The sequence below is a fragment of the Pelodiscus sinensis genome, chromosome 6 (assembly GCF_049634645.1).
Source record: "Pelodiscus sinensis isolate JC-2024 chromosome 6, ASM4963464v1, whole genome shotgun sequence".
In the NCBI taxonomy this organism is placed as follows: Eukaryota; Metazoa; Chordata; order Testudines; family Trionychidae; genus Pelodiscus; species Pelodiscus sinensis.
The window spans coordinates 48,273,755-48,392,828 of NC_134716.1; the positions used below are offsets into that span (position 1 = coordinate 48,273,755).

The following is a 119,074-nucleotide window of genomic DNA, read 5'->3' on the forward strand; positions in this document are numbered from 1 at the left end:
TAGCTTAATGGAGGGAGGGGCTCTGTTGCTGCGGGCTGCAGCTCTTCCTAGCCCAGCTGTGATTTGGCTCTCCCTGGTGCAGGACAGCTAGCATAGGCAGGGGGACACTGTGCCTCCCCAAACAGCCTGGTGTGGCCCCACTCACACACTGTCCCCCACAGGCCACTTCTTGCCTGCTTCCAGTTCTCAAACCCTTCCCACTCATCAGTGGTTCAGAGGGTGGGGCACAAGGGCCAGGGCTAGGAGTGCTAGGTTTGTGTTGCCCGTTCAATGTTTTGGTGATGGTGGGGAAGCATGCTGGGGGGCACCCCTGTCACACCCTCTTCCCATGGCTGCGAGCACATAGGAAGCTGATGACCAGGGAGCCATGTGGGGGATAGGAGGCAGATGGGAAAGGACTGGAGGAGTTAGCTGCCTCCAACACCCTGCCCTTCCTTCTTGTTCCAGGGCAGCGCTTCTCCAGCTGTGGGCTAGGACCCGAAAGTGGGTCACAACCATCTCTGATTTTAGACTTCCTGCATCCTGGGTCAAAGCCTGACCCCTACAGCTAGGCCAAAGATCAATTCCAAGGTCTTCAGCCTTGAGTGGTAAGGGTCAAGGTGTAGCCCCCACCCCCCTGCTGCCAGGAGAGTGGGGCTTCACCCCACCCTCCCGGCAGTGGGCTTCAGGAGGGCTCAGGCTCCAGTCCTTCTCCCTACCCCCAAGTCCCAAGGTCATGTCGAAATGTTTGTCATCAGAAGAGGGTTGTGGTAAAATGAGGCTTAAGAACCCCAAGTCTATACTGTGCATAGCTGGTGCACATTCATAATCTAAATACACACACATGACTAAGGGCCAGATATTCAGCTCAATTACTGCGGTACTTCAGTGGAGTCACTGCACATTTACATTGGCATAACTGAGCTTGGACTTGGGCTATTGGGTGGGAGACAAGAATGATTATCCCCATTTTACAGATGGTGAAACTGAAGCACAAAGCTGACATGATGTGCTTGCACTCACACTGGAAGTGAGGAGCAAAGCAGTTACTGGTGCCGTGACTTACTGCTCCAACCCTCTTTATTACATCACAACCTGCACCTCACAAACAGCTGAGAAGAGGACCTAGGAATCCTGAGTCCCTGCTTCCCTCCTGCTCTAACTACTGACTCACCAAAGAGTGAAATCAGGGATCCTTATCCATGTTTCATAAGCCCCATACTGCTACTGGTCTGAAAAAGTAAGCCTGCATAACCCCCCTCTCTTTCCTGACAGCAATTTCAGGCTGCTGGACAGAAGAGCCAAGCGTCACACACACATAAGCAGTGTCTGTGCCAACAAAGTCCACCAGACATTTGAGTGGTGCTACGCCTGCATAGGCTGGTGCCCTGTGAGCTGTCAGTTGCACTGCTGGGCATGTTCTTCCAACCTGGCCAGGGCTCCCAGATGCCTGTCTAGTAAAGTTACCAACTGCCTAATCATGCAAATCCAAAGACCCTTGCCCCAACTCCTTCCCTGAAGCCATGCCCATGTTCCGTCCCTTCTTCAAGGCCCACCCTTGTATGCCCTCCAGCCCTCCTCCTTCCATTGCTCAATATCCCTCCCTCACTCACTTTCACCAGGCTGGGGCAGAGGGTTGGGGGTATAGGAGGGATTGCGGGGTCAGGGATTGATTTTACGTGTGGGGTGCAGGCTCTAGGACGGTGTAGGGGCTGGGGTGCAGGACAGAATGAAGGGTGTGAGCTCGAGGAAGGAGTTTAGGTACAGAGGAAAGGCTCCGGGCTGGGGCAGCGTAGCAGGTTGAGGTGCAGACATGGGAGGGGCCAGTCTCTGGGAGGAAGCTTGGGTGCAGGAGAAGGTGAAGGGTGCTGACTCTGGAAGGGAGTTTAGGCTGGGCAGGGGATTGAGGTGCAGGAGGGAGTTTGGCTATGGGCTATAGGCTGGGCAGGAGATTGGGGTGCAGGAGGGACTGTGGATGAGGAGTGCAGGGGGTTGGAGTGTAGGAGGGATTGAGGGGTCAAGCACTGGGAGGGAGTTTGGGTGCAGGAAGAGGTGAGGGCTGCAGGCACTGGGAGTGATTTGGGGTGTGGGGTGCAGGCGCTAGGCTGGTGTAGGGGCTGGGGTGCAGGGCAAGATGAAGGGTATGAACTGGAGGAAGGAGTTTAGGTACAGAGTAAAGGCTCTGGGCTGAGGCAGCGTAGCGGACTGAGATGCAGGAGGGGGTGCAGGTGTGGGAGGGGTCAGTCTCTGGGAGGGAGCTCGGGTGCAGGAGAAGGTGAGGGGTACTGGCTCTGGAAGGGAGTTTGGCTGTAGGGTGCAAGCTTTAGGCTGGGCAGGGGATTGGGGTGCAGGAGGGAGTTTGGCTGTGGGCTTTAGGCTGGGCAGGGGATTGGGGTGCAGGAGGGAGTTTGGCTGTGGGCTTTAGGCTGGGCAGGGGATTGGGGTGCAGGAGGGAGTTTGGCTGTGGGCTTTAGGCTGGGCAGGGGATTGGGGTGCAGGAGGGAGTTTGGCTGTGGGCTTTAGGCTGGGCAGGGGATTGGGGTGCAGGAGGGAGTTTGGCTGTGGGCTTTAGGCTGGGCAGGGGATTGGGGTGCAGGAGGGAGCTGTACTGACCTTGGCCAGTTCCTAAAGTGACCAACACACACCTCTCACAGAGGCTTCCAGTCAGGACTGCCAGGGCCCTCCGTGTACCATTGCCTCCACCCCCTCACTTCCATTGGCCACAGTTCCAGTGGGAGCTGCGGAGCCAGTGCTTGGGGCAAGGGCAGTGCACGAGACATACCCTGCTCCAGGACATGCCAGATGTTCTGGGAGAGGCTCAGATTGAGGGCAGGCAGGAAGACTGTCTTAGTCTTTCTGTGTTGCTGGCAGCAGCTGAGGCCTCCTTGGCCCTTTTAAAACACCCTGGTCCCAGTCATTGCCCCCGTTGCTCCTCTGCCCGCTCCCCCCCCCCCATTGGTGAACCGGTTTCTCCTGGAACTGAACCCATCTATATTGGCAACCCAGCTCCTCACACTGGCTTTCTGTCATGTTGCAGCACTCTAATCTGGGACAGCTGCCTGCCCTCTGCCTCTTCTTCATACCTGGAAGCAGCTTTGATATACATGATCCTGAACAGGATTCCACTGGACAGGAGACAAAATACCCCAGGATCAGGATCCTGCATTGAGCTGGGCTGGGCCTCTTCACATTTAGATAGGAATCCTCCAGTCCCATCAATGTTCTGACCGGCTGGTCTGGCCCCTGCACACCCCACTCCTGAGGGAAGTCTGTGCCAAACATATTTTGCACATAATATTTTAAAAATACCGCACATTTTATTTGTCCATAAATAAATGTGGAGGCTCCAGCATGGCATTGGTGTGCACACAGGCTACTGGCTGGAGCTGGATCACCCTGCAGCCTTCCCCACTCCCGACACTGAGTCAGCAGAGAGATTGACCCAATATTGAGACAGTGCAAGAGCCAGGTCAGTCCCCATAACACCCCTGGGCCCTGTCCCTCCATTCCAGACGTACTGTGTGCATGGAGTGGTGCACAAATCCGCCAGGAGTAACACACACATAAACAAGAAGCCAAACTGCAATGATGATGCGATGTTTAATGGCCTCTCTCCTAGGTGACAGAGGACAACAGAGTGTAGGGCTCCCAAAGGTGCAGTGCCATCTCTAGTGTTTCTTGTCATAGGTGCCAGATCCCTTGTAGGCCCCAACATAGCCACTGTTATCGGTCATGTCTTCACGACCAGCTATTCCTTTCCCCTTGCCGCTCTCATCAAACCGTTCCTTGTGGGAGCCTGTGTATTTGCTGGTGTCTGTCAGTCTGTCAACCCCTCCAGCTGTAGTGGCTTTCTGTAAGAGAGGGAGTCCCAGCAAAAGTCAGCAGAACTGAGAGTGGAGTTCACAGTAGTTTCATGCCTATCCCAAATGGTGAGGCCTGTGTAGGGTGGGGGATTGGACTGGGCTCATTCCTGTTGCCAGGGGGATGCAGTATCTCCAGGAAGCTCATGCTGTGTTGGGGTATGGAGTGAGCCAAATGCATAGAGGTTAGGTGGATGGAGGAGCAGTTCCCTGTACAGTGACTGAGAAGTGATGGGGGGGGGGGGGGAGGTGGGTATATGTGTGTGAAGAGCTTCCTACAGCCAGGGGAGGTTTCTGGGGACTGGTTTAACCCAGCGCTGGCCCAGCTGCCCTGAATGAGGTGTGATCTCTCTATGGTGGGAAGCCTCTATTATGCTCATTTTCTTTCCCTTAATGAAGTGGGATCTCAGGCAGGTGGCTGAGAAAAAAGACTCCCATAGCAGGGGGCATTCCTGCCTCACATGCATCTGTCCAGAGGGCAGGGAAATCTGGTGCTCTGGTGAGGAATTGAGGAGTACAGGGCTTGAGTCCTTTAAGGAGAACGAATACTCACCGTGACACCCACGTTGGCTGGCTCCTTGCCCTCCATCAGTGCATACACAGCCTGCAGTGCCTCCTCAGGAGACTTGCCCTTGAAGCGCTTGCCACACAGTTCCTTCATGGCCTGCTGGAACTCAGCAAAGTTGATGGTGCGAGCGCCTTTGGTCCTGCAGTGAGAGGGGAACAGACAAGGGAAGTTACCGCTAGGTTGTGGGGCTAGTGGCACCAAAAAGTCCAGACCATCCCCACCGTAGTCATCACTCTGGGGAACCAGCTCTTCTCTCCTCTTTGTTTTCCCCTCCCCTCTCTTGACTGTTGCTCCCCTTTCTTCCCCACTCACTTGACTTTGTTGAACACAATATCGACATCGGTGCTGGTCACAGCCTTCCCATCCATCACGCCACAATCCTTCAGCATCTTGGAGAAATTCTTGCCTGTCATGTCATTGCCAGTGGCAGCCGTGTCACCATACACAGCAAATTTACGGAATGCTTTCTCCAACTCCGACATCCTCCGGCTGGAGAAAGAGGAAGGAGATGGGTAGAGTGAGCCTCCCAACAACACATCACCAGTACAACCCCTGCACCCTGAAACTATGTTGGTAAAATCAGAATGATATTTACACAAAGATGACCGGAATTTAGGAGTGAGGGGTCTGGGATTTTGAGACAGGGAATGTGTCAGTACAGGTTGGACATCACTGCTCCAGCACCCTGAGGACCTGAGTGGTCCTGGATGAGGGAATTTGCTGGACTAGGGAAGGTCCCCTGTCACCAGCCCCACCCCCCAACCTGCCACCCCTCCCTGCCGCTGCCTCCTTCAGCCATGCTGCAAGATGGGCAACACAGCTACCCCGGCCCCACTGCTGGGGTACCAGCCCTGCTGCTAGCTGGCACACGGCCCTGATCAGCCTGCTGACCTGCTGCAGCCTTAACTGGGTTGCTGAAGCCCCAGCTCCACTGCCATGGCTCCATTCCTGCAGTCCCAGATGGGCTTCTGCTGCTGGGCTTCCCCTTGCTGCCATTTAGGCTGCCGCGGCTCCGTCCCCACTGCCAGGCTGGCATGCAGCCCCTCTCAGGTTACTGCAGCACAACCCTGCTGCTAGATCAGCATGCACAGGCTGCCCCAGCCACAGCTGGGTTGCCAGACTGCCTCGGCCCCACTGCCAGGCTGCTGAGGCTCTGGCCCCACTCCCACCAGCCTCGCTGTACACGGGGCTCTCACGAGCTTGCCCTCCTGCCCAGGGCTCTCTCATTCAGCAACATCTGTGGTCCTGCTGGACGAGAGAGTCCTGATTTAGAGAGGTGAAACCTGTAGTATTCTATTAACATGTATAGAAATTGGGCACCTGAATCCTCTGGACTGCTTTGAAAAACACAACCATAACACTGGTCTACAATTTTTTAGAAGTTGTCTGCTTCAGAGATAAAATGTGCTATTTATTATGTATTTTGATGTGCTGAATTCAAATATGACAATTAAAACAACTGATTGGCTACTGTTTCCAAAATATTTAAGTTTTTACATTTTACGTCTATGTATATTGTGTAGATAGTAGAGTTTTAATCATAAATTGTAAACCTAGGTCTTTTCATGTGTTTATGGTTGCTTTACATGATAATATTTCACCTGTCCTGTTTATGTCACACTTTAAAAATCAGCAAAAGGGTTATATAAATAAAATTTATTATGAAACAAAAGGCAAAAAACTATTATGTACAGAGTTTAGTCCTATTCAGTGTCTATTCGGCGCTTCTTGGCTTGTCTCTTGTGTCCATTAAATGGAGCATCTCTTGTCACTGTCCAGCAATAGTCTGCAAGCATTGATGGGCTCCATTTGCCCTCATAGCGTTTCTCCATTGTTGCAATGTCCTGGTGAAATCGCTCACCGTCCTCGTCGCTCACTGCTCCGCAGTTCGGTGGAAAAAAATCTAGATGAGAGTGCAAAAAATGTATCTTTAGTGACATATTGCAACCAAGGCTTTTGTATGCCTTAAGGAGTTTTTCCACCAACAACCTGTAGTTGTCTGCCTTGTTGTTTCCAAGAAAATTTATTGCCACTAATTGGAAAGCTTTCCATGCCGTCTTTTCCTTACCACGCAGTGCATGGTCAAATGCATCAGTTCGAAGAAGTTCACAAATCTGAGGACCAACAAAGACACCTTCCTTTATCTGAGCTTCACTTAACCTTGGAAATTTTCCACTGAGGTACTTGAAAGCTGCTTGTGTTTTGTCCATGGCCTTGACAAAGTTCTTTCAGACCCAGCTTGATGTGTAAGGGTGGTAACAAAATCTTCCTTGATTCAACAAGGGGTGGATGCTGAACACTTTTCCTCCCAGGCTCCAATGACTGTCGGAGTGGCCAATCTATCTTGATGTAGTGGGAATCTCTTGCACGACTATCCCATTAGCAGAGAAAACAGCAGTACTTTGTGTATCCAGTCTGCAGACCAAGCAAGAGAGCAACAACCTTCAAATCGCCACAAAGCTGCCACTGATGTTGGTCATAGTTTATGCACCTCAAAAGTAGTTTCATGTTGTCATAGGTTTCCTTCATATGGACTGTATGACCAACTGGAATTGATGGCAAAATATTGCCATTATGCAGCAAAACAGCTTTAAGACTCGTCTTCGATGAATCAATGAATAGTCTCCACTCATCTGGATCGTGAACGAAGTTGAGGGCTGCCATCACCCCATCAATGTTGTTGCAGGCTACAAGATCAGCTTCCATGAAGAAGAATGGGACAATATCCTTTTGACAGTCACGGAACACGGAAACCCTAACATCACCTGCCAGGAGATTCCACTGCTGTAGTCTGGAGCCCAACAGCTCTGCCTTACTCTTGGGTAGTTCCAAATCCCTGACAAGGTCATTCAGTTCACCTTGTGTTATGAGGTGTGGTTCAGAGGAGGAGGATGGGAGAAAATGTGGGTCCTGTGACATTGATGGTTCAGGACCAGAAGTTTCATCCTCTTCCTCTTCCTCGTCTGACTCAAGTGAGAATGATTCTGGTGCATCAGGAACCGGCAGTCCTCCTCAGTGGGGTACTGGGCGTATAGTTGATGGAATGTTTGGATAATGCACAGTCCATTTTTTCTTCTTTGACACACCTTTCCCAACTGGAGGCACCGTGCAGAAGTAACAATTGCTGGTATGATCTGTTGGCTCTCTCCAAATCATTGGCACAGCAAAAGGCATAGATTTCCTTTTCCTGTTCAGCCACTGGCGAAGATTTGTTGCACAAGTGTTGCAGCATATGTGTGGGGCCCACCTCTTGTCCTGATCTCCAATTTTGCAGCCAAAATAAAGGTGATAGGCTTTCTTAACCATAGTGGTTATAGTGTGCTTTTGTGATGCAAAAGTCACTTCACCACAAACATAGCAAAAGTTATCTGCACTGTTCACACAAGTTCGAGGCATCTCTGCTCACTTTGGCTAAACAGAAATGTGTCCCTTTGCAAAATCAAACACTGACAAATAAGAGAGCATGACACTGTATGATTTCTAGAGCTGATATAGGGCAATTTGTTCAGCAGAGTGATGTAAGCTTCGTTATGATTGCATCATCCATGACTTCTAGGAATAATATGATGCAATTCATATCATGTATGACGCAATACCAGCTTCAGATTGCATCATTCATTGTTTTGCCTGAAAAGCAAGTACTGTCCAAACCCAGTCATAGATTTATTCATAGATCCAGTCAAAGATGTATTTTAGTCATTTCTGGTTTAAATTGAGATCCCTTCCCTTTATAACTCACTTATCCTCCACCATTGGCAAGTCAAGGGTCGTATATACTCACCCAATAGCATATCTTGAAAACTAGAGCCAATCAACAATTTTAAGCATCATTTTCATTCTCAGTGACCCAGAATTAGTAAAGTTTGACTACATTTATTTCAGAAGCATTTTGGCTGTAGAGCAGTGATCAGAGCTCCAGCATCACACAAACCTTGGGATACCACCTAAAGATGCAATCTGCACAGTCTGCTCCCGCTCCCTCCTCGCCCTCCCCCCACACACACAGAGTGAATGAAGTTGGGAGATCAGATCATAGTATCTGAGTCTCATCATATCCCTGAATTTAGAATTGGAGGGAGGGAATTATTCACATTTTGCAGATGGGGAAGCGTGAGCTTCTGAAAACAGCCTAAGTGATGTGGACATCCAATTTCCATCAAAATTAAATGGAAACTGGTTGTCCAAATCCCGGAGGCAGATTTGATAGTCTTTGACTATTTCTACACTAGCAGGTTATTGCGCAAGAATGGCCATTCTTCCGCAGAGCGTCCACACTGCCCACACGCTCTTGAGCAAGAGGGCGGTGTGGACGCACAGCAGGGGTTTCTTTTACAAGAAAGCCCTATGGCTAAAATGGCCATCAGAGCTTTCTTGCACTAGAGAGCATCCAGACTACCGTGGATGCTCTTGTGCATAAGCACACCTTGCACATGGCAGTGTGGATGTGTTCCTGCGCAAGAGTTCTTGCACAAGAACCCTTGCATAAGATGTTCTTGCGCAAGAAGCCGCCAGCGTAGACATAGCCTTTAAGTCTTTGGCTGGGCTTAGAATCGAACCCAGATTCATCAAACCTTCTCGCTGACTAATTCCCCAGATATAGCTCTTTAACCTTTTCTGAGCCTTTGTCAATATTCCATAAATTGTCAAACTCAGATCAATTGTATCTAGGCTTGAGAAAGAAAATATAAGAACCATATCAGGATTCTCAAAGAAGTAAAAGGGAGTTGGGCACACAAACTCATGCTGATTTTTAAAAGGGATTTGAGTATCTAACCCCCTTAGGCTTCTTGGACATTTTTATCCTCTTCTATCTACACCCATATCCATTTACCCTCTGGCTTTGTCCTTCAAGTTTCTTCTAGACTGATAGGGCTCCCAATGCTGCTTGAACTCTAAAGGAAGAACCAGATAGTTCATCTCTGGGTAAATCCTGAGGCATTCAACTGAAAGCCCAAAAGAATTGACTGAATCTAGTGGAGTGTGTCTGGATTTATTCCAAGGGATTGCTAAAATCCAAATCAATTTCTTCCCTTCTAATACCGATTCCTTATTCAAAAGCTGGGCTAACCTGAGTGTGTAGATATTCCTGTGTCCGCTTGTTGCCTGTTTCTCCTGAGAGGAGGTTAAATACTTTGAGCCAGCAGCACCACAGCCTGGGGATTCAGACTGAGCCTCATATTGTAACCTCATCAGTTGCTTGTGATGTCATTATTTGCCCCACCCACCTGAGCTCTGACATCAGTGTCACCAGAAGGCTAAAAACAGTAGTAGTATTTGGGCAACTGGGCTGAATGGTGAGAAATTTTTATACCCAACTAAACATTTCCCTAAATGCTTGCTGCCTAAATATCCCACCAAAACTCATCTAATCTTAATTTAATCCACACAGAATCCGTGACATTAGTTTAAATGTAATCTAATCTAGATTTAATCCAAACTAAAATCACCTTAATCTATTCTAAACATTAACAAAATTAATCTTAATATAATGCAAATGTAATCCAAATTTGTCTCAATCTCATTTCAATTTAATTTATTCTAAATCTAATTTGAATGCAATCAAACCTAAATTTACAATCTAATTTTATCTTTCTTCAAATTTAATCTAATTTGAACATAATCCAATATCAGTTTAAACTAATTTAAATGAAATCTCAATTAACATAATTGTAATCCAATTTAGTTTAATCACAATTAAATGTAATTTTAATCATCAGAAAAATAAATTAGTAAAGTGGAACTAAGATTGAGAATACATATTGTCATTTAGGATAAAATATTTTACAGGAATGTTGCAATTATCCCCAGACCAAGTATTATAACTCCAAAATATTGAGGGTTAAGGTTTAATTAAAAAGAAAGCCAAACATGTTAAAGGAGAGCAATGCACTGTTTGGGATACCCAAACAACCTTAATTCTGCCCTGTAGCAGTACCGGGCAAAAACCCTGCATTTTAAAGGATGAGGTCTCAGATAGGATTCAACTGATTTTTTAAAGATACATTTGTTTTCTTTTCTTTCACCCCTTTCTGCCCCACATGGAGTTCCTCCACCTGTGACACTACATATCATCCCTTATTTTTATATATATTATGTTTTGTTTCATAACAGGCATGTATTTACATTTTGCAGTGCAATACAAACTGCTAAGGAACAGAGGATCTTCAAAAGTCTGTATTCCACCAACACAGCATTTGGGACCCCTTTCATTGAGTGCAGTGAGGATTTTTCTTAGGGGGTTTAGAAAGGTGTTTGGGTTAAATTACATTCCATTATCTTGGAATTACATTCCATTATCTTACAGCATTTTGTGGGGAAAAATAAGCAAATGTTTTCCCTGCCCAGAAGCATCCCCTACTGCGCCAGTGGGGAAAAGCGCAGCACTTCCAGCCCCAGCCCGTACCCTTCCACAGAACTGCCACTCCTGTGCACATGGGTGGGGAGTGGGGCCTAGCAGGTTTGGTCTTTTCCCATTGGGAGACCTGAGCCTTCAGCTGAGAGACCTCAGTCCTGTCCACTAGCGACAGCCAGTGGAGGGGCTGAGGGTAGCAGTCAGAGTCCTTCCAGTGTGCTACACCAACTAAAAATGACTTGCTGATATGGTGTTCCAGGCCATGCTTGCCTATTCACATCACTGGGGCAAGCTCTTTACATAGTCCCATGAAAGCAACTTTCTTCATCTAAAAGTGCTGCAGTTACTGCTTGTCATCCCAGATTTGCATGATGATGTGATCCCACCACTCGATGCCTGCAGGCCCCAAAACAGCATTCCACTCTAATCATCACCTCCACGAATGCCACAAGATATCGCGTGTCATAGCTTCTTTGCTCGCAAGATCAGTGTTGGATTCCTCCTCATCACTTTACAGTTAAGGAGTCAGGAGTAACAACTACCATTCATGACATGTTAGTGAGACCGAGCAGCATTTTCTTCAACAGTTTGGGATCCATTCCCACAGATCAGGAGGCAGAGTCCTTGGCACAAAAGCGATTGAAAAATGATGCCAAATGCAGATGGAAGCACAGAGGAGGCTGGGAAGTGAAAGGATGAACCATGGGGCATTGGGACAGGACCCAGGATACCCCACAACCCCCCCCCCCATTTTCTCAAAAGCCTCAGCGGAAGCAGAAGAGGTGCTCTGTGGGACAGCTGACCAGAGTGCACTGTTCCGAATGCTGCTGCAAGTGCCACAAGTACGGTCATGCTACTGTGCTGTCAGCTTACAGCGTGGACACACAACAATGGTTTCCCTACTGCACTTCTGTAGCTACCAGCACTTTATACATACCAGTGTAGACTATACCCTTCAAAGGAAAGCCTGACTCCACTGAAGTAAACAGAAGCTCTCATTGTCCTGAGTGGAGCCAGGATGTCCCCGCCCCCCCCTCACAATGTGTCTTCTAACTTCAATTCCTCAACACAGGGGCTACGTCTAGACTGCTTTCTTCTGCTGAAGAAAGATATGCAAATTCAGAGCTAATGTGCATATCTTCTTCCAATCACGTTATCGGAAGAGGTTTTGTCAAAAAAGAAAGCAGTTTTAGATGCAGTTCTTTTGGGAAAAAAAAAAACCTTTTTTAAAAGAATCCTTCTTCCTAAAAAAGTGAGGTGTGCCGGGTTCTTTGTTGGTTTTTTTTCCGAAATAACATAGTCTAAACTGCTTTCTTTTTCAACAAAACCTCTTCCAATAATGCAATTGGAAGAAGATATGCAAATTAGCTCCACATTTGCATATCTTCTTTCAGCAGAAGAAAGTCATCTAGACGTAGCTAGAGAGAAACTCAGCATTGCTTTTCACAGCACTAACAGTTGGTAGGAATCAATCAAAAGGAGACTTTCCTTGTGTTTCCTTACTGTCCTAAAAAACAATTTGATAAATTTGCAGAACTGCAGCTTTGTTAGAATAAAGCAGTTCTCTGATTTGAAAGACTAAAAAAACAAGACACAGATTTTTGCCCTTCTGAAGTCAGATAGATATATGACTCATTTTGCCCATCTATGCATGTGTATTATTCCTATTAATGTTAATGGAAATCATATGTTTGTGATAAGAGGAGACTCAATCCATTACAGTTTATTCTATTCTGAAAAATGAATTTCTACTAAAGCTGTGAACAAACAATTATCTTAGTTCGTTGGCAATTTTGAAAAGTGAATGAAAATTTTCAAGTTGGATCAAAAATAAAAATTATCCACAACTCAAAAAGGAAATCAATCATTTCAGGTTGAATAAAATGTTTTGATTTGACAAAGTTGAAACCTACTTCTTTTATATTACCCAATTTCAGATGCATTTGATTTTTATGAATGACACAATTACAGGGAATTTTGAAATGAAAAGACATTATGAACTATAAAACAAAATGTTTACAAAATGTCAAAATAAAAAGTTTAAATTGTTTTCAGAATTTTTTCCCTCACAAAATGAAATATTTGGCAAAACTGACACAATTCTGAGAAAAAAAATTGCGTCATAAAATCTGCATTTTTCTTTCCAAAAAGTTTCTACCAAAAATATTCACCAGGATGTAATCAATATAATAAAGTCTTGGGATTCCATGTTTATTATCTCTCAATTATTCTAAATCAAATGTATTCACTTTGCAAGTCAAAAGAGGTTGGACGTGTCTCTCTGTCATCACAGCAAATTCACTCTACAATGTGAAAGTCAAGCAGATTCTTTCCTTCTGATGCCTGAGCTACAATAATGGAAATTTTGCAGTCCAGACTCCTCCCTCCATAGCATGCAACCCCATTGTCTCTAAAATATTGAAGTTATTCCTGAAGATATACTTGAACCTTTGCCTAATGAGGTGCCAAAAAGAAACCAACTGACATTTGAAGGTGAGCTTTTGACTGATAAATTGGACACATTTGCTTTTGAGACACAATATGGAATCCCCACAATGCTATTGCTATTCACTTTTCAGAGCAGTTACTGCACTTGAGCATGTACATGGGAAGGACTGTTGCATGCTACAAGGAGAATATAAATTACATTTTAATGCACTGTAGACACAAAGGCTGTGTCTACACTGGCGGCATCTTGCCCAAGGATTCTTGTGCAAGAAGTCTTGCGCAAGAAAACATCCACACTGCCATGTGCATGCTGTGCTTTTACACAAGAGCTCCCATGGCAATGTGGATGCTCTCTTGCGCAAGAAAGCTCTGATGGCCATTTTAGCCATAGGGCTTTCCTGCACAAGAAATCCCTGCCGAGTGTCCACACTGCCCTCTTGCGCAAGAGCTCCTGCGCAAGATGGCTTATACCTGATAAAAAAAGAGCGTAACTCTTGTGCAAGGAGCCCTCTCTTACCACGCCGTACTGTACATTTTCTTGCGGAAGTGCGGGCGGGCAGTGTGGACGCTATGCAGATTCTTGCGCAAGAACAGCCGTACTTGCGCAAGAAGGCGCGAGTGTAGACATAGCAAAAGTGTGGTGGCCTTTTTTATTTGAATTTCTCTGGCTTTAACTTCCAGCCATTGCTTTTTTATTTGTTTTGTTTTCTTTGTTAGGACTTTCTCTGCCCTAAGATTACCAAGCCCTTTAATTCCTTGTACAGGCAGTCCCCGGGTTACATGGATCCGACTTACATAGGATCCCTACTTACAAACGGGTGAGGCAACCCCGCACTAGCTGCTTCCCCCCAGCAGACCAGGGAGACGTGAAGCTAGCGCCCCTCCCCCAGCAGACCAGGGAGACGCGGAGCGGCTTTTCTCAGCAGACACCTCAGCTTGAGAATAAAGGACTGAGGGAAGTGAGGTTTGGGAGAATAAAACTGCGCTCTGGAGAAATGTTTGGCTAGAGTTTTCCCTACAATATGTACCAGTTCCGACTTACATACAAATTCAACTTAAGAACAAACCTACAATCCCTATCTTGTACATAACCCGGGGACTGCCTGTACTTTCTCTCTACTAAATGACTCACACAGTAATTAACCTAGCGCTCAATCTTCTTTTCTTAATAAACTAAGCAGATTGAGCTCCTTAAGTTTCTCAATGTAAGGCTTTCTTTTTTCTACCCCAAACCATTTTTGTGCCTCTTTTCTGTGTCTTCTCCAATTTTTCAGTATCATTGAAAAAAATGTGGACTGGGCACAGTATTCCGGTACTGGTCTCACAGATTCTCTCTCATTGAAATAATTACCTTTCAGCTCCTATTCACTCTCTCCCTGAATATACTTCAAAGGGTCAGATTAGCTCTTTTTGTCACAGCATCCTGCTGGGAGCTCATATTCTGTTATTTGTCCACTATGACTCTTAAATCCTTCTGGAAGACACTGCTTTCCAAGATACAGTTGTTCATTCTGTAGGTATGGCCTGCAATCTTTGTTCCTTAATATACAACCTTGCATTTGGCTGTATTCAAACTCATTTTGTTTGACTAGACCCACCTTACCAAGCAATCTAAATTGCTCTATATTAACTATCCTCCCCCTCCTCATTATTTACTACTCTCCCAGTCTTTTATCCCTGTAACTGTTTATCAATATTTATTTTATATGTATTTCAACATCATTGGTCAAAATGTTGACTAGTACTTGGTTGAGTACCAATCCCTACAGAAGCCTACTAGCTAACTGGATGATGATTCCTCACTGACAACTATTTTTGACAGCCCGTCAGCAGGTTCTTAATGCATTTCACATAGAGACTTGTAGCTTACATCCAGACTTAGCTGTAATGAGCATCTTTTTTGGGAAGATGGCATAAAGTTGACAGATTACATAGTAGAATTGTTTTCAAAATGTTGTAAGCACATTGTTTCAATAAAGTTACATCAGAGTACCCATTCTGCCCAGTGGTACGCTTCTACTCTTATATGAGTGGGTGGCTAATCTTTTTTGCCTTCAATTGTGCATCTAGCGCTTTCAAAAAAAGTCTGTACAAGAAAGCACAGAATGTGATGCCATGTAACTCGTTAAGTATTGGGCTGCTGCCAGCCTGTTACAAGATCATTTTAGTGAGGCTTGAGATAAGAATCTGATGTGGACAGACTGAAGACATCAGAGTGAGGACAAATAAATGCTCTATTTACGCCACTGAGATGTGTCACAAAAAGGCCTGGTTTGTATAAACAGTCCCATGGGGTCCACTCCTCCCCTCTGCAAAGCAGAAAAAATTATCAGCTTTTTCAAAACTTCATACATTAAGAAGGATGCTTTAGATTGCCCAAATCTTCACAGCCCTAGGTAGAGAGATGAATCTGCACTAGCAAAACACTTAGCTATTAAAATAAACTATATAATTCAGGATTCTGTCCAAACACTTACATAGTTATTCAGGAAAGTTGGAAGACGTCTTTGATATCATCTTAAAGACTCTGCATAAGCTATTTAAAGGCAACCCAAAAATTGTGTAGAGCCTGTAAAAAAAAAACGTTAGGACACTCACAATGCTTAAATAATGCAGCAGGTTATACAGAATACTAGAAAACTGTGAAAAGAAAAATATTAAAGTTTGAAAATCTTAGTGGGCAAGAAGAATGTTTTTCTGTTGTTCAGTATAAATTGATTCCAAATTACTCTGTAGCTCATAAATTGTATGAATTAGTACCATAATCACATTAACTTCTCTCCTCACATACAGCTGTTCATAGCATAAATTCTTTTTAGTGTCATGATCAGAGAAATTGTTTGAATGACGGCATCAACATATTGACAATTCCAAGAGCTGTATTAAACATTTGAAATCAATCAAAAGGAGCTGTTCAGATTTCAGATGGACACAAATCAAAACTGCAGATCCAAACACCCTGGAAATATGAGAGGTTTGAAATCAAGACTCGGATGTGGATATAAGTTTTGTGCCTTGAGCCCTTCCTTCGTTGAGATGCACATACTATATTTTCAAGTTGAACTTTGACTTTTTTGAACTCTAAGCAGAAACTCCATTTATGTAGTGCTTTTCTTTAATGAAAGCACAGTATGATGGAGTAGTATGCAATACTAATTTGAAAGTCAATGGCCATATTTGCCTAGATAAACAAATGTATGGATTTTGGAAAAGGGGATCCTTATTCTAGAAAAATGACAAACTGCTTGTCAGACACTTAGATAAGGAAATATAGACTAAGTCAGTTGATCCTAATATTTTAATTTAAGATTTTACAATTTTTTCTCGATTATTTTTTGTTTATGTTACAGAAGATGAATCCTTTCCTAGGCTCACAGGTTAGCTTTTAATTCAGAGGGGAAATTTCTCATCAGTGGGTTTGTAGTCCCTAAACATAAAGGATTATAATTGGCAGCATTATAGTGGAAATTTAAAATGTGGGTATAGCTATACTTCATGGGCCAACTGGCTGGCAAAACTCTTAAAGACTGTCATTTTTGGTGCTCTTTCTGAGTAGGAAAACACTCCACTCACCTCTGATGTAATCATAGAGGGTAAATGCCACAAGCTAGCACCATGGGGGAAAAAAACCCATCCCACCATTGTTTGAAAACCGGTGTCATGCTGTCTTTGAGTCCCTGAGGTAGCCCCTCCAATCAACTTTCAGAAATAAATCAAGAATTGTCCATTCTAGCTTGTGTATTGACTGACATTTTGTGTGTTCCCCTCCATAAAAAAATAAAAGTATTTCTTTCAGTGACCAGTTTCCTGAGACTAGCTGCCCTGCAAGTCTATTAAAATCATTGCTCTACACTATCAGACACTAAGACTATTGAGAAGTGGCTGATTTTTACTTTGAGGTTTGGTCAAATGGAATCTGCAAAAGGCTCTGTAGTTCATTTCAGATAGAATGTGCTTTAACTGGCCACAGTTAGGCTGAACATTCATTCTGGGCATTGTGTTTCATTTAAAGTGAGGCTCTGCTTCCCTTTGACAAGGGGAAAGATTTTTTTTTTATTAAAAAGGATATTTCATCCTTTATAAACTGTAAAAAGTATGTGAGGACCACAGTACAAAGAGGTACCAAGCTGAGGTAGTCCTCTCTCCCTGAGACAGCCTGCATACTGAACCCCACATCCTCAGCCTCAGTCCAAAGCAATAATTTCAATGAAGCATGTACATTTTCATTTTATTTTGCAAAAAAAAAAAAAAAATTAATTAATTAAGTTAAGGACCTGAGCAACGCTGAGTAAATCTTCAAGTAGTAAATATTCTGAAGCTGGATGATAAATCCTTATGACATAGGATGGTAGGTGGGACAATACTTTCACCATACATCCCTATTATTTCGAATAGGATAGCATAATTCAGTGTTGATCATGGCTTGTGGTGTCCAATCAATATGTTAGCATGGCTATTAACTACCCAAGTGCTAAGCAGACATACCTTTTGTTGAAAATCTACTGTGATACAGAGAAATTGTTAAATATTTTGAGACTGGCCTTCTAAGACTGTAGCTAAACTCTTAAGAAAAGACAGCATACAATAATGTATCTCAGTAATAAAAAGTGCTATGATGTTAGTAATATTCACACCTAATAACTCCAGGGAAATGGCATTATATGCCAGGAATGAATTTAGCTCCTGAAATATATTGTTTTGTTTTGATCTAGTGAGCTTATATTAGCCCCTGCCATAATCAAAACTGCACTTGCCTATGAATTGAATTCATCTAGTAATGAGTGATTTGGTTTGGGCTTGTTTCAACACGTCCAGCCATTTGCACATTGTTCCAACAGCATTTTTCTGTATGCACACACCCCTTGGCAGTTTTTCAATACTAATCTAAAAGAAGCCTATCTTAAACTCTTCATGCCTTATGTACTGTACTTACTGTACCAGTACAGACACTGATGTTTTATCAGCAATCTTTGAAGCTTGATTTTCGGGAACCACAAAGATTATGTTTACAAAAAAAGCACTCTAACAAAAATGATACAAAGTAAAGTTACAGAAGTGTCTAGGCATCCAGGTCTTATTGACTTTCAATGGTATTTTGAAATGTACTCACAGTCAAGCAATTTAGCCCCAACATTTAGATGCTTTTAAGTTTCTGGAGACCTATCTGCAGTGTGAACAGATTTCTACCCAATGCTCTTACATGCACATCTCTTACAGAGATGCACCCACATGACATAAAGCTGTTCCTTAATGTCCCTTCTATTGCTAATGTTTTTGTTTCTTTTCCGAATGACTGGACAGGCATGTTTGAACCCTGGAAAATGTTACTTCAAGTATCTTAAGATTCGTTTCAAATAATGGGAGGAAAGAAAACATGACAAACTATAAAATAGTGAATGGATTGCATTCTGTTAACATTTCCTCTCTGTTCTATGGAACAACAGCAACATTCTCTAATGCATAAAGATCAAGGCTCAATTAATATCTGAAAACAGCACTTTGACCTTGCTTGCAGAGCTATTAAGCTATGTTACCATTAAAGTTTATAATGTTCAGTCTATTACATTATTTGTACTGTATCATCTCACCTCGCACTCCATGAAAAGTAAAGAAATTACTTACAACATCCCAATTAGCTAGCCTTGAGCATAGCATGGCTTAGACTATACAAGATGATTTAGCTTGCATTTTAGAACTCCCCGTCTGCAGTGTGTAGACATCTTGCACTGTGTGTAGGAAACAATATCACTACGTTAACTATCTATGGTGAGTTCCAAAAGCACAAGACGTGCTCATTTAGCCAGTAGGGGAATTTTAAAACACAAATGTGTTTTCATCCAGAAATATCAATGGAAAAATAAAGCAGAAATTTCTTTATGCTTCTATTAATGGTAGGAATATTCACAACCCCTCTGAAAATAAATTGTGTTTGCAAATGAAAAGGTTGCGGCTGCCATCAAACAGAGCCTGAGACAGTACACTTTTCAGAAAGAGAGAGTGTGAAATTCTCCCACCTGTAGGGGGACCCATTGATGAAGCAAAGTCGTGGGCAAACGGAGGGAATTGTTACTATCATTCGGCACCAGGGCTTGCATTAGCAGAGAATTTCATGGCTGTCAATCCACAGAAACTTCTATAAATATCACATGCACTGAACATTCTATTTTAAAAACCACTAAAATGGAGAAAGGGCAAGACAAGAAGGAAATCACTGCTGCCTTTGGTCCTCTGTCTTTTTTTGTTTAATCTACTTGTCATCTCTCAATGTATACTTAAACTGTAAGATCCTTCGGACAGAGACCATCTTTTCATTATGTGTGTACAGCATCTAGACACATGTTGGCCATGGCTTCAGAGCAATAATATTAATAACTACTATTGCTACAAATTTCCAAAAACTTGATTACTAGTATAAATACAGCTAGATTATGCAACTAGTTCTCCCCTATCCACCATTGTGCATGGAGCCGAGCCAAGTACAACTCAGGCAAAATGGAGATACCCTCTGGTTTGAGAGGTCCTGAGAAAAAAGAATTTGAGCTCTGTGTAGTACTCTCTGTTTAAGGTTGGCTGGAGGAAGGCAGTTTAAAAAGCTATGCTCTTCTGCCAACAGGGAGCTAAAACAGCTCCAACTGGAATTTGGCTCAGGGAGAAAGATGAGCTTAACTAAATGGATAAAGATCACAAGAGTTTTGGAAACATGAGAGAAAGATGGGAGGCAAGAGGTCTGAATCTCTACTCTCTTATATCTGGTGAAGTAATTTATACTTTGCAGTGTCTAATTTCATAGATTTCGTACTTCCTTTTGCACCTATGCAACAGACATCATATGTGCAGGCACATATGTCCCTCCCAGAGAGGGAGCTGGGATCTGAAAGTCAGATAAAGTGAGATGATATACAGTAAGTAGAATGGAAATCCTTGTCCACATAAAGAGTGGAATATTTTTTTAAAAGCCAGAGTCTAGTGTATATTTTCACTGACCAATGTGAAAAAGGATTTTTTCTGTGCATTTGGGGACAAAGCCCTGGCTGGGTTGATTTAATTGGGATTGGTCCTGCCTTGGGCAGGGGGCTGGACTTGATGGCCTTCTAAGGTCTCTTCCAGCTCTATGGTTCTATGATTATTGGTAACATGATTTGGACATACAAGAGTTCGAAGTTCTTAAGAAATCCATGTTAAACTAACACAGTTCTGCTCCCAGCAAAGACAAGGCAAACAGGCAGAAGATTAGAAACAGGGCAGTAAAGAGAAAAAAAGAGACTCCACAGTGTTCTAACTCAGAGAAATCTCTCCAGCTCAGGGGGCTGAATCTTTGCAGTTACTTTTTCTCCCGTTGTTATTTCATGACATACAATCCAAATTACTTTGCTTAATTTAAAAAAATTCTTCCTTGGCCTGATCCTCAGAGGGTGAAAGTCAGCACAGCTGCACAGAAGTCATTGGTGCTATGCAAGTGTACCACAGCTGAGAAGCTGGTGCTATGTTCTAATTTTCCTGGAGACATTGCAACAGTCCCAGAAAGTATCAGAAACCCAAATTCCCTCTGCCTCTTTCCTCCATTCCTTCTGAAAAGCTACATAAAAAGCGTCCATTAGGAACACAGACCCGATTTTTAAAAAAATTTAACATTAAAAAGGGCCAACCACACCACTCCTCCCTTTAGCATTCTTACAGACAGGCATTTTGCTGCACCATGAAGAGAGGTTTACTGGACACAAGCCACAGCTTATTCTGGATATTTCCACAAGCCCAGCAAAGCGGAAGAGTCCCATCACTGTCAGGTCAGAGAGAACACACAATATTTTATGCAACTATTTTTGTGGTGGAATTGAATGGCCTGGTATCTGGGACATCTGCCGGAAGCAAGACACCCTTTGTGGGAGTCTACACAATTCAGCTGGCCTCACTCTGCCAGTTGCTGAAGCCACAGCCTGGGACTGCTTTACAGGTCTGGTTAAGGGGGGAGGGAAAAAAACAAAACCCAGCTTGTTTAAAACTGATATCAATCAAGCCCTGTGTTTCCATCTTAGGTGAATTGTGTGCAAAAAACAGAGAACCTGAGGTAAAATATATATAGACACATACACATATTCCTATTTTTGTGAAAGGAACAGGTGTGAACCCGGGCTTGTGGTACACAACGCTCAGGACCTCACCACCTGCTACTCCTAATTATAGGATAATTTTGGTTTTATTAGCAGAAAGACACAATGCACACACACACTCCCATTCCCTATGTGAGCACAACGGTTCAACTGTCAATTTCAGCCGCTGGTTCATTCATGGAAACATAATATAAATATAAACTTCTGTGCTTCAAAAGTAGTTTGTACTTGTTTCAACACTTAGATTTTTAGCATTAATTTCAAGACCAATAATTCAGTATTTAGAGCCACTTATTACATTTGATCCATTCCTTCAGTCCTCTTTCTCTTCAATGGGAGCATGCGGTATGGCTGGAGGTAGGGATGCTCACGAGGTGATGCTTACTGATTAACTGGCGGCCCATCGGGACTGGAGCAGCCCCCCCACCCAATACTGCGGGTAGCTCCATCCAGGCAGGGCCCAACGTGGATGGGGAATTTTTTCAGCCTGGCCAGGCCCACCATGCCATGGGTTGGGGGTGCTCCAGTCCAGCGAGTCTGGTGACGCTCCCTGCCTGTCCACACCACAACGTGGTGGACCCAGCCCAAACAGCCCTGCACCTGCAGTGGGCCGGCTGCGCTGGAGTGGCCCCCCAGCCTGCACCATGGGCCCGCTTCACCGCACCATGGGTGGGAGGTGCCCAAGCCTGGCCAGTGCAGTTCTCTATCTGCAGTGGGCCTGGCCTGGCTGGAGCAACTCATGGCATGGTGGGCCAGGCCAGCAGCGTTACCAGGTCCACTGTGCGGCAGGCAGGGGCAAGCGGCACTCCAGCCTAGCCAGCCCCCCCCCCCCCCCCCCCCCCCCGGGAATCCTGTTTAAGTGGTCAACTGGTTAAACATAACATTTAACCGGTTAACTGATTAAATGGGAGTTTACATCTCTAGCTGGAGGGCAGTAGATTTTAGGGGTAGAGGTTATGTCAACTCCTCCATCCTGAATTAAATAAAAAAATCTCACTGTGGTGCTAACATCATCTCCAGCTGGTAGGAGAAAACATCTGGCATTTGGGGAAAGTGGGCCCTCTTTTCCCCACACAGCCATTTTATACTCATAACTGCACACTGCTTGAGATTATCAAAATACATATTAGCTGGGGTCAAGATTTATAAGTGATCATTCATGGTCCACATTCAGACTTTATGTCAGTGGGGCTATGTGTATGAATAGAAGGCAGCAGAGGATAGCCTTAAACTATATGGCTACTTATGAATGCATAAATACCACAGACATGAATGGGTGATATGTACACAACGGAGAAAGAATAGATTTTAAAAACTTTAATGACTTCGAACAGGGGTCTTAAACTCCCAGCCTGCGGAGCCATCCCTTTCCATTACCAGCCCCAAAGCCCCATCCCTGTCCCACCCTCTCCTCCCAGTTCACCAGGAGTCCCAGGCTGGACTGCACAATCACTCAGGTGGGAGATGGCCCCCAGGCAGGGAGCGCAAGACCCTCTGCTCCAGAATAAATTTTCCCTGAAGAATTTCAGAAATCTCAATACACAAGAATTGCACCTGATGAATACCTCTGGCATGTGTAATACATGGTAGAGTAGATGACCATAATGGTCCCTTCCAGCCTTAAAAAATCTATGCAAGAGCCTCTTTAAATGCATTAATGAAGGGAAAGCTCTTTGCAGATGACCAAATGTTGTGGTTTACTGACTGTACAAAAAACAAGCACCAATCAATCCCTCCTTCTTCTCACTCAGCTGCCCTGTGAGGATTTGCACGGTCTGCAGATTAGTGAGCACTGGAACTGAGGAGGAGTTTCTGTACTTCCGGTTTGTCATTAATGCCCTGGTCATGTTCCTGAGACATTCCTGAGTGTCTGAGTGGTGGCTTGAGGCTCTCCGATTGGATCCTCCATCCTCACCGCTGGCACAGCAGGGTCAGGGAAGAGTGCTTAGATGGCACAAGAAGAAAGGCTCTTCAAGTACCTCTCAACTCTGCCAGGAGGCTAGCAAGGGCAAACAGAGGCAGCCCGGGAATGATCGGTGCCTGGCTCATGGGCATTCAGGGTGGGATTCTCAAATGTACTCAGTGTACATGCTCCCCTTGAAATCAATGGAGTTTTGCCATTGAATTCATTGACAGCAGAGTTAGGCCAACACTGAGCACTTCCTAATATCCCATCCTTTAGTGATAACATGATTAACGTACTAGAATAAAGTACTGTCCATCTAGCTACTTGGAAAACATTTTGACATGTTTAATCCCTCAGTGCAGGACAAAATACAATTCCTGCGAAGTGCATCTTTCTCACAAGTAGCTTTTTTGGGAGTTGTAAGTATGGTATTTTCATGGAGTCCACATGGTCCGCCTAATGACAAGGCAGGCAATAGGGGAAACAAAAACAATCACTCTTGCCATCAGGCTTTTGAACAGATCTGTAGTGCCTTTTCCAAAGTACTCTGTTTGTCTCACATTCCACTTAAGTAAATGAATAAAGGCCACGGAACAGATTCTTAGCTGGTATAGACTGTTCAAAGTTCCACGTTTTCAGCTGAAACAATTTTGGCCCCAAGTATCTCAATGCCTATGTTTCAACAACAGTCAGATTGAATCTTTGGGAAAAAAACAAAACAAAACCCGCAACAACCACACTGGTCTCCTCTAGAGAGAGATTTCAGTAGATGATTTCACAAAGATATTATAGCTATATGAACAGACCATAGTAATTCCCTATAATGTGTCTTCAGCTAAGCATATCAGTCAGTACTGTACTTACTATAAGGGTACAGAATAATTACATATTCAGATACTATGGATGAAAAACACTGCTCCAAAATTAGGTCAGTCCAGGTTTGCAGATAAAAAAAAATTGTGATTTGATACAATTGGAACAAAAATATTGTGATGCAGATAGATTTTGGCCAAAGGAATGGGAATTAGCGACAAAATCCCCGCAACTCACACAGATACTGCTGAACTCTTGCCTACAAAACAATGGAAGAGTAATATAATGTATCTATACAGCACATGTATTGCCAGTGTTCTAATCATCGTACTTAAAACGCAGCCTTAAGAGACTTCAGAGAATTACTGTTATGGAAAATTATATCTAAATATAAACCTAAATCACAATAGCTGCAAACTGAATCCCTTATTATTTTTTTAAAAATAACCTGCGGAGTGATTGTGAGACTCTCTTTGAAAAGCTAAAAGGGAAGGTCCACACGTATGTGCGCCGATATGATGATGCACAAAAATGTGCCTATAGGCAGGGGCAGGTGTTATTTCTGCATCTGTGGAGTTGAGGTGGCAGGGCAGCAAAGAGAAATAAAGATACTACATGGACCTATTGATCTAAACTGAGACTTTTGAAGCTGTTAGGTGTGAATCAGACTGCCATGAGCATTCATGCTATTGCTTGAGGGCAGGGGCATTCTGCCAACCCATGCTGGTTCCATCACCTACCTCCCACCAAGGCCCACTGAAAGAATTCTTCCCATGGCTTCTATTTCCATTGCCAGAGTGAGAAGGGGAGGTAGAAGAGAAAAATGGCCTGGTGCTCTACTATACTTGCGCATCTGCTCTGTTATTTTGAGCAGGCTCATTGAAGTTACCAGGTCTGCTCACATGAGCAAGCTTCTGCCTGCACCTAAGTGTTTGCAAGATCAGTTATATATTTCTTGTTCATGAACGGTGTTAAGTCAATTACCTGCAGTGCACAATATTTCTCATGGACTGCAGGTAGAAGTGCAAAACTTTAGAGATGCTGCCACCCCAGCAAGCACTGAAGCCACGTATACACAGACAGATTTCCCAGTACTTCCTCCAAACTCTTTCCTCCTGTGAACTGTACTCCTTCCTCCAAATTCCATGCAAGCTGCTACCGTCTGGAAATACAAATACTTCAACCAAAGGAACAAGGCTGCGCTATAGGGAATAAACCCTTCACCACCATGACATGCTTCTCCCAAATCCCAACTAATGGTCTAAGATGTCAGCATAATGCACTGCTGTCATGTTACTTTGTGAATTTCAGTGACCTCGTGTTAAATTACCTATAATTTGCTATTGGGATTATCAGACATTTTCCAGATGCAATCAGTGCTCTCTTTGAAAGAGTGAAATTAATTAGCCTCACCATTTATGTAAGAAGTTTTCTAATTAATTTACTGTGTTGCATGATAAAACACCTCTCATATTCAGTTCCTGCCATACTTGCCTAATAGGACATGGGCAGCATTTGAAACTGTTACACTAGAGTAAAGACAATAAATGACTTATTATAATGATGACAGTTGAATTGGAGATCTCTGCCTAATAGCATTAGCAACACCACTCAGAACACAAACGTCATGAAGGAAGAGCATAAAGTCTGGCCCAGGAAAAGATTTCTTTTCAAACCATGCTGCCTAATTACTGAGCAGAGGCAGAATGAGAGGACCTTGAAGCCTATTTCCTGTTTAGAAGAGAAATCAGTCTCCTCTTTCTTATTCAGTCCCCTGATTTTTACACAAGGGAAGCCCTTAGGACTGGGCTTCAAGTTACATCAGCATAGTTATCTCTCTGAGGAATATGAAAAAACCCACACCCCTGCGGGGCGGGGGGGTGTAATTGACCTGACCTAATACCCCGTGTAGACAGACAGCATTAGGCCAATGGAAGAATTCCTCTGTTGACCTAGACTACTGCTTGTTGGCATAAGAAACCTTCCGATTGGTGTAGGTAGTTTCTATATCAGGGTTTCCCAAACTATGGGTTGGGACCCAAATATGGGTCACCAAGTGTCTCCCCAGGTGGCTCTTGAGGAGCCAGTCACACATTTTTTGAATTGCCCTGGGTCACCAAGTCTTCCTGAATTGTCAGAATGGGTGCCCATCTGGAAAAGATTGGGGACAGCTGGTCTACATTGAAATGCTACCACAGTGCAGTAGCATCACTGTTGTTTTAAAAGTAGAAATGCCCATAGTCTTACCCCCAGCAACTCATGGACATTGGTGGTGGGTGGAATCTAGGACTGGAGAAAGTAAGTCCCCAGCCTCGTCCCTGCCACCCAAGGCCCCGCACCTACCATGAGGTCCCCTAGGGGAGTGAAGTTCCCCCCTTAGGGGCAAGCCCCCAACCTCACCCCCCAGCAGACAGCTGGCCCTAGCTTCCCCAGCCCTGGAGCTCAGGGAGGGCAGGTAACTCCAGCCTCCCTCGCCCTGGAGCAGGAGGTAGGGTGAGCAGCCCCAACCTTGGTGCAGCTGAAGCTCAGACAGGCCTAGGAGACTGGAGGGAGCGGCGCTGAAGTTGGGGGCTAGGGGCTGAGCGTGGCCAGGGCCATGCCTGGCAGTTTGGGAAGGCATTCCCTTCCCCCACCTCTGAAAGCCGCCCTTCATACTCATGTACATAATGTAGTCTAGACAAGAAAAATCAGCCTGGATATGTATCCTCCCTTAATGAAGCTGCTCTACAATGCAAAGTAATTTCAGAGCTACGGCTGCCATACAAAGGAGAGTGATTTAACCCTCATAATATCCCTTACAACTTTGGATGTGGCTACTGCATAGGGTCTTTAACTATTTCTGTGGTGAGTTCTTACACTTATACATCAGTGATCCCAATGACTAAAACCATTAAGTAATTTTGCCATAATAATAATTCTGAAGTCACTTGTTTTCAAAAGTAAGTTTCTTCCTTATGAGCGAGAAAAGAATGAGAATGAGCGAGAAAAGGCTAATTTGACTGTGTTTTTAAAAATCTTTTTTGATACTCTATCACAGATATTTGTAACATTTAAAAAAAAGTACAGAATTTTGCTCTCAGTTATAGCACTACAAATCCAAAGCAATTTAGCTGAAGTCAGTGGAATTACTTTGGATTTATACCAATGTACACAAGAGGAGAAATTTCCCTTTTCCTTCTGATTTTTGTAAATTTTTGTTTTGCACAAATCTATGGCTGGAAATGATACCCAAAATTACCTGCCTATTAAGTAATCTTATAAAAATCAGTAACCTATGTGGTTGAAGTTGAATGGTATTATGCACTGAAGCAGCTGTTACATCAAACCACCGGAAATTTATTGGAAGTCTTTGTCCCCTTCCATGGGTCCTATGTGGTTTGTCTGCGGTCAGCCTTAGTAACTTAGACTTGAATAGTTGCACAGGAGCTTCAGGGCTGTTTGTATGAGGTTAGCCCTTGTGATAGGAGGATTCCAGCTATATGCTGCAGTGTAGTCTTTGAGATCTGTCAAGAAAGGCATTACTGGTGCACTTTCCATGTTAAGTAGGTTTTTGGATCAGCAAATCCTTTTAAAAAAATTTACCTGGAAGGAAGGGGTGTGTGTGGAGGAATAATGCTATAGGACTGACAATTTTTACAGCGCCTTGCTAAAATCCTCTATGCACACACATGCCACTTATTTGCAGCAGTAGACAAAACAAGCTCACCTCACGTGAACCATCCCATATCACCTCAACAATGCCTTTCAGGCTCATAGTGGTCAGCATGTGGTTATTTCAATGTGGAATTCCTCCTCTCTATTATTTACAAATTCTTTTTCTCATTAAAATCTTCCGTTTGTGGCTCTGCCTTGCCTTCATTATAAACAAAAGAAACAGCTAGTTCTCTTTCCTGCTGTGGTATTTGTAACTGACAACAATTAACGCCTGTTTGGAACTCACTTTGTTTCTAATCCAAAACTGTAAATACCATGCGGAATGAAGAAGAAACAGGTTTTCATGCTTTAGGGCCTATGCGAGTTCACATTTTGTGGTCAGCAAAGAATCAGAAGGTGGGAAGATTAAGCAGCTAGCATTGATACAGACAGTTTTAGCCTTCCCAGCAACCAAATCAAGCAATTCTTTCTTAAATGGGAGGATTCAACGGAAACATTTGAAATAGAAATTAGTATTTTCATCTCCTTTCCAAAGCAATGTTGTTTTGAAGTAAGATAAACCAGTAAATACGTAATGTACTACAACTTCTTACCAACCTAGGGAAGCAATGTTGTATAACATATAGGACACCTCACAAGGAGTTAGAAGACCTGTCTGATATACCTGGCTTAGTGTGTAATCTTGGGTATACCACCACACCATTGTGCCTCAGTTACGCCATTATAAAATAGGGACTATAATGGTTATCCATTGTTGCCAAATACCCGGAGACTTCTGGATGAAACATTTTGTATGAGGGATAAGCATTATTTTAGATATACACATTAGTGTTCGAGTTTTAGGTGAACAGTCCAATCCTACACATAGCTTTGCCAATGTAGTTCCGCCTTGACCTCAGGTTCTTTCCTGAGTAGACTTTTGGTCCTAAACCTTGTCTCTGTGCATTAATGTCAGAATTCAGTTCATATGCAGGCTTAATATTTCTCTGAAAGCCAAACATGGGCACAACTGGGACCTCTAGCCCAATTGTAGGTGAAATGGTTTTCAGTGGACTGCATTTGTCACTATTTATAAAACTAAAATGTTGAAAGGAACAGTAAAGGTAGAGTTTTCACAAGTCTACATGTTACTGCATGAACTCTATCTTTATGTTCTGTACCTGTATTACCTATATAATTAAAGTATTGTGAGTCTATGTATTATCCTATATGGTATGGCTAAAACCTTTGGTGTATCCTCTGGAAATTTAAATATTCTGTGTATTGACTCCGCTGAATAATTGTTTCCATTACTTAGGATTCAGATAGGTAGTGCCTCAATTACACATTCCTGATTTCTGAGCTATGAGTTGGATGAGAATTGTACTTAATCCTGGACAGAGATAAAAATTTCACCACTTTAATTGATATTCCAGGAGGTAACTTATTCTAAAACGTAAATATATAATGTATGGCCCTGATTTTTCTGACAGAGAATGGTATAATAAGCACATGACTTTGCAATTTCTATCAGACACTGAGTTCTGTGCTTGTTCGGGTATTTTATCATGGTCACTCAGCTTCTTTTGAGGACCACTGAAATGAAGCATGCACTCATTCCTGGCTAACACTCCCATAAAGGTTACACACATAAATGTGAATCACTTGAAGAGCTAGGATAAAATGCAAGTGGGATGGAGCAGGAAAATGAAGAATTAGAGTTAGATTAATTCTAATCGTTCCCAAACTGTTTTCTAAGGCAACCCACCCCGCAGTGTGTCATTCCTCCAGCCCAAAAGCACAATCCTAACCCCAGCCCAGTGCAGAGGAGAGATTTGGGGGTGGGGGATCTTTGAAGAGAAAGTCATCCTGCAACAACATCTCCTGTCCTGGCAGATGGGGACTTCTCCCCATTGCAGGCACTGCAATCTGATGCAAGTATCAATCAGGTTAGGCCCAGCCACTCCTCTGTCACAATGGAGGAGGACCAGGCTGAATTTGACTGAGCTGCATGGTGACCTGGCATATGGGGTTGCATTGCCACTTACTCAGATTTTGTGGAAAGGCAGCCATGCCACACCTGACTGACACTGTGATCCTGTACACATAGTCACAACACTCAGAGCAAGGAGCTAGGCCCAGCCCTGTGGAACACTGCAAGGTGATTGCATGGTGGACTTACTCTCTACCGCCACCCTACCTCGCTGGGGCATCCTCACTGTACCAGGCCAGAAGAACTGCACATATGGTAGGACAGGGCCCAGATTCATCAAGGCCTGCATGTGGCAGCCCATGTAGAACCTTCCTATGACACATTCATGGGTTGAGACCCACCATTTTGGAATCAACTGTTCTTGATTCTTCAAATCAAAAACAGCATTTGAAGACAAAAGAGAAAGTCCTTAATATACCACCTGAGAGGACTAAGTTAGTCTGTCTGCACAATGAAGTCACAGGGTGGTGGAACAAGCAAGCCTGAAAAGATGGTTCAGAATAGTCTGGCCTTACTTTTGTCTAGGTCCATGCTTCTCATAAGAATCCACAGTGCAAGTTTGAGAGCAAACAAGAGATTAATACAGGAAACTTTTTCCTTTATTATCATACTCACATGCAAAAAGAGAAAATAATTAGTCCTGATCCGTCTTGGACTAGACTGCATTTGATTTCTTAAAAATCACAATAAGGCCCTAGAATGTTAATGGTCTTTGTGGAAAAAAATCTGGAGAAGGAACAAATAGAGCTAACCTTCAACATCCCACAGAACAAGACTGTCAGGAGTCACTGTATGCACACAGCAGGAAGCAACATGGAAAATCCCCTGAAGAGCTACAATATTTGTAGAGAGGTACCACTCAAATACCTGGTGTAAACTAAGGGAGCAATTGCAACATATAAAAATAAATTCGCATACAGTTTAGCACTATACAACTAAATTTTTGTCATTAGAGACAATGATTCATGATGCTTTTAATTACTAAATATTTAGTGCTAGATTCTGCCACCTTGACACACATTGAGTATCTCTGCATGAATAGAGGCATTAGCAATGAACTAGAGAATTAGGTCACTAGTTCAAATGTGATCCAGAATGCTAGGGAGTCATGATGAAAATGATCAGAGGCCAAATTGAACTAGTGACCTATGATGGCCTCTTAGACATTCCTAATATGCCTTCCACATTAGTAACTAGGCATCAAAATCAGAAACCGAAGGGGGAAATCCTGACTAAACAACATTCCCATTGATTACAGTGGGGCCTGGATTTCACCTCAGGGATAGTAGGAGGGAAGAGAAGGATCCACACTTTAAACCTGTGTAGTCTATTACTCCTCCCTCAATACAATTGTAAGTTGCTCTTCACAGCAGCCATCACTTTGGCCTTGCTGTGTAACGGATAATGTGGCTCCAAAATTCCTAATCACAAGAACACATGAGGGAAGAGAGATGGGGATGGGGTTTTAAATAGGCATCTGAAGAAACACAGAAGTATTCCTCAGCATGAAAGCAAGGTGCTGCATGTCCCCTTTAGTCTTTGTCCTGCTATGAGTCAGAAATAATTTAGCAGTTACACAGTAGTACTATTATTAATTCAGGGTGGGATTCCCTGATCTCTCTGTCTTGCTCATCATATTTCCTTACGTGTATAGGTGTCACACTAGTGCTATGCAGGAACATGCCCACAGTGTATGTGGATACACTTACTACTTTGATTATCTATATTGTTCAAAAATCCCTCTGTTTTCCCAAGTAATATACATAAATTAAATATTCAGATCCTTTAAAAAGCAATTAAATTTTACTGTCAAGTAATTTGCAAATCCAAACAGCAAATGTACAAAAATAATTAGCATAATAAGAAATCAGTTATTTCTAAACTCATAAGCCCTTTTAATTAAAATCACAATATTTTAATTGCCAAAGGGGATACTGTGTTTATAATACAGAATATTTCTAAGTTTTAATTTAAGTTTCAGTCTAATATTGTGATAATTGAGAATTACCCTCCAGGGGGCAACAGTATCCATGAAACATAATAATGGACTCCCCATCTCCACCAAAGGATTATCATGCATGAAGACACACCTTCCTGCAATACAGGCGAGGAAAGAACCTACATCAGCTCTGACAAGTCTCCTGAGAACACACGCTCAGAGAAACATTGCCATTCATCTTGAAAGGAGAATTATTTACATAATCTTTTGTAAATAACTGTACTCATACAAACAACGCATCATTTCTATTCTAATCTAGTATATACAATTGCTGCACATTGTAAACCTTTAGACATATCAGGGTGGTTTTTTAAATGAATAAATATCTTAAAATTATACCTTTTTCATACCTCATTTACTACAAACTTTTCCAGCAATATCTAAATGATTTAAGAATATTACATAATTGTGAGAATGGATTACTCAACATTATGGCAATGAGGACAGAGCCTTTCATGACTAGCCTCCCAGTATGAATTTGTCCAGAAGTAAAAAATATTGAATGTGAATACATGATGTGGGTATATTTGAAAATAGGACTTAAAGAGTGACTTGGAGAAATGAGTTTTGATCTTGATCCGGTTTTGAATGGAAAAGTGTCCTCCCTTTTGCCAGAGTGGAAAATCCTATGAGAGAAGCTCTTATTACTAATGATTATTAGAAAATATTTATCTTACAAGTACATCCTGGGCCTTAGGCATGTTCAGGGTTCCATTACCCTGAACATTCAGTGCAGTTGCCATATCACAAAGCATCTACAATCTAAAAAGATAAAAAAGTGACTCAAGAAAATATACTGTCAAATATATACAATTGCATGTAGGCATACACCTGGAATTTTTAGAAAACATTTTATTATGGTTATGATAAAGTGACAACTAGCCTTCATTAGCCCTACAGTGTATCCACCATTAATTAGCTATTGTGGGTTTTTTTAAATAGGCAGTATGGCATGTATGGATTTGGAGGAGAGATTTGAAATTACAGATGACAGTTGAAGCCATATGTATGGATGTGATCAACAGGGTACAAAGAAAGTAGAAGGAGCAAGGACGGCACCCTGTGGAATTGCACAGGAGAAAGGAAGAGAGGAGATGAAACAGTGTGAGAGGTGGAAGATGATCTCCGGGAGAATAATGTCAGAGAAGTTACCAATTAAATCTTCTCAGAAACTTAACCATGCTCAGGCTCTCCTCTCGCTAAACATAGTCCATGCAGAATCAGACTGAGGCACATTTGAATCAAAACCATATTGGCTACTTATTCTGAAAAACAATGTACTCTGCTAAATCATGTCCAATTATCTTTATCCCGTTTCATTTAATTGTTGTTAGGTTAAGTTTCCTGAATCCAGAGATGGCAAACATACGGGCCAAGTTTTTATAAAAATAAGCATTTGTGATTCAAATATTAAAGAACTATCTTGTAGCATTTATGAACTTCTATACCCAAGGGCTACGTCTAGACTGGCATGATTTTCTGCAAATGCTTTTAACGGAAAAGTTTTCCGTTAAAAGCATTTGCGGAAAAGCGCATCTAGATTGGCACGGACGCTTTTCCGCAAAATCACTTTTTGCTGAAAAGCGTCCGTGGCCAATCTAGATGCACTTTTACGCAAAAAAGTCCCGATCGCCATTTTTGCGATTGGGGCTTTTTTGCGGAAAACAAATCTCAGCTGTCTACACTGGCCCTTTTGCGCAAAAGTTTTGTGCAAAAGGGTCTTCTGCCCGAACGGGAGCAGCATAGTATTTCTGCAAAAAGCACTGATTTCTTACAGTAGGAAGTCAGTGCTTTTGCTGAAATTCAAGCAGCCAGTGTAGACAGCTGGCAAGTTTTTCCGGAAAAGCGGCTGATTTTCCGGAAAAAACTGGCCAGTCTAGACACAGCCTAAGATTAAAAGAGTGTTGACAAATTATGTGAAATCAGACAATCCTACTTAATTAGATTGTTGAGAAATAAGATAAAGTCACAGTTAGCAACTGATTGCCATAATTAGGGATACAGCTCAGTAGAAATTTAGAAAGGATATAATGGAAACAAACTGAAAATTTTGGGACCTGCGATTAGCTAAAATCTTCGAAGTAGCTTTTTAGCACTAAATGAATTGGAAGCTAGGAACATCATTTGTGATAACCAGGGAATGATTTAGCTTTATCCTGTCCTGCAGTTCATGTCTGCATATATCACAAATCAGTCATGTCTGCATATATCACACAATGTTGTCATAACTGGGTGAATTCTTCTTGCCTCAAAGTGGACTGTTAATATGGATTTTCCATCTGATGTTCATCAATAAAACATATCCAATCACCTGTGTAGCTTGGTTAGGTGATTCTCTGCCTAATCTATTAAAGTAGATGTGTTGAAAGTTTAGAGCCCTGTCTCATCCAGACGTTTGCAGTTATAGCATTGCTTATTGATTCTTATTTATCATTAACCACATTTAATCCTGATTATTTATTCCTCCTTATTCAATAATACTACTAATGGTTTCATCTGGTAATAGAAAATTTCTTACCAGATCCTTTCTGGGTGTGTCTCCATAGAATCAGAAAGCATCAGAAATCTGTTTCTAGCAACCTTCAGCAGGCCATGCCTCTTTCTTTCAGCTCCCTGATGAGTGCTTCCAAAACTGTACTCATGAGCTCTTCAGACACAGCTGTTCATTATCTTCCATCTTTTGGATAGAAACAACGGGAATATGTGAGGTTTTCACAGCCTTAGCTAGACATTCTTAAATATATCAAAATTACAATACTGTTAAAAGGATACATTATTTGTTGAAGACGACAACATTTGTAGAGGAATTTATGGATTGTGTCTGCAAGACAAAAGCATCATAAGTACAGAATACTGAACAACACTATAGTTTATCCTTAAGACTTATTGTTAACTATGTCCCTCTCACATGGATATTGACAGCTACCTATTGGCTGCAGTTTTGCTACAGATCAATGATGGTGATGGGCAAACCGCAGAAGGTTTACTTTGGCAAAATGATGTTAATGTTTAGTTGCTTCTCTGGACCCCCCCTGACCTGGCATACACAAAGTTAACATGCTGCCACATCAAATCACTTCTGCATTTTGATGCATTTGTTTTCAGGTACCTACTGATCAGCTCCACACATCAATTAAAATGTGCTGCATATTTGCAAATAATGTATGGGATTTATATGTTGTGTGAGTTATTTTAAGAAACTGGCCCATTTCAAATGCTACAGTTCACACACAAAGGCTGTGTCTAGACTGGCATGATTTTGCGCAAATACTTTTAACGCAAAAGTTTTTCCGTTAAAAGTATTTGTGCAAAAGAGCATCTATACTGGCATGTGCCTTTGTGCAAAAGATTTGCTTTTGCACAAAAGCATCAGTGCCAGTGTAGATGCTCTCTTGCGCAAGAAAGCTCAGATGGCCATTTTAGCCATCGGGCTTTCTTGTGCAACAAATTAACGTTGCTGTCTACACCGGCCCTCTTACACAAGTATTCTTGCGCAAGAGGGCTTATCCCTGAGCAGGAGTGTCAGAGTATTTGCACAAGAACCACTGATTTTGTACATTACAAAGTCAGTGGTCTTGCGCAAATATTCGTGGCCAGTGTAGACAGGTGCCAAGATTTTGCGCAAAAGCGGCCGTTTTTGCACAAAATCATGCTAGTCTAGACACAGCCAAAGAAAATATATAACAGCGTCTCACAAATATGAAACACACATTTCCTTTCCTCAAAGTTCTGGCATACTACAATAATTCATGCCTCCCACCATGAACATGTCCCTGGTCCCCAGCTCTCACCTACATTTAAAGATGAGTTGCACAGTGTTTTAAAAGTAAGCATTTTACAAAATGCTAAATACTAATAAAGCTGACTCATTTAGTGAATTTATAGCAGAGCAGGAAACCAATCTGAATTGAACAAAGGACTCCTCACAGGAAATTTATGCTAGTAAAAGTCTATTCACCCATTATTCTGCACAGATAGACAATAGGCTGTTCATTAAACAGATCAAGTGTGCATTTCATTGCTCATGTAGTCATTGAAATGCACTGCACTCACTCTGTTCCCTGGCACTTCTCCCCATTAAGCAGTTGTGCCACTTACCAGCCTGATGATTATTTCATCTAGATATAACTATAGTCCACTAGAAATGTCAAAATTCTGCATGCATTGTGCAACACATTTTGTAAACTAACATGTTTACCACCCCACTGAGTAGTTACACCACCTAGGATTCTCAAAGTAGTTTCTTAGGCCCGCATTCCAGTCTACCTCCAAGTTTTCATAGATCCTAAGGCCAGAAGGGACTAGGGATATTAAATTTAGATTAATTAATTAATCAAATAGTTGGTGGGCTCTCCTCCGCCTTTGAACTGTAGCAAGAGCCCTTCCAACAGGGCTCTTGTTACAGTTCAAAAGTGGAAGCCCCGCAGGGAACATGGGACCAGCAGGGACTACCCCACTGGCCCTGCACTCCCTGCAGTGCCTGAGCCTTTGAAATGCACAAGAGCACCAGCAGGACTCTTGTACATTTCAAAAGGAAGCCTGGCATAGAGTGCAGTGCAGGGCCCCCACTAACCCCACGCTCCCTGCAGAGGCTTCTGATTTTGAAATGTACAAGAGCCCAGCTGGGGCTCTTGCACATTTCAAAAGCAGAATGGAAGCAGAAGAGGCGTGAGCGGAAACTGCTTCAGTCCCCGCTCATGCCATTTCCCACTGTGCCTCTACCTCCCCTGACCCCCGCAGAGACAGTGTTGGGGGAGTCGGCTTTTAAGTCTGCTCCCCACAGTACCAGCTCCTGCTTCCGCCCCACTTGCTGCCTCTCTCACATAGAGGCAGCAATACAGGGAAAGCAACTAGTCGCATAACTAGTCAATTATCCAATAAAAGATTAGTCTCTTACATCCCTAGAAGGGACCATTGGGACCATCTATTCTGACTTCCTAAGTAACACAGGACATTGGACTGGCCACATAAAACTTCTCAAGCATGCCTTTTGGTTTTGCTGTTCCACTAGCACAAGGAGAACTTAAAGGGACACTTGGGATTCCCATGCCATTGGACAGTTCCACCAAGTAACGCTTGCTCTGTGCCCCCACATCCCAATCACCTCTGTGTAGTGCGGGTGTTGGAAGATACATATGTTTGTGCAAGTCTAATGCACTCCACTTTGGTAATCTTGATGTGCTGAAACAGCTCCTAAGGGGCTTTTACCAATCAGAGTAACTTAGAGCAGGCCTGTGGGTGCTGGAGGCTTCCCCGCAACATTGGGGACAGAAAAGTCCCTGTGGAGTTTTAGAGCAGCCGAGGATTCAGTTCTTAACTATCATCTGATTTTCTGGTCAAGATGAGAGATACACTAATGTAAAATCTTAATACTTATAAATAGCACGTCTGTACTTTGCCTTAATAGAAAACACACATCTGTGGGAACCATTTAACCTGCAGGTGGCTTGGGGAGAAGCAAACATGAAAAACCTGTCCTTTCTAATTAGGTTGCAAAGCTGAAAACACTCATTATACTGTGCCTGCTTCTGTACACTAAACATCCAGTCCTACTGCCGCCAAAGTCCCTGATGAAACGCTCACTGAGCTGAATAGAGGGAGAAGCAAGTCCCCCAAGATGAATAGCAAAGTGCATCCAAAAAATGCCATTCACTTGACCTGGTAGGATGCCTCGTGATACACATCTACTGTGCTCAAGACTGTGGTCCAGTAAAAGATACTTCTTCACCCACACTGTGCTGGGATATCTGGTTACATCATGTCATGTGATGGGATAATGTAACACAGTAATACATGGCACAGCATACACAGATGCTGTGCCAATCAGTCAAAGGAAACACCATCTTGTTTGAAAAACAGATGGCTAGCCTTAGTTACTTTGTCCCTACAGACAGGACAGCAGCTATTTCTCAACTGGAAGATCTCCGGAGATAGCTATTGCACTTGTAGTGGAACATTAATTGCTACACTGCCATTCTCACAGCATTTTCTTTCTTTGCAGTGTGCCTTTCAAAATTACAGATTTTTGTGATCAAGAACTTATTTCCTCCACTTACAGTGTTTCTGACCTCAAGCCATGACAGCAGATTTTTTGAGGAGCTATTTGGCTCTCAAATACAGCAAAAGAACACTTGGTGGCACTCATTCAACATCATTTTTTGCCTCCCCTAACCCCCAGCCACTGCAGCTTCTGTGGAATCTGTGAACTAGTTTTTATTTGATGCTTCTAGATAGTTGAGGTATGTAAATCATTCTCCTTAAATTACATTAGCTCCAACGTGAACCAAAGTCTCTGCTCAACTTTCAATCAACCCTTATTCGATTCAGAAGGAATTTGGCCCTGTATTGCTTGAGTAGAAGCTGAGTAAGGATTTCAAAATTTGACTATATAATAATACAGTAAAGTAATAAATACTTGACAAGTGCTTGCAAACTGTTAAACATTTCAATTCCTAAAATAACTTTGAATCATCTTTTAATATTGTACCTGGTATTTTAAATTACATTCTGTGGGAAGCCACCACCCACATCTTTGCACCATTCAATTGTTTTGTTGTTCTCCCTCAGTTCCACCCTCCATATTGCTCTTTGTCTTGAGCACAGTTGCAACATGAACCCTGATGCTGAAAGAGCAATTAAGATTGATACCCAAAGTTTCACACCGCCATATTTCTTAAATAATTGTCGTATTCCCACCAACATCATGCCTCTTAGACTGCTTCTCCCTTCCCAGGAACATCAGTCTGGCCTTGGCTGAGTTGCAACTAGCAGTCTTTCATCAAATAAAAATGTAGGCTATCAAGTAATTGCCAAGGACTGACTATTCATAATGGGATAGCTGAAAAGGAGGTAGAGAGCTGTCCACCATCAATTTACTGGAGATATTCCAGCCTATGCCTGGGGGGTGACTTTCCTCTCTGGATTTGTTCATATTTTGAACTGTAAGGAAACAAATGGGATCCAGCATCCTATAGGAATTAGATGAGCATTTGTCCATGAATGCTCCAAAAAGCTCCTATTCCAGGAATGAGAACAGCAAATTATGAACTAAGACCACCCCCCACGCCCACCAAGGGCCACAGCTTCATCATGTCAGAGACTGTTGCAAGATCTGACAATCAGCAAGGAAGGTCTTTACTGACCCTTGCCATTAGGATACCATAATATCAGCCAGGCGTGACAAGATGCCATTAGATAATCTAAAATCTGACTGAAGAGTGGGGAGGGCCTTGAAACTCAAGTCCAGCTGTCCCTGGAACTCTTTATATATTATATTCACACTAAATCTTGTCCAAAACATGGAAGTTTGAAATAGATCAATAGTTACTAGTAGGTGTTCACACTAAGAAAGGGTTTTAAGCAACTGAGCACAGCTAAGCACAGAAAGCAGCCTGCCTTCAGAAAACTGATCCATATGTGAACTGAGATCACATCACTTTGTGCAATTTTGTCACTGTGTGGATAGCCACTGGTTCTGCATTTATAAAGCATTTATTTCTCTCTCATTCATTCTTCCCTTTGCTTATATTAAAAATCTTCACCATCTGCATCACTGGAGCTTGTAAGTTCTTTGAACCAAGAACACATTTACCTAGCTATGTATTTGACTAGCTATGCCTGCATGCACCCTGTATCTATGTTTAGATGTAAAGTTTCCCATAGACTTAAGGAAATGTTCTATGGCAGATGTTCAATATGTCGCTTTCAAATAGCCAATTACTTTTTTGATGGCAGTGGTTCTCCAAGAGACAGTGACCTATGCCCAAACCACGTTTCAAATTTCAAAGGGTTGTTTTTTTGTTTTTGTTGTTTGTTTGTTTGTTTTGCAGTCTAAAAAAGCGAGATCTATATACTTTTTAAATGGAGAATATTGGGGGTTGATTGTTTTTGTTTTGTTTTGTTTCTTTCTTGTCAAACAGTAAAAGGTTTCTCTAACCTACTTTAAAAAGTAAAAACAACAAGCATTAGGCAGAGCATCACAAAGAAAACTAGTTAACACTGTTAATGTCTTGGAAAGTTAAAAGTGTATGAGAACAAAGATGTATAGTAGAAGTTGTTTTGTGACCTTAAATACAGAGTGTGCTATAAAACACCTACTACATAGCAATAGAAAGAAAAGAGACAAATGTAAATGTATTGAAAGGCACAATGTATATTTTACTACAACTATGGTGGCAACTATTATGAAAATTTGCTTTTCATATGAACAGAATACTCACTATACACCAGCATTGTACACAGTTCACTTGCAATGATCAAATAACCTTTCACAAACAAAAAACTAGACCATGATTCATAAAGGGCAGTGCCTCAATGAACAGCTTTGATGAGCTCTTCCCTCACAGAAAGGTGGGGCTGCTTTGTACATGAGCTCCCACTGTCATCAGGTCTGTTTATACAAAGAATTTAAATTACATCATACTGGATTATGCCTATTATTAATTTTTCTAAAGATTAATGACTGAAGGATGATGGCCTCAGGCAAACAAATACCATAGTAGCTTACAATGGGGGAGGAAAAAAAGGGTTTTCTTCATATTAAGTAAGCAGGTGATTGCAATGAGCTCCCCAATAGGTGGCACTGCTGGGATAAGGTATTTTGTGACCTAGTGTGCAAATCAGGTCCAAGAACAGATTGTTAGGACATACCGTGTGTATAGTTATAGGCTTCGGCATCAGAATGCTGGCATTTTCCAGACTCTCAGCCAAACAAATGCCTAGTGAGATATACAAAGCTTATGTCTCCACAATTTCCAAAGGGTTAAAAAGGGATTAATCACTTGGAGCGTGGGAGGCATGTGCGCTATATTTGGGGAAAGTGCTGAAAAGTAGGTCAGGTGCCACAACTGTAGCCAGACAAGCTACTGGAAGGGAGGAAATCAGCTGTTCTAAGCATTGTAAGTTTAGGCCAGTTGCTATGCAATTAGGAGCCCTAAGCCTTCAAACAGAGTAAACTCTCTTAACTGTAACTTAATGAATCTTCCTGACAAATTTGCTCTTTGTCACTAGAAGACATTGATATAGCAGTTGCAGTTGGAAACATCTACCTCTCCAGCCACATCTGGATTTTTATACTGACAAGCTGAGAGAACTGGAAAAAAAGGCATTTAAAATCATAAGTGAAGCACAGCTTAGGGCCCTGCATGCACTACAATTTTTGGCTGGTTTTATAACCAGCTTGTGACGTGGTTGGCTCTACACACTGTTTATGTCAACAAACAACACAGTTAATACCAGGTTAGTAACTGTAACCGCCAGCCACGTGCATAGGCTGGCACATGGCTATCTATCTTTCACCAGTCAAGCACAAGGCAAGGCCAGCTCAAGTATATTTGGCACCAGTTTAATTGGGGCCTCACTCCAAAGCAGCATTTGGTATCCCTAGTATGCTTATAATTAAAAAAACTGTGAGGGAGACATAGAAGCAGGACAGATGGGGGGGAACCAGAAAGCAAGAAGAGGGGATCCAGAGCCCCTTTCTTCCTGAGACCACGGCTGTCCTTAGGCATATGCAGAACACACAGCATGCAGCTGCCTATGCAGTTGTGTATGCCTATGACCACCTCTAGAAGGCAAGACAGCAAGGTGCAGGCAGTACTGTCTCTGGCAGCCAGCCCCAAATCTCCTCACCACTCAACCAGCTGCACCCAGTCACCATTCATCCGCTCTACCTCACAGAGGTCAGGAACAGGGTAGTAGGGACCCTGACAGGGCTGGGGGGTGAGACTCAGGTGGGAGTGGAGCCTTGGGGTGGGCAGCAAAATCCCATGTCTCAGCCAGAACCCCAGGGGCAGGACCGGCGGCAGAACTCCAGGCCTGAGGCCAGGGCCAGCAACAGCTTGGAACCCACATAAAATGTAGGGGTTCTGCAGCACTCTCCAGTTTCTTCATGTTTGCTTCCCTGCCCCGCTGCTATACCCCACAGCTCTTAATGCAGCCCCCACCCCACGGAGTGGCCACTCCTCCATTCCCCCTCCCACCTTCGAGAAGGGCACCATAAAGCATAAGGCTAGCCTAACCTAAAATACCCTGCAACAAGTTTCACGGCCTTTGAATCAGATCTAAAGTTTAAGATCCTTTACTTCTGCATGTAAAACTAATATGGACAGTCCTTCTCCTGATGATCTCTGCATGCAGTAAAACATCCCAGTATGCTTTGTCCCACCAGTTGCTTGTTGTGTTTATCTTCCACACATTATCTCCCTTGCTGAAACCCTGTGGGATTGCTGTTCAGATTACCCTTGAGCACACAGAAATATGATTAGTCAGTGTGGCAAGTGCTGATATGCAAAGATGACCAGCACATGAGTGCATTTTGCAAAAACCTTCTGTTTGGACACCACTTATCCATGTTGCAATGGAGTCAGATGAGAGTGTCATGAACTGGTTACAAAACTGCAGCTGTACTGGCAGGTCAGGAATTGGGTTTTTAAATGTTGTTTGTATAAAATTCAAAAGCTCTATAAATTGTTTTGGATGAGAACCCCAGGATTCCTTGAATAACCAGAGGGAGCAAAACCTGGGAAACTCACACACTGGTGCCTCTAATCATGTGTCTTTAAATCACCTGCCTGCATCCACCAGTGTTGATACTCGAGTGGTTATCATGTATCCATAGAATAATGGACATTCCCAGTTTTTCTGGGAATGGTGTGTGTGTGTACTCCCAACCTGCATGACCCTGCCCTTGCCATTGTGACCCTGTATGCACAATGAGGAAGCCACTATGAAGAACAACCTGTCCCAGCCCTTGTAGCATGATGATGTGAGGTCAAATCACGGGGGATGCCATTTTGAAGAGTACCCCGTTCATTCCACAAGCACGATCTCATGAGCATGGTCATGACAGTTGAGCCAGGGCAGCACACTCTTCAAAATGACATCCTCTATCTGATACTGTACAAAATTAGATCGGGGGGAGGGGAAAGAATCTTAATAAAAGCATGACTTATCCCATTTAAACCAGTTGAATGGCCTGTTTAGCTGATGATACACAACTCACAAAGAGAATTGCCAAATGGAACTTTATATGCAGGGCAAGCCAAATCACATCATAACATAATGTACTACTTTTGTTCTGGTCTATTTAGCTTCTTATGTTATGCTCCATATTTCAGTATCTGAGCACCTTCCTATAGTGCATTAGGCAACATGATCACATTTACAACTCAATCACATTTAGAATGTGCAATCTGAATAAAGTCCAGATTAGAGAGAGAGAGAGTTGGAGATTTAATAGGGACAGTTTAACAAAGCTGCAAACAATTCTGGGGCATATCAGATTAGAGGAAGGATTTAATCAGAACAATGTGAATTCTAAATGGAAATAATTTAAGAAAATCTTATCAGAGGCTGAAAAAGCTACAATTCTTCCATTAAGGAAGATGACCATAGTGGTTAGAAAACTAAACTGCTTTAGGGGGAAGTAAAATCGCTAAAATAAACAAATCAATAAAATATATAAAGAAAAAGTGATAGAAAGAAAAGTTAGGATTTGTAGAAAACTGATAAGGGAAGCAAAGAGTTTTTAAACTATATTAAAAATAAAAAGAATCCTGATAGTGGTATTGATCCATTACTAAATGGAAATAGTATCATTATCAATAATAATGCAGAAAAAAACAGTAGTGCTTAATAAACATTTCTGTTCCATACTTAAAGGAAAACAGATAGTCTTGCTATATGCTGATGATTACAGTCTTTCCAGTCCATTAGTATCTCTGAAGAATATTAAGCAGAAACTACTAAGTTAGACACTGTAAATCAGCAAGTCTAGATAACTTGTACCAAGAGTTTTAAAAGAATTGGCTAAGGGGCTGGCTGACTGCACCATTAATGTCAATTTCCAAAAAGTCTTGGAACACTGAGGAAGTTCAATAAGAATGGAAGTAAGCTAATGTTCTATTTTTTAAAAAAGGATAAATGTGATGACCTGGGTAATTATAGGCCATCAGTCTGATATCAATCCTGGGCAAGATAATGGAGAAGCTGTTATAAAAGCTTTAATTAGTATAGAATTAAAGCAGAGTAATATAAGTAATGCAGATCAATATTGGTTTAAGGAAAATAGATTTCTGTCAAACTAATGATTTTTTATAAGATTGCAAGTTTAATACAGGTGTTGATGTAATAGACACCTGTAAGCCATCTGGCTACATACCTCTCTAAATGGTAACCATAAATGGGGAATCACAGTTGAGTGGCAGTGTTTGTAGTGGGGTCTCACAGAGGCTAGTTTTTGGCCCTACGCCATTTAACACTTTTAGTAATGAGCTGGAAGAAAACATAAAATCATCATTGCTAAATTTTACATGACATGTCACAGAGTAAACTAAGCACAAGCAAATCAATACATGCTTTAACATGGCTAAATGCAAATCTATACATCTAGGAACAAAGCATGAAGGGGCAAGATGGGGGATTCTATCCTGGGAAGCAGTGATTCTGAAAAAGATTTGGGAGCCATGGTAGATAATCAGATGGGCATGACCTGCCTCATAGATAAGGTAGCCAAAAGAGCTTAAATGATGCCGAGATGCATAAACAGTGTCTCCCCACTCTGAGCAGAGAGGTTATTTTGCATCTGTATTTGGCACTGGTGCAACCAATGCTGGAATACTGTGTCCACAATTTTAAAAGGATATTGATAAATTGGAGAGGGTTCAGAGAAGATCCACAAAAATGATTAAAGGCATTAAAAAAAGGCCAACTCTTACGATAATCTCCAAGAGCTCAATCTATTTAGTTTAACAAAGAGAAAGTTAAGGAGTAGCTAGATAACAGTGTATAAGAATCTAATAATATAATAATGGGCTCTTCAATCTAGCAAAGAAAGGTGTAAGATGATCTGATGGCTGGAAGCACAAGCTAGACAAATTCAGACTAGAAATGAGGCATAAATTATTGAGAGAGAGAAAAAAATACTAACCCCTGTCTGGAACAATTTATCAAAGGGGTGTGATGGATTCTCCATCACTGACGATTTTTAAATCAAGATTGGATATTTTTCTGAAAGATCTGTGGTAGGAATTATTTTGAGTAATTTCCATGGCATGTATTACAGAGGAGGTCTGGCTAGATGATCAGAGTGGACCCCTTTAGTCTTGGAATCTATGAATCTACACAACGTCTGTCTCATGTTCTCTCATCTTCTACCCGGGAGCAAAGTGAGTAATGGAGTTCCTTGTTTTGGATTTTTTAAAAAATCTATAACATTTATAGATGAGCCCCACATTTACTTGTGGTCACCACGCTCCAGGGCTGAGCTATAGGGAGGCACATTTATCAATCCATTTTATACAACTGAATTATTAGGATGCTCTGTGACATAGTGGGGATTATGTTTCCACTGTTTGCTTTGTTATCCTGTATGTGAGTCCTACTGTCCTGTGCTACTCTGAAGTGACTCCGTGTATGTATGTGTAGTGCCCAGTGGAGGATGGGATCTTTGTGTGAGAACTCCTCAGGGAAGGCACGTAGGGAATGGCCCAGGCCATCCTGTCACTTATCTTAGGGGAAGATGCAACCAGTGATAGCTAGATAACACCTTGGGCCCAGGAAGCAGAACAGAGCAGGAGACGGGGCTGCCTGGAGGGGTAGGATCAGTTCTGGGTGTGAGTTAGTTTTTTGGCTGGCTCAGGGAGAAGGGAGTTTAGCCGGCTTTGGGGGCCAGGCAGGGGCCCCGAGCCCTGGCTCTGGGCCTCCCTATCCCCAAGATGGATTGTACTGACTGATCCTGGTTCCTGTAACAACAAGTCTGTGCTACACTGTGTTCCGGTCAATGAATAAACCTTTTGTTCTACTTGCTGCCCAAGAGTCACATCTGACTGCAGATGGGGGTGCAGGGCCTGGTGACTCCCCCACACTCAGTGACATCCTCCCTCTTCACATTAAAGGGAAGGGACAAGCTAGCTGTCTACCTACTTAGGAAACTATCTATGGGAGCCAAATGTACTGTGGACACAGGGCAGGAAAAGATATAACTTTTCCATACTGTTAACTTTTCCACCCTTTATACTCCTCTGTCTACTTCCATTCAGGCACACCTGTACTTATTGCATTTGCATCCAATGTAAGCCATTAGCAAGAGGAATGAAAATGTATTTTGACTTCTACTCAAAAAGGTCTCTCTCTCTCTCTCTCTCTCTCTCTCTCCCTCTTCTGTTTCAAAGTTTTAGAAACATTTTTGGTATTAAACTTTCCAAATTGCTAAGGTTCAAAGAGGTGGCTTTTATTTAAAAACTGAAATCAATTACTTATATCCATTGAAAACCATGTTTAATTTAAGCACTTACCATTGTAGCCTTATTAAATACCAAGGAATTAACACCTCATACGCATAACAAAAGGGTCACACATTCACCGGCAACTGAGAAAATCACCTAGCAATGGAAGAACATAAGCATTTGGAAGAGGATTGTGCCCAAACAATGAGAGGACTGTGAGAAAGGAAACCTCAAAATCTAGCTAAGGGAAACTGCATTCTATCCATGGTGCAATCTCTGGATGTATTACAACACCATATGTCTAGATGTCTCTCTGAATGCTGCATCTCTATTAAGAGATGTACCCTTCTCCTTTTCTGTTATCTACAGATTACATCTGTGAAATGGGAGAGAAGGGAAAGGATAGACCTCCCTCCCTCCATCTCTTCTAGCTTGCTAGACTTCACCAGAGTAGTCAAGAAGGGAGACAATTAAAAGGTGATGTCCTCCTCTCCTCCACATTTTTAAAAATGTCTTCTCTAGACAATTGTCAATCAAGCAGAGTCTGGATTCATTAGTATTCCAGACACACTGCAAAGATTCACTTTTCCTGGTTATGTGAGGAGGAGATGGACTGATGGAATTTTATTAAAATGTATCCTATGCAAGAGATTTTATTTATAGGTAGGTATTTATTAGACCAAGGGGAGTTGTTCATTCTCTGACATTATCAAATGTAACAAGTAATGTAAAATCACTCAGACTAAAGAGTGACTGTGCACTGTATGAGGTTTTAGCAACCAAATTACTAAGTGTGTAAGTGAGAGAAGGCTGGTGAAGTAATATCTTTTATTGGATCAACATCTGTAAGTGAGAGACCAGCCTTTGCACCACCCACTCTTCTTCAGTTCTGGGAAAGAGCTTCACAGATCAGTGCAAGATGGTACAGTTTATTTAGCATAAGTAGCTAGAATATGAGCAAAGGGAACATTCAAGGAAGAGCGTGTCAGTATCATTTCAACACTATTGGGCACACTGACTTTGATCCATTATCTGCAATTTGGTGGCTACTGGTTCTCCGTGGCAATGCCTGGAAAGATTCCTCGTGGAAGAAAATACACAGTAAACCTGATTCCCATGATACCTCACGACACTTTTTAACAGCATTGAAATAATAATGATTAAACAGCAACCATGTAATGAAACCTGAAAGTCAGTCAGCAGCACACGTTTGCTTGCTCAAAAATGAAGTATTTCTCTCTGCTCTAGTAAAAATAAGATGCTTCACTCTAGCAGCTAGTTCAGGAAGTGTCATTCACTGGGAAGCTAAGAACTACTGATGTTCACCGACAATGATAAAATAGGGGGAATCCACCATGAAAAAATACCAACATTAACATGCACAGTCAGATTACACATATGTTGGCATAGGAGCTGCTTCAGGGAGGCGAGTGAGAACTCTTTCTGAGGTCAGTAGGAAAACAACTAGCCAAGGCCAACTACTTGCTGACAAAAGAGCAAAAATAGAGAAAAACATTTTTTTAGCACATCAGCGATTTTAAACACACTGAAAAGCGCAGAGTTTCTAATTGCTGTAAGTATGCATAGTACATCACTGAGCATCACCACACACTGTGGTGTAATGCTTTCATCAGTGTTTCCTCCCATATTGTTGTCTGACACAATGTTCATGAAATCTCAGAGGGGTAGCCGTGCTAGTCTGTGACTTTAAAAATAGGAGTACTCCTGTGGCACCTGAGAGACTAACCAAAATATATAGAATCATGAGCTTTCATGGGAAAGTGGGGTTTGCTCACAAAAGCTCATGATTCTATATATTTTGGTTAGTCTTTAAAGTGCCACATGACTACTCGCTTTACAATATTTGTGAGGATCTGATGCAAGTTCCAGCGCAAAAGCTTTCAGTATTGCTGCTGTATTCACATCTGAATGTCAGTGTAGGAGGCCAAAATATTTAGAGTGTTTCTATTCTGCTTTAATATCTGTCTGGAAGGCACCAATGTGAAATGCTCCATACACACCCAGCATTGAAAGAAAGGGCTTCTTCTAAAACAAAGACACATCTGTCACTGCTCTACCATATATGGGTTTCCACAGTCTGCAGAGTGGAAAAAGCACTTTCTGAAAGCAGTTTAAGTTGAGGTAGGCAGTAAAAACAGCATGAAGCACTCTATACAATGTCAACAATAATTAACAGAGCATTTTAAAGCCTGCTAGTGCTTCCCATCAGAAGGTACTGTCAGGTGCTGGTTATGAACATTCTGACTTTACATTCCCAAGCCCCTGACTTCTAGTGCTGCATGGATAGGCTTTTAACATGCAGGCTGTAAATAACTCTCTTAAATTATGTACATTAAGAAACATTTTCTCTCAGTGAGATTTGCCATGAGTAGAAAAATGGAGGGGCGAGGGGAAAGGGAGAAAAAGTAAAGTGAAGCAAGGATGCAGGAAGATTGGGTTCTGCTACAGACTTGCTAGGTGACAGTAGGCAAATCCCATAGGTCTTCATTTTCAAGGGAAGTGATGTGCCTCAGCTTCCCCATGGGTGAAGTGGCAATTACTTGCTTCCTTATTTCACTAAAGCATTATTCATTCCTGCAAAGCTATTTGAAACTCTGTGGAGGATGATACAGGAGTGCCCGTGGGATGAGCTGATGATATTTTCCCTTCCACTTGTGTGCGCAAAACCCAGGAGTGAATTTAGTCCATCACACTATTCTGCAGTGCTACAGCACCTTCACTCTAGGGATCTCAGACAGCTTTATAAGCATTAAGTTTCCCAATATTCTTGTGGTGCTGGAAAGTATTGTTCTCTACTTTGCACAGGTGGCAAAAGGGTGGCCCTGTCCAGAGCAGAGAAATCTCCATTGCTTGGTCCCTCTCAACCAATTGAAAAGAACCTTGTACCAAAGTATTTCAAAGGGTTCTTAGGAGGCAAAAGTTGGTGCAACTCATTGCTGACAGGTGTAGGGGTTAAGCTTTGAGTCTCAATCAGCTAAGTACCAGTGGATTGCATGCAAATGCAGATGCCATGCCCTGACAATGCTGATAGCTCCTTCTGCTAGGGAATCTCTTTCATTCATTAGCTTCCCACAATATTCTCCCTCAGCCCACAAATCCCCCAGATAGTTCCTCCCACTAGTTGGGCATCTACCTACATTACCCCATCCTAAACATTGTTTCTTCTTTAGCTCTGCAGACCTTGGCTAGGATCCCAATGAAATATAGATCAAAGATGGTGACTACCCCCTTTTGAACTGGTGTAAGGTGGCAGATGCAAGGGTAAACCTTACATCTACTGGTGGAGTTGGTGCCTATGTTGTCAGTCATTTGTGCTTAATCTATGCAGAATAACTGCTAGAAGCACAAATGACTGAATCTTGTTGTGTAGATAAGGCCAGAGGCGCAAAGCAGTTAAATAACTAGCCCATTGTGTCAATAGCAGAGGTCAGAATAGAACTCGGAGCTGGGAGTTCTGTCTCTAGACCACATTTTGATCTCCTTTTACCAGCACAGTGAAACCCCTCTGTGCAAGATACATGTCATCATGGAAATTACTGTTGAGTCACAGGCTCCCCATTATCACATCACAGCACGACCAAACAAATAGGAGACGATGAGCACTAAGAAAGAAAAAGAATGGTTACTTTGTGTCATTTACTTCTATGGTCTGCTAGACAAAGCCACAAAGGGCAAACTTTTTTTTTCAGGCAAATGCCCTTTACTTTGACATCAAACGCTTCTCATGGGTGTCTGTCACAGGCATCTTGCTATCAAAGGCTTTGCATGTGTTAGATGTTTGTCTGGATTTTCCATTACAAAATTCAAGATGATCAAACTGGGCCACACCAGAATAACAGCAGAAACAAGCCAAAGCGGCTAAAACTCCCTAATGGTGCTAGTGAAATGAAACTAGTAAGTTAACCTGAGAAATACAAAGTAAGAGGAGAGTTTCTGCAGCCTCAAGAGACATCACAAAGGAAGGAATCACAGATCACTTTGAGGCAGCTTAGCTCTGATACCACTGAACTGTAGGAAATCCAGTGTTAGGAGGTGGATGCATACCCTAGTGGATTTTACTGCTTGCAAAAGTTATGTATCCCACAAATAAAGCTTGTAAGAGAACACTTTTTCATCTTCGCTATTCATTCATAGCATCCTGTGTATATTCAAAATGTTCAAATGTGTTTAAATATAAACATGTTTTATAAGGCATCAAAGGAGCAAGGACGGTAAAGAAAAATGCCTGAAAGTTAATAAACTTAACATCTAGTTACATGTTACTCCTGCCCCCAGAGCAATGTCCATAATGCACTTGCATATTTTTTCCTTCTCTGCACTATGTTTGGGATTCTACACCCCAAGTGCTCTGGCTGGTCTCATTGCCTGAAACATTTTTATTTCTAGGGCCACAGACTAAAAAAAGTGTCCCCATTATCTACCAAAGCTGCAGTCCAGCGAGACGGGTATTTTCACTTAGGACTTATCTACACCTGCAAATTTTGTCACCAAAAACCTGTTTTTTGTGACAAATCCCAGAGAGCATCCACATCGCGATGTGACAAAAGTCACGACAAATGCCTACCTTGTGGCAAGAAAAAACTTCCACCTCCACACGAGACTTTTGTCTCTCCCTTTCCTTTTACTGTCAACAAACATGTAGTGTGTACTACTGTAGTTTTTTTTGTTTTTTCCAGCACATTTCCCACAATGCCCAATTAGCCATTCTAACCAGTGCTTTCAACTCTGCTGCTCTGCAGCCACATTAACAGGCAAACAGATGCACCCCTCCCACCTGCAATCCCCAGGAACTTTAAAAAACCCATTTCCTGGCACCTCGCTCATTGTGCAGTGGGCCTCATGGTGTCTTCTCAGGGAACCAGGGATTGGTATCACTCAAAATGCTCTCCTGCAGGGAGCAATGCACAGCTTTTGGATCTTATCGATGTGAGGCAAAGAATCGGTGCAATTACAGCTGCAAGTGACCCATAGGAACTGGGACACATACAGTCACATTTCTCAAGCCTGATTCGTGAAGGGGTATGAGTGAGACACTCTACAATGCAGAGAAGGCAATAGAGACAAACAACCCTTCTGGTGCTGCAACCGCAAAATGCTGTTTTTATAAAGAACTGGATGTAATCCTGGGAGGTGACCCTACATCCACATCCAAGGAGTGTGTGGATTGTGACTTCCCATAGCACAGAGTCAGACACACTTATCCCTAAAACAGAAATGATTGATGAAGAGTTGGAAATGGACAAAGGGGTTAGGGTCAGGCCAGGCAGTGAGGAATTATTCTCAAGTCCTGATGTTTGTGAGGACTGTCAGCAACTGGACATGGAACATGAAGCAAGGGAGGAGACTCAGCAAGATTCTATTGACATCTGTGTGTACATTGATGCTCTGTTTGGAGATAACACAAGCCCAGGCAGGGCTTAGCAAGATCACAGAAATACAGCCTCTGGTTGTAAGCAACAGCATGTAGCCACCACCTTCCGAATGTGATGCTCCAAAAGGTTCAGCCTGTCATATAGACACCTGCATTTCACTTTCAATCTGCCAGAGGCACATTCCACAACCATGCAGCATCAGGCTTAGCCTGTCGTTGGCCTGCCCCTTATTGCTGTCCAGGTTCCCCATGTAAAACTTCATGAGCCAGTGCTGTTAGGGGTAAGCCACCTCAGTTGCTATGGGCATTTCTGCATCCCCGCCAACTGTAATTTTCTAGTTTGGAAAGAAAGTCTTAGCACACAGATTTCTCAACAGGCCACTGTTCCTGAAGATACACCCCTCCCTGCATTTATGTCTGTGAAATGCCCATGGTGATCCACAAGTGCCAGAAGCACCAAGAAGTACCCCTGATGTACTCTAAGGTAAGGTGGGTGGTGCTACAATGGGAATGTGTGTGCCATCGATAGCCCCACCAGCATTTGGAAAGCCCATGTCAGCAAAGCCAGCCACCGTGCCATCCACATTTCCCAGAGTCACAGTCCTACGCAGCAAAATGTGATTTATTGCCCTGTACATTGCATAAGTGCTGCCCCCATTGTAGACTTCCCCACTCCAAACTGATTTGCAACTGAACAGTAGCAATGGGGAGTCACCAGCTTCCACAGAGCAGTAGCAACACGCTTCTCTACTGAGAGAGCAGCTCTCATTCCGGTGTCCTTGTGCCACCGTTCAGGGGACAGCTCAGCACACAGCTCCAGGAAGGTTGCTTTACACACCTGAAAGTTCTGTAGCCACTGAACTCGGAGTGCGATCCCAGTGCGATCCCATCTCAGTGCTTGTTTTGCTAGCCCAAAAGTGATGGTCTATTGTACACAGTTGATCTGTGTCATCCAGTTATTGCACAGCCTTTACCAGTTTATTCAACTGGTGCTGGCATCCCCAAGTGTGCACTCTCCCAGAAAGACTTTCCAAGTATGTTTACAACATCGGTATGTCCATTCACATTACTCTTCTGTCTCAGTCTTGAGTTTGAGCCCTACCTGGCACCAACAAAGGATCGTAGCTGCATATCCAAAAATCTTTCAGAACTTCCACCAGTACTTCTTCCAATACCATCAATCAGTCAAAATTAACAGCATCTTCACTCAGGCCCCAATTCCAGGCTGCCAAATAGGTAACTCAGGATACCACTTCTCACTGAGCTGCAGCAGTGGGCTGCATGAAAACAACCAAGTAAAACTAGGGTTCACTTTTCGGCTCCAGTGTGGCTAGGAAACAGCTGCATAGAAAGTAGAGTTTGCTGGCAAATTTCTGAGTCTCTACAAACTGTTGCTCCTCCTTTTTCATAGATTGCAATAAGCTTAGTCAGCAACAGATGGGGTTTTATGCTGCTGTTGTCTCTGCTGGCCAATTCTAATTTCAGGACCAATTCAGTTTTCCCTGTGATGTGCAGAAAGTGTTCGGTCCCCCTGCAGCAGCATCTGTAAGCAGGTGGAGGTCTAGTTGCTCACGGTATGCATGCTGGCTAGCTTCCAAATGTACTCCTTTCACTGTTACTAATTTAAACCACACAAAAACGAACATATACACAAACAAAAGATCTCCTGAATCTGGGTGTCCTATTTCCTTGCACCGCCCTTTTCTACATGCCCCTCCTTCCCTCTGGGTCCAGATAACTCACACTCTAACATTCCTGGGTTTGGGCTAATAGGGCCAATTTAACCTGCTATCATGTTGAATCAGAAAAGAGCTCTGCATCGCTATGCAATGTCCTAAAATCTGACTCCCTACAGGAAGCTACATTAATATTTACTTATGGCTCTGTACAGATGTTTTCCACAGTGAAGAAGTCACTGTTACAGAGCTTTTACAATTTCACATTGAACATTTAGTACAATCTACTGCCCCAAAATAGTGATGAATATTCAACACCTAGCTTCCATCATCCGCTGGTAATGATTCTGACCTGCATGTCACAGAAATAAACTCAGCAAAAACTGTCCTTACTTTACCTGGGGAAAGCAGAAGAATTTTTAACCATCTTTTTCTAAGAGATTCCAAAAGGAAAGATCAAAAGAGCTGGAAAGAATGAGTGGTATGTTGGGAAAATTACCTTATTTCATCATAAGAACACAAAACTCTGGAGTCTTTTGTTTGTTAGTTTTGGGTTTTTAATCTTTTCCACATGATCTAATTATTAGTAGGCATATTTTCAGATAAAAACTTTTATACTGAAAACTACTATAATTCTGACTGAAATTAGAGCTTGTTATGCTCAGAAAACTCCTTGTAAAATGCCTTCTGACAAATAACTAACCAACAGGCTTTTAATTTTTTTATGACTACCAAATTGAGAGTACAATTCATGAGACTTCCTGATGGTAGAAAATCCAGCTCACTACAGAAGTAACAGTAATGGGAAACTAATACAAAGAAGAAAAAGAAACAAATAGATAAGCATTTCATTTTGAAGGTTTTTTCCCTCCAACACAATGTGGCCTCTAGGACCTTTGATGTTACCCCAGTAATCTAGGGCTAGTCTACACTAGAAGCATTATAGCTGCTGGGGTATGTCTGGTAAAGATGTTCTAAGATGGTGGGGGAAAGTTTGCCCATTGATTTAATTACTCCATCTCCAGGAGAGGCAATAGCTATGTTGTATCGCTTGCTCTACACACTACAGCTTGGCTTGGTATAATTTACATAGCTCAGGGGTGTGTGGATTATTCGCATCCTGAGTGACGTAAGTTATACCAAAGTAAGCAATAGTGCCATCAAGCCCCTCGTCTCCAAACAAATAAGCATGAAAAGATTTGAAGAAAATAGGTTTATAATTAATGGCAGAGGTTGGAAGGAAGCCAATAATGAAAGCAATTCTTGTTTTCTAACCTGGAGAACAAGCTTTCTGTAAACACACACACGGAAAGAGATTACTGCAGTAATGTAACAAAGCAATGAAGTGAAACAGGATACACATCCTATACTTCAAAATGTTTCAACATTTCAGTTATTCTCAGCCGAGATGCAAGCTATCTAGCACAGATATATCTGGGATGTAATGTCACAGTAAGTCTGTGAAGATTCATAGATTCCAAGGCCAGAAGGAACCACTGAAATTAACTAGTCTGACCTCCTCTATTACAGGCCAGAAAACTTCCCAAAAATAATTCTTAGAGCCCTGCCATTTGGATTGCTCTAGTGTGTGCTTCCAAAACAGGCCTGCTTGTTTCCATAGCTATTCCTGAATGGAAACATCTTTCTCATTTGTATTATCTTTCTAGTCTCTTATAAATCAGCAGTTGCATAATGTTACCATATCAAATCAAATCTATTTTTAGAAACGGATACTTAGATTGCATCAGTACTTTTAAAAGCATGTTGGTTTTGCACTTTAACTGTTATTTCTCAGACAGAACCTTTTGTTTAAATGTTAGGGGAGAAAGTCTGGTTGGTTTTATAGAAGCCAAACCAGGTTGGTTCACAGCTCCCATTTTTTTTCTGAATCTAAAAAGTTAAAGGCTGATGTTTTGGATAAAAGGTTCCCATGTTTGGCCCATGCCTATATAAAATATGGAGGAAGGGTTTATTTTGAAAAACTAAAACCAGGCAGGTGTGGATATATGTCTCCAAACACAAAGTTTTGGAGGATTCAAATACACCGTTCCAGTTTTTTCTCTGTTTCTGGCTAGTTTTTATCCTACATATTTGGTGATTTTCTATTCTCAGACATGGTTTGCTTCCCTGTGTTTTCAATGAATCTTAAAATTAAATTGGATAGTTGTACTTCTTTGTTTGCAAACACAGAAGTCAACTCCCAATCTGAGTCAATGAAGTTAGCCTACACATGCCTATCTATACTACTTTGCCCCTGTGTATCCTAGCTTCATTTCTCTTTGGAGACACACAAATCACACACTGTAGGATAAATTTTTAGACTGGTGTGTAACTATTAGATTTTCATGGATTTTTGATATCGTAAATAGGAACAGAATTAGGCCTACTCTCACTCTCTCTCTTTTTGCAAACAGTCTTCATAGTCAAAATATATAACTTCATCAAGAGGTAAGTGGGGACAAATTGACAGTACTTAAAAATCACTGCATATTTTATTTCTATTGTTCATGTTAATACTGGCAAAATGCTTGTTTTCGTTTTCCTTGGGTGGCGTCATGTGTGCAATAAAGCACAGCCACTCTCAGCAGACATACATTTGAGAGGCTATTTTTATTTAACTATGTACTGGAAAGTGTCAAACCATGATCATCTCAGTTGGAGGGAAGAGGGTATTGTATTTTTTTTTCATGAGAAAGAAATGGAATGCTGTTGCCTTATAATGGCCAAACACGTACTTGAACATGAAGATGTTCAAAGGCAAAACAGAAAATGGACATGGCAAAAGCTGCTCTAAATAGTAGGTTCTCTTTTGCACTTTATTCTCTGGAAAAATTCCTGTTTACTACTCTGAGAATGTTGCATGAGTGTTACATGCTAGATCAGGCACATAATTTGCACAGGTAAGTAAGAAATTCATAAGTATTTAGAGAATGCCCTATTGCTTTTCATAGAGTAAGAATATGTGTGGCCTTTGAATGTGATATCATACAGTAAGAAAGTGCATTTTTAATTTTGCAAGTTCCTAATGTAAAAAGTTACAAAGCAAGTCACTCTTGTGAAGTACTTTACTTTTTATGCTCATTAGATTGCAATCCAGTGATGACTGAACATGATATTTAAACGGTGGTGATTTGCCAATGAGTTACATGATCAACAAGAACTGTTAATGTTTTTTTTTTTATTCTAAACCTTCTCAAAATGTCAAGTGTTCTTGTCAGCTGCGTGGAAGTGGCATAAAAGTAACTTTTGAAGATGCTGTTGATGAGTTACACTGGGGAACACAGTATAAAGACACTGAAATCATTTTCACAATATGTTCTAATCTCTCACTGTTGCAAAAGAATTTATGCATTTCACTCACGTTGCCGTTAATAAAAACATAGGGCACACCAAGGACGTTTCTCTCAGGGACCCTGATCCTGTCACAATCCTCTTAATAGCCACATTTTTTTAAATCTTCTCTGTGCCATTTCAGGGATCTCCTTCCTATAGAAGTTAAGCATATGGAAAAGGAAGGATGGTTCAGTGGTTAAGGCACCAGGAGATCTGGATTCAATTCTCTGCCCACCTCAGAAATCTTGTGTGACCTTTTGTAAGTCTCTTAGTGACTCAGTTTCCCATCTGTAAGGTGAGGATAATAGCACCTCCCTCTCTCACAGGGGTATTGGGAAGATACCCACATTAAAAAGTCTGAGCTGTTAGAAATACCTATGGACATACCAAAAGCCGCATTCAAGCAAACCCTGCATAATCCCTACTTGTCCTGGTCCATCAGCAGTAGATACAGGTGTTAGGCCGTGTGCTATTGGCTCAGAAAGATCCCCCCTGAAGCCATATGATCCAGTGCACTCAATCATAGGAATTTAGGCACCTAAATATGCCATTCCTATCATACACATGTAAACAGAAACAGAGTAACCCCCTTCTGCACTCAGGTTTTCCTAAAGCTGATATTTAAGTCAATGGGTGTTTGTTAATGGGAGTAAAGAACGCAGAGCTAGATCATACTTTTATATAAAGATAGAGGCAGGAAACACCACAAGTTTCTCCACAGAGTTTCTTCTGTGTTCTTCCTTCGATATGGTGGGGCTTCTCCCCCACATGCTGTGGAAGAAAGTAAAGGTCCAGCCCACAAACACTATAGACCTCAGACATCCATGAGGGAACACAGGGCCATCCTTATGAAAGCTCTGTTTCCCCACTGCAGAACTTGTGCCCCATGTTGGGCTCATGCTTTCAAGAACTCCTGGGTCATAGCTGCCTTTGAAAGCCCCATGTGCAGAGGGGTTGAAAGGAAAAGTTAACACACTTGCTGCCTATATTTACTTTTTCGCCCTGATCCCTGGGTGTGGGGCACAAGTTTGAGGGAAGAGCATGAAAATGCACATGTTCCTCCTTCACCTGCCCATTCCATCTTGAGACCTTCTGATCCTTCACTCTACTCATATGGGTCCCTGCACCTACTAGGGATGAAGAGAAGACAGAAAAGTTGCCACAGAGGCAGCTACCCTCATTTCTGTGCAGGGCAAGAAAGCTCCATGTGAAGATCCTAAAAGCATGGTGAGGCCGCACACAAGTTATTCAGGTTATGACCTCCAGTAAAAAAACAATAAAATACCTATTTTCTCCTAGGAAGAAATAAAGCTTTGCTCGGAACTGCACTTCTGTACACTCTGAAATAGACTTCATAATTCAGAATAAACCCAAATCAAAACCCCAGATCCAAACACTTCTAAATTCTGGCAAATAAAAAGGGAAAAAATGGGAAAAAAGGGGAAAAAATTATGTAGCACTTTAAAGACTAACAAGATAGTTTATTAGGCGATGAGCTTTCATGGGGCAGACCCACTTCTTCAGATCATATTCTGGGAAGGGATATGAAAAACCAGATCCAGAGTGAGTCCTGAAATCTGCAAATATACCTTCCCTATCTTGGTACTAAGCTCAAGATGAATCAGGACCTTGGTTTAAAAAAGAAAACAAAACATAGGAACTTTGGGGTGTTAACAATCCAGATCTGGAACTGAACTTTGCTGCTTACATGAGTCGCTAATCAAAATAGATTAGGTTCAGCTCTGTAGTACACCTCTGGAAGGACTTTGAACCCCTAGGCTGCTCTAAGAGCTGCAAGGATCCCTTGTATGTCATCGAGCATCTTCCACCTCCGAATCACATTGCCTATCCCAGGACTCATGGGAGCAGAGCGGAGTGTAGGGCAACTTATGATGACTTTATTGGGGAAATTCTCCCCTCTCACCACCTGCAACTCTTTTATGGCAGCAAAGAGGGGTTGGAGTCGGGGACAAAATCTGTCCTAAGACATGTGCGGCATTGACAATGCGCCAGACACAAAATTCTAGGTGTGAAGAGGAAAGATAATACTGTGTGACCACACCGAATTTTTAATTTCTAAATCCTATTGATTTCATTTTTTCCAGGCTTCATCATTTTCATTTCATTTATTCATTTACTGGCGTAACAACACTAAATTCAGTGGATGTACTTCTGATGTACACATGAGCAAACAGAGCAGGGGAAAAACCCTAACTTTGCAGCATGCTTGTCCAGTGTCAGCCTTCCCACTCACACAGCCCCCATTCTCCTGTGACTTGGGACAGTGACTGAGTTCATTTCCAAAACTGAAAGACACAGTGGGGTGGAGGGTACACATTAGGCTGCTGAAAGCTACAGTCAGAAGACAAGAACCAGCTTCTGCAGTCTTACGAGATAACATTGTAGCTGTGATGCTTGGACTACAAGATCAGTGAGGATGTTAAGCCAGAAAGGCAAGATAAGGCTTGCACCAGAGCCTATTAAAATATCTTTCTTGACTAATGAGCAAGGTTTTTTCCTCAAAGAGTTTCCCAAAGAACTCTGTATTAAAAGACTGGATTTTTTTGAGACATATGGCAATGTAGCTGTAGGCCAGAGATCAGAATGTGACGTTTGACACACATGACAGGGCCCATTCCTTATAAAGAAACACTTGTGATCCAAAAATGTCTGCAAGTCTCTGTGCATTGCCAGGTCAGCAAAACTACCACCTGAGGCTGCCCTTTCACAGAGCGCTGGTCATGGGAGTGGTTTGTGTAATGATTCTTTAGAACAGCAGTTTTCACTAACTGTGGGTCGGGACTCCAAAGTGGGTCACGACCACATTTTAAAGGGGTCTCCAGAGCTATATTTGGTTTTACTGAGTCCCCTGGTAGGGTTGCCAGGTGTCCGGTTTTCTACCGGACAGTCTGGTATTTGCACCATCTGTCCGGTAGAAAAATTCAGAAAAAAACAGACACGTGCAATGTCCAGTATTTTCTGAATTTCCATCTGGGTGCCGGGCGGGGGAGCGACTGGGAGGTGGGGCCGCAATTGGCACTGGGAGCTCTGTGGTCACACACAAAAGCCGGGTAGAGTAGGGTGGGGCAGGGCGGGGTTTGGGATTCCTAGCCATTCCCCCCACCCAGCTTCTGCACGTGACCAGAGGCTCCCAGCGCCAGTCGCGGCCCCACCTCCCAGCTGGAGCCTCCGGCTGCGTGCAGAAGCCGGGCGGGGGGAGTTTCTCCCAGCCCTGCCCCCACCCGGCTTCTGCTCACAACTAAAAGGAGTGCCTGCCAGGGGCGTGGCCCAAAGGACTCCGGCTGTGGCCAGTGGCTGCACACCCCTCCCAGGTCTGCTTCCCGCCCCCCCTTCCTCCGGGCCCCCCTCTCCTCCCATCCAGCCCCGTGGCACCTGGACACCCAGTCCAGCTCTGCTTCCCGCCCCCCCCCCCCTCCGATTCCCCCCTTCCTCCTCTCTAGCCCCGCAGCCCCCGGACTCCCGCCCCCCCCCCCCCCCCCGCCAGTTCTGCTTCCCGCCCTGCCCACCTCCCGGCCAGCCCCACCCAGCCCCACCCAGCCCACGATCAAGTGTGTCCGTTTTTTTGGCGGGGTCTACCTGGCAATCCTATCCCCTGGCCAGAGCTCATGCCCCACCTCAGAGTTGCCAATTTTATTTGGGTGTATTCCTGGAGATTTCATCACATGATATAATCTTTAATCAAAGATTAATTGTTAATTCCTAGAGATGCCCGGCCAATCCTGGAGCATTGGCAACCCAAACCATGGCCTGAGGCCTCAGTCCTGAGTGGCAGAGCTCAAGTTACAGGCAGTCTGCCTGGACCGAAGCTCTTCAGGCTTTTGATCCACGCCCCCCGCTTTCCCCCACCACATCCAGGGTGGAGAGGCTCAGTTGGACTCAGCCTTCACTGCCCCTACTGGAGCCAGGTAGCAATGCTTGTTGTCAGAAGAAGGCCATGGTTCAATGAAGTTTGAGAACCCCTGCTTTAGTCACACACAGAGCCAAATTCACCCTTCATTTACATCTCCAGCAATCTAGAATATCTCCATAACATAGGTTTAGCCACTATTTGCCCCAAAGCACACGTGCTGGTGTTCAGTAAGATGAGCTTTATACATAATTGCACTTCAAGGATATGCTGCCAAAAAAAAAAGTCTGGCTGCCGTTAGAGATTCGATGTCTATTTTTAGTATATATCATTTTGTGGCCACGTCATTTCATATGACTGGTAGCAAATATTATTTCTGGTATTGTTTCCATTACCCGAATAAACCTTTTGGGGTTTGATTACTTTCAGGTAGCTAACAACTCCTTTGAAATCAGTTAGCAACACTGGCAGCTTCTCCAGAGCAAGGAATCCCAGTCCAAACTGCTTGTTATTTAATCTCAACATGAAGACAATTTAGACAATTACAGCACATATTTTCATAAACATTGGAAGAAGCAGTAAGCCACCAATATTTTCTTGGCTTTGAGGTTATGATGTAGATTTGATGACTTTGGCTATTGTAAACATGATATGAATTGTTTGGTTTAAAACCCCAATGTGCCATTAGTTAATTATGATACTTCATAAAATTACAAATTAATTTACGTGCATACACATATATGCAACACATGGATTGACAGACATACATGGATATGCAGCATCTAGGGTTCACAGCACGTGGATTAAGTACAAGTGAAATTATTGTATCTGCCACATCCAGGTTAATAAGATGCTTCACATTTCAAGAAAGATGTGGAGAAATTGAAGAAGGTCCAGAGAAAAGCAACAAAAATTATTAAAGGTCTAGAAAACATGAGCTATGAAGGAAGACTGAAAGAAATGGGCTTGTTTGGTTTAGAAAAGAGAAGACTGAGAGGGGACATGATAGCACTATGCAAGTATCTAAAAGGGTGCTACAAGGAGGAGAGAGAAAAATTGTTCTTCTTGGCCTCTGATGATAGGACAAGAAGCAATGAGCTTAAATTGCAGCAAGGTAGGTTTAGGTTGAGCATTCGGAAAAATGACCTAACTATCAGGGGGTATGTCTACACTACCCTCCTAATTCGAACTAGGAGGATAATGTAGGCATACCGCACTTGCAAATGAAGCCCGGGAAATTCAAATCCCGGGCTTCATTTGCAAGTGAGGTATGCCTACATTAACCACCCTGGGTATGTCTACACTACCCTCCTAATTCGAACTAGGAGGGTAGTGTAGACATACCCAGGGTGGTTAAAAACTGAAATAAATTGCCTAGGGAGGTTGTGGAATCTCCATCACTGGAGATATTTAAGAGTAGGTTGGTTAGACATCTATCAGGGATGGTCTAGGTCAGTGTTTCTGAAAGTGTTCCACAGGATCACTTAGAGAAACACATTAATTGGCCACCCCGGTTTGTTTATTTTACCAGCACCACGGCCACGGAACCTCGTGGCTTCCATTTCCTCCGTTTTGTTCTTTGCAACCAAGGGGAGCCACTGGAAGTAGTGTGAACCAGGCCACTGCTTCCTGCAGCTCCACCTGGCTGCAAAGAGTGAAACGGAGTCAATGGGAGCTGTGAGGATCTGTGGCTGCGGCACCGGTAAATAAACAAACCGGGGCAGCCAGTCCCACGGAACATTTTCAGAAACACTGATCTAGGTAGTGCTTGGTCATGCCATGAGGGCAGGGGGCTGGACTTGATCTCTCAAGGTCCCTTCCAGTTCTAGTGTTCTATGATTCTAAGTTCTCAGCCCATGATCACTTCTTCTGGCTTCCCATGTAAATGGGGTAACCAAACCAGTTAGTGATGCTGCTTAGCATACTGTACGGCAGAACATGATCATGATACATATTTTCCCTCCTGTCAGCCACACCTAAATAAGGGCTCTCCACACAATAATAATTGTTGGCAGTTTGCATCTTCAACTAATGAATAGTGGGACTGAAATGATCCTTTCAAGCAACAAAACAAAGCAGCACCTCTCTACCATGATAATAAGAGTTCACACAAAACTTCATGAACAACCAAACCACTTATCCATCAGAAAGAAAACCCAACTTGACTGAGTTGAGCACAGTTATTTCCTTTGACCAAGGACAGGTCAGACGCAAGTAGCTACTGCCAATGATGAAAAATATTAATACTTACTGAGCATTAAGACCTTTATCTTCAGAACCTTTAACTAATCCTGACAAACACCCAGCAGGAAGGGAGGTAAGTAATATCCTTGTGTTATGCAAGGAGAAACTGTGGCAGACAGAATAAGAAACTTGCCCAAAGCTACAGAAGAATTTAATGTCAAAACTGAAATTAAAAATCAGGAATGTCTGGTTCCCAATCCCACGCTGAGGCTACACTTCTTTTTTTCTAACGATAACTGCCTGTTACATCCCTATCCTGCTTATTCTCTGGTGCTTTTAAAGAGTTCAGTCCTGCTCCCACTGAAGTCAAGGCCCAAAATCTGTTGGTTCCAGCAGGAGCAGAATGGGGCCCAGATGTCCTGGGAAAGACCCAGTTTTCCCTTAAGAATCCCAGTGAGAACATGCTTGCTATCCACAGCCATAATTACCACCTGCAATTTAGATAAGGGATTGACTTACCAGGAAAATGTACACAGGAGAGGAAGGATGGCTCTGTGATTAGGCACTGGGAGGAATGGATTCAGTTCCTTATTTTGCCACAACTGTTCTGCATAACTTTGGGTCTGACACATTATTGCTCTGCACCTCAGCCCCTTGTCATTAATACCTCATTTCTCTCACCCTTTGGTAGCCTGAGGAACATGGACAGTTTCTCTGTGTATGTACAGTGACCAGCATAATGGGCTCCCAGTCTCAGCTGGGGTTTCTATACACTCCAGGAATAAAAACAAAATAATAATGTGGCAACCAGCTTAAAAGTAATGCCTGAAAGAGGCCATCTTGCAACCTACAATTACCTACAATTGCTAATACTTAAAGCTCAAGCATCTGCCGGTTAGTTAATCCAACCATAAAGTAAACAAAAATAAATACTATAATTTAATAATATTCTCATGTAAATGCAAACTTTAAAAAATAAGATATGTGAAGATAATTATCAATTTCAGCTGCTGCCTGACAGCCTGGTTCCTGGAGATTTTGTCATGGACAGCCCAGTTTTCAAAAGAGATCAGAAGTTCAAATGCAGGAATTTAAAGCTGTACGTAAATGAGCAGTTATGCATTAAAAATGGGGATTTGCATATTTAATTTACAGTTTCCACGTGTAAGGCCTGGGATTGTTGATCTACTTTACTGTGCACAAATTAAGAGATAGAAAGGTTAAGGGTCTGATCACATGCAGTTCTCATTCACTTCATCTGGAATATGAAAAACAAGCCCTAAGTGAATTGCCCAAGCTCATATAATGAGTCAATGTCAGAAAGGAGACTCAGAAATTCTTTCAGTCCCTGGGTCCAAACACTAAACATTCTCTTTCCCAGTAAAAAGTCTGTACAATGGGCTGACTCCTCCCTTGATATAATTTACTCATAACATTAAAAACATAGGGCAGACAAACAACTCCATCATCATTTTTAATAACTAGCAAATAATGCCAACTAGGGCAAGTAAATATGTGTGAAGCACCCCTCATTCGGGCATTAACTTGCATGTGTGTCACAGATGGTTTTATTGGAGAGAGACAGAGAGAGAAAAAATAAGTTACAATCCACATTTAAAAAAAAAGACAAAAAATTGTGTGGTATAAGAAATTAAAGAAAAATACAAAGCTATTCCCTTGCCTTGAGAAGATATGGACTAAGCTCTACATAAATAGAAATAACAGCTCTTTGAAATGGCAATGATTTGCTTGGAAAACATTCATTAAAAACGTCCTGTAATTATTGACTCTATCATTATTTCTTGGCATCGTCGGCGTCTTGCTGCATTTTGTGTTTTCCGTGAAAAGCAAAGCATTGTTTTGGGGGGGAGGGGAAGCCAAGGACACTATATTTGAAATATGTGCTTGGTGACATGAAACTGATTGCCCAAAGGAATTGGGATAAATATATTTGTGTTATTGTACACGTGAGTAGCTTGAATCATGTACTGCTCCCTCTCTTTGTTTGGATTATGCAGCTTGGCTGGGCAGCCATCCAAAAGATTCACATTAAATTCTAGCTATATTCAGCACAAAAGTCATCTAGCATCAGAGGATCAAAGTTACATCAACCAACAAGCACTAAGGAATTGATAAGCCGCTAAAATTAGGTCATCTCCTAGCAGCTGCTTTTGATGGATGAAGTGGAATTTAGCCTCAGGTTTTCTATTTAAAGATCTGTTACAGCATCTTTTCCTGCAGCTACAACAAGAACACAACAAAGTATAATGCTTCTGATTAAATGTTTAATCATTTCTATTTACTCTTCTGATTGTTTCTGCCATACCCCAGATTTACAGCACTCCTTATTTGCAGTTTTGTTAGACATTTTAAACCCACACTGCAATATTTAGAAAGCTTTAAATTCCTAACAGCAAAGGCTAACAGAGGATATTTTTCTTCTATTTGGAGTAAATTTTGCAAACATGTTCAGTTATTTTAAAGGACTATGTTGGCAAACAATGATCTTTAAGTTTTCCTAGTTTCAATTATTTTAATGTTGTGTTCAATAACAAAAAACCAATCAGTTCATCATTAGGAATTTTTTAAAAATACCATTGTAATAGGTCCTACAGAATTTTTTTAATGCTTTTCATTTGTGATCCTTTCAGAAGAAGTTAGTCGATGAAATCTTATTGTGAAAACTGATTATCTTGTCAGTGATGATGATTCACAAGCAAAATGGATTCATTCTGACTTCTGCTGCATTGGAAAAACGAAAAAGGAAATCTGAATGGCTAGTAGGGACTAGTTATAGTATCTAATGCTAGCTCTTCTCTAGGGGTGCATCTACACTGCAACGTAACTTGAATTTGAGCTACGCAAATTGTGTATCTTATTTCAATGCTATTTCAAAATAGCTTATTTTGTCATTTGGTGCTGTCTACACAGCGCCAAATTTTGAAATAAAGTGCTATTCTGAAACATCCCTTACTCCTCGTAGAATGAGGTTTACAGGGACATCAAAATAGCGAGCCCGAAATAACGGGCTTGCTGAGAAGATGCAGGATAGGTATTTTGGGATACTCCAGTATCCTGAAATAGTGTTGCAGTGTAGATGTACCCAAGAAGAGCACTGGTTCAAAGAAGAGCTTAAGTGGTTGGTGGCTAAAAATTGTTACCATCACACATGAGAAAACAGTGAACTACATGAGTCAGTTGTTTCGGTCAAATTCTACATCCACCATATAACCTCAGCCCACAACTGATACCATTATTAGTGTCTTACCAGAGAGATCAGGGAGGAAATGAACAAGTCACTTATCAGTAAGAAAGCAAGCCATGGATTACTTGACCTATTAAGACATGAGGATCTGCTTCATTTAGACATCATTTTCTACATAAGAATAATTGGATTGTCATGCTCATATCTCCACTGAAGAGCAATCTGTCTCATTTAAGTGTGTTGAGGGTTTGGCAGGGAACGTTCTGTTCTTCTAAGAGAGAACAAATGCCATTGCAAGACCACTTTACAAATATTGTATTAAATTGTGTGCTTCTCTGCTTGTCGGTTTAATAGTAATAGTACTGCATTCAGTACAGGCTTTGAATGGGGTAAGTTGGGGGACACACATTGAATGATTACGATAAAAATAAATGTTTCATAGCTTCCATCTCACTAAATGATGCTGACCCAGATAATCACCATTTCCTGGTTATGTTTGTGAATTTACATGACCCTATTACTTATTCCATTTGTATTACCAAACACCACCCAATTAAAAAATTAAGTAATGATGGAACAAAGGTGTCTCAGAGGATGTTTGGTTTATGCAGTGTGCCTTGTGGAATCAACATTATTTGCTGGTCATTAAGAAAAGAGCTGCACTAATATAAACTAAAAAATCTTTATGAAAAGAACATTTAGGTTACCCAGGTAAGGCACTCAAGAGTTAGGAAATGCCAGAACTAAGGTTGTCTGTGTGGCTTTAACCCATCCCCTTGTGCACAGGCATTATGACGCTGTTTTTAAAGCTACATGATCACAGACTATTGTTTTTGTAGGAGCTTCTGCATCATTCAGTGAGAGGGAAGCTATTAAACATTTATTTTTATCCTAATCATTCAATGTGTGTCCCCAGACTTACAGCATTGAAAGCCTGTACTGAATACAGAACTATTATTATTAATTATTATTGTTTGGCTTTTTCTATGGTTCTTTCACCAGTGTCTTGTTCTTTACAAACATTAAGGAGCTTATTTATACAACACCCAGGCAAGGTATCTCATTTTTAACACACGGGGAACTGAGGCAGAAAGCAATTAAGGCCAAAGTTGCCAAAAAGGTAAACAAAAAAAGCTCAATTTGAGATGCCTATGTCCCGATTTTATAGCCCTTCGTATGTACAAAGCATTAAACTCACTTGAAACTCTGAGGGCTCCATGCTTCTGCAAATTGAACAGACCCCAGAGTCTCAAGTTGGATCTCGATAAAATGAGGAATCTTATACTGTTCACTTATTAAAAACTTTGGTTAAAAACTTGGTCAGAATCAAACAGGAACTCTGTGGCAGTGTCAGGAAGAGAAACCAAATCTCTGAGGTGGCATTAAGCTGCCTTAACTGTGAGATCATCTCTCTCATATTTTAAGCCCCTGCCTCATTCACTACACATCTTCCAACTTCTCCAAAAAATGAGGCAGGCATCCTGTGCAAAATCTAATATGTGATCATGAAAGTAAAGACTATATCATAATTAATATACACAAGGGAATCCAATTAAAGGTACACACAGGAGCGGCCCAAGGCTGGCTGCGGCAGTTGGCGCCCCAAGCAAAATGCGCGATCGGCGCCCCCATCTGCACGGCCGTCAACTGAGTGACATCATCATCGGGTGCCCAGTGACGTCATCATCGGGCACCCCGTTGAAGGCGGTGCCCTAGGTGTTGGCCAAGTCAGCCTATAGTCATAGGCCACCCCTGGGTATACAAGCAACCTCAATTCTGGTATTTCCTAAGTTGTGTTTGCCTTTGCAACTTTAATATTTTTGAACATAGTTATTATAATGAAAATTTCTATTCTTAAAAACATATATGTAAAAAAAATTATTGTGCAGAACCATATTGCCACCCTGCATGGGTCATCATCAGGGTTGGGATCTCTACATCCAGAGCACAGTCCTCTACCATTAAGGGAACGTCTACACAGCAGTGTTATTTTGAAATAACTGACATTATTCCGAATTAACATAGTCTGTGTCTACACTACAAGCAGTTATTTTAACATAATGTGCTGGACTTCTTATTCTGACTCCTGTAACCCTTATTTCATGAGGAGTAAGGAAGTCGGAGGATGAGTGCTCTTCCTCGGACTTCCTGCTGTGTAGACAGCACCAAAAGCCAAAATAAGCTATTTCGACTTAAACTATTCAATTGACATAGCTCAAGTTGCATAGTTCATTTTGGCTTTAGCCCTGCTGTGTAGACATGCCCTAGGAGAGAAATTGGCAGTAGAAGTGCATCTGACAAAGTAGGTTCCAGACAAAAACTTACGCCTAAATACATGTGTTAGTCTTTAAGGTGTCACAAGATTCTTCATTGTTTTTGCTGAAACAGGCCCTCTGAAACTTGGCAGTAAAAGGCTATTATCTTGTATTTGGATCTGCAATTATAAGTAAGGCCCTGCCATGAAAAGCATGTCACCTTAGGTGACTCATGGTAGGACCCAAGAATAAGGGAGTAAGGGATGCAATGTCAGGGTTGGTAGGGAAATGTGGTCAGTGTGTATCTGTGTCTTCCCCAGCCTCTCTTACTCGAATCCACAGTCTTGCCAAGCTCCTACCCTTCTGTTCCCTTTACTTCCTCGTCTTCTGTCCCTTCTGCTCTTTTCCTTTTCCCTTACCCTCCGTCTGCCCCTCCCTTGAATCTGTATCCCTCACCTACAGTTTCTCAGTCTTTTAAACTTTGAGTCAGGTTGCTTCCACCTCCTCCTGCACACTGGGGGCATGTCTACACAGCAGGGCTAAATTCAAAATAAGTTATGTAACTTGTCCCCCAACTTCCCATACTCCTCGTACAATGAGGGTTACAGGAGTTGGAGTAAGAAGTCCCCCAACTGGACCTTATTTTGACACTATGTCGAAATATTTGCTTATTGTGTAGACACAGACTATGTTATTTCGGACTAAGGCCAGTTATTCCGAAATAACACTGCTGTGTAGACATAGCCTCGGTGGGCACTCACAAGGGGAGCACTGAAAGTCTCCCTGCTCTTCATTCTGGCACATAGCACCATCACAGTCAGGAGCAAGAACTGCAGGAAAAGTCTGATACACAAGTTCTCTCCTTTTGTGGGTTCAAAAAGGAAAGTCCCATTTCCTCCTTTCTTTCACCTGTCTTGCCTATTGCTTCGCCTTACCTTATCTACTCCTATCCAGCAGCTAGTCCTCAACTATATGGAGCTCATGCCTCCAAAATTCCCCCCTTCTACTTTGATATCCTTGCAGAGCAGACAGAAAAGCAGAGGGCTGGGCTGATGCTGCTTAGTTTGAACTAAGATCCATAATATAGAGAAAATGATCCATAATATAGGAGGCAGAAAATCTCACTCTTGGGAAGTTATTAGGTTTTGGACCAGGTTTCCAAGTGAAATGACAAAAGGCCCCTTGCTTGACAACCTGGAAACTAGACTGGACAAAACATTGATGCACCATGGGCTGCCCTACACAGATGGATCCTAACAGGTCCTTTCCAACTCAGATTTCTGGATTAAAACTGGCTATTGTATAGAATAGTTGGCAACATTACAATGATCAGTTATGCCTGGCCTTAATGGTCAAAGAACAGACCATGCATAGCTACCACTGTAGTGCCTTTCACACCTCTTTGCAATGGTAATAGCAGAATATGTGAAGTATGTCACACGCCCTCTCCCTTGCCATAGATAGGAGTTATTCCATCATTTATCAAACGTACACAAATCCCTTTTCATATGCAAATATGCCATTTGCCTCAGAGCTCTAGCCAAACAGTTGTGCAGTGCTTTGTCATGAAGATAATATCTTTAATCACAGAGTCCCTTGTTTCCATTCTACTGAACAGGTGTTGCATAATGTCAAAGCCATTGTAACATATTCATTTGTTAACGGAGTGCAATGAATATGCTGTAGGGACATGAATGTGTCAGTCTCATGGTTAGGGTTAGTGGTTTCATGTGATGTGGTATGTGTAGGATAGTGGCATTGGCTCGGAGACACAGGAGTACATTACAGCAAATTTAACTGATGTGGCTGCTTTTAGTTCTTCTCACTTTTGGAAAGAAGAGAATACATGAAAGACTTCATTGCAAATGAGTAAGTTCTTCAATGTGGTTAATTCTACACTTTGGTTCCACTCCCTTCCCCTTTATAGGTGAGAAAGGTGACGACCTCTCATCCTCAGCTTCTAATTTTATTTATGGGGAAAGTAAAAAACACCCAATAGCATATAATTAAGTAGCAAAGACACCAGCATTGCAAAATCAATCTGTCCTGATTCCAGGCCAGGAGTTATCACCTTCCTCTGAAAGATCTGAAGACAGACCATTATGTGACACAGGATACTGTACTGTAGTAGATGAACCATGTACCTTTTCTGATATGTAGTCTATGTCGGGTGGGGGAGAAGGAGAGTGTTACTCCAGGGCCAGGCTCTAGGGGCTGGTAGAGGGACCAGGGCCATGCTCCGGACCTACTGAGGGCTGGCTGCCCCGGCTCTGCCCCTTCCAGCTGAGGCCCTTCCTAGGGGTGCAGAACTGCCTCCCCCTCCCCCTACCCCTACCCCAACACACACACCTTGCCCAGGGTCGTGTATACATCTGTAGCTGTAGGCTTTATAACCAGCACTATTCACCACCGTCTACTGCACCCCTTTCACATCCGCAACAATGCCAGCCTAAAGGTCCCTTTCATTTGCTTTTCTCTTTTCCCTATATTCATTTCTTCTCCAGTGAAGCCACCCCAACCCACTGTATAGACGACCTCCAAAAAACCCAGAGCTATAGATCCTACCCTCTCTCATCATTTAAACTCCATCTAAAAACCTACTTCTTCCACAAGACTCAGATAACAGAACTATGATAAATATTTATCATCACCCATTATTAATTCTTCCGGAGAATTCCAACAGGTTAGTAAGGCATTGGGAAAGGTCGTTCTGGTTTGGTTTATATCACACTGTTCTCATCTACTATAGGTGCTGTATGGAGTTCAAAACAATATTGATGTTATAGCAGTGCTTAAAGGCTCCAACCCAGATCAAAGCCTCATTGTGCACTGTGGAAACACACTGCAAGACAGTCCCCGCCCATAGTTAAAAGGCCTTGTCTTCATTTACCGGGAAAGCGATGCTGCAGACCTCAGTCTCCAGGGGTTCAATTTAGCAGGTCTGGATTTGGATCTTGGACATAGTACGTGGAGGATAATTAGAGTCCATTCTCTGTATTGATAAACAAGACAGAGGTGCCTTTCAAACCTCTCCCTTCCTAAAGAAAATGAAAAACACTAAGCACTATTTCCAAACTGATATCTTGTTGAACAGACAACCCAAGTTTTTCTATTACATGCCTCTCTGAAACATGTGAGGTATCTGTGGTTGATACTCATTTTCTGATTGCCCAGCTCAGGCATACCATGAGATGGTTATATATATTATTAGCCCCAAGAAAAGTCTATCGTAATCAAGGAGGCTGACAGAATTGCTGGGCCATTGGCCAAGGTAGAGGAGGGGCTGGCTCCATGTTCCTGGAAGGGGTGAGACATGGTGTGGAAGGGGCGGGGCTGAGGCAGCCAGCCCTCAATGCTGCCCAGACTGAACGTCCCCCTCTCCCCCAAACAGTCATTAGTGTCACATAGAGCAAGTTTTTCCGGGCTCCAGTGGCGATTTAAAGGGCCCAGGGCTCTGGTTACTACTGTTACTGCAATAGCAGTGGTGGCAGCTAGCCCCAGGCTCTTTGGAATCACAGGGCCTCAGGGCAGTTGCCCTCTATGTTAGTGAGCTTGCTCATCATTGGCAGGCAAAAATGCTGTGACAACAGAACACAGTAGGGAAGTAATGTAGACTGTATGTGGAAATAAAAAACAAAAATATAAGCAACTTGGCAGAAACAGGGGGCAAATTCTACTCAATTATTCTTGTGTAGATTTTTCCAGTTGTATTATCCTGGATCTAAACCAGTGTAACAAATCAAAATTTTCCCAGTCAGTATAGTGTATCTTATTATAAGCAGTCAGTAACATACAAATTGATATCCACTGCAACTATTACCTTAAAATAGTACAGCAGCTAAAAGGGTAGGAGATTTGGTTGATGGCAGGTTTTCCAGAAACATTTTCCCTTGCAGAAATAGGCTGCCCAACACGTTCCAATAATAAAATCAATATCCTCTCTCTACTAAGTTAGAAACAATATTTTTCATTAAAGGCATTAATGTATTAAGATTGCACTGCATCATTTAACCAGTGACGGGGACAACACCCTAATTCGAGAGGCAATAACCCAGGTCCAAAGCTACCTGATATTTTCTCCTTAATGGGAAATCAAATCAGGTAATATTATTAGAAGGAAAAAGACAGTGCCCTTCTTTTTCAGCTGTTTCACTGGGAGCCTTTAAACGTTTGTTTTCAAATAAAATGATCACGATGAAAACGATTAAGATTAAAATCAGTCTAAGTAAATCCACAGTGGAACATGCAGCCACAGAGCAGGAAAGGACACAGAGCTCAGCCCATGTAGCTCTAGCTTTATGAAAATGCAAGTATGTCTGAAGGTTTGGGAAGTTACATGTATATAAGTCCCTGGCCTTTGAAAGTAAGGAGATAGTAAAATTACTAGAGTGCTGAAACTATGTGACCTGCACACACAGATCAAATTATTTTAAAGTGTCTTCACATCAAGGAAGAATCTCACTGGCAACAAGTGACTGGATTGGTTCAGAAAACCTAACTGCACTGTAATTCAGGGCAGGCACACACTAGCCATTGCACATAAACCTTAAAATAAGCAGAAGCAGAGCTTGGATGCCACAGTTATTTTTTTTAAAAGCTCCATAACAACAGTCTCTACCAAGCCAGCTACTAACTGCTCCATTACACTCATTGATAACTCTTAAGGGTTTGCTACCATGATCTCAGCCTCAGTTCTCATTATATTCTAGACTAAAAAAGAATCTGCTTAACATGCTGGAAAAACTGAGGCCCTCATTTCAAAAAACATTTACTGCATAGAGATCTCAGCTGTTGTGTTTTCTTCCATCATGTTTCCAAAGCTGTGTTTGATTGCTAAGAAATCCTGGAGCTTGCTCTTTGCTTCTGCAGGGAAATGTTGGGTACCATACAGGGTAGAATCAGACTGAATGGAATAACTAGCATGAGAATCTCCACATTTGTAAGGCAATATTACTCCTGAAATGCTCAGCAAAGAAACTTTGAGCAGTGTTTTGTGCTGTGTTCACATGCAACATGAGACATGGTAAGAGATAGGATTCTAGAAACAGGAGTTGTTTGCTTGAAACATTTGTCATTACCTGAAGCTGCTTTAAGTATCATGTCATTTGTGAAAAAGTTTTAAAAGGATACTAAAAAAGTTTCTTTAATAATATTTACTCATCAGGTTTAATTTATCCATCCTCAAACGCTTCCCAAACATGTATCTAATGAGCTATTACCTCATTCAAATTATGCATTGCTTCCACAAGAGCTTTCAGATTATAAATGGGTTTTGGCCAGGCAACATACTGCCACCTGTCCCTAAATTATCAACTGACCTGTATTAATCCAGAGTTTGTGAAAAGTTATAAGGCAAAACAGCAACAGAATTACGGGAGCAGAAGCTACACATTACAGTGCCCCTAGCAAAAGTGACAGGACTAAATTTGCATTACAGAGGTATTTCAAAATGCTACACCTACTAGGTGTAAGTAAAGAACCCAGATGAAGTGTTAATTGAAAGTCAGAGAGGTAACAAGCTATGAAAACAAGATTAGAAGAAGAGTTCTGAAGAAAAAAACAGGCTCAGCACATTACAGAGAAATTATTCATAAGACAAACCACTGTACTTGGAAAAACTCCATAAGCAGCTGATTATATCTTCATATATTTATGCTAAATTCAGAACTGTGAAAGATAGATACTGGAGATGCTAAATCCACATGCTGGAGAAGCCACATGAGGACAGTGACCCAGCCTGAAATTCAGGATAAAGTCCAGAGAGGTTTTATGGTTTCCAATTACTTGCCCACTATGCTCCATTTTGACTGATGGTAGTATGGTCAGGGCCAACAGGAAGACTCACTGCAACTTGACACACCCTAACTAGTGGTTGTTTGAAGGCCACTGCAAAGGCAGGCTTATCTAACTTTATAGCTTTTAAAAAAATTATTTATAGCCCCTAGCTATCACACAATTAAAAACAAAAGCAAACAGATGAAGAACATTGTATCGTCTTCAAATATGCCTCCTCTAATGAGGATGGTCATTAGGACTGTCAGAAGAGGACACTAATGAGTCAGTGTGATCACCACTGAATGCATTGCCCTGGGCATTGTGTCATGAAGGTCCCCGATCTGGCTGGCCCCATGCAGATTCATCAATATCTGGGGCAACCGCACAAGTGACTCCAGGTATGACCTTTGCACATGGATGAAGAGCTTAAGAGCACAGTATGCCGGGGTAGTTTTATCCATCCTGGTGACCCAACTGAAAAACTTGCAGTGTTGCTTTTCAATCGAGCAATTGAAGAAAGACCAGATATTTGAGAGATTGTGACATTTCTTGGTGCAAAGTCAAATTGTTTTATGCTTAGAATTTGGTGCTGCCAGAAATACAGAATTCCTCTATCCAATCCAAGAGCACCCAGGGTTCTGACCCGGATGGCAATTCAGGCCTTTTGCAAGCTTGATAGATCCTGAAGTTAGTCTCAGCGCAAAGCCATTCTCTGCCCATAAGCGAGACACAGATTCCATGGAGGAAGCGGCAAGACCTATTCACTGAAGAACATCTGGTTTGCTGATTATCTGAACTCTGCTTTCAGTCTAGGTAGAGGAACTTGTCAGTGGTCTCTGTGGTACTTAATACCACTTGCAGTGCAAGCTCTGGTGGCTCAGCTCTAAGGTTCTGGTCTTCTTCTCTGAGCTGTTCAGCCTCATTGCGAGGGCAGCATCTTAAAGGCTGTGGAGGACAGAGTTAAATTCTCTGACTTTTCTATAACCAAGGCAGAATCATTGACATAGTTAATCTTGGTTGGTGAACACTTCTGGATTCTGACACATGTAGTCCTAATATCCAGACAATAGCTCAACACAATACATTTCTGCTGAACACCTGAGATTGTGCAGAAAAGCAGTAAAAAGCCAAGAAGCCACATGCACTGTTGCACCATTATCAGTGTGACACAATCATACCTCAGTTGTAGCACAACCTCTAGAATAGCCCCTTCTTCCAGTGTCAATGAAAGTGCTCACCTGTTGACCAACTCAAAAGCCTTTTTCATGTTGATATATGCCACATGAAGCAGGCCTTTAAATTCAGGTGGTCAACCATGGAAGATGGAGGACAAGGACAACTTTCATAGTCACCACCCAACAGTGAAACCTGATTGCTATGGATAACAATGTTTTTCAAAGACCAGCTGCATCCCATGAAGCAAAACACAAAGCAAAGATATTTTCAGAAACCGATAGCAATGAGACCAGTCTGTAGTTGCCACACTGCAAGATTTTTTGTCCTTGCACAGAGATACTAGGATGCCATCTGTCCATTTTGCTGGTGCTTTGCCTGATACACACTATTAAGAGTAGCTGATGCAGGCTGATCTAAGCAGGGCTGGATTACGACCTTTAGAGGCCCCAGGCACTGAAAAGATTATGGTCCGTCCCCCCCATATGTAATTCAAAGTAAAAACAATACTATACCGTACAAACTCTTTTTTTTTTTTTTTTTTTTGGTGCCCCTGCTTTGCTGGTGCCCTAAGCACTTTCTTAGTCTGCCTATTGGGTAATCCAGCCCTGGTTTTAAGGCATCTTTGAGCTGCACAGAACATCCTGTTCTGTAACTTTGGGATTTTTTTTTTACTTGCTCAAGCAATGGAGGGCCTCTGAGATTGACCAACACATGATAACACGTTTCTACATAATAATTTGCTCTATTTATTTTAATGTTTTTGATAGTGCCCATCACAAGTGTGAATGCTTACATTGATGTACCCTGATCATTCAGGGAAGAACTAATTGTATCATGTGTGTGTTTCACTGGAGCATTTGTTGTGACTGGAATTCACAACACTAAACATGGCACCATCCATTCACATAGTGTTATTACATTAAATACCGCCAATGCTGCCATGGTGTTGAGAATGCTCTTTTTCTCCTCTCCACCCTTTACCAATCCTGGATTCTGGTGGACCCTCCTTGTCCTCTCCATTAGCTTAGCTGGAGGAGCAGTAAGACTAACAATAGTTCTACAGCACTAGGGATGAAATCCTAGCCCCCACTGAAGTCAATAGAACATCCATTGACTTCCCAGATGCTGCTAGTATGCAGTGTGGAAGCCTTTTCTTCAGCTAGGCAGACAATCCCTACTTCAAATCTTTCATTGACAACATACCACAGCATCTACAGAAGGCCCTTGCACGGAGGAGGCCATGTGGTGGTTGCAGCTGCTGCCACCAAAACCAAAATTATCAGTTTCCAAGAACTGCCTCCTTTTCCCTTTGTCCTTGATTTGCCTTCAGGAGAGGAACAAGGAAAGAAGTTGTGAGGGCAACAAAAAAGAGAAGTGGCCAGAGGAGGTAGGGAAAAGTTGCCAAATCCTGGTCTCTTTATAGGTAGTTCCTTTTTTTTCTAGGAAGAGGTGAAAACAGCTGGTGGCTTCCTGCAAACTCTCTGTCTGCCCCCAAACTCCAGTGGTGACTCTCTGGAGTGGCACTATTGAAGGCAGACACTCACCTAGGGTATCAGGCAAGGTTATTTTCTGCCAATCACTAGGAAAAATGGGCAAAGGCACTTAAGAGTGATCTAGGGTCTGAGAATGGGGAGTGGTGTCTCAGAAAGTCAGCAGGTCAGGGCCATCAAAGACTTGTTCCTCAAAAGAGCAGTGTGGGTTATGAACACATAGGGAGTGTAGCATAAAGGATAGGCATGTCAACAGTGCATTTCCAAGGCCTCCATGGATGGCTTATTTATATATATAAATAAGGGGTTTCATCAGAATATTGTTACACCCACCAGGTCTTGAGTTAGTAAGTGGCTTTGAACATATCAATTACACCGTGTCTCAGTCCGTCCACTTATAAAATGGGGATAATAGTTTCTTATCTGCCTCACAGAGGTGTTATTTGGTTCCCCTAATTAAATATCTTTACAGGGCTTTGAAGATGTAAGGCACGATGAAAGTAGCATTTGATTAGGCACAGTCACACAAGACTTCTTTTCGCTTTTCCCTTTTTTTCTCATTTTATATGCCCAGTGGTCAGGAAATTCAAAGTTATGCTCCCCACAGCATGTGTCATTTAGCCACATAACACACACATAATAGAAAATGCTACATGTGAATAAGGAGAAATGAATTATAGTTGATGTGGGAATCATCTTGCATATTTGTCTTGTGAATTTACACAACCTGTCAACCATAACATTGTAGGAGGTTTTCAGCAGTTAAGAACTATGCAGTCTTGAACTAGCAGGCTCATAATTTTGGTATACCCTCAGATGGTTAAGAAGTCATGTGAGCCATGCTTATTTACACCAGCCAAGGTTCTGGCACAGTTAGCCTAGCTGCTTAGCTTGAAGACTGGTTGTTATAAATCATATTTTCACTTTATTTACTCACGCACACTTATGTTAAAGTGATACTCCTAAATTGAAGGCTATGTAGTAAAGTCCTCATTAATTTACTGTGTATTTAGTAACTGCAAATACACTAGATGGGAACAGAGTTGTTCATTCTGTTTGTTGTTGTTATCAAAGTACTTAACCTTGTTTAAAAGCCCAGCTTTGCTTAGCATTGAATACTTGCTTTCAATATTGAAGCTTATGCATTTCTGTGGACCTGTACCCAGCCATTTTAAGTCAACAAACATGTCTTTTCCCTGACCCTTTTGAGCTTTTGTTCAAAAGTTTGAAGGCTGCTTACTGACAAGTGATTTGTTTCCATTAGAACATGCCTCATTCCAGCCATCCGTGACCATTTTGTACTTAGGGCTTTATAAGCAGCACGTCTCAACATTCCTAAAATCCCAGAGAGGATCTGAAAATAGAATAAGAAATGAGCATTTAAATTAAAAGCAACAGCCCTTGCAGGAAGCTGCCAGGTTTTTATGTTAGATAGTGTCTTTCTGCCCCCCTTCTTCACAGGATTGTAAGCTGCATTTTCCATAATATTTTGCAATGCCATCGAGGTTTGCATTCACTCCTCTATTTATAGGTGTCTGTTTTAAAGTGAAACAGGTGTCAAAATGAATGAGGTTCTTGACAGCATGTATGTCCTTTCAGGGTGGGGGTTGCACAAGTCCGGCAAGAGCTAGCTGAGCTGCAGCAAAAGCCAGCAGGGAGCCCTTTAAAGAGCTGGCAGGAACCCAGGCTGCAATAAGACAGTACCTATAAGAAATTTTAAGTTACTTTCACTGCTGGTCCCAGAGCCATTCCGTTTCAATCTATGCCCTTTGTTACATTACTGGTGACATGATAGCATTACTAAGGAAACAAAGACGACCAGCCCTTGACTAGAGAGCTCACAGTCCATGTCACAGAGGAGGCAACATGTGTATGAAGCGGACAAATGGCTTTTAGATAGCAGTAGGAGGATGAGAACAATAAAATAGAGGCTAGCAGAGGAGCACATCTCAGCTTGCTACTTGCCTTCACTCTGAATGCTGTCTTAGCTGGTTTTACTATATCACCATTAATACCCACTAGAGTGAGACCACAGACTCATTTCACTTAGGCCAATGAACAGCCACTTTTAATCAGGACCAGAGTTCCCTGTAAGTTGGGAAATACTCAGGAAAGATTCAAATGCCACCCAGCTGATTAGCAAAGCACCCTCAGCTGCCAGCATGTGTTTCTACTTATGGTGCACATCTGCACTTGCCTTGGTGCATGAAACAACATTCATTCTGCACATGGATGGAAAATTAGAGGGAACATTGATCACAACCTGAGTCAAACCGAGTTTATTTTTACTTATACCATTTTAGCTGTGTATAAGGGCAGGCCAGGTACCTCACAGTCCAGGTAAGGATATGTTACTCCTGTCCCAAGAAGCTTCCATGATAAATTCAAACTTGACTTGACAAGAGCAGGAAGGACAGAGGTAACATCAAAAAGATTATGTACAGCTCAAAGAAACTATTTGTTCAAGGAGACTGACTTTTTCTTTTAAAAAGTTAAAAAAGTAGGAACAGTTTGATAAGGTTCAGGTAGGTCTTCAGGAGGGATTTGAAAGACAAGGAAGTGAGTATCCATGCACTTCATGCACATAGAATAGCAGGAAGGAAAATACAGCTACGTGTGGTGGTGCATTAAGATGGACATCAGTCGCAGAATGGAGAAACGAGGGTTGAGAGGATGAGCTAAGGGATATAGTTGGATAAGTAGGACCTTGAAAGCAAAGACAAGAAGCAGGAATGCAATGGTGGTTTTGAACTGTGACTTTGAGGTGAAAGGCTCCATCTGATACTATCAGTCTGCTTCTCCAAGGCAGTATTCACTTGTGGTGGTAGGATTTAGTGATATTCATATTTATTTACCAAGATCTGGCCTGGTGTATCCTCTGTGGTCCTCTAAAATATGTACATGGTTCCAGGGGTAAAATTACCATTAAAAGGAATTTTAAAAAGATAAAATATTTAGGTTCACCACAAGAATGCTGGTCCATCCAGCTATCTTGCATCAATGGACAGTGATTTGTGGTTCCCTGAAAGAGGAAAAGCCACAGGGGACCATCAGTGCTACAACAAGGACTAATTTTTCATTAAAATAAGTGGAATTACAAGTGTAAACATGCCAGTGCATTGCTTGCATGTGCAGTTACTGTGATTCATCATGCATTCATAGAAACTGAATATACAAATGACTACTTAACTTTTGAACCAGCTATTTGCATTTGTAATGACCATGATTGCACAAGCAATCATCCCCTAAAACCATAGCACTGCTGTTTCTGAAGCAAGACGTAAAGTAAGTTTGAAATAGGGTCTAGTAAATGTTACATATAATAAAAGAATCATCATAAACTGGCACACTGCAAAATTCTTTTTTTCCCCCAAACATAAAATGATTGAAGTAAACATTATATAGGAGGTGGGCAGTAGGATGTGGACAGAAATCTAGCATCTGAGTAACCCAGAAACCCAGAAATTCATAGCATTGAATGTTGCCACTCTATAAACAAAATTAAATTATACAAACTTAATTTTCTGATATTCCCAATAAGATCGTGACAGGCTGGAGAGACCCCATATATTAGAATTAATTGGTGATTACTTTGTTTTCCAATGGGTAGCACATCTCTTTCTCACTCATCCCATTTCCATTATCCCTCAGGCTGTATTGTATGTGACAAAGATCCCATTCACAGAAGGATGTAAGGATTATGTTTTAAATTAGAGAGACTGAAACAGATTGCAACCAGGTGAGTTGAAAGGATAACAGTACAGTTGCCCTCAGGAAGTGAGCTGCTGGCAGGGTGTTTTCCATGACTCTCCCTCTGGGTTCATTAAAGTCCAAATCTGTTAGTCTTGTGAACTCTCAACTTTTATTTTAAGACTATATATTTTTATCTTGTATATTACTTAATGCTTAGGAAAAGCACTAAATAGACTAAACACAGCACAGCTACCCATTGTTTATTTGTCTCAGGGGGTAGCCACATTAGTCTGCAACTTTAAAAACAACAAGTAGTCCTGTGGCACCTCAGAGACTAACTAAAGTATATATAGTACCAACAGTGGCGGCCCATCAATACAGGCGAACTAGGCGGTCGCCTAGGGCACCAAGATAAATGGCTGTTGAGGACTTTGGAGGCGGGGGGCCCCAATCACGTGCCAATTACGCATTTCACCTAGGGCACCAGTTGCTGGCAGCTCATCTAGGGCTGCTCCTGAGTACCATGAGCTTTCATGGGCAAATCCCACTTCATTATACAAGCTCACAACTCTTTTAGTCTTTAACAAAACAGGTACATGCATACTACTTACAGACATTGAATCATAGAAATGTCAACCTGGAAAGGACTTTGAGAGAACATCAGGTTCAGTCCCCTGCACTAAGACAGAACCAAGTAAACCTAGATCATTGCTGACAGGCATGTATCTAACCCAAACACAGATTCTACAACCTACCTTGGAAGCGTACCCCAGAGCTCAATTACATTTATAATTAGAAAGAATTTCTTAAACTTCCGTTGCTGAAAACTAAGATAACATCATCTTCGCCTTTCTTCAGTGGACCTGGAAAACAGATGATTATGCCTTCTTTATAACAACCCTTAACATATTTGAAGACTCATATTTCCTCATAAATCAGCTTTTCTAAACCTTTATAATTTTTATAGATCTCTTTTGGCCTCTCCCCAATTTGTCCACATTTTCCTAAAGTGTGACTCCCAGAGCTGGACACTAGTCCAACCAAGGCCTCCCCAGTTCAAAGTAGAGCAAAAAAATTACTTCTCTTGTCTTCATAGACATTCTCGCTAATACACCTCAGAATTATATTAGCTTCTTTTACAAATGTATGATTTGATCAGGAGAAATCCATGTTGGCTATTTCAATGGATAATATCAATATTTATACTGAAGTTTTTTATTTTATGAATTTGTCTCAGTTGTACAAAATTGAGTTTTTTTTTTCATTTTTGGCTATTTTAAAGTCACATCTGCCAAAATTATAGGATCAGTCAGATAATATTTTAATGACAATAGATGCTGAGATTTAAAAAGTTAGCTTTATAATCATTAAAACAAAAATTGTCAACATCAGATGTCAAAATATACAAAGGCTACGTCTACACAGCTTCCCTCTTCCGTAAAAGCCTATGCAAATGAAATGCAGATTAGCATATTGCCATGCTTCATTTGCATAATTAATTAGGAGCCATTTTTGCACAATAAGGCGCCATCTACACAGTGCCTTTTTGCGCAAAAACCCCCTCTGTGCAAGAGCCATTTTTCCTGAAAAAATGAGGAAGAACGGCTCTTGCACAAGAGGGAGTTTTTGTGCACTGCATTTACTATACATAGCATTAAACATTTTGGAAATTAAATCCTGTACAGTATTAACTATCCATGTGTAAACCTTCTGCAAGGTGAAGCCAGGAGTAGGCAGGGTTGGGTTCAATATCTAGGGGTTCTTTTCCATTGATCCAACACAGAATTGACTAGAGCCCCCACTGAATAATCTGGGAAATTCACACATCACCCAGGGTGCCTCAGAGGCTGAGTGTAGAAAGGAAGCTTTTACCAAAAAAGGAGGGAAGTAACTTGACATTCTGATGAAGGAATGCCTAACACAGTGAATGCTAGTGGGAAGGAAGTAGGTTTAGAAGATAAAATAGAAAAAGAACAAAGTTAAAAATCACTTAGAAAAGTTATATGCCTGCAAGTCACCAGGGCCTGATGAAATGCATCCTAGAATACTCAAGGAGCTGACAGAGGAGGTATCTGAGCCTCTAGCTATCATCTTTGGAAAATCATGGGAGACAGGAGAGATTCCAGAAGACTGGAAAAGGGCAAATATAGTGCCCACCTATAAAAAGGGAAATAAGAACAACCCAGGAAACTACAGACCAGTTAGTTTAACTTCTGTGCCAAGGAAGATAATGGAGCAAGTAATTAAGGAAATCATCTGCAAACACTTGGAAGGTGGTAAGGTGATAGGGAACAGCTAGCATGGATTTGTAAAGAACAAATCATGTCAAACCAGTCTGATAGCTTTCTTCGATAGGATGACAAGTCTTATGGATAAGGGAGAAGCAGTGGATGTGGTATACCTAGACTTTAGTAAGGCATTTGATATGGTCTCGCATGATACTCTTATCAATAAACTAGGCAAATACAACTTAGATGGGGCTACTATAAGGTGGGTAGCTCTGGGAGAGCCGGGGCTGCATGGCTGCTTGGCACTGTGGGGAGGCATTAACCTTGGGCAGGGGCCAGTGGCCATAACAGATGGGGAGACACAGGGCTGGGGCCAGAGGCCACAATGGGGCTGGCAGGTGCAGAAGGGGAGGAGCCATGTACAAAAGGGACAGGGCTGTGGCTTGCCTCCCCAAGCCAACAATTCACCCACCACCCATGGGCTCGTCCCATTCTACACTTCTATACGATTCAGATTACAGAGATTCTTCCTGTTAACCTGGGCCAAATTTCTTCCCTGCCTTAAGCTTCCGTGAGATGTGTGTCTGCATTGCTCTTTCCATTCCCGATGTATCTTCTGAAGTACAATGTTTCTCAAGGGTGGTGGAACCCTGTGAGTTCCCTGTCAGTGGGGCAATAGTTTGCACAGTGCTGATCACACTGTCCATGCTCAATAAATAATAAAATTTAAGTGTCAATAAAGGGAAGTAGCATGTCGGTAGGGCTGCACACTCACCTTTCAAAGATGTGTCACCCTTAAGGAGTTCATTTACATTACCATAAATATTCCATTAGCAGAACCGTTTATAACGTGCTTCTCTCTCAAGAGGCATTCTGCAACATGATTCTCCAACCACTTATGTTTGACTAATGTGTATCACATTTGAATAATATAAGAAGACAACTGAGTTAAGTGATTGACTGCCTGGTGAGAAACAGTGTTAATTTTCATTGAAAGTAAGCAGCCGTCTCTTAATTTTCTAGACAAATTACTGCAGTATTTGGCTTACAAATAAAAATATTTCAAGAAAAAAAATCAAATACTGTACAGTAATTCTTCATTTAACACTATAGATATGTTTCATAAAATGAAAATGTGTTAGGCGGGGTCAGTTTTCCCATTGAAAATAATGGAAAAGGTGGGGGTTGCATTTCAAGCGGTGGTGTCTGTTGGGACTGGGACATAAGGTTGGGGGAGAAAGGGGACTGGGTTACAGCAGGGAGGAGAGGTGTTTGGCTCTGGGGAAGGGAAGGGAAAGAGAAGGCAGGGGGATTGGGTTGGGAATATGCCTCTGTGGCGGGTCTGCCAGGACCTGCACTGCATCCGGCGAGGGGGGTGGTCTCTGCGGAATGGCATGGCAAGCAGCGAACCCTCCGCCGCTTTGCAGGGAGGCAGGGGAAGCCCCGCGCAGCCACCGGTGATGGGCTGGCTGGAGAAACCCAGCTGCCGGCCTGCAAGCAGGGGTGGAGGAGAGGGGGCAAGGCATCCAGCGAGGGGGAGTCAGCAGGTAATTGCGCGGTGAGCAGCGAACCCTCCGCCGCTTTGCAGGGAGGCGGAGGAAGCCCTGCACAGCTGCTGGCAATGGGCTGGCTAGAGAAATCACGTTATTCCGGGGATGGTCATGTAATTCAACAAACATTCCCTAGAAAAAAAATCGTGCTGTCGCAAAAACGTGTTAAGCGGGCACGTGTTAAATGAGGAATTACTGTATATGTTTTTTTAACAAAAATCTTCTTTGGAATTACCACGTGTACCGTTTCCAAGTTATTTCCACGATTCAGAGCCAAGAATAGCAAAGTTCTATATGTTTGAGCATCACAATGTTAACATAACTTAACCTGCAATCTTAGGAGCAGGACAGTTCTTCCTCATTGAATCCTGCATTGATATTTAAGGGTTGGAAGAGACTTATTAAGAGAGAGTGAGTAAAATATTAGAGATGGGCTGAGGCAAAGTATGTGTTCTGACTGGGCTACTCACTGATGTAATATACTTCAGGAACCATTAGTAATAGTGATAATTACAAGCTGGGGCTATCTGGTTAGATCTGGTTATGATTAATAAGGACTCTGCCTATGAGAACTCAAAATAGAGTATCTTCCCCCACACAGATTGTCATCATTCAAAAAATCCCACCAAAAGGAACCAGGAAGAAAGAGAACAAGAATGAGTAAAGAGTATACAGTAGACTTCCGATAATCCGGAACCTATGGGACCTAGGTGGTGCCAGATTATCAGATATGCTGGACTATTAAGAGGTACTATAAGATGGTTATATATATACTGTATACATTATATACTGTATAGAAAGTGTTCTTAACCCTTTTTATTGTACATACTGTATACAGTATACTGTAATGTTTTAGTTTTTTTAAGCCTTTTTTACCCTTTTTGCTTAGTTTAGCTGCTGCCACTGTTACCTTGTGACTCATTTTTTGCTGAAGCTCACTCACTAGGCTCTTGCCATTTTGATGCCAGACCAACAGGAGTGCCGGACTATTGGATGCCGGACAATTTGAGTTTTACTGTATTACAATTTAACAAGCCTGCTGGGCCAAGCCTCCGCCAGAGAAGCTACAAAAACGCTCGGCTAGCGTAAAGCAGCAAAGCACCACTGACTTCCGTTGAGCAATGCCAGTTTGTTTCATCTGAGAACCCAGCCCTGGAGATACACCAATATTCTAATGTTTTACATTACAGCTCACTGAAGTAGTGATTTCCACTCTGGCAGTTGGAAATATGACATAAGGTGTACTTAAAGTGTAATTATTCCCACTGTATCACAGTTACAGAATGACGACTTGCTCTGTGCTGATTTTCTGTGAAAATTCCAAAGCTTGACTTCAGCTAAAAATGTACATCTAGTGAGGTTTCATTACATGGATACGCATTAAACTCATGTGTCTGTGTGTGAGAAAGAAAGAAAGAAAGAAAGAAAGAAAGAAAGAAAGAAAGAAAGAAAGAAAGAAAGAAAGAAAGAAAGAAAGAAAGAAAGAACACATTAATTCAAGGCTTCATAAAGTTTTTCTTTTATTAAGTCTTGCTATCTTTGTTTTTGCATAAATTAATTTTAAAAATCCCTAAAAGGAAAAAAAATCTAGACGCATTTTCATTTTAAGTCAAATTTAACAATTTCTTCAATAGTGTAACAATTTTAAAACCAAAAGGTGTGTTACTGAATAAACTACATAACTTGTTTTGCTCAGACCACGTGGCGTTTCCACTGAATTTTTCCATAGTATTCATAAATGTAAAATTCAGAAAAATTACCGATTTTTAAGTAGTTTCTTTCCCAGTCATATAACCTCGCCAGAGAAACTTCCGTGAATACAGCTAGACTTTCAACTGCTAACGGAGAGCCATTTTTAATCACACATTTATTGCATGGAGCATACCATGATGGCTGTTTTGTACTATTGAATTCTGCGGGCAGTATATCTCAGCCTTCTTCCTGAACATGGCCATAAGCAAACTGCTAGCCTGGGCACAGAGGGCTTCCAGAGCAGTCTGGGTGATTAGCTAATTTAAGAGTCATCAACTTCAAGGAAGTAATGGAAAAAAATTAAATGCTGGTGCTGGGTCCTGCTGTGAGGGCAGAGGACTGGACTCGATGACTTCTCGAGGTCCCTTCCAGTTCTAGTGTTCTATGATTCTATGAAGGAGCAGAAACACAGCTGCCAAGCAAAGCAGGGATTAAAGAAAACCTGTGGGTTCAGTTAGCCCTGCCCCATTGTACCTGCTGCCAATACCAGGCCTGGAGTGGGGAGAAAAGAAGGGAGCCTGGCTCAGTCAGGGCCAGAGGCTGACTGGCAAAGAGGCAGGAGCTCTCTCTGTGCTGCCTGAAGGCACAGAGCCAACCTGTCTGCCAGTGTCGTCTCTGGAGGCCAGTAAATCTTCTTCTGCCACAGGGAGTCTGCAAACAAACCCCAACAGTGGGGAAACAGAACTAGTATGGCCATATCCCAGACAAAAAGACTTACATAGGGAGCAGCTCAGCACAGGTCCTGAAACCCCCACACACCTGGGAACAACACTTGTCTTCCCTGTTTAAGGGTAGGAGCAAACCAGGACTCTGTGCCAGGACCCAAGGAAAAAGAAGGGGTCACATCCCTTACAGCCCCAAACCAACCCTCTAGCCACTAGGCTGCCCAGTCACTAAAGGCCCTGTCCAAGCTGGGGTTTATTTTTTTAAAGAGAGGGCCACTCGCTTCTCACATCCGTATTTGTGATTACAATTACTGCAACTGGGTGAGCAACTTGAGCGGTGTTCACTCATGCTAGTGTCCATCTCACTATATCATGGACATTGTTCCGTCCAATTTGTGCACATGCATATATAGGTGCACAATTGCATGTAAAAGGGGACATCTACTTGAAGAGATTTGGCTCTTAAAAGCTATACAGAAGGCAAAAAAAAACAGGTAAGAGTATATATCTATGAGATATTTTCTATGTACACACAGCCCTACAGCTTACATGGCTGCTACTATTTACAAGAGTTGTGCCAATTATGATCTATAGAGAGTAGGAGTATTCTTGGCAACAGCTGCTGCAGGAAATTATTTTATTTTATGTGACCAAGGGTCTAATAGTTTCAACTGTGTATATATGAATTCCCTTTACTGGCTGAACTTATGGTCCTGCACTTTCAGGCACTACTTCAGCAAAGGGCCTATGCAAAACGCTTAACCTTAAGCATGCAGGTACATCAGAGAAATTACTCACATCCTGGAAGCTAGGCACATGCTCAAATTTCTCTTTCAATCAGGGCCTAAAATTAGGCAACTTACCTTACAATAACTGGAGATCTTTTAAATGCTTTTTGTCCATAGAGATCCCGCAGTAGCTGTGTGCACAAGGCCAGAATGGCTTCGCCAGCAGTGCCCTTTGGGCTGACTGCACACTGTGTGCTCCTTCACACTCCTTCAGCCGGAATATAAAAGGTAGAGTAGCCCCAATTGCCACTCAGCTCCTGCCCTAATACAGAATAGCTAGATCAGGACTCTATGTCAAGGGGACAGTTGGGCAGGTCATGGAACCCGGGTGGAGAAAGCCATATCCAGGAACTCTGCAATTAGTGTAAGTTAAATAACCTCTCTTTCATCTTCACACCTTTGTCCATGTGATTCCCAAGGTAGGTGATTGACTAGCAATGATCGTTCCATGAAGGGGGGTGGTGAAGGGAAGAGATAAGAGTTCTATTAAAATAATGATTTTAGGACTCTCAAGCCAAATTGGGCAGCTGATCCAAAAGCTACCATACTGGAGTTATGAGTGGTAAACATATAAACAAGACTCTTAAGTAGTTGTCCTACAAATCTCAGAATGAGGGTCTCCCCTGAAACAAGCAACAGCTGTTTACTGAGTTCTAACTCCAGATGTGTGCATGGAGAGTGTAATTTACATTAAAGTATAGAAAAAAGGAATAAAATCAGTTTCCTGCTTAAAGAGGTATTGAGAGGAAACAGCCTGCCCTTTAGACTTATCACTAAAACCTACAAAAATCTGAGCTATGACTTTATTGTAGACCAGTAAAAACGCAACACCCTAAAAAAACAAAATATGTGGAGTTTTAGCCTCATACATTTGCAAAACCACATTTTGGTAAACAAATGAATGTGTATAATTCTGTCTTCATGAAATAGAGTTTATAGGGGGCCAACCTGTGAACAGATTTGATAGTTACCAAAGCTGTTGTGCTAATAAAGTAGTAGTATAATGTACATGATGACATATATACAATGAAAGGGACCATCAAAGGCCATCAAGTTCCAGGAAGGGAAAGGCTTCCTAACTAGCAGCCCTTCTGATGTTTTTTACCACTTGTTCAGGTAGATTGACGTATTCCTACATTGTCCGATTTGGCTTAGGGGCATGAATAGTTAACTATGAATCAGGTCCTTTACAAATTTAGATATGGGGAAAGCAGGGCAAGTTGCCATACTTCAGAAAAAAAATCAACCTTAAAAAACAGACTGCAGCATGAAACCACAGAGCTGGAATATGCAACGCTTTATCAACAATCTACAACCTATCGTGGAAAATGACCCTTCACTCTCATAAGCTTTGGGGGACAGGCCAATCCGTTCCTACAGAAAACCCTCTAACCTCAAACAAATTCTTTCCAATAATCACGCAGCACACCTCCATTATCTCCCCCTTGTGCATGTGCCTTGTCAGGGCGGGGCAGCTTGCATGTTCTTATAATCCCAGGAGCTATGCAGCAGGAGCTTAGTGCTCCTGGTAGGTTCAACCAAGCCAGAAAGGTCAAGGGGAGAGGAGCCAGACTAAGCATTCACGCCGGATTGGGGGTTTGGCTCAGGGCTAACAACTCTGACCTAGAAAAAACTTTTGTTATGGAAACAGCAACAAAGAATTCCTTCTCAACTGTGTGTGACAGCCTTCCAGAGTCACTTACAGTGACTTGTATGACTGCCTGTGGTTAAAGCAGAAATGAAGCTATTGACATGAAGATGGAAGTCCTAGTGCCAAGATTAAGACCAGAATTGGGTTCTGAGGATGACCCAAGACAGCATGGCACTGGACCGTTGAAGTAGAAATGAAGAGCATGAATTACATTTGGGGCACTATTGAGAGGCTGGCCAGAGACAGAAGTGGAGGACCTTTGTTGCTGCCCTATACACCAGTGGGCATGAAGGACGATGATGATGATGACACCTCCATCATACTCACCCAGGAATCCAAGCCTGCATCAACCCCAGTGTCAACTCTGTCCACACATCTATAGAGGTGATATCATCACAAGACCTAACCATGTAAACCCCGTCATCAGAGGCTCATACAACTGCACATCCACTAATATGATCTATGCCATCAGCTGCCAGCAATGCCTCATTTCCATGTATATCGGTCAAACTGAACAGTCTCTATGAGAAAGAATTAATGGATACAAATCAGATATCCTAAAAGGCAATACACAGAAACCTATGTGGGAACATTTTAAGGTGTCTGGGCACTCATTAATGGATCTCAAAATCACTGTATTATTTCAAATCAATTTCAAAAGCCAGCTCGACAGGGAATCTACAGAACTTAATTTCATTTACAAATTTGATTCCTACAACAGAAGTCTAAACAGAGACATCATGGCCCTCTACATTCCACATCCTAGTGATATAAAAAACCAAACAAAGGGTACTTAAAGGGGGTACTAAGTATTCTTATCAGCTTCATTTAGCATGACACTTTAATTGACAAGTTCTTTCCCCTTTCTTCTTCTTTTTTCTCCTCTCCCCTCCCCCATCCCTTCTCTATGCTATTTATTTGAAAACTGGAAAGCTTAAACTCCATTCATCTGGAAAAGTGGGTTGTACCCATGAAAGCTTGTGATACCATCTACATTTTGTGTCAGTCTCTAAGGTGCTGCAAGACTATTTGTTGTTGTTTAAGTTTTTCCAGTTACAGACTAACATGGCTACCCCTCTGAAACATAACACTATCAGTCTGAGTCTGAATAGAGACTGGGAATAGCTAGCACACTACAAAAAGCAATTCTCTCTCTTTTGGTATTCACACCATCTCATTAACTGTTGGGAGTGGGTCACATCCATCCTAATTGAATTGACCTCATTAGCACTGGTCCTCAGAATAGTAATGTAATACATCCATCTTTGCACATTATATATATATATATATATATATATATATATATATATATATATATATATATATATATATATGTACGCACACCTGCCAAACTGAAGTTTCCACTCCAAGCAGCCTGTGAAAGCTTATGCCCAAATAAATTTGTTAGTCTTGAAAGTGCTACAGGACTCCTCATCGTTTTTGCTGAAACAGACTAACAAGGCTACCCCTCTCAAACTTATATACATATAGGCTGTGTCTAGACTGGCCAGTTTTTCCGGAAAATCAGACGCTTTTCTGGAAAAACTTGCCAGCTATCTACACTGGCCGCTTGAATTTCCGCAAAAGCACTGACGATGTCATGTAAGATTGTCAGTGTTTTTGCGCAAGTACTATTCTGCTCCCATTCAGGCAAAAGTCCTTTTGCGCAAAAGGGCCAGTGTAGACAGCTCAGCTTTGTTTTCCGCAAAAAAGCCCCGATCGCCATTATCGCGATCGGGGCTTTTTTGCAGAAAAGCGCGTTTAGATTGGCACGGACGCTTTTCCGCAAAAAGTGCTTTTGTGGAAAAGTGTCCGTGGCAATCTAGACGGTCTTTTCCGAAAATGCTTTTAACGGAAAACTTTTCCGTTAAAAGCATTTCCGGAAAATCATGCCAGTCTAGACGTAACCATATAGTATTATGAGCTTTCATAGGCAAAACCTACATTTTCAGATAAGCTCATCTGAAGTAGCTTTTGCCCACGAAAGCTCATGATGCTATATAATATATATATTTTGGTTAGTCACTAAGGTGCCACGGGACCACTGATTGTTTTCAAAGTTACAGGCTAACATGGCTATCCCACTGAGGCTATGTCAACACTGCTGTTTTTTTCGTCAGAAGATATGCAAATCGTGCTCTCATTTGCATATCTTCTACCAATCCTTTTCGCGGACAAGGTTTTACTGCTAAAAAGCCCCATGTAGACAGGGCCATTTGTGGGGGAAAAAAACCCCTTCTGTGCAAGATCCTGTAAACCTCATTTTTGGAGGAATAAGGGATCTTGCAAAAAAGGTTTTTTTTCTGACAAATGGCCCCATGTACACGGGGCTTTTTAGTGGCAAAACCTCTTCTGCAAAAAGGATCAGCAGAAAATATGCAAATGAAAGTGTGATTTGCATATCTTCTGCTGAAAAAACCCCAGCAGTGTAGATATAGCCTGAGACCTCTCGAACTGTCATCCTCGACAGCAGATCTTTGTGTTCACATTGGTAGCAAACAAGTCTATTGAGGAAATTTCCCAATTTAGGAATGCTTGATCCAGAACCAAGCCGCATAGATGATGCAGCTTTTTCTGCTTAGTTTATTTGCCACATGGTTTGGGGTACACAGAATGAGGCGCTCAGGCTGTTCTGATGAAGGGAAGACAGAAAGGTTAGAAGTTCTCTAGATCTGGTCTAAGGACTCTTGAGTAGAGTCTCAGACATGAAATTCCTGGCCTGAGGAATTCACAACAGTAGACAAAAGGCCTCTTCTTCTTGTAGTAAGGGTTAGGGAGAAAAATGCCATGTGAAGGCACATTACATCAAGGTGGATTGATTAAAACCAGTTTTAATCATGATTGAACCACCAAGCAGGAAAACTTGATTTAAATAATCTCTATGAATCTTGTTTGCATTTGTACTTTTTAAAAAGAAAATAACTATTGAATCTCTTTTGTTTAGTAGCATTTTTTGCTAGCCAAGAAGCTAGACTATGCCTGTACATATTTTCTAGGTTATATAACTTAGCTAAGGTTTATTTATTTATATTCTTATTTTTTAATGTTAGAACATGGTAAATGATGTTTCTTATTTACTAGATGAGGAATAATTATTACTCTTAATTTGGGTCAAACCGCATTTTGAAGGAAATTGGAATTCAATTAAAAATTGCATAAAACCAGCATTTTAAAATGTTTTCTATTAGTTAAATAAAATAAAGCAACATGCAACAGAGAGGGCAATTATCTCCACTATGCTGGACAAACCTTTTTGAATTAAGTTAAAGTTTATTGAATTAATCTTAAGTATGTGAGGAACTCACTGAACTAAAATAAATGTGTGTGTGTTTTATTATGGAAATGTATGTAATTGTCTAGGACTCATGACCAATGTAAACCTTAGGAGGTGTTACGAGCTTCACTGGATTATTCAGAACAACGGGTTAAGATGAGACTGAATTGTTAGTTGAGGAGATTTCCCAAGACATACTCAGGAGGAAAGGGGTACAAATCTTCCATAGCCAACCCTGTGAGGCTGCACTGTGAACACAAGTCCATTGTCGGCTAGCAGCCTGTTCAGGGACTCTTCAAACACCCAAACTGGATAAAAACCATGGCATTCAGTTTCAGGGGGTGCTTGTTCTGAACTAAGAGTTATTTTGGACTTGTGACCATGGAAAAACTCCAGGGTGGGATTTGGAGAACTGTTTACTAGATAGAGCCCCTTGTTGGAATCAGGGAGTGATGATTCTCTTTTAAGTTTATTGGCATGTATGTAGGCTCGTCTATTGTTTTTAGCAAGTCTTCTGGGTTTGCTTTCACCTGAAGAATAAATGTGCTTGCTTAAAAAGGGCTGTGTGGTAGCTTAACTGTTGGCAATTATATTGTTTTTAGCTTCTGAGGAGAAATGTAAAGCAGGCCTGCTTTTGCAGCTTGACTTTGCTGGGGAATTCCCAGCATAGGCAGGGACGTGGGCGGCTGGCTGGGGCAGGCATGACCCCAACCACACCTACAGCTCCGCCCCCTCTGCTGAAGCCCTGCCCTACAGAGAGGGGAGGAGGTGGGGCTGTGTACCGAACATACCCACCCCCCAGGAAGGGAGGAGGTGGGGCAGCATGCTAAGCACACTCCAGCCTCCCTGGAGCACTAGGAAGGAGAAGAGAGGCAAGGGGGTGTGTGCGCACAGCATGGCTTTCCAGCCTCCCTGGGGCAGGGGAAGAGAGGCAAGGGAGCATGTGCACTTCGCGCTGCAGGGAGAGGTGCTTCAGGGAAGTGGGGGAGCCATGCTGCATGCACGTGGCCCCTCACCACTATTCCCCTGGTGCTTAGGAGAGGCGGGGGGGAGGCCACGTGGTGTGGCTCCCAGAGCACCAGGGAGAGGGAGGAGGCTGCTTGGTTCCAGTCTCCCTGGCCCAGAGCACAGGGAGAGCAGGGGCTGGGGGCAGCACTCTGCCCCCAGAACGCCTACAGCAAGCATTCTGAGGGAAGTGTAGGCGGGGCCAGGCTGGTGGTTTGGGAAGGCAAAGCCTTTCCCCCACTAAGCTGCTGGATGCCCATGGGCAGGGAACTGTCTAGCCTACAAATACGCCACTCAGAGGAGAGACAGTCCTATGTTGCCTCCCAGCTGGGGAGCCAGAAGATGAAGAGTGGGTGCTTTTGGTGGTCCATAGAAGGGGAATACAAGTGAACAGTGACACTGGATACGAAAGAAAAACAGCTTTCTCAAAACACGTTTTCCATTTAAACTCCCTGATTTATTAAACAAAGGAAATATCTGTACTTTTTTATTTACAGGCTGGAAGAGGAAAACAAGCTTCCGGCTTTTCAGCTCTCAATTTTATTTTTATCTTTCCATGAATTAGTCATTGAACTGAAGTAGCTGAATAAAGTGAAATGAAGAAAATACTCTCTCTGCACCTGGATAGTGTTGTCAAAAACTGGTTTAGCACATCAACAAATTCTGATTGTAGATGCTCAGCCAATGGCTACCATTCATTCAGTGCTTTGGCTTTCATTGAAACTTGTCAGCAAATAGGCAACAGCTTGAATATTTTTTTATTTAATTTTAATTATTTTAGTAGATGTATAGTAAGCTTACGTCTTTAACATAGGTTGTGATAATGTTAACGAGTCTGTCTTGCCACCTGCATATTCCCATATTTTTGAAAAATTTAAATTAAAATCCTAAATAGATTTTCATCTTTTGTACCAACAGGGAGGGACAGAAGAAAGGGGATGATTGCTATTGATTTCAGTGGGAATTAGATTAATCCCTGTTGCAAAAGAAGAGAATGTGGATCTGGTTTAGAAAAATAACTGGCAACGGGAAAGATATAAAGAAAATCTGCTATGGGAAACTTCATGTGAAGGGAGGGGCTTGTGAAATTATTATAGGAGGAGGCTCATGGGGTTGGGGGACTATTATGGGGCACAGGAAAGATGAAGGGAAGTGGATTGACAAATATGGGAGTGGGAGGACAATATGCATGGAAAGTAAAGGATCTGGTGCAAACGAAATCCACAGGATTCTTTCATGCTGTCAACATGTAAGAGCAACACGGGGCTCATTGCCACAGATGGTTCCAGAAACATCCGGAAGCACTAAGAGTTAATACACAAGATGCTGCTTAAGCTTCACGTGTCAAGAGAAAAAAGCAGCTGAAACATAAAATACAAAACAAAACAGAAATTCTAGCATTTAAACCATACAGACAGTTAATGCCTGGAACCTGGTTTAAAACAATAAACTCCAAACATCCAGAGGACATTTCATCACATAATTTCATAACTGTATGTCAGAAAATACGAAGCTTTCCAGAAAACTCAGCTTGTGAGCTTGCCTGGGGAAAATGTTCACCAGTTAAGTCTGCTAGCTACATGAAGTACTTGCGCTCATCCATGTTTGTAATAATAGGCTTAACCGGTTTACAATCCTGCAGGTGCTGATGATCTTGGGAGAGCTAGGCAGCCTGTGGGGAGGTCAGGTGCATTTGCTGCCTACGTGCCCAGAGAGAGCTGCACACATTTTTTACAAGGTTCCACTGCAGCTATGCAATACCTGAGAGTAGCAAACAAAAGCCCATGCTTTGACTACAGTGAGATCATCTTCCCTGAAGAAACTAAATCCATCTTCAGACTGGATGGAACTCTGAGGGATGATACAAACAGGGAAAGGCTCTTACTGTAAAAACAGTCTTCATGAACATTCATTCGTATTTGTACTCTTTTTTATTTGCTAGTCCTGTTCTCACAAATATGTAGGAAATGAGCTGTTGTTGTACAAGTACTCTTACTCCTATGCAAATGAGGCTATTTGTGCACAAATAAGCACATTCATTATTCCTGTTTAAAACCTTTTAGCCATCCAGTCAAGAAGTAAAACCACGATGTGACGTAGGTGACTTATAACATGCCAAGATTGGGTCTTGTCTATATTTTCTTCCCTAAAAATTCTAATGACCAACATGGCAACTATGAGATCTCTAGTGTACATAGAGTGACGCCAGCAACCAGTGTTTTAAGCACCAGGCAGGGTTAGATGACACAGTAACCATCAATGCTACAAGGTAATAACCTGGGTAGTAGCACCTTTCAACCATTTTTCCTACAGTTTCCCAGCATAGACACTGTCATAGTGTTTACATAACAGTTAGCAAACAACCCATAGGCTGAAAATTGTTTGTGCATGTTGTCATAGTTACCAGATTAACTGCCTGGCATACCTCTCCTGGTCTCTTCAAATACACCCTCGCTGCAGTCTTGGGCCTCTGGCCACCAACTTTCTTAGTATAAATCAGTTTCCATCTCATGTTTATCAGCCATGATTTTCCTCATTGGGCCTGGCTTAGGCTCAGAGGTTCTGTTTCCTTCTCTGGGGTACCAACTGACCAGACAGCCTTCTTCAAGCAGAGTATTATTGATTAGAAAAGCATTTAAGAGAACATTCATCTTAAAAACAAACAAACCAGCATATGCTCATGCTTGCTCTCCCACCCCCTCTCCTCCCCCCCACCCAAGATTACTATTTCCTGGAGCTGGGAAGGACCAATTCCTTCAAATTCCCTCTGCAGAGTGTCTCCGAGTCAGCTTGTCTCCTTGGATAGCTTCTGACAATTGGTCCCCTTCTTTTTTAACTAGTGTTCTGTTGATCTCCAGGCTCCCAGCTTCAGCAAAACAGTGCTTGCAACTTGTTGAAGGCAGGATAAAGGATCCATGAAGCTAACAGCTTGCCCCATTGTCTTTCAGTTCTGAGCCTGGCTGTTCTTATTGGGAAAGGGATTGTGTTTCTTTCATGCATAGACCCATTGAATTACCGCATTAAGGCATATAACAAATACTCCACTACCCTCAAAGTAAGTTAGAATTTCCTTTATGACTGTTTTAATCTACCAAGCCACTGGTCACAAAGTGTTCATAAAATATTATGATTGCACAGGAATTCCTCCTTAGATTGCACAGGAATTCCTCAGCCATGATACGTCTATTTGGTGAATACTACGAATATCTGTGAAAGTATTAAGACAATTTGTGTACAGCAAGAATAATCAATTGCATAATTTACTCCCAATGAATAATGCAAACATCAGTAGATGCAAATACAATCAGGTAGCATGGGTCCAGTTCCATTGCATGTCAAGCAATTATTGTATGAGTACATAAACAGTGTAAGTATCAGACTTTTTCCTGATATTTAGCTTGTAACTGCAATAATAATTTTAGGGGTACAAGGACTAATCTCTTCCCTTCTGCTTCCCTAACTAGTTATTAGTCTCTGGCAACTGCCACTTTTTCAACTGTTGCTTACAGTATTTAATTTCCTTGCTTAGAAATTATTTTGACAAGGTCTTTATTTTAAGTCACTTTTATCTGGCCTCTTCAATCATTTTTCACTCATGGCTTAGCATCCTATCATGTAACCTCATAGATCCTCCTAAACTTGTCAGACTTGATTCTCAGAAGTGCAGAACTACCACTCCCATTGAAATGAATAGGAACTATGAGTGCACTCTGTACTTTCGAAGTTAGGGTTCATAGTCATTTAGATAGAGATGATTATTTGCTTACATTTCATATTACTGTGCAAAGGTACAGTTTAGAAACCACTCTCCACTATTGTCACGTTTTCAGTTTGCAGTGATGATTTTGCTACTGGCTTGAATTTCTGATGGGAAGCCCCCCCATCTTTGTAGACAGGTCTTGACTGTGGAAAGTCTTGACTCCCTCTTGTACTGTGCAAGAATATTCATCTTGAATTGGCATTTGAGTTGGTAACTGAGTAAATATCAGTCTAGAAAGGGGTGGAAAAAGTAATGTGGGATGTGATCGGCTTTAATTGCAATAGTTACTTATTGTTTCACATATTTTAGATGCACTCAAATACAGGCAGTCCCCGGGTTACGTACAAGATAGGGACTATAGGTTTGTTCTTAAGTTGAATTTGTACGTAACTCGGAACTGGCTCCAGATTCAGCCGCTGCTGCTGAAACTGACCAGGGGCTGACTACAGGAAGCCTGAGGCAGAGTTGCTCTGCCCCCAGCTTCCTGGAATCAGCCACTGATCAGTTTCAACAGCAGCTGAATCTGAAGCCTGGGACAGAACAGCTGGGGCGCTGCCGGGTAGGTCCCCCCAGGACCAACCCGGCAGCACCCCAGCTACTCTACCCCAGGCGTCCACAACAAAAGCCTGGTCTGCTGGGGGGGGTGCACTAGCTGCGCCCCCCCCCCCCCCCCCAGCAGACCAGGGAGACCCGGAGCAAAGCCGCGGAGGCGCGGGACCCTGCCGCCTCCAAGGCTTTGCTCCGGGTGTCCCTGGTCTGCTCGGGGTGTCCCTGGTCTGCTGGGAGGGGTCCCCAGCAGACATGGGACACCCCGAGCAAAGCCTTGGAGGCGCGGGACCCCGCCGCCTCTGCGGCTTTACTCAGGGTGTCCCTGGTCTGCTGGGGACCCCCCCTGCAGACCAGGGACACTCGGAGCAGCTTTTCTCACCCCGGAGGACGCGGTGGTGGGACCACTGCGCGTCTGGGTTGTCCCACCGCCTGCGAGTTCCGGGGCGAGAAAAGCCCCGTTCGTAAGTGCGGATCCGACATAAGTCGGATCCACGTAACTCGGGGACTGCCTGTAGTGATTAATATTGCACCCATCAAACAAAAATCAAACAACTTTTTCCTGATTTTTATATGTCTAATATTGTTGGTTGGTAGCTCTAAAGCAAGGGTGGGGAATCTTTTTTGGGTCAGGAGCCGCTGACACACAGGAAAATCAGGCTGGGGCTGCACAAAAAAATCCCCGTCATTGACATGGCCCTCAAATGAGGAGAAAGACACTCCCCACATTCCCCTTACACACCTGAGTCTAGGGGGACACAGGCTAATAGATTTTGGGTGCTCCAGCCCACAGTGGGGTAGGAACAACACTGCATGCTCCTCAGCACTGGGGCAAGATGAGCCCTGAGTCTCAGGGGGCAGATCCAGGCAAGTGGGCACCCATATCTGGCCTCCGGGCCTTAGGTTACCTACCTCTGCTCTAAAGATTGAAGATCTCTATTTAGGAGCAGAACAATGATAGTAGTCAGCACCAGTGTGATTTCTCTAGTGTCTTCCCAATGGACCAACCACATGCCCGACCTGACCTCTCAGGATCAGCACTAGTAAATCCCTATTATTGATGATGTGATTAAAATAAACATCACTCAAATTCAAATGGGTTTGAGGCTCAAAAATGTGCCACTCACCTCTTAGTGGTAAAATCCTGAATACCCCAAGCACTACAATACAAAAACCAGAGCATGCCTAAAAAGCTTCTTACATTTCAGATATGCCGGGGTTTCCCACATATACTGTGTATTCAGAAACATCTCTACTGGGCATCCCCAAAGAACTTGTGAAATTAAAGCAGTGGGGTGGAACCTTACCAGTTGTGCTGGCAACATGTTGGAGTTCCCCACTGAAGTGCCTGCTAAGAGAGCAGGGCAGGGCTACTACTACTTCTTATACATTTGACCTCCATATGAGTAAGGCCTGCAGGCTTTAGGCCCCAGTGAAAATAAAATTAATCTCTTGTGTAAACCTGTGGAGTTATACCTGTGCCTAATATATGGTACTATTTGTTTTGTGGACATTTTTGTTTTTTGTTTTTAGTATACATACAAAATATGTTCATCATTCCATGTTCAAAGATGGAAGTTATGTAAAGTGTTATAACACACAACCACAAAAGATGTGGATGACTCACTGCCCTTATGCAAACTAAGTTGTATAAGCCTGTTTTTTGCAGCTGTTTAAAAAAAAACCCCATAAACAATGCCTTGAACTTCTCAGTTATGAAAGTTAAAAATGTTTAATAAAAGCAGAACTCAGTTGGCTTTTTCAGGGTCCTTCACGCCCACATCTGGTGTAGTGTTTACTACTACTTAAAATAGAAAGTTGGAACTTACTACCCCCTTACATTTATCATAGTATTAGAAAATCTATCCAAACACCAAGCATTACTGAACTGGAATTTACTTCAAACAGAAAGTCCAGATCATCAGTTTTACATTTGCAGAGAATGTAAATGTATCCATAGAGAATCCATACCTACTCTTGCTCACAGAGGCAGGGCAGGGCAGGGCAGGGCAGAAAGAAAGAGAGAAAAGAAAGAAACAAAGAAAATTTCAATTTATAGAACATTCCAGCTAAACTACCAATTTCAGGCCTGCTTTGAGATGACAGTTACTACAAAGAAAGTATTTTTCTGTACTTTTTATTTATTATTAATAAACACATTCTAAGGCACTGATCCCCATAGTATCCGGGTGGCCCAACTTAAGGAGATTAATTCAGCACTTAATGAACATACAACACAAATTGGTCTTCCAAGCAGGTTATCAGAAGTGTGAGCTACAGTTACTAAACAGAGGTTCAAAATAGATGATTAAAATAAGCTTTGTCTACACTCAAAAGTTTAGAGCACAGCTGGGGCAGCGGTTTAAACTGAAAGTGTGACCACAGCGCTCTATGTAAACAGCCTCCATAAAAGGAGTAGCAACAGCACTGGGCTCCCAATGCAATAGATTGGTTCACACTGGCACTTTACAGCTCTGTAACTTGCTGTGCTTGGAGGAAGGGAGGTGTTTTTTCATTCACCTGAGCCAGAAAGTGACAGTGCTGTAAAGTGCCAGGGTAGCTTTAACCATAGAGTAAACACTTTTAACTGCAGTGGTTACTACTGAATTATCAGAATTAACATCTACTGACCATATTAATAGCATGCATCAGACCAAAGAATTCCAAGAGTCAATCAACCTACTACCAGAGGATTCAATTCTAACTCCCTTATGTCCATGAATAGTCCCATTCATTTGAAAGCAGGCCCTATAGGTGTAGATTCTTTGAATGGAATGTGAGCTCAATGGAAATGCTCATTGGGTACGTTTCTGCTCAACTTGACCAAAGGAGATAGAGATGTGCTAATCACTACCAGCAGTATTCCAGAGACACTGAGCAAACAGGCAATACATAGAGCAATATGTAACGCTCCTCTGATCACCCTTAGCCTAGAGCTGTTCTTGTGGTAAATAAAGTCACATGGGAAACATGGTGCAGTAAGAGAGGCAGGCAGACAAGAACACAAACACTCACACACACACACACAGAGGGGTGGGGGGCAACAGGACCCTTGAGAGCTTGGGGGAATTTCAGAGGAGAGAAGAAAGCATGGTTTAAAGACTTGGCTCAGTGGGTTATATAAAACAAAACAGGCACATCTTGAATGACTGGCTACAATTCTGTCTCTGGGTTCTCATGCTTATGTATGCCTTGCTGAGATTTGCTTCTGGTTTTTGACATCAGAAGAACCCCCGAATGAAATTCTACCCCTTCACTTCAAAGGCTGCTTGCTTTGTTGTATATAATACACAGACATGAATTCTGGTTCCGTGCCCACTGCCTGTTATTTATTCAACAAGACAACCACACAGAAAGAAGTACAGAATATATTTAGAGGGAATAAAAGCCTAGACACCAAGGCCACAAGCCACAGCTCTATGGGTTGGGGAGATATTTTTAGCAAAGCAGTGTTCAGTGTTGTGGTAAATCGACATTCTTGATTTGAATAAAAGCACTGGTTTGTGAGCCGCAGAGTTCAAGTCACAGATTGTGAAAACCAAGATCTTGCTCTCTGTCAATACATGAAAATTGGGCCAAAATTCATTTCTAGATATTTATTGCTAACCAGACCTCTGAGGTTTCAGTTCAGGTCAATATATCGCCTTTGAAGAAAAGGTATAGAGTACACTAGACCTGACAGAACGATTATATTCCCAGCGACAGAAACAGAGAGCTGTTTTTCTATAATTCAGGGACCAGTTCTGATCTCACCGACACTGATTCAACACCAGAGTAACTTCATCAGCTGAAATAGTTATTCCTACCTCATTACTACCAAGGCAACATAGAAGAATCAGGTCTTTTGACAATGAAAATATTCCAAGCACAGGCCTCTGTTTTCCCCTTATCCTTGTATTGGGCTCATCTAATTTTAGTTTGGGAAAAAAAAATCCTTCACAATTCAAAAACACTTTACCTTTGACCTCAGTGAGCAAGGTCATGCCTAAAAATATGTATAGTCTGAGGATCTTTACCTTCAATTTTAAATATAAGTCAATGTGGGACATGACTAAACAGGAATAAGTATACTGTAATTACTTGTTTAACATGTGCCTGCTTAACATGTTTTTGCAATAGCACGATTTTTTTTTAGGGAAAGTTTTTTGAATAACATGACCATCCCCGAAATAATACGAAAATAATCAAGTGGCGGAATACTTCGCATGGCGGCATAAGTTGGTGAAAACAGTGGTAATACACACAAGCAGATGAATACACGTAGTCACAGCACTCCTCTCACTCATGTGTTTATCTTCGTGTTTTAACAAACCGTGGTGACTTGTGTTGCTAGATATCTTGTGTTGCTAGATATCTTGTGTTGCTAGATATCTAATGCTGACGTTGATGACTGAGAACCAACAAAAAATTGATTTTGCCACCACCACCTGAAACGCAACCCCCACCTTTTCCATTATTTTTAATGGGAAAATTGACCCCACGTTTTCGCTTAGCAAGAACATTTTCAGAAACACATCGATAGTGTTAAATGAAGAATTACTGTACTAGATTAACAGCAACAACAAGAAAATGTCCCTGTCTCCCCATTGACAGGCTAATGCCATAAAAAAAAAACCAATTCTTAAGAAGCTTGGTGAAAAGTGTCCAATATGAGCAATAACACTACAAAGTAAGCCACTTAATTTTAGTCATCCAAAACTTTTCAGGACATTTATAAAATCCAGTAGTACAAACAGCTGACACAAAAACCAGCATGGCTGAGAAAGACACAAAAGTGCTGGAAGTCTAAGATCCAGTGTTAATCCTTTCACTAGTTTTGCAAAGTCAGTCCAAGATCCTCACATACTTTGCAAAAAGCAGTGAAAAGATCAAGTTATATGTAAGATATTTCTTAGGCCCAGATCCTGTGAAGACTGACACACGTGGTTAACTTTACACAAGAGTAGTACTAGTACCAATGAAGTCATATAAGACTGAACGCATGTTCAGTGTTTGCAAACATTCAAATGTGTCTTTCCTGAATGTCTGAGTGTTCAGTATGGTGTGTGTGACACCAGCGTATGAATAATAATACTGTTTCCACATATTAAACTTTCCATTAGCATACTGACATTTGGAAAAATATTATATGAAATCTTCATGCATTCCATTCTTTTTGTGGTAAACTGGAAATGCTAAGTCAGAAAATTTGCCATGTCATTTTGGGATGATTTCATTTTGGTAAGAAGAGCTGTTATAAACAAAAACAAACAAACAAAAGAAACCCTTGTGACTATAATTTTAAGGCCCAACCTTGATAGGAAATAAGGACCATAAACTTCCATAAAAAGGAAGAGCAGTTGCAGCAAGTGCTTAGCATGTCTCAGGACCACGTTCTCCATGATGATAGCATATTTAGTGTTCATAGTTTATCTTTAGAAAGAACAGAATCTAGGCTCTCTGTTGACCCCACACTTGAAGTACTATTTCAAGTATATAAGTACTTGTATTTATGTCTATGTCAAATATATTCAAGTACTATTTCAAGGATATGAGAATTAAAACAGAATTCAATTATAATTTAATGAATGAAAAGTTGCATTAGATGATTTATCTCTGAACTCGCCACTGATTCTTCAAATCTGTTATGCTGTAAATGTCCTACTGGTGGGTGACAAGAGAATATAGGGCAAAACTGTCATTCCACTTACCGTCTGTATGAGACCAAGAAACAGGAGTGGACCAGAAAAAGGAAGGTGTATGTGAGCATGAGCTTTTTTGTTTGTTGACAGTATAACCAAGGGCATGAATGTGTGCTTTGCAGACATGATGGTCTAAATGCCAAACTACCCCTGCCAGGATATTGTATTTTTTAAAATAGGTATTTGCTGCATGCCCTTGCTCAGAAAATGAACACTTAGGTTTTACAAGACAGCAGGTAATCACAATCTAAAGTTGGATGTCTCTAATATGGTAACTTTTCTACACAAGCAGTCTATTATGGATAGGAAACCAAGTTAGCTGAGGTCCCCCCCTAAATTTCAGGAGAGATGGCTGTTTGCTGGCACATTAAAGATGAGATTGCGGTTTTAATACAGTCAAAGTGAACAAGTGATCACATAATTAAAAACCATCATTATAGGCATTTTCAGCACCTAGCAGTATTTCCTGTGTAGATGCTTCTAGGGAGCATCTACTTGAACAATACAGGAATAAAAATACAGGGAGTCCTGCTATAAGTTGCCCTGGTATACATCCATTCCACACTAAAATAGTTCACACTTGTAGGAACTGATGCATTATAAGAACTCCCATTCCCCGCTCTTGAATCATGAAAAAAAATGTGCAAATGCAATTCAGCTGTGGGAAAAAAAGTTTTTTGGACTTACAGTGAGAACATCCTGTAGTGTGCAAGCACAGTGGTCCTGTACCAGTCATTTCCAAATTGGGCTTTGGAAACCAAAACTCCTTTACTCTCTGAGTTTAGAGAGCACATGCTATACTTTTAATTGAAGTAATGCCATTCCAGATATTAAAATCTCATTGCAGCCACCGTATTAACAATGAATCTATTCTCCATCTAAAAATAACACCTTTAACTATAGACATGAACACTATCTTAAACACTGTCTTAAACGAACCTCGTGTCAGGGGTACATGATGTGCATGATGCTGCTTTTGATGACGCTGCCAACATCAATAGTTCAAGCAGGCCTCTGTGAACATTTTAAAAATATTAATAAAGGGGAAAGAGCCTGATTAAAAAAAAAAAACTGTGAAAGTGTTTCTAGAGATTTCATGGCGCTTTGGATCAGGCACTCAAGGAATAAGGGATGCCTCTCCCTCACAATAGATGGACAATCCTAAGGATAGTATTACTGGTAATGGGGAATACAAGGCTTTGTATATAAATTGACTCAAGCACTGATGAGAATTTAAAACAGAGCTGCAGTTTATTGGGACTCTCCTCTGTGGTTTGCTTTGTTTGAATCCTGAGATTGGACATTGGTTAATGTTAGCATGTGCATTTAGCAAGTACACATCGGGGTTTACTTTTTGCTGAGCCAGCCTAGATCAAGAATAAAAATGTAGTCAGGTACAGTTGTAAACTGACGCTTGAGTAACTCGACCCATTTTAGAATCTCAAGACGCAAGTGAAGCTTTAAGTTCATTTGAATTCAAATATAAAATGATTTGGTGAGCAAGACAACACTACTCTGCAATTTTCCACTTTACATACTTATTAGATAGACATAGACATATTTGAGCTGCTACTGTATATTGCTGGTTCTGATAAAAATTGTCACAAGGGCATACAACACCTCTCATCCTCATTTTCAAGGATAACTGCAAACTCTCATCCACATTGTTGGAAGCATAAGCAACAGAATATCTCAATACTGAAATATGCAATACTTGCAGACCTACAAGACTGTAAGGCTACAAGTCCAATGGACACTAAGAGATCACAGATATGAAAAAGCTAATAAAGGTGGAAGAATGGATAATCATGATTTGAGTCACACATGCTGTCTGGGAAAGACCTGCCCCTTGGAGGCTTCATCCACACATCCCATTAGTCATCCACAATTAAATCCCAGCTGGTTGTTGGCTGGAGTTGGAGATGGCAGACAAACATCTTTCTACCAGCATCTAAGGCACTCCTCTTGACCCCAGAATTCTTCTCTCTCAGGCGACAGCCCTAAAATAATATTAGGGAAAGAGGAGGGAGAGAACATGAGAGATAGGATAGCATATCCCCAAAGATACATTGCAACAAGCCCATGTAATAGGCTGTAGAAATACAGCACCAGGGTAGAAATGGACTATTTTAAACCTCAAGCCAGTAGGAGTAGAACTACTCCTCTTTTCAGGGGATCTCAAATAAATTCAAAATCTTTAAGTCTGTCACATCAGCCTTCTGGGACAAGTATTATCTCTATGTATATATGGGGAAAATGAGGCAAAAGCAATTAAGTGACTTACCCAAATTTACACTGTAGCTCAGTGGCAAATTCAGAAGTAGAATCCAGGAGTCCTGACTGCCAGGCCTACTCTCCAAGCCACTGCTCTACATTACTTCCCCAAAGGACATGTGTGTGTATGTGGCTGACCAATACGTTGTCCTTGTTAATAAAATTACACTTTTCTAGCAGGACAGGTGGAATTTTAAGGGCATCAGGACTGTACAAAGCAGGGCAATGACAGGCAGTGAGATGGGAAAATTAGCTCTTTCCACCTGCACAACTCAAGACTGGTTTTTACCCTGCAGAACTTGAATTGCTGGTGTTAATGTGCAAGAAGGAAAGAAGCTGTAAAATCTGGATTTATGTTTGTACAGCTGCTTGCCAGAAAAAAGTATATATTTTTTTTGGAGTTTGAGCATAGTTGTGTTTGAATCACTGAGACACAAGAAATAAGAAACCTCTCTTAACTGGGATTCTGTGGTCCAGCAACATCCATCGTTGGGCACAGATGTTGCAGAAATGACCTCCCCTGGTCCAGGTGGAGAGCTAGCGGTATGGACCACAGTGAGCTGATGACAGGGCTGCCCAGCAGGGTTGAGAGACCTGGCATGTGGCTGCCGGTGGTGCTGGGAGCCATGGTATCTGTGGCTCAGTCAGGTAGGGAGCCACAGTGGCAGTGGCTCGGTGGGGCAGGGAGAGACAGTGCACAGCAGCGGTTGCCCAGTGGGTGTCAGAGCCTCAGTGCACAACTGCCCAGAGGTCTTGGAGCCATAGCGCGTGGCTGCCTGGCAGGTCCTGGAGCTTGTGTGTGTGGCTGCCCAGTGGGGCTGGAAGTCATGGTAGTGATGGCTGCCTGGCAGGATCAGAAGGGCAGTGGGGCCAGCAGGAGATGTGGAGTCGACCAGGAGGCCAGGCCAGGGGAACCAGTAGCAGGGGTCCAGAAATGACCTCCCTTAGTCCAGAAAAATCCCTCATGTGGGACCTATCAGGTCCCAAGGGTGCCAGACCAGGGAGGTTCAATCTGTAGTAGAGGCTCCATAGCTGTGATGTGCAGAGGGCTCCCAACATCCTTCAGTGGGTGAGTGTTCTGCAACTCACAGTTGAGAATTATGGCCTTTATCCAGGAGCAAATTTCTGGTCTATCTTCCCTTTGGCAGACACTTGCAATTTCCCTCTGAGAGAGTCTCCTCATCCCAGTTCTTCCCCCACATCTCTCCCTCACCAAAATGGCCATGTTATTCTTTCCAATAAGGTGGTCCATCTCATCCCAATAAGCTCACAGCAACCTGCTGTGCTGATACGTTTATTTAGCCTCTGACACACACTTCTGTTGGAGTCCATCTGACCATGAGGCCTAGTTGTTTTTAAACAAACACTCTCTCTCTCTCGCTCTGTTTTTAATAATTAGAAGTTTTCCCTTAAGGGTAAAATGTTCTGTAGAACAACTGCTCCTTGTTATGAAATAATGTAATTGCTGTTGGTGTGGTAACATTTTGTAACAGTGTTGTGTTATGCAATTAAGGCTGTGTGGTTCACTTAGATTACGATGCACCTGGAGACACCAGTAATGTCCTGAAGGCTTGGAACAGTCAAAAATATATTTACTTATAAAAAATGAGCCAATCTCTGGCACCTGCCTACATCCTTTTATAAGGAGTAACTAATTAGGAAAATTGAGCTCTGTATAGTTTCCCTAACTATAATTACCCACCTGGCTCTGCAAACCATTTTTCCCTTCTCCATATTACCTTTTAAATCTTAAAAAATAAAATCAGGCCAAAGGACTTCTGTTCTTCTTCCCCCTTTGCTTTATGGAGCTGAGGCTGGATTCTCCAACTCTCACACATGGTAAGTACTTGATTACACAAGCAATCTCACTGAACACATGAATAAGTGCTACCCAATATAAGGGTTGTAGAGCCGAGCTCTGTTCTGTCTGATTCTTTTGCTTTACTATAGCATCTTTTCTTCAGTCATACTCCTGAGAATATAGAAACTTGCCAAATGTTCATGTTAGCAAAATGAGCTCTACTGCCAGGAACATTATATTTTATTTATTTATCATGTGGGGTTTTCTGAAGTCAGTTGTTGGGATAAATCTGGGCAGCAGAATGAATAAAATAATTATACAGCACAGAACATTGTTTTCACCTCATCTCTCTCTTTGTTTAATTCCAGCAAACAGCAGAACTGTTCATGGCTGATTTTATCATCTCTGCATAACCAAAGCTTCCATTAAGCACTGTAATCCATGATTCAGCTTTAGGCTGCAGCTTATGCCATCTCATTAAATACTGGCAATATGACTTCCTGTGGATGCCATCTCCAGAAATAACTGGGGCTTCAGTGCCACAGTAACCACATCCCCACCTGCAAAAAGGATAGCCATTGCACAGCCATTTTGATGTGCCTCCTGGTTTTATAGTGTCAGACATTTAAGACCAGAAGGGATAATTAGATAATCTTTTTTAGCCTCCTGTATTATCACAGATCAGAGGACTTCATTCAGATGCTCATCATCTTTGAGCTTACTACAGGAGTAAGTGAACAAGACACTACAGTCAGGCATCTAGACAAAAGAGTCTCTGAACCAAATCTGGGAGCATTTGTTCATCCCCCAAAATAACCAATCTCCAGTGGTGGCCAATCTCTGATACTTCCGAGCAGGGTGAAACCCTCCTTCCTCACGCTTCCAGACTATATCTTAGCAAAATTACATGAGGGGTGGAATTCCTTCCTAACTACCCAAGATGACTGACTGAAATCATGAAGCATTAGACTTGATTACAGTCATTATCTTAATACAGAGCTGCAAGTGTTACATGCATGTTGTAGGCAATGTTGTTCTCCCCACAGCCCATGAAGGAAGGAGACTCAGATTCATAGATTTCAAGGCCACAGGGGACCAGCCCCTCCCCCCCCCCCCGATTTCTCCCAATAGCCAGATTAAAGCATATTGTTTTAAAATATATTCATTCTTGTCTTAAAGATTTTAAGCGATGGTCAGTCTATCACTGCCCGTTTCAGTGCTTAACCAAATCTCACAACTAAGAAACTACATGATACTTTAAGATTGGATCTAACTAACTTTTATCATCTCAGCTAGAGAGTTCCATTACCAGGTCTTATCTCAAGTTTTGGGGCCCGGTGACATTGCTGCAGTATCCACGTTTTTCTATCTGATAAACCTGCTATTAATGGGAGAATAGCTTGGAGGCTCCCCAGACAATAGTGCATTACTGCAACACTCTAGAGCAATCAGTGCTCAGAGAGTAAAAGTGTTGTGGGCAGAGCAGGAGTAGAGTTTACAAAGGAGATAAGCCAGGGATAGATGGAGAAGAGGTTTTTGATGGGAAAGATGAGGCCTATATGGGGGATGGCAAGATATTAAGTTGTTGTTTTTTAAATAGGAAACAATGAATTACTGAAACAATCAAATTGTTTTAAATGCTGCGCTTCTTTTCTTCACTACTTTCTGTGAAAATGAAGGTTGTTCCATGCCATTTTGTCACTTCCTTAAACACTTGGAACCACGTAATCCACATATGCTCTTGCCTTTCACTTTGTAAAGAGAACATCAGAACACAAGAATGGCCATACTGGTTCAGACCAAAGGTCCATCTAGCCCAGTATCCTGTCTGCCAACAGTGACCAATACCAGACGCTCCAGAGGGAGGGATCACAACAGGTAATCCTCATGTGATCCCTCCCCCGTCACCCACCTCCAGAGAAACAGAGGCTAGGGACACCATTCCTACCCATGCTGGCTAATAGCCATTGATGGACCTAACCATGAATTTATCTAGCTCTTTTTTGAACCCTGTTAAAGTTCTAGCCTTCACCACATCCTCTGGCAACAGAAACTGCCTGAATGTCAGAAATATTAAGAAATATTTTCTGCATTTTGAGGCTGAATACTATGCAAAAACATCTGTTTCTTTGATTTAAAAAATGCTTAAACTTGTCCTCAGTGATTATGTATCTGCAACAGACAGTATGATGTGTCTCAGTTTTCCCTACTTCCTTGCTATTACTGATGTAAAAGTTCTCATATGTATCATTCTGCCTTCCTCGAGCTAATTTCTGGTCTGCATCCTTCCCTTATTATTACTTATTTGCATTCAAAATACAATGTGAACCCCAAAGTGCTTTGAGCTGTACCAACTTTAAGAAACAAGCCTGCCTCTGAAGATTTCATCCTCTGAGGCTGCTGATTTCATGTTTTCTGTCCCTATTAATTTCCTCTTCCCATCCCAGCTTTCCTGCAAATCAGAACCATCACCACTTTGACTACTCTGCCTTGATTACTTCCAAGGCCCTTACTACTGGATCATTCTAGCTCTAGGACCCAGGAACACTAGGTGATGGAAAGAAGAGCCGACAGTCAGCATGGGGAGTCAAAGCTTACTAGTACTGTTGTGGGGCAGTAGCCCCTGGCACAGCCATCTATGGGTACAGCTAGAAACACCACTTCCAAAGTTTAGTTTCCTAGCTAGATTAGGTTTGCAGCAGCTAATGCAAATGTGCAAGTGTAGAGCCATCTACCCAAGCCTTCTGTGCCTCACAGAGTTAAGAGCAAAATTTACAACCACACATATGAAAAACAAAGGATGCTGAACAGAATTCAGATTTGTTTAAGGAATTAGGTTTTGGAGCATAACATGTTAACCACTTCTTTTAATTGGTTTATAAATTATGAGGCAAAATAAATGCCTGATCCTGACAGCTGCTGAGCTCTCTAGACTCCAGCACAGATGCTCTATACCAGTGGCCACCAACCAATAGGTCGGGATCTACCAGTAGATCCTGGAGCCTCTGACAGCAGATCCTGACTGGTTTGGCCAGGAAGTGCTGGCACTTCAGGTGCCCCTGTACCCACTGTCATGCTGCTCCTGCCCTCTGCCTTGGAGCTGCCCCCCTGGGAGCCTCCTGTTTGCTGTGCAGGGTGTGGGAGGGAGAAGGGGGGCACTGATGGCATGGTGTCCCTCCTCCCCCCACTTCTGTACCCTATCTACACAGAGAGAGAAGGGGATGGAGGGAGCTCGGCAATGCAAATCTCTGTCTCACTCTCACACTGTGGATGTGTCTGTTATTCTCACCAACACACACACAGTCCTTCCTTCTCACCTCCCCACCCAACACGTACGTGTGGGGTTGTTGTTACTACTTTTACTGCTTGCAAAGTGGGTTAGTTTGGGGTTTTGACTGTCCTTGCCCTGAACCTCCTCCTACACCCAACCTCCTACCTGAAACATGAGACCCCTATACCCAAACTCCTTCCCAGAGCTTGGACCCCAATACCCCACCCTGGGCTAAGCCTGGAGCTCCTCCCACACTCCAAACTCGTTGGCTCAAGACCAGAGCCAGCACCCCAACCCCCTACTCCAGCCTGACGCAAGTGAGCAAGGATAGGGGAGGAAGAGGGATGGAGTGAGCAGGTTGAAGCAGAGGCAATGCCTCAAAGAAGGGGCAAGAAGGAAGTGGGGCAAAGGGTATTTGGGTTGGAGTTAGATCTTACAATGCACTTAAATTGAAAAAGTGATCCTGTGGTTAAAAAGGTTGGAGACCACTGCTCTACACTTACAAGGTCTGGCCTTGAACAATGAGGCCAGTTAATACAGTACCTGCCTGATTTATGTAATATTCTGCGTATTTATATTTTTTACTAAAATAGCAACGCTTTACCCCAAGGAGACCCAAGAATCTATTCATGTAGCACCCTACCCATATTGTTCAGCGCGATCTTCATGAATGGTACTGTATAGATAACAATAGTTAGTCATGTCTTATACTTGAAAGGCTTACATTTGATTCCTCTGCACAGGAACTGCCCAGAGTGACCACTATGAAGAACTGTGGTAATACTGCTTACAGTTGAACTATAGGTACTTTTGAAAAATACTGAATTTTCTTACTATTATGTAAGCCAAATAAAAGCACAGCCAACCTTCCTCTTCCCTGTTCTCTGTGATCCAGTAGCTAACCACACACTTACACTGCAACAAATGATTTTAAAGGAGAAGTAAAAGCCTTAGTTGAAGAACTATTATGAAGGCTTTTCCTACACACAACTTACACTCGCATTTTAGTTTTCATAGTTATATGTTACTGGGTGTGTCTGCATGTCTGTTCAGTACAGCTGAAGCTGTTGATTTCAAGCTTATTCAGACTTTTAAGTGTAATTCATGCAGTTGCTCTAGAACATTAATGGAGAAGGTCTCATCAATCTGATAAAGTGTCTTTACAACAGCAGATGGTAATTTGTTGACACTTAAAGCTTTAAATGGACTCTCTTACACAGCACTTAAAAAGGTTTCTTTAAAAAAAAAAACTACAAGTGTTCAGATACTTTAACCCAAAGAAATTGCTGACAGATTTGTTTTCAGCCAGCAGAGTAAAGAGCTGACAACATATTTTTGCAGGATATGGTAACTTGGGTCTATTTTTAGGCTTTTTGCTTTTTTTAAAAAAGCACACCAAAATAGCAGTGGGTTTAAAAATCACCATCTGCTACTAGCAGTTAAATTATTCTCAGAGGAATGGATGGGAGGCATAAAAATAATCTGATACTCCCCACAGTAAGTCTTAAAAGTCATAATTTTGTATTTCTAAATGGTGTTCATCTAATTACACAAGAAAGGAGAGTCATAATTCTATTAGCATTTAAGAAGTCTATTGAGCTGCTATTCATTCTTTACCATTATGTAAGCTGTTTACAATTCTGTTGCAAATCTCTGATGGGCAAAAGCCATTGTTATTATTTTATAATATCAAATAGTCTGGAATTGTTGATTTTTAGGGCATTCAGCAGAGTCCATCTATTCTCCCTGGCTTTAACAGATGTGGCTGGTGATTTTTTTTTATGGTCTATGTTCTACCCATATTCTTTTGTTTCTGGGGCTTGGGAAAATTTGACAGAATGGTAATTTGTAACAATTGTATCTCTAAATAATTTCCAGGGCATAGAACCATATTTATGCATTCTTTTCTGTATACATTGAAATGAAATTTCAATAAGAAACAAGATATACATTTCTTCTACTGTACTTCATGAAAAACCAATCTTTTTTTTTTTTTTTTTTTTTTACAGGTATCAAAATTAATGATTTTAAACCTTGGAAAACAGAGAAAACGACAATGAATGATTTTAAGCAAAATACTACATGGTTAGTAGTAAAAAAACAATCAGCTTTATTAACCAGAGAACATCAGAAAGAAGCATTTGTTTATTTAGCTTCTTGTATAATTTAAGTTAAATTTCACACTTTGGTTCAAAGGGCTGGCGCACGAATAGGCCCAAAGGTCCATATAATTCAGTATCCTACCTGATGGCAGCAAGTACCAGAAGCTTCAGAAAAGTGTGAATGAAAAGAATTATGGAATAAACTGCCCATAGGGAAAGTTTCCTCATTATTGTCAGTCAGTGATTAAATTACATCCTGAGGCATAAGATTATCTTGCTCCTAAAAATAACACTGAACTAAATTTTACAGGCAACATGACTTTTTTCAAAAGGAAATCATGCTTCTCCAATCTATTAGAACTCTAGGGGAGCAGAGGGTCAGCAAACAAGTGACCAGGATGATCCAGTAGATATAGTGTACATGGGTACAGTCCCTTACCAATGGCTCTTGAGCAAAGTAGGTAGTTATGGGATAAGAAAGAAGGCTCTCTCCTGGAATAGGAATTTGTTAAAAGGTAGCAAACAAAGGGTAAGAATACAGAGTCAGTTTTCACAGTGCAGAGAGGTAAATAGCTGGTTTGCCCAAGGATCTGAATGGGATCTGATGTTGTTTTCACATATTTATCAATTATCAGGAAAAGGGGGTAAAAATTAATTTTCAAAAATTACGGTTCTGTAGCTGCTTCTGTTCAATGTCTTCACCATTGATTTAGATAATGGCATAGAGAGTACACATATGAAGTTTGGGAGGATAGGATTCAATTCAGAATGTTCTGGACAAACTGGAGAAAAGGTCTGAAGTAAACAGAATGAAATTCAATAAGCACAAATGCAAAGTGCTCCACTTATGAAGGAACAGTAAGTTGCATACATACAGAATGGGAAGTGACTGTCTAGGAAGGAGAACTGCAGAAAAGGATCTGAGGAGCCGTAGTGGACTACAAGCTAAATAAGAGTCAACAGTGTGACACTATTGCAAAAAAAGCAAACATGATTCTGGGATGCACTAACAAGAATGTTGTAAGCAAAACACGAGGAGTAATTCTTCTGCTTTACTTCATGCCCACTGGACCTAAACTGGAGTACTGTGTCCAGTTCTGGGTTCCACATTTCAGGAAAGATGTGTATAATTTGGAGAAAGTCCAGAGAAGAGCAGATTTAAAACAAATATAAGAAAGTACTGCTGCACACAATTCACAATCAAGCTATGGAAATCACTGCCAGGTGATATTGCGAAGGCCAAGTGGTAACTGGGTTCAAAAATAATTAGATGAGTTACCCAGAATGGCAGGGATGTAACTCCATGCTCTGGATGTCTCTAATCCTGACATCCAGAAGTTGAAACTGGATGACAGAGGGTGGGTCACTAAGGGTACGTCTAGACTACATGCCTCTGTTGCCAGAGGTATGTAGATTAGGCTACCAGACACAGGAAAATGAAGCAGCGATTTAAATAATCGCCGCTTCATTTAAATTTACATGGCTGCCGCGCTGAGCCGACAAACAGCTGATCAGCTGTTTGTCGGCTCAGCGTGATAGTCTGGACGCATACCTGGGTGGTCAACAAATACCTTTGATGTCGACACCCGCGCGCCCTAAGTGAATACTGGTGTGCTGTTCGTTCCCTCTGAAGTCTCTGGCACTAGCCATTGTCAGAAGGAAGGACACTGAGCTAGTCAGACCATTGATCTGACCCAGTATGGCTATTTTTGTGTTCTTTTGTTAGGCTTAAGTGGTACATAGAGCCTTATGTGGGATCTCTATAGAGAGGTCAAATTCATTCTATGTTCACCAAGAGTTGTAGAAAAAAAATCAGTCATTTCTCCCCAAGATTTCTAGTTACCTCACTGGGAATTGCATATGCATTAGGAATGCACGATTGGAATAATATTAGAGATGTTAAGTGTGATCCAGTTTCCATTATGTGAATGGAAAAAAACCTCTTACTGGCTTCAATGTGAATTAGATCAAGCTCTTAATTTTCAATATTTCCAGGCTACAGGCTATCTATTACTGAGGCTAATTTGATTATTTATCATATTCATCATTAATGAACAGTATGAAAATCAAGTCACATCACAAATTAATAATAATGTATATTCCATGGAAAAGAAAACCACCTTGAAAACCAACAAGAAAAAAAACCACATTCAAGTAACTCTGCTCTAGTCATATAGATAACTCCAGGTAATAAATCCCTACCTCCACATTATGTAAATAATCATTACTAAATACAGTGCTTCTTTCTGAAACAATATATCATGCAGTAATAGTATGCTCCCCTCCTCTTACTCTAAGCGATAAGCTTCTATGGTTTAAGTTTTATGTTTCCAGAGCTGATTTGGTTAATTACATGGAATCACAGAATGAGATCCTGTTTCCACAATCTGATCCTCACACCCACATGGAATTCCACTGAAATCAACTAGATTCTGCACAGGTACTGGAGGCTTTAAGCAAATTGCAAGAATATGCCTGAACGCCTCCACCTCCTGTTGAACTCAGTGGGTGTTCAAGGCACTTAGCTACTCATGGGAGTTGCTCATCAACTTGTACATTTGGACTTTCACAATGGCACATCAGAGCCATAACATTTCCTTCATCATTCCTGGATAATAAATAATATGTACTTCATGATGTAAACAAATCTGTTTTGATCATTAAAAAATAGTACATGTAAGCTATGTATAAACGGACTCCCCACAGCCATTTCCTCCAAGGGTTTAAACAGTGAAATCTTCAAGGTAAACAAAATAATATTTTTCCTTTTTATCTTAAAGATGTCTAAAATGAATTGGTTGCTAAAGAAACCTAATAGACTTGTGACATGCTGTTTTGAAATCCTTAGTGGAGTTCATCTGAAACCTCAGCATAACAAGTGGCATCTTATCTGCGTACTATTCCAGGAAGATATGCATGGCATTTCGTCATCACAGCTGAAAGACTAGCTGGCTCTGCACGTAGGCTTTGGGAGAATAAGGGCCCTTAGCTATAATGAGACCATGCTGATAGCTAATGCTTAGTCAGAGTCTGCTTTCTTGAGCATTTGCTAATGCTCATAGTAATTGGAATGAGGGAAAAGGCACAAATTAGAAAGCACACACAGAAAGTCAATGTTTAACTTCTTCATTTGCTTTCAGTTATGATTATATTCTAAGGAAGGAACATAGGCAGTATAATGGTAATATTTCTAGACCATCCCACTCCTAGTGGAATATTAGTCCTAAAGCCCTTACTCATGCATTCAGTCCTATTTAATGTAACTGGGCTATTTGCAAGAGGAAGGATCATATACATAAGTGAGAGTGTCAAGAGCAGACTTAATTTTCAGGCTGGCATTTAATGTGAATGCATAAAGGGATAAACAGTGCTCTTTTTTACATAGCAGGTATTTATGCCTGCCTCTGTAATTTTGACTCCATGCATCTGATGAAGTGGGTCTTTGTCCATGAAAGCTTATGCCCTGATAAATCTGTTAGCCTTTAAGGGGCCACAGGACTTCTCATTGTCAGGAGCTCTTCTTGTATTGAAAATACAGCATTTTAAAGAAATTTAAAGTGCAAGATGATCTTGTAGGCTGAATTTCCAGGTATACAAAACAACTTTTCCCTTAAGAAAACTATGAAACCTTTTCAACTGGTAGCACTCAACACTGTAGAAAATAATATATTTTGGATGGATCTTCACATTTGCAGGAAAGTGGGAAAGGGTCAAATTACTTATTTTTTTACAAGTTTTTCTCTTCTAAGTTTGTTTTATGGGGATCACAATTGTGTGCATCACCATAGTTTCTTCACACCCAACAATTTGCAAAATTCAAACACATACTAATTGACTTATGGAAAAAAGGAATGGAAAGTCATGGTCATTCAAGGATTAAGCATTCACAGCCTCTGTTTGATAATGAAAAATGGAGGAAAAGAATGGAGACCTAATTAGTATTGCCATTAACAGAGTAAGCAACAGTGTCCTGCCTATAAAGACGCTTTGAAATATCACATGGTAGGGTGAGAAAAGGGGACTGAGAAATTACTGAGATTTTTTAAAAAACACGTGCTCAGTTTCAGCTATGAAAATTTCAGGAATAAAATAATTCAAGTGTAATGTTTAGGAAGAATCAAGTAATTTTTGGCCAAATCCTTGTGACCTTACTGAGTAAAATCTTGGTCTATACTCCAGATGTTTGTCTGGGTGGAAAAAAAACAAAACACCTTACCTCAATATATTGACTTTAGACTCAGAACATGTTCTTTTTATTTGTATGGACAGGTATTTGTAAATTATACTTTTATGTAAGGGAATTGAGCCCACAAATAAACATTAGAGTTGCTTCATTTAGGACCAGTTTCCTCTAATAGCAGAATAAATACAGAGCAGCGGGTTCTGGATTTACCCTGAAAAGACAGAGCTGAATTAGGCCCATATGTGTATACACAACCACCACCCACACTGGACCAAATGCTGACCTCATTTATACCTATTCAGCTGCAATGATTAAATGGGCTACACAGATCTAGTAAGAGCAGGATTTGGCCTGCTCTACTTAGCTCATTTTCTGAACACTTGAAAGAGGTGGCCAAGATAGTCTCAGGAAATTCAAATGTATACAAGCAAAGGAAAAACATTGTGAATGAGAAGCTGCTGCGTGCAAAAATAATCTTAGGTGAAACTTTAACTCCTAAATATAAATCTTGTTTTCAGATACCCGAGACAGACTTATCTATCCCTCTCTGAAGCTTTAAAGCAGTTTTTAATCACGTACAGTACACAATAGTAAACAGTAAAGAATTCAGTTATTTCTGAAACATTATTTTGAGGTTATGTTTGAGTCCTTCATATTTATGTGATGAGAATTATGTCACAAAGTTAATCATTCCCAGGACACTAGCATCCAGGGTAATGAAAAACTTCTTGTGCAAGCAGCCATTAATCAGTGAGTATAACATTGCATAATGTTTCCGAAGCATGTGTTATGTGATCAGAGTACAAGGCTGCATAATACAGCAAAGTGTTTGTGCCATATGCTGACCTTTTCTAAAACAGAAATGGAGCCATGTGATGCGTTGCTCTTGCCAGCAGTCATTTATTGCCAATAATTAAGTCTGATGATATGAAGAAACACAAACTTGTATTCCTTTGGAGTTCTGAAAGGAAGAAGCTTTGAAGTTCCTGGTTTCTGGCACAGAGTGGAATATAAATATGGCCAAGTTGATTTGGATATATTAGTGTTATGACCACCACTCAGTTAAACTGGAATCATACACTTAGTTGAAGTGGTTACTGGCATTTATGTTAGAGAAAACACATGCCACTTTGCTTTGTGATCCAGAAAGGGTGTAGGAACAAAACAGCCAAAGGAATGCTACCTCAAATCTCAGTACATCACAACAACATTTGATGTTCTTGAGCAATAATTTAGTAAGAAGATATTACTTAATCTCCTCTACCAGTATTACACAAAAGAACACTTGTGAAACACTCCAGACAAATATGCTGTAATTACAAGAAATAACAAAAAACCTGTATAATACAAAATGGTTTTGTTACTCTCAACACACAAATTTGTGGAGATACAGTTTTAATTAGTTTTTTTAACAATGGAAACAGTATTTTAGAAGCTTCAATGAACAGTCTTAAATCTACGTAAGCAGATACAGTGTGTATGTATACATATATATTTTAGGTACATGTCCACTTACACACAAAATGAGAGAGATCCTCAGGTATGCTGCAGCTGCTTTGGCTCCTTGGTCTGTGAAATTTGGCTATGGAGCTGGAATATCCATCTCCAAATGATCACCCTAGCAAAGAGCTATGTGTCAGCACAGCATAGACTCTCCCTATGCAATTTCCTGCCCCCCCCCTCCCCCCCGTATAGGTGATATATGGTGATGGCTTCCTTATACCTTGTTGATTCCTTGGTCCCTCAAGGACTTTTGGCAGCTGGTATGACTATGGGAGATCAGATCAGCACTTGTAATCTGTGGGCATTAATGTGTGTTAAAAAGCTTCTATTCTATTCAGGTTCTCATAGTGTGTTCATGACCATTAAATCGGAACACTTTCCAGCAGTAAATGTGCCATCCCAGATCTGACTGCACTTCAGTGACCAGGGAATTGATTTTTGATCTCTTTTACCTGTGCCACCTTGTTTTGAAGCTTTATTGACATTTCTAAGATGTAAGACACTCCAAAATACAATGCATTTTAAACACAGGCATGCATGCTGGCATCTAGTGAAAAAATTTAGAAAGAGGCTTGGAAAGGGCTAAAGTGGAGAAGCCAGAAGATTTGTATAACTCCAAAAATAAATGGATTGCTTAAAACCTATGCTTAGATCAACTTTTCCACTCCTGCTTGCCTAACGTATGTGCTATTGGGTTTTTACTGCTTATTCTACAACGCTGGAGATGAAGCGAACTAACAAAGCAAGACCAAAGGTTTCATAAAAGTTGCTCTTAGTTTTCCATACTCTCCTTCTTCCCCCCTGCCCCGCGCCAACCTGGGCCCTTTCTCCCTCCCACCCTTTTCCCTCCCCCTCTGCCCCACCAGCCCAGGACCCGTCACCCTCCCACTGGCCCCCACCATCCCGGGCCCTTCCTCCTGTTCTCCTACCCTTGCCCCTGCTGGGAGGGCTCTTTCTTCTGCCCCCCACTCGTCAACCCTGTCAGCCCAGGCCCTTTTTCCCTCCCCTCTCCTGGGCCCTTTCTCTGACCCCCCCCTTCCCTCTTCCCCAACCATGACCGCCCCTTCCCAGCTGCAGCATGCCAGGTCTGGCATTGTCCCTGGGGGTGG

At 41.9% G+C, this 119,074-nt stretch overlaps 1 protein-coding gene and 1 long non-coding RNA gene across 3 annotated transcripts; both read right to left on the reverse strand.

Annotated features, from left to right (window-relative positions):
- Window positions 1–3,560: 3,560 nt before the first annotated feature.
- Window positions 3,561–9,612, reverse strand: LOC102447111 (tubulin polymerization-promoting protein family member 2-like). 2 transcript variants are annotated; one of them, XM_025189103.2, is made up of 4 exons: window positions 9,476–9,612; window positions 4,720–4,896; window positions 4,393–4,546; window positions 3,561–3,830 (listed from the first exon to the last, which is right to left on the reverse strand). In XM_025189103.2, exons 1-4 carry the CDS (start codon window positions 9,595–9,597, stop codon window positions 3,648–3,650), a joined length of 636 nt encoding a protein of 211 aa, XP_025044888.2. In that variant the 5' UTR covers window positions 9,598–9,612; the 3' UTR covers window positions 3,561–3,647. The 2 variants fall into 2 exon arrangements, with proteins under 2 accessions (XP_025044888.2, XP_075788008.1); XM_075931893.1 differs by lacking the exon at window positions 9,476–9,612 and adding an exon at window positions 9,239–9,339.
- Window positions 9,613–15,684: 6,072 nt separating this feature from the next.
- LOC142829861 (uncharacterized) lies at window positions 15,685–62,504 on the reverse strand. Its single transcript, XR_012904736.1, has 3 exons — window positions 62,405–62,504; window positions 34,178–34,336; window positions 15,685–15,776 (listed from the first exon to the last, which is right to left on the reverse strand). It is a non-coding gene; the product is annotated as an uncharacterized LOC142829861 (long non-coding RNA).
- Between the last annotated feature and the right edge of the window lie 56,570 nt (window positions 62,505–119,074).

Bases quoted from the DNA above. Each gene is read 5' to 3' on its own strand.
- LOC102447111 (XM_025189103.2), bottom strand. From the start codon at position 9,597: ATGAGGTTACAATATGAGGCTCAGTCTGAATCCCCAGGCTGTGGTGCT. The intron at 4,897-9,475 runs GTTAGCCCAGCT...CTCTTTCTCCAG, and splicing joins AGGAATATCTACACACTCAG to CCGGAGGATGTCGGAGTTGG. The intron at 3,831-4,392 runs GTGAGTATTCGT...CCTCTCTTACAG, and splicing joins CAGCCAACGTGGGTGTCACG to AAAGCCACTACAGCTGGAGG.